The sequence below is a fragment of the Carassius carassius genome, chromosome 6, assembly GCF_963082965.1.
Source record: "Carassius carassius chromosome 6, fCarCar2.1, whole genome shotgun sequence".
NCBI classification, from domain to species: domain Eukaryota; kingdom Metazoa; phylum Chordata; class Actinopteri; order Cypriniformes; family Cyprinidae; genus Carassius; species Carassius carassius.
In genome coordinates this window covers 29618719-29734591 of record NC_081760.1, presented here as the reverse complement: position 1 = coordinate 29734591, position 115873 = coordinate 29618719, and the positions used below count along the sequence as shown (strand labels likewise).

Here is a 115873-nt window from a genome sequence, read left to right as displayed (position 1 = left end):
GGTTAAGGTGTCAATCCCCATCTTTATGGCAGCCAAAAATAAATTTGAATGAAATTCAGTTTGCAATTTCATTTGCACATATTGTAACCTTGGGAAAAAATGTAAAATACGACTGGGGCGATAAGACTGGTTCATAGAGCAACTGAAGCTGAAGGTGATGCACATTTGATGGTTATCATTAGAATATTTGAGGAGTGCAAAATGGTAAACGGTTATAGAGTAAATGACAAACCCTTAATAAGATCACAAACAGCCCAAAATACGAGGAAAAGCAACAAGATTTTCTTAATGTAGACCTAACACTGGGAAGTTATCATCCCCATGACAGGTAAAATGTGTTTGACACTCTCTTAAATAAGACTGAGTGGCATAATAGCAACCGCAGGGGATTCTGAGCTGTTTTAATTTGCAGCTCGTCAAGCTAATGATACAAATCTGGAGGAGATATTCATTATAAGATTCCCAGTAACCATCACCTGCATTCATTTAATCAGTGCAGTAACTTATTATGCTGTTTTACAGTCAAATGAACAATTTTAGCATGAATACACACCTTAGATAAGATTTAAGCAGCAATTAATTCCATGCCACTGGAATTAAATAGCAAATAATTAAACCATAATCTATCTAAACAATAGTCTGTGACTTTTTGTGCTATATTTTCAGTCTGCATCTGCTACAGCTTTCAAACCAATAATGGAATTTTTTGTGTTCCACTGATTAAATAACAGCATGAGTAAATAATCAGTTTGCAAATCATAGGTTTTCATGATTGGTTGAAATTACTGGAAGGTGAACTGATTGGCATCAATAGAAACTAATAATCAATGTCTCTTAACCAAAGATTAATTTGGCTCTAAATGTCAAAGGCTGACATTAAACAGAATGACTGCTGTGTTTTCAAATATTTGGGCTAAGGGATCTTTTTTGCATTGCATAATGTATAATGTTTTGCCCACAATTATAATTAAGATATGGATTCATCGTTTGATGAATACTGTACATGATCTGATTCTGAAAATTCTTATATTGTGGTGTATTAAGGACTGCTTTTCCCTCCGCTTGCTCAGAAAGCATGAAAGATGACGAAAAGTACTAATTACATTGGCGTTCCACATATTTAATCTAAAAAACCAACCAACCAACAAAATTCAGTAAATAATCCTGATAAGAGTTTCCTTAAAGTCATGGCTCAGATGTTTTCATAAGTTTCACATCATAAGCACCACTGTCAGAGCAACATGCTTATCACATTCCACCAAATGTTGAGCTTGGTGGTTCATTAGATCTCATTCTGCTTGAGGTGATACAGAAAACAAGCTGCGCTGTTCTGGAAAACCATTGATAGATACATGGAGTACAGGGTCAGAGTTTACTCTCCAAGCCTTAATAAAAGATAAGGAGAGCCCACCAGACTGTAAATTCTAGCAGAAGCTTCTAAAATGACACCTAAAATGTCATTCTTTCAGTGTCAATGAATATGAGAAGATGAGAATGATCAAATAAATAAGCAAGCATTTCTGTTCTACACTGATAATAAAGCCCTGGGGTTTGTCATAGCATGAAGGAATCCTTCGTGACAGTACAAAAAAGATTTGTAGTTTTTCATTCACTAAAATATGGAAATGATTGATAGCAGATTGTCTATGAATAGACCCACTGTGCAATGTGCCGTCAAAATGACGTCTTTTTTATGTACTTTTTGGACGTCCAAATTCGGTCCAAATGACGTCAAATGTTGAATGTCAAGATGTTCAGAAATGGTCATGGACCGACGGACCTAATATAGACATGATCTGCACGTCTATCTGACGTCCAGTGTTTAGTGGGGATGGACAGCAAACTGCAGAGTTCATCAGGTGCAAAATGATACACAAACTATAGCAAGCAGTTTCTTTATGTGAAAGGTCTTGCACAGAAAACTCAAGCCTTAAACTGAGATGAAGAAAAAAGCCATGCGATCTGAGGAATCGGTTATGCCTACAGAATGGTAATTAAGCATACACGAAAATAATGGAAGAATTACACAAGGTTTATTTTCCTGGACATATCTACACAATGAAGTAAATAATTTAATCACATGAGAGGGCTGATAGAAAGGAAAGAGTCTGATCAAGAGGGCCGAGTCACAAAAGTTTGGAGAATATTTTTATTTTTTTATTAATTTTATGTTTTTTGTGGTGTGATGAAGTGCAAAGTTGCTCACATATATATATATATATATATATATATATATATATATATATATATATATATATATATATATATATATATATATATATATATATATATATATATATATATATATATATATATATATATATATTATGCTTCAAAAATAAAATCAATTCTAACTTTTAAAAAAAACTCATCATAGAATAGGTAAGCATTCTTATTACATGAATAGCATTTCTTGTGTATTATTTTAATAAATTACATCCAGAACTTTGCATCAGCTTGAATCCCTTGGCACCCAGTTGTTTCCATCCAACACAGTTGTTGAATGTTGAAATGCAGAACGTGCGCATGGAGCATGGGCATCAGTCAGTTGAATCTTAAAAATTGATGATGAAGGTTGTCGGTCATGAACTGCGGAGAGACCTCAACATCAATCCACATCACATAATGTCTTCACTGTTCTAATGATGGCAGAGATGTATAGGGAAAATGAGCTGCTATATTTTGAGTGACCGCAAAGTTTTCCTCCAAAAAGTCTCACCTCCTTTCAGTTATCACATCAACATGTCACATTCGTAAAAGCTAGGAGGAAATAAACAGCTAGCCTCATGGGCTTCACCTGCCACCATCTCTGACATAGCCTCAGGTCACTCAGAGCCATAACCAATATACACAAACAGTCCCATGAGCTTCTTTTGCCAGAGTGTGGAGAGACAACAACTCTACATTAATATCCAAATGAAAACAAAACACATCCCAAAATTGATTTGTCAAATGTGCACAATTTGTCAAACATACAGGACATCCAACCAAAAGGGAAAATAGTTTATGGGTTATGAATGTCGTTTTCAGCTGGAAAAATCTGTATTTCTTGTTTACTTGAAAATGGGGTAAGTGAATGTAATTGTTGCACATCTAAACACCGTTGGCGATGTAGAAAAATAGGTTTGACTAAACCTTTCAGAAATTCAATTCAATTCAATTCAATTCAAGTTTATTTGTATAGCGCTTTTAACAATACAAATCATTACAAAGCAACTTTACAGAAAATTATGTTTCTACAATATTTAGTAGTAGCTAGTAGTTTGTGCACGTTTGACAGGATTTTAGAAAAATAAAAATAATAATAATAATACAAGACGTAGTCAGCTAGATGATTAACTATCAATATTATTAATTAATAGTAATTATAGGATGCAGTCACACATGTAGCAATAATTGTTAGTTCTGTTTGTTGATTCAAGGTTAGGATCATCTGGGGTCCTCTGAGGGTCAGCATCATCTCTTCTCAGGTGTTCTGGATCCAGACTGGAGCTTGTGTAAATCCTAGTTACCACGGGATGTAAATCCCGTGGCAAAACATAGAAACAAAATAGAGACATCATTAGCATAGCTGCTGATCCAACAAAGTAAAATTAGTTTAACCCAAGCTAAAGAATAAAAATGCAGATGCAACTACACACAATTTAAGAGATACATTATTCGAATGCTTGGCGAAAGAGATGCGTTTTTAATCTAGATTTAAACAGAGAGAGTGTGTCTGAACCCCGAACATTATCAGGAAGGCTATTCCAGAGTTTGGGAGCCAAATGTGAAAAAGCTCTACCTCCTTTAGTGGACTTTGCTATCCTAGGAACTACCAAAAGTCCAGCGTTTTGTGACCTTAGGGTGCGTGATGGGTTGTAGCGTGGTAGAAGGCTAGTTAGGTACGCAGGAGCTAAACCATTTAGGGCCTTATAGGTAAGTAATGATAATTTGTAACAGATACGGAACTTAATAGGTAGCCAGTGCAGAGACTGTAAAATTGGGGTAATATGATCATATTTTCTTGACCTGGTAAGGACTCTAGCTGCTGCATTTTGGACTACCTGTAGCTTGTTTATTGACGAAGCAGGACAACCACCTAGAAGTCCATTACAATAGTCCAGTCTAGAGGTCATGAAAGCATGAACTAGCTTTTCTGCATCAGAAACAGATAACATGTTTCGTAGCTTGGCAATGTTTCTAAGATGGAAGAATGCGGTTTTTGTAACATTGGAAATATGATTTTCAAAAGACAAATTGCTGTCTAATATAACACCCAGATTTCTGACTGTAGAGGAAGTAACAGTACATCCGTCTAGTTGCAGATTGTAATCTACAAGATTCTGTGTGGTGTTTTTTGGTCCAATAATTAATATCTCTGTCTTATCCGAATTTAATTGGAGAAAATTATTTGTCATCCAATCTTTTACATTTTTAACACACTCTGTTAGCTTAGATAATTGGGAAGTTTCATCTGGTCTCGTTGAAATATATAGCTGGGTATCATCAGCATAACAGTGGAAGCTAATTCCGTATTTTCTAATAATATTACCAAGGGGCAACATGTATATTGAAAATAGAAGGGGACCTAGGACGGATCCTTGTGGCACTCCATATTTTACTGATGATAAATGAGATGACACCCCATTTAAGTAAACAAAATGGTAGCGATCGGACAGGTAGGATCTAAACCATCTTAGAGCCTGCCCTTGAATACCTGTATAGTTTTGTAATCGATCTATGAGTATGTCATGATCTATGGTGTCGAACGCAGCACTAAGATCAAGTAAGACTAGAAATGAGATGCAGCCTTGATCTGACGCAAGAAGCAGGTCATTTGTAATTTTAACAAGTGCAGTTTCTGTGCTATGGTGGGGCCTAAAACCTGACTGAAATTCTTCATACAGATCATTTTTATGCAGGAAGGTGCTCAATTGAGCAGACACAACTTTTTCTAAAATTTTAGACATAAATGGAAGATTTGAAATAGGCCTATAATTTGCCAGTACACTAGGATCTAGTTTTGGTTTCTTAATAAGAGGCTTGATAACCGCCAGCTTGAATGGTTTTGGGACGTGACCTAAAGATAACGACGAGTTAATGATATTGAGAAGCGGTTCTTCGGCTACAGGTAACAGCTCTTTTAGTAATTTAGTGGGTACAGGATCTAATAAACATGTTGTTGGTTTAGATACAGTGATAAGTTTATTTAGCTCTTCCTGTCCTATATTTGTAAAGCACTGCAGTTTATTTTTGGGTGCGATGGATGAAACTGAAGTGTTAGACGCTGTAGAATCTACATTCGCTATTGTATTTCTAATGTTATCTATTTTATCAGTGAAGAAATTCATAAAGTCATTACTATTTAACGTTGGTGGAATATTTGAATCAGGTGGCGTCTGGTAATTTGTTAATTTAGCCACTGTGCTAAATAAAAACCTTGGATTGTTTTGGTTATTTTCAATGAGTTTGTGGATATGCTCTGCCCTAGCAGTTTTTAGAGCCTGTCTATAGCTGGACATACTGTTTTTCCATGCAATTTTAAAAACTTCCAAGTTAGTTTTTCTCCATTTGCGTTCAAGACTACGAGTTACTTTCTTGAGAGAGTGAGTATTACTGTTATACCATGGCACAGTACGTTTTTCTCTAACTTTTTTCAATTTGATGGGGGCAACAGCTTCTAATGTATTAGAGAAAATAGTGCCCATGTTGTCAGTAATTTCGTCTAATTCATGTGTATTTTTGGGTACAAATAGCAGTTGAGATAGATCAGGCAGGTTATTTGCGAATCTGTCTTTGGTGGCTGGAACAATAGTTCTGCCCAGACAGTAACGCTGAGACATATAGTTAATATCAGTTATACGCAGCATGCACGATACAAGGAAATGGTCTGTAATATCATCACATTGGGGTACAATATCTATAGCAGTAAGATCGATTCCATGCGATATAATTAGATCTAGTGTATGATTAAAACGATGAGTGGGCCCGGTGACATTTTGCTTGACTCCAAAGGAGTTTATTAGGTCAGTAAACGCAAGTCCTAATGTATCATTTGCATTATCAACGTGAATATTAAAATCTCCCATGATTAGCGCCTTATCAACTGTAACTAGAAGGTCTGAGAGGAAATCTGCAAATTCTTTTAGGAATTCTGTATACGGCCCTGGTGGTCTATACACAGTAGCCAGAGCAAGAGATACATTAGATTTCTTTTGCATGTCTGACAGTGTAACATTTAGCAGAAGTATTTCAAAAGAGTTAAACCTGTATCCTGTTTTCTGGGTAACATTGAGAATATCACTATATATTGTTGCAACACCTCCTCCACGACCAGTCTGACGGGGCTCATGCTTATAACAGTAGTTTGGTGGAGTAGACTCATTTAGACCAAAATAATCATTTGGTTTTAGCCAGGTTTCAGTCAAGCAGAGTACATCAAAACTATTTTCTGTGATCATTTCATTTACAATAACTGCTTTGGGTGTGAGTGATCTAATATTTATGAGCCCAAACTTTAAAAATTGTTTTTGTTCATTTACTTTACATTTTTCTGGTTTAATTACGATAAGATTTTTTCTAGATCCTACATTATATTTTGACCTCACTATTCGGGGAACAGACACAGTCTTAATAGTTTTTACAGCACAAGTACTTTTATCATTTAAGCGGGTGGAACAAAACTCATCATAATAGTTATTAGAGAATTGTCTTACTAGTCACATGGAGCGAAGTGTCCTGGAGATGTTGTCAGAGAGCAGCTCCGCTCCGATTCTGCTGGGGTGTAATCCATCAGCGCGAAACAGCCTAGGACGCTCCCAGAAAAGATTCCAGTTATTAACAAATAGCAGTTTCTGTTCTTTACACCATGACAACAACCATTCATTTAAAGCAAAAAGTCTACTGAACCTTTCGTGTCCTCGTCGATACGTGGGCAGTGGTCCTGACACGACGATCGTCGCCGCGGGCGTCGTGCTGCGAACCGTCTCGATCAGGCTGCTGAAGTCCCTCTTCAGCGTCTCCGTCTGCCGCAGCGTGGTGTCGTTAACCCCGGCGTGAAGCACGACCGCTCTGGGGCTCTCGTCGACCTTCAGGATCGCGGGTATCTGCGCAGAAACATCGAGAACACGAGCACCAGGCAAACAATGAGTGTGCACTTTACCTTCGGCTAACGTAGCACTTACGTGTCGGACGATGGAGTCTCCGATGATCACAGCGTCGCGTCCTGTCTCGCGGAGGGGAGCGAAGCGGTTCCGGATGGAGATGTCGAAGGCAGGAGGGGGAGAAGTCGTCGCCCGGGACCCGGCTCGCGTCCTCCGCTGTGGATGCACCCAGGGTCCGTGGTGTCCCGGCGTCGCAGTGAAGGACATCTGGGAAGATCGCGTCCTGGGTGCACCGGGCCTGTGCAGAGAAACACACGGAGTAGACGTGGTGGGACTGTTAACAGATCGCTGTATACTTACCCCGGACTTGTGAGCGTCAGCCCGGGATGATTCCAGCGCGGTTCTCCGCTCTCTCAGCTGGGCCTGCCTCACCTCCAGGTCGCGAATCTGCTTTCCCACGGCCTCGAGCTCGAGCTGCACAGAGTGGAGACATTCATCCGCCATTAAAGCAAGTAACAGTGAGTACAGCAGTGGTAATGTGTGTGAATAGAGTATTAGCAATGTTAGCGCAGTTAGCTGCAACCACGCCGCTGATGCTAACGGGCTAAAAGCTAATAGCGGACCCGGGAGATCAAAATAAAACTAGTGATAGCGAGGCGCTCTGATTGTTTTTGTTGTAGAATACAATAGAGGATATATTCACACGTTATATAAACGGAAACGATGATGTATACAATTGATTTTTGAGTTAAAAATAGTCAATGAAAAGAATATAGTGACGGAGCTCAAACGCAGTACAGCCGCCAACAACAAACAGTGGAAAAGTGGACATCAATGGAAATCAATGGACAAGTGATTGCTAGACTGAGATGGTGCATTACGTATGAAGTGTTTCTAAGAAATTTAAATCCTGATTGTCAATAATCATCTGTGTTAAAAACCCAGTTGAAAAAGAAGTACTCTTACACGCATAAAAAAATGTACTTGAAATTCAGATAGTATATTTATAGTACATTTGTACTCCTGCTTCAACATGCTTACTTGAAGTGCATTAAATTGTATTGAATTGCATTTTAATATATTTTTATTTACATGTTATTCTTTGGTAATAAATATATTGTGCTTTTAAGAAATATGCTAAAACTCAAGCATACCTTTTGTGACATTTTAGTGTATTCACAGAATACATACTTATTTTACTTCAAGTATATTATATATATTTAAAATAGTTTTGGAGCTTCATTATTTTGTGACTCTAGGCAAATATTTAATTTCAGTTATTTGCCCTTTTATTTTATTTCTTTTTTAGCACAATATACAGTATATTCAATTTGACCAATCAGAACCAAGCTTAATTACAAATCAGACAATGTCCGAACTGTCCTGAGCGCTCGAGTTGGGTACCTTGTTAAGCTTTCCTGTCAATCATGTTTGATTGACAAAGACAGTTTTCAGACAGTAGTACTAACTCAAACTAAGCATTTATTGCTTTTCAATTTTATTTTTTCCACCTGAAATATACAAAAATAAAATAATGGTAATAGTAATAAAATAAACACATAATAATTTGAATTCTGCTTAATTATGGTTTGGCAAAGCAGTGTTTAGAATAAATTGTCTTATCACAGGCTTTGTCACATGACTTTATCTTTAATCCCCCTAAGGTTTTTTCAAGGTTGAAAATATATTAACATTCTTAGTTTTTCGTCAGATCCCAGTGAGGCACCTGCTACAACATGCTATTCAAATCTGTCAAACCCCAGTATGACACACCTGCCTGTATATGCCCCTGCTTTTCCCATGAAGAGGTTGACATCAATCACATGAGTTGTTTATCCATCATACTGACATGTAAATATGGTGCTAAGATAATCACATACTTAGTTTTTCTTTCAGCTTTTAGAATTTTGATACTATATTGTTCCAATTAAATATAGATACATATACAGTAATATATAAATATTTATAAAATAAAAAAAATCTAATTTAAAATATCAGAAAAAGGGGATATAAAAATCTGAGTTTAGGCACATCTCTGTAAACCTAAACAGGAGTGAGGTCTGGCACTTCCGGACTTTCATCTTTATTACTGGGCTTCTTACGTAAAACTAATTTCAGTGTGGTTTGATGATCGTAGTGCATCCGCCAATCTGGCTCCCAATTGTCTGTGATCAGTGTTATCCGTACAATCCGGGAACGGTGATTCTCTCCCTTGTAACTCTGAATCATTCTACCTTCAACAGTAGTATCATAATTTGAACTACACTTTGTATCTGAAAACAGATAAAAGAACACTTGAAGATTAAGTCCTTTTCATTTCTAACTCCTTTCACTAAGAATCCATCATTTACCAGATTGTATGGGAACTTTATGCAATGGGAAGAAATGGGTGTACATTGTTCATTTCTGCAATGGAATTTTTAATTTCCTCAGAATTATTTTTTTTTTTTTTTGATTTCTACAGATTAGGAATTATATACGTGCTCATACACCTTCATTGGATAACATCACCCACAATTATTGGTAAGTATCTTGATCAGTGTAAAAGAAGTAAAAAGGCATTATCGATAATTTAATTGATCTACTACAATCGTTTAATGTAACCTCTACAAGTTTTCTTAAAGGGGTCATTGGATGCTACATGCACTTTTACAAGATGTTTGAACTGAAGTGTGTGTTGGCAGTGTGTGTACATAACCACCTATATGATACAATTTGTATCTATAATGATACAAATCCACCCAGGGATTTTTTTTTGTCTACTAAAATCTTTAACCCTTTATCAAAATGATAGTCTGATTGACAAGGGCGTTTCAGCACTGGCGTCTTACCTTAGATCTTAGATTCTGAAATGTAATTCAGAAGATGCTTATTTGTCCCATAGTTTTATTTTTCGATCCAAGATACAGAGTTATTGGAATGGAATTTTTTATGTGAGATTTTAAGGGTGCAAATGCAGCCAAATCCAACACATTCTGGAACCTTCTGAAAGTATGCATCCATTATCAGGAGCACAACACAAACTTCTTGCATACAGTTTAATTACAGCCAAGAAGTTACCTCTGTTGTTCTGTAAAAAGGAGGCTCCTACAGTCAAATTATTACTTGGAGAGATGATATCTACTTTACATTTGCAACAAATTAAATACTGTTTGGAATTTGAGCAGTTTGACTAAATCTGGCACCCTTTTTCTCTTTTATCTTGACAGAAAACTATGCACTAATGCATCATTTGTTAATGTAATATTTTTTATAGTTCTTCATCATACTTTACAGTTTAATGTAAACAGGTCTGGTAAGGAATGGTTTGTGATGTTTTTTTTTTCCTCTCTTTTCTAATTTTGATTGTATTCTTTGTACAGGTAAAAGAGACGAAATATGTAAGACGGCAAAACCATCTTCAAAATCTTTGTCTTTCAATAAAACCTCTCTGAACAATTAGGTCACACTCAATTCCAATGGTAATAGTCCTGGAACTCAATTTTGAAGAATCTCCAGGTATCTATATAGTGCCTCAAGACTTTTACGTTATGATGGGGTTATTGGATGAACTGTTGACTGTCTTTAGAGCTCTTGAAGGAAATGATGTGATCCATTTTACTCCTCAGAAAACTGGCATTTTTAAAAGGCACCTAAAAGTTCTCCATTGGGTCCTTCAGAAGTGCTGCAATATGTGTCCTGTTTTGGGATGGTTCACCCAAAAATTAAAATAGTTGATACCAGCTATTAACTTCCATGTTTTTATGGAACACAATGGCTACTGTCAACTATTTGGTTACCAACATTCTTCAAAATATCTTAATTTAAATAATAAGATAGAAACATTTATCATTCGTACAGGTCTGGAACAAATGAAGACAGATAAATTATGACAGAATGATGACAGTGTTTCTCTCCTTCTGTTCAGGATGCATCGGGCATACAAGTGTAAGTGGCATTTGCGAAACCCTGAATGGTGTCTTTAAGGTATCTTTTCATTTTCACAGTGGTTAAGGAAGCAAAAATGGCACATTCACATAAGCATTCAAGCTGTTCCTCTGTCTAAGACTATAACTTGGGAAACTGGAGCAAAAGTCAGTAGATATGGGGGCACAGATGGAGCACAAAACAGGTTGTTTCATTTCCCTTCAAACAATTGGGTCTGAATGGGCTCCACGCTGTTGACTATGATTTATCCAAGATCACACAGGTTCATGTGGTTAAAAGGAAGCGCATTTCTTGTTTTGCCAGCTTAACTGGTAAAAGGAAGTCAAAGAATAATTTAAAAGGAAATGGGAAAGAATTGCTCATGTCTTCTCAAATCCTGTTCCTTGGTCGGGTCACAAGATTTAATACTGTTTAAAAGTAACATTTTAGAAGGTGAAGTCTCTTTATCTTTTGTATGCTGTCAGTGTTGTCCTGTAAAAAAGGAAATGATATGGATCAGACAGTGCTGAACGATTTTATTTGAAAGCAACTGTCACATTTTCCTCCACAGTTGATTGGTTGGTTATAAACCAAGTCTTGTCCATCACTAAGCTTTTAAAAAAGCTTTTTAAGCCAAGTCCCATTCCATTTAAAATGCTTTTATAACCATTTCACAAATTACAAAAGAAAGTGATGACTAAGATATATGTTCCCAGCCAAAGAGAAAGTACAAACCTTGAGGTACTTCACCTACTGTAAGTGCTATACTGTAACTGTGCTTCTCTCTCTCTGTCTTCCCCATCCTTCATCTCCATGTTGACCCAAGGCACAAAGGCCTCAGCAGAACACATTGCCAGAACTTCATACACATCCTCCCAGAAACACTCAACCAAATGCAAGTGACATTGGCATTCTTGAGATTTCATGGTTGTCGCTCAGTGCTTGAGAGGGAAGATTCCTCTATGGAGTCACACAAAGTATTGCAGAAACCACCAAAGTAGCAGCATCAGGATGCAGCCATTTAATTGCTGTGATTCAGACTTCAGACATGAAGTGACTTGTTTGAGTTTGCTTTCATGTAGTCTCTGTTTATTCATTTCAGAAACCTTGAGTTTCTCTGCTACTAACGCATTGATGAGCAATCACTGAACGTTCCACATCACCTGCATGTTCCAGAAACCCAGTTGGGGGTCAATGCTTCATTTGCATCTCATACTAAAATGTCTCATACTCCTTTCAATGCCAAATGTTCCTCAGTTTCCCTTTCTGTTCAGATCTGAATCTTTTGAAGAGGCTCATTGGTCTGGCAAGGTCTTGGTATTCTGACCGATGAAAGTTACGTCACAGACTCTGGGAAGGTACACAAGGAATGACTTTGATGCAAATGTCACTGAGTCCTGATAAGAAAGTAAGAGGGCTGATGCTTAATTTAGCATACCGGGATAATAACAATGCTGCAGTTTGACAGCAAGAGCGGCTCTGCTGTTGAATAGACTAATTAAAATTACATCATGGATTTTTTATCATGCTTATGGAACTGGCACATGCTTGAGCATCGAGGGAGATTCACAATTGCAGGCAATTATGAAAATTAAGATGAGATCACACAACACAGTGTGCCGTTTATTAAAAGAAATCAGCACCAGAGAGCTTAGGTGGCACATGAAAGCATCGGTCAAAATGTGAAAGAATTCAAACAAGATCTAAAACAAAGGAACAAAATTACTTCAAATCCTGTGTCTGCACATGATGGAAAGTGATTTTTCTCTCTCAAATTGCTAAAGATGATACTGTTGTGCTCTGTTGTGATTTAAATCACTGGCTTTAGTGTTTCATATATCCAGTTTCAAAATCTACATATATTCAGGGTAAGAACCTATTCGACTTACATGCATGTAATCACTTGTGATCAAGTAGGAAATGATTCTGAGAGGAAAGCGGCCAATTTATGGGCAATGACACAAAAGCCTTTTCCACCAGACGATACTTGTACTAGTCTTAAGTGGTGAATTCAGCTATCACAATCACCGTTTTGACAAAAGGTGTAGAAATTCAAGTACCGTACCATACAGTCTCCATATACAAACAATGTCAGTGCAATGACCTGTACTGCAGAATTTCAAGTGCTTCAAGAGCCTATAGGCTATGCAGGCAATTGCCTAGACTTCCCAGGGGAGCTACCAGTGCTCATTCAAACCATACAGATCACAGATTGGAAGTGAGGATATTTAACACTCAATCTACACTGGAGGCTAAAACTAAATCTGTTGTATTATAAATCAACAACCAGTCTAGACTTGCCACAATTTGATGTGCCACTCACCTCCAGTGTATGAAGAATAAACTTAAGTTTGGATCACACGTAGATTTTATCATCTAGAACACAAACCACAGTCTTACAAAAGATAAAGGCATCAAAGAGAACAACAAAGTAAAAGCTGTGAACTGCTAAACATAAATAGTAACACTGTAATCTGCGTAATTTGTTCATCCCTCTATCACCATGCAAAATATCATTATAAGATTCCACTCCTTACTAAAAAAAAAAAAAAAAACGCTCATACTCTACAAAAAATAAAACATGGAAATATTTAAGGATAAGATTAGCAATTTTTCAAGAACAATATGGGGAACAAACTCAAACTCTTTTAACAAGATGCAATAAAGTCAAGGGGAAATATGAGTAATTCATTTCAAACTGGCCTTTCTGGAAGCATCTGGTTTATAGTTATTACAAATATATATTTTTTTATTTTAAATTTTTCAAAACGCTTATAAACCATACAGAATTTTTTTGAGAAAGTAAAAATGCACAAAGTTCCCTGTGAGGGTTAGGGTTAGGTGTAGGGTTGGTATAGGGCCATAGAATATACGCCATTATGCCTATTGGATTTCCCCACTTTTCACAAAAAAAAACGTGTGTGTGTGTGTGTGTGTGTATTCAAATTTCTATGAGATATTATAGATATTCATAGATATTATATAATATCTATCATTTCATATTTCTTATTTTTGTGTTTGTGCATATTGGCCCAGTTTAATTTATGTGGTTTTACTTACTTTTTTTCTTTTTCCACATTAATGTAACATTTTTAATGACAGAACACTTCAAAATCTGTTTTAACATATGGAAATAATAATTTTATCATAGTTCTGCCCGCACTACTATTGTTCTAAATAAACAATATACACAATATAAAAATTATTTTTAAGATGTGAATTTAACAAAGATTAATGAAGTGCAGTGGCATACATTGGAGTAAAATTTAGTAGCATTTTTTTCAGTAAATCCTATTCCATATTTTTCAGAATATTCCATATTTTTTCTTTTAAACAGAAACAAGACTCTCATCAGGTTGCAGTGGTTCTATGTTTGTTTTTATGTTATGACATATTTTATACTGGCGGGCCTGTTTTAATGACCTCACCCAGTTCTCCAGAAGCCCACAGGCTGGCCCTGAGTGCTACTGTCACAGGATGTCATTTTTCCAATAGGTCACCTTTCTTGCCTGCTAGAACTGCTCCGGTCAACAGCAAATGCTATTATGGTGAAGTAAATTGTTTAGGAGAAACAATAGCACAGCAGCTAACTGGTCAGTTACACACACTAATGGAAAGGGACAGGTAAGTGCTGAAGCGTTCTGAGAAACGAATAGGAAACAACAAGAAGTACCAGGAAAAACCAGCTTGTAAGACCAAAATGCACGTGCCTACATGCTGTGGTGTATCTTTCTTTCACCAGACTCCAAAACATCCTGGTGTGAGCGGCCTGAGTAACTTCCATTTACTGCTCATATCAGTAAATGGACCATTTCTTTTGTATAAGAAATTTTGCACAGCAAGTTAAATAGTCTTCCAATCAGCTTTTAGAAAAAGCTGTCTGTGCTCTTATTGCTTCTGACTGTCCCTGTGATGAGGGGCCAAATGGGACATTAAAATTGCTTGACTGACCACTAGTTCATGTGGGATATGAGGTAAAAGAACCCTCAATAGTGTAGATGTGACTAAATGTACAAACCAAACGATCAGATCCCTCTGCCTCAATGATCCTGGCTGCACCGCGACTTCCAAAAAATATCTTGCTTTCTCTCTCTCTCCTTCCGTAAATCATACATTCATTCATGCATGTTCAAATTTAGCTTTCATTTAAATAACAAAAAGTTGTTCCAGCATGTTCATATTCCCAACACTTGTGTAAACAAGTTAATTCAGTAAGTAATTTCTCCTTGAAGGAAAGTCATATGGTCCTTTTTGATTTGCTTCTAAATGTGACAGACGCAGTCTAATTAATTAAACGTGTCGCTCCTGCTGCTCAAGAGACAAAACGGTGGAGAACCCTTTTCATGGCTGACATCACAGGCAATAGCTTCCTTTTTATCTGACTTTCCCATGGGAGACATACTTCCACTGTTCTTTCATTTCCTTTTTTCAGCTTACTTTCCTTTTCTCATCGCCTCTCTGAGCAAATACAATAAGTGTCCACATGTGACAGCAAATGGCGGTGGAGAGAACAGGTGGGAATGTTCAAAATGAAAGAAGAGATAATATTGAGACGTACACTCTGCGATCACTCCACATATGAGCTGCTATCCAATAGCCACTGGACCCCTCCTCATTTTTGAGTGCCTCAAATTGTACAAAATTAAAAAACTGACTAGCTTATTTGGGTCACCTAAAGAGGTCTCAACAGGCAGGTGACTCGCTTATTTAGTGATTTTTTCTAATTTGTCAGTAGTTCTCAGAGACATTTTCTTAGTAGATTATATTTGTTTGTAAACATTTTAGTGAATATTTGCCACATACTACATAATAAGCAAAAATAAGCAATCGCTGTATTTTTTTTTATTCATTTACCCAATTCAAGCACATTTTATTTCAGTTTATCTAATAATAAAAAATATATATATCTTCAAAACTAGTGATTGCATAAAGGCATAACATGATTTGCCTTCATACTGTGTCTATACTCTCATTTTCAGGTTTTGGAGAAGAAAGGATCGTTAATCTTTGGTCCTCTGCTGCACCCTTGTGCCCATCAAGTACACCACTTGATAAAACCTCATAAGTCTGTCTGCATAAACATCATGTGATCATAATATTGTTTCAGTCAGTCAGGATATTGATTGGTACATTATATAGTGTGAAAATTTGCATCCTTATTATTTTTTATTACAGAGAAACAATTGTATAAAACCAAAAAGGAACCAAATTTATTTTTAATTACTTTAGATCTGTGTAAAACAACAAAACAATACATTGTTCCAATCACCAAATAACTTAAGTTGCCTGAAAACCGAATGATTTGGCTGAAAGATCCCTGTATGCACTGCCACATGAATAAATTATGCAGACAGTATTATTGGCATTAGCACAACTAATTTAAGCTTCTGTTATTTTTGTTGTCTCTGTTACCTATTTGTGTGGTGATGTTAACTTAAGCATCCATCATTGTAAGTATTGTCTTTAATTAGCAAGAAGATAGATTTTTCCTTCTTTTTACTTTATGTAAGAATAATAGAAATGTATGTTAGAAAGAAATACAAATTAAACTGGTGTTCCTAATTGATAATTTGCTGGACAAGAAATCTGTAGTTGCCTTGACAAGAGTTTATTAGCTGTACAAAACATATAGTGAATGAACAAATTCAAATAGACTAATCAAAATAATGTTATAGGTTGTGAAAAACTTGAACATCAGGTGGAGCAACTTGTTTATGCAGATGCCTAACTGAAGTCTAAACGAAGTAAAATATGTTTTTGTACCGCTGAAGTCTTTGACAAGTAAGCCCTGTTCCAAGCCCTTTGTTGCTCCATTAAAGAGTTATCTGATCGCACTACTGTGAAGGCCATATCAGCCAAATAAAACAGGTCAGCTGTGTAGTCCAAGAGGAACCATATCAGGAGATATTCATGCTGCAGCTCCTCAAAGCCGGCTCTATGCAAAGAAACATATACAAATTCTCAAAAGTATTGCATCAATTTATCAAGCTACCAAAATTTACATATCATGTTGCATGGTACTGAATATATTAGCTTTATCATCTGTATTAGAGAATATGAATGCAAGAGACTAAGGGAGACATACTGTAAGGGAGCAAACTTTAGAGGTTAATAAAAACAGACATCTTCTATTTGTATCCTTCTCTCATCTCCTGGTAACCTCGTCTTATTAAAACATGAACATTTAATTATTACCTTGCAATTATAGCTGTCCATTTGTACATGACAGGAGTTGAGATTACAAGCAGCCATTGATAGTACAGGAGTCCCGCTGGGTTAATCACAGAGACCTCCTTAGGGCTTGAGAAAATGAAGTTGACATGAGAAATAATCAATGATGATTACTTTGAACTTTGTAAAATCACAGATTAGAAATGACTGATAAAAAAGTCTGATACCAACTGCTCCCTTTTTTTCTTTTTCCTGTTCCTTTTTATTTCTCCTTTTCCATTTCCTTTTCTTTTCTTTTTTTCTTTTCCTTTTCTTTCTCATTTTCTTTTTCAATCTTGTTTCTTCACTTTTTTTCTAATTTTGTTTAGAATTCTTAAATTAGCAGTAGTAGTAGTTGTGTAGTTGTTGTTTTTATTTGTGTGTGTGTGTGTGTGTGTGTGTGTGTGTGTGTGTGTGTGTGTGTGTGTGTGTGTGTGTGTGTGTGTGTGTGTGTGAGTGTGTGTGGTCCTGGTATTCGTTACATTATGGGGGCCACATGTCCACACAAGTACAGTAGCTAATACCAGTAAATTTTGACCTTGTGGGTATTTCATTTTTTTTTTTTATTTGGTCATTATAAATCATACAGAAATATCTTTTTTGACAATCTAAAAATTAAGGTTTTGTGTAAGGGGTAGGTTTAGGGGATAGTAAATACAGTTTGTGCAGTATAAAAACCATTACATCTATGGAATGTCTCCATAAAACACCTAATGTGGGTGTTTGTGTGTAAAGTATGTGCCTTTAGTGTTTCATAGTTTGATTTCAGTTGATTAAAGAGGCCTTTAACTGCAGTAAGACAAAAGACATTTTATTTTAAGAAACTGAAAGAGAAGACACATAACAAGTAATGTTGTCCGTGGCTGTATAGGCTCAATTCTTACAATGAGGTTGATAAAAATAAAAATAAATTGCCATCTGTCAGGAAACAATTTTACACACAACACAACAAGAATGTGCCACACTTTGTTGAAGCAGGCCAGTTAGACGCCCCTCAGTATATCCAAGTCCCTGCACTATAATGTTCCGACCACTGAGGTGTGGTCTTAATGTCAGAAATGTGACTGATTGGTTAGGATCTAAGGGGAGGGGCTTGTGATCATCTCTTTCACTGCACAGGCAGAGCATCAGCCACCAACACCTGGTCTGCACCAGCAGTGGCATCAGGCCCCACCAAAGTGGTGTCTATTTCCACAGCAACTGCCGGTACCTCAGGGATGAGGAATGGGACAGATGACACATGAAAAGTAGGATGAAACTCATAATGTTTGAAAATGTGTGAAACAATTCTGACAAGATGAAATAACCTACTGCTCCTTCCTCATCTGATCCATCTCCTGTGGGTGCGGAAAGAGCGGGGTTGAAAAAAATGCCCTGAAAGAAATTTTCAAAGGTCAGTGTCAATGCTACATAATGTACTTACAGTATTACCGATCTCAAGTACACTCTTAAAAAGAAAGATCAGAAAAGGAGGGTTTTGTAGTGATGCAAAGAAGAACAATTCTGGCTTCTCCAAAGAGCCTTTCAGTGAATAGTTCTTCAAAGAACTGATTTTTCTTGTCACTCAATATTTTAAAAGTCTGAAGAACTTTTTCCACTACAAACAACCTTTTGTAGAATGGCCACTCTGTAGTATTAGCAAAAAGCCACCAATCAAGCTACAGTGACATTTGTTACTACTCAATAAACCAAACTAAACTACATGTATAATGTATTATATGCTGTACCCTAAGCGCTACTTTACATGATAAACAGATGCTAAAGAGAAATCATTACTCAAAATATTGACAGCATGTTGCTAACCTGCTGTGGTGCTTGAGGTGAAACCTGAGGCTGGGCCTGTAATAAGTGAAATATTTTCAATTTTTTTTTAAAAAGATTATTGTTTATCCTCAAAAACACAAAAATGTTATATGATATCTGATTTTGATTTTGAATGAGAAGGGTTTACTTGAATAGGTGCAGGCGCTGCAGGTGGTGCCTGTGAAGAACACAAAATATCATCAGTTCCATGAAGCAGGTTACTGAGGCCTGTTCACAGAATAAAGTCTTGAAATGAAGTGGTTACATATTTAACATACAGGCAGTTGTGCCCCAGTAGGAACAGCACCAAAACCCTGCAAAACATTGATTACATGATGTTGTTATTATTAAATGACTCTGCTGTATGTTTTTAGCATTGAACTGACCTGTTGCCGCAGATGTCCTAACATTCTGTAGAGTTCCATCATCTGCAAGGCTGTGTTAGCGTGATTAATAATTGCCTGCTGCAAGAGAGAAAACACAGCAAGAATTATGCAAAACATTAGGCCATACGTCCATTAACATACATTGCCATCGACTCACAGAGGTCGTACCTCATTGCTGCCACTGTCAGGGGCCTAAAATGTGCAAAGCAACAAGAAGATGTCAGAATGTGTGAAACTTAGACTGTAATGCTGTCTTGAACTGAGAAATGAGAACTTACAGGGGCAGCTAGTGAGGAGCCCAGCAAACACATCAAGAATGCCACAGCTTTCATATTTGCTCTTATGATCCAAAAAGAAAAGCAAACAAAACTGTAGAAACATTAAATACTGTCAGTACATTCTTAAAAATAAGGCTCTTTATTTGCATTGATGAACCTTTAACGTCAGTGGAACCTTTCCATTCTACAGTAAAAAAAAAAAAAAAAAAAAAAAAAAAAAAAAACCTCTTTATCTTATTAAAAGTGTCCTTACATTTCCATTCTTTTTTTTTTTTTTTTTTTTTTTTGGAGAACCCAGAATAATTTTTTGATGCCATTGCTGCAATATTCAATGTTCATTTTGCAGCCTCTATTTTTGAGAGTTTAACATATACTGTACATGAGTTACATGTCTCTAGAAATAGTAAGAGCTTACCTCTTTTTGAAAATCACAAGGAGTTGGATTTTACAGCTGAATGCATAACTACTGAACAAAGCTGCTATATATATTTAGCAGATGCTGAAACAAGCCAATCATCTCTCAGCAAAGAGGGAAATCTATTTTTGCCCATATTCTTATAACAAGGTTCAAATTACAACTGTTAATGACCCATTATGTATAATTATACACTGTTAAAAAAAATCTGCTTGGTGCACAGTTCTTCAAAAAGAAAAATGAAATGATCTAACCCCCAGACAGGAAGGGTGTCTGTCTGTGATGTTTGATGGTGAAGTTTGGATATATATCACTTTCAATTGGTCCCTTTTCACATGAGAGACTTGTGGGGCGCCTGCCAAAATGATCGATCTGATTAAAACAGATCTTTACAATTAAGCTTATATTACACATTCTTCTGACCTCTTAATTACAGACTTAATCCACCATTTCTTGCTGATTCAGCTGGAGATACAGTAGGTGTAAATCTTTTGGCTCCTCACTGTTGTGACCACACTGACAGCTTCTTCAGTGTTGTTATTGTCGTCTGCGTTTTTTTTTTCTCTCACTCTATAGTTTGGAGCATTACAGGGGCTGATATGTCTTATCCTTTAGGGAATCCACATCCATGTCTTCCATCTGATAAAGAATGTGAATATAAAAGGTTTATAGATATCCACTCGCTGAGCTCAAAAGATTCAGGCAAGAGGGGACATATACTCTGGCTCCCATTCAGTCATTCTTCTAGACAAGATACATTTGAAGATGCTTCCTCAGGGTCAAGTTTCATCTTTTTGGTTGTTCCAAAGACTAGATTTATATGTTAATGTCATTCTTATATATATATATATATATATATATATATATATATATATATGATATATATATGATCTTGCCAATCACAGTGTTCGGTGGTAAAATGTTTTTTGTATAATAAATACTTTAGAATTATTTTTCCCCTAAGATTCAAAATTTCAATAAAACCCCTTACACCATAGGAAAAATAACTCCATGACTAAAAAATTAAGGCAAAATTATTAACATGACTGACAAAACTAAATGTATGGGTGTTATGTGTTTAATCTGATAGACAGATATTTAAAGTAACAAAATTATGTATCTAAAATCATATATTACACATGGCATATTTTAGACTACAAGAAATATTTGTAGAGTTGAGAATGAGCAAATATCATAGAATAAAAAAATATCGTTAAATGTGGTTGCCCAACGTGCCAACATACTATATCTCAGAGCAAATATAAAGGAATTGATTAATTGCTAACTTTCTGTAGGTCTATTACTTTGTGAGTGTTTCTTTATTTCTGCATGCATGTAAAGAGACCGTTAGTATTCCTGAGGACCTGGTGTCACGATCATTAGATGGAGTGCCCATGAGCTTCAGTAGAGGGCACTCCAGTCAGGACCATTCCACCCATTCACCACCAGTTGTCACTTGGACACTAGCACCTCTCAAACTGTTGCACCACACCCGAACTACATTACCCATGAGTCACTGCATCACAATCACCCTGCCACACCTGCACCTCATTCATCAGCCAATTTCCTTTCCTTGTCCCGATCTCTGCTTGTTTCTGGTTATGATTCTGGTTATCCCTGACACACCTGATGCCATTTCTGATCTCTGCCTGTATTACCATTCTGTTGAATTAATGCTGCATATGGATCCGAACGCCTCCGACTCCTTGTTACAGAGCATGAGCTTCAGTAGAGGGCACTCCATCTAATGATCGTGACACCTGGCATGTAGAAACTGCCAAACTTTCCATAGTGGGCTCTTAAGCTCTCTCGGTGTTGTTTTTATGAACATATTAAATAATTCTCAAGTTTGATATTCACACATCTTTAAGCTTCCTCAAGATTGAACGTGGCCTAACAAATCTTTGCTCTACTGAAGTTTTAACGAGCATTAATTTAATGATTCAGATCATGCTGTATCATGTTTATTGTACTGCAGAATGTTTAAGGTGTAGATGCTAAATATTTCACTTTATCCTTGGGGGGGGGCTTTGGGCTTTTTAATGTTGAAAAAATATATATTCTGTATTATTTTAATTAATTAGTATGCAGTACAAATGTCATCTCCTGTTCTGTAGCAGCTTGCAATAGGATAGAGAGTGCAGATAAAAATAACGTTTTGTTTAATCGACTTTATTACTGAAACACTACTCACAAAAGGCCTACATGATAAAATATTCAGAATTGACATTTGTTTTGATATTCAGTTAAGGTATCATTTTCTCACATCAGAACAAGGCCAAAACAGCAGATTTCAAACTGTATACAATGCACATACAGATCTTAAAAAATGTTGTTTTACATAAGGGTAAATCATCTTCTTCATGTTCAAAAATCAGCTCATTTTAAATTATTATTCCAGAAAAAGTACTAATTCTAAATAGCATTCGACAAAAAAACGTTGAACACACTGCTGTTTCACATCTTTTCCCCACTCAGCTTCAAAGATGTGCCTGCAGGCATAAGAAATTGTAAGTGAAAACAAGAATGAAAGAGTGATTTTATACAGTGCTATATTAAAACTATATTAATATTTAAAATTAGAATAAATGAATCCAATTCAGACAAACCTAAGCAGTATATTCCACCCCAGGTCTTCATGGCTTGGTAGACACCTAAAAGAAAGTATAGATATTAACAAGTGTGTGGCACGCATAATCGGCTGTTTCTGCAAAACTACTGCTGACATACAAGATTCGCAAGTTCTCATTTTGGTTAAACACATCCTAGCTAAATACAGCACTGAAGGAGCATTTATGTTGTGAAATCAGAGCTTTACTGAGAGTTGTGTTTTTAGCTTCTCACACATATTCATTCAAACTGCACTCACACACACACAAATGTTTGTTTTTGTGAAAAGTGGGGACATCCCATAGGCTTAATGGGTTTTATACTGTACAAACTGTATATCCTATGGACCTACACCAACCCTACACCTAACCCTAACCCTCAAAGGAAACTTTGTGCATTTTTACTTTCTCAAAAAAACTCATTCTGTATTGTTTATAAGCGTTTTGAAAAATGGGGACATGGGTTATGTCCTCATAAGTCACCCTCTCCTTGTAATACCTGTGTCATACCCATGTCATTATACAGAGTTGTGTCCTGATATGTCACAAAAACATGCCCACACCTGTCCTGTCTGAGCCTGCTGCTCCAGCTGGGTTTTCTGCTGAGGCTCTTGGGCTTGTGGAGGACCATCCTGGAATGGTGGGTTCTGTGTAAAAAAATGCAATAAAAGCTCATTGATTTTCAAGTCTTTCAGCAAATACCAATAAGAGCGCTAGTGATTATGAAAACAAACAAGTTTGAAGCATAATTGTCTCACCACGGGTGGCTGTTGAGGAACTGTCTGTGGCATAAAATCGAAGGGGAAGATCTATATATCCACAAATATATAAAATATCACATTCAAGCAAACATTCCCAAATAATTTTTTTTTTCTTTTTTTTTATAATAATGTCAAAATGTTTAAGCAATTTCAGGAATTTACATTTGGAATTTGAGGTATCAGGGGAACAGTGGGTTGGTCCTGAAAAATAAACAAAAAAACATCTGAACTGTAAAATAAAGAATGATTTTTTTTTCTAAATTGTAAATTAAACAAGAGTATGTTTTACAAGAAAATACTTGAAAATACAATACTTTTTACTTTACTTTTACTTTTTTTCTTTAACAATTTATTCAAAGGGTTACAATATGCACTTTTTTACGTTTACAGTTTCAAAGCAAGTCTACACCAAATAGTTTTCAGTGTAGTAGCTTACTCAAAGAAAAAGAAATCAATATTCGTAAGAATCAGCTAGCCTATGTAATGAGAAAACAAGCATTACCTGGCGCTGACTGAAGTCAAAGGGGTAAAACTTAAGGAGAAAGAAAAACAAAATCACCAATTATTTCACTGCACCAGAGAATTATGTCTGTAATTTAATGAGACATCAGCAGGGGCCAAGTGACTTTATACAGAGTGTAGTTAAACATCTCTAGTCTTTGCTAAATTAGCCTTTCTGTCTGTTCACTCACGATTTCCACACTTTTTCTGCCGGGAGCTTTAGGGAGAGAGTACTTGATGAACCCTTGTGTAGGGAATGACTGAGAACACACAGAGAGAGAGAGAGAGAGAGAGAGAGAGAGAGTCATGTCACAGCGTGAATAATAGTTGTAATCATGTTCTATTCTTTTGGTATACACACGTGGTACATAATGATTTATCTGATTGAGCTGAGTGTATCACAAAGACACTCAACAAAGAAGCTGCGTAGATGATAAGTGTTTGGTAAGACAAGCTTGCAGAGAGCTTGCACCATTACTGCCTCACCGATGCGCCCGCTGCTCCCCCTACAGGACTGGCAGGGAATTGCGGAGGGAAAATCTATTGGATTAAAAAAATATAAATAAATAAATAACAATAATAATACATTTAGGATTTCATACAGCACATGCACTATAATTTGTGGTTGTTGTTTATTCAGGTAATCTAAAATATGCTTCATGTAGTACCATCTTTAAATTAATAAATTAATTTAATTAAATGTAATAAATTATTATTTAACATGACTCAATAAACCTGAATACATTAGGTTACACTAACCTAGTGAAAGTATTTTTATGGGTTAGATCAGGTACACTAACCTAATAAAAGCAATATACATACACTATACTTTTCTCTTAAATCTTAAATATGTGGTACCATGAACTAAAACCATAAAACTAGTTTTTTATACACTATTAAATAGCCTTACTAAATGAACACTAGATAAAAAATTTATGAAACTATATTCACATATTTGGGAAGGGGCTGGGGTCTTTTATAGATTTTACTAATATTTTAAATGTTTTTATTTGTATATTTTCGTTTTTAGTTTAGTTTTACAAAGTGTTTTTCTAATCCCCATAAATAAATAAAAAATTACAAAAACACTTTAACTAATCTAAAAATGAAAATATAGAATATAAAATAAAAACATTTAAATATTGATAAAAACTATAATAGTATCTCAGTTATAATTAAAAAAAAAACAGTTTTAAAGGCTATCCTGGTACCACTTTGAACTGTTATTTTTAAGGCAATAACTAATAGAAATAAAAATCAATTTTACAATTTCCATGCTTATTGGAGCATTCAGACCAGGATGTGATTTTGATGGTATTCCCTGGAAGCCACCATTGTTCCCCTAAAATACAAAGAAAATGAGTTAAAGTTAATTTTAGTTGACATGTTTAGTTTTGTTATAATTAGAATGCTCAATGCATGTTCTGTAGCAACCTCAGTTAAACCCATAAATCATATGAATACATGTTATGAAGTAAAACAGAGCTATTTTCATCATGAACTGGGTGCAATGTGTTGATTATGGTCAAAGCAAAAGATTCTGAAGACTGTTATGCTGTTTATGGATACAGAAAAGTTAAGAATGTTCATGCGTGGTTAACCCCACCTGCTTCGGGTTGCCATAATGAGGGAGATAATTGAAAAATGGTGAAAGCTAGAGAGAGATATAAACACACATGAGGAAAAAAAGGATCAGTTTCAGTATCTGGGCGACCTAGACACATAAAACAAGCTTTGATAACAACAAAGACATTCCTAGGAAAAGGTTTAATGTGTACTTACTGGTGCTGCGGATACTGCACCAGCCAGAAGAAGACACAGGAGAGATGTCCACATGTTTATGGATTCACCAACCTTACACAAACAAAAAGTGAGCTAAGACCATCTAGACACATGAAGGAGTGCGAGCTCTGAATGAAAACAGAAACAGAACCACTTACAGTGCACAAAAAAGCAGTTTGCTCACCTTGGCTGCAAGTAGAGTCACTAGCTCTGGAATGTGTTTTCGTGCTTTTATTTGCTCTCTGGCTTAGCGCTTAGCCAATCCCTCTCAGGCTAGACTTTATCATGACTTCACAGATAGAGAAAGATGGTTATTGAGAAAATGACCTGTAGTCAGACATCGTCTGCCTGTCTGTCAGCTATTATTATAATGATGATAGCCGAGGGAACTGCTGATATCACCAACCTGTATTTTTGAAGCTATATTTTCAAGGTACAAAATATCATTGCTATTTAAAATAGGAACTGAGTTTATTTTGTTTTATATGAACTTAGTGGTGTTTAAATGCAACTATAACAACAACAACAAACGCAATGTCATGTTTTGAAAAGCATTTTTGGGATGATGTTTATTATCAGCCAAACTAGAAGTTGTTATGTATTTGTATGAATTAAAACATAATAACTGTTCAGCAATAATAATAACACACACAAGGAGGCAAGGAATTGATTGTATGGTTTATTATAAATCAAGATTTAAAAACATGGCTGCAAAAAGCTATGATTTTTATGGCTCTCATGCATCAAGCCACTGAAAAAGCACCGTTTGATTAATCATTATTTCTTATGCAGGAAAGCATTTACGCAGTCGATTTGCTAAACACTACAAGCAGCTTCTTTGAGGTTCAGGACTTGGTGGTCAGCTTATCTGTTCATCTATGAAAGAAGAAAAAAATGAAGGCTTTAGAAATGTGTTGCATTGTCCAGAAAGGTTTCTATTGTGTATTTTTTTTAATCACTTAATAATTATAAATAAAAAATGTTTCTAAAAATTCTATAAAATACTAAATACTAAAATAAAAAACATGGTGTAGAAACAATTTTCATTCATGAACTGCTAGTAAATTTCACAACTAATTATACAGAAATGGCAAGTAACACATTGAATTAAAAATACAATTTTGAAAGAATGAAACAGTATTTTCTTGTAAAACCTTCTCCAATCTTTTTTCTTTTATTTATGTGTGAGTGACCAGTGTATAATGATGCATCTTCCATTGCAAAATCTGTTCAACTTATGGCATTACAGCATTATGATTGATAAATCTGTTATAATTATATTCAACCAACCAATCTGGTTTAGTCATCATGATCATCATCATCATCGTCCTTTGGAGCAGGTGCCTAAAAAAATAAAAAAAAATTACAAACAGCCACATATATATGTGAAATTATACTATATATATATATATATATAACAAATTTTCAGTTTGACTGTACTGGGGCAGCAGGAACAGCGGGAACAGCGGGAACAGCAGGAACAGCGGGAACAGCAGGGGCAGCAGGAGCAGGTTGAGGAAAGCTGAATGGGTAGAGCTAGAACACAGAGGAAAATTAATGAACTTCTGCGTACCTTGAAATAAATGGGGGAGATTCATATTTCATATAGCAGTAGACAAATAAAAAAGGCGAAAACACATACAACTTCAACACTTTCTTTGCCTGGGGGCTGGGGAATCTCATGCTTAATGAAGCCGCGGACAGGTTGACCCTGTGGAGAATAAGACAAAATGAGCACTGACTGCATGCTAAAATAGCAAGAAATAATGAATATTAGGAAACAAGAAACAATTCACTCACAGGAACTCCAGCTGCAGCCTGCTGAGCTGCCAAAAGCTGAAAATATAATATAATATAATATAATATAATATAATATAATATAATATAATATAATATAATATAATATAATATAATATAATATAATATATGTATTTATATAAAACATACTTCTAAAATATTCTAATAAAATATTTATTACATGTTTGAGTAATATATTATTGAGTTATTATTGGTAAAATGAATCTATTTTACATATATAGTCCACACTTACAATCTCGACCTCTGAAGGTCTAGCTGCAGCAGCGGCCGCAGGAAGGGCCTGTAGATCATCATACACACTTCTTATACAATGCACACTCCAGTATATCATATATGACATATATATTAATATACATGAACTATATATTCCCATATGCTATGAATAATTTTATTTGGTCTTTTTAAATAATAATCATGTACTTTTTAATGTTTGGACCAAACTCACCTGTGAAGCCGGGACAGGTTTGTACTCTAGCTCATAATACATCAATTGCTGTGTGTTAAAGAACAGGAAAGTCAGTATCACATAATGTTAGCATCACGTATTCTTGTCATAGCTGAGGGTCAAATACTGTAGATGATGTACCGGAGCGCAGTAGGCCACCCCAATGACTAATGCCAGCAAAATGAGGGCTCTCATGTTGAATGATAACGTCTGAAACAAAATGTGAAATATACATTTTATGAAAGAAGTAGTTATATTTAACCAACTACAACAGGAAACTAGATCTAGAACTAAACTTTTAACCCCAAACAGTAAAGGTACTGATGCACTGATGAGCATTTGTTGAATTAATAGTACCTTACCTTTGTTTAAGACTGTTGAGCGTGATCAGGATTGTTGAGGAGGATTTTGTGATACTGCTGTCTAGATATACCCCTTATATTCAATTTGAAAACAAAAGGCCCGTAACATCAGCATCTGATTGGCTTTGGTGAGCAGCCAAGTTTCTGTATAGAGTGTTCAAAAGAGGAATAAGTTTGGCACGATACATTAGAGGTATGTGAAGGTATACAAATAAATCAAACGCAATAAAAAAATACATTTATGGCACAAGTGATTAAATCATAATATCTGACAGCACTGTTCACACATGTCTTAGCTGTATAAAACCTTCTGCCTGACTGAGCATTCATAAATCATATTATATAATAAACCCCAAAATAGACAAAAACCACAGTACCAAAGCAATATTTTAACTTATTTTTCATTCAATATAAAATATGAAAAATGAGTGACAGAATAAATTTTTTTCATGTAAGTTAACAGTAGATAGTTTCCCTATTTTCTCTACAAACAGGCGATTCTGCTGTTTTGATGACTTTAATATTCAGAAATGCTCTAAAAACTGTTATTCTATATTCTGTAATCTCTCTCTCTCTCTCTCTCTCTATATATATATATATATATTTATAGTCTTATATAATTGCCGATTATGCGGGCCACACACTTGTTATATATATGTTAAGTGTGCACATTTTTCCAGTACAAATAACGCTGCTGACACTTGATGACAGTTACTGTGCAACACAGAAAGAGCCTCAGGCTGTAATGAACTTTGGATTTAATTACATGTCAGAGACATATGTTGAAGTCCACACACATAGTTCACAGTACAAAATACTTTTTCTAGACTAATCCACACAAAGTCAAAACTTTAGGTCATACCTCTTGTGGATAGAATAAAAGATAAAGAAACAAATAAATAGTAACAAATAAACAAACCAAAAACAAAATACATGAAAAAGTATAAGAACTGCCATGACCCAATATATAAAGCATTAGCATGCATATTTGTGCAGTAAAGATTTGTCTCAGGGCAGTGTGGGGACGCTGGAACAAGAGCTTCTTTGTATTCTGGTGTTGGGAATGTGGTACATGATCTGAATCCGAAAGTCCAGTGTTGGTTAAGGGGTTTTCAAATGAAGACTGGAAAATTAATTGATTGAAGAATGAGGACTAGAAATATATAATACTAGAAAATAATAATATAATATAATATAATATAATATAATATAATATAATATAATATAATATAATATAATATAATATAATATAATATAATATAATATAATATAATATAATATAATAATATGTTTGTGTTGATACCTGTTGTTGCTGAGGCTGGTTTAGGCATTGTGTGTCATTCATGTATGTGAAGCTGGACCTGCATTAGCAGTATATTATATATTGTTGAGATGTTGCTGTTAGAAAACAGGCACTCCATAGGAGAACTGATGATGGAAAGGATCATATGAGAAATTATGTACAAGTTAGGAGACTGACAAGTGTGCAAAAAGACTTTAAAAGAATGATGCAAAAGGAAGTGCATTTCAGGCCAGATGATATTCAATGAAAAGACTGAATGAACTGAATGACTTCTCTTGGGATGAATATGCTGAGCTGACAAACTGAGCTGACAGAGATATCATTAGCATGAACATATTTAACCGATATGTGAGGTGATATATTATGCCGTTGCTCTTTGTTTGGACATATCGAGTGCAGCGGGTTTCCTCAATAAATCAAAACACTTCAGATCTGACACACAGAAAACAGAAAAGAAGATTTCCTCCAGCGAAATATTTTGGATAATTTACCAAACAGTTTAAAACATAAAGGCTTGCTTGAGGGTTACATATTAAAAGTTAAGTTTGGGTTTGGACCTCGAATCAGAATAAACCTGCTGAACCCAGACAGCCTGCTGGGTACAAACTAAATCATACATACTTCTGAAATTGTACACTGAACGATGGAAACATTCCTAGATTGTGATCCAAGAATTCGATAATAGAAAAACTGAAAAAAATACAGTGCATATATATGTTTTTTATTGTCAAATTCCACAGAAAAAATAAAAATTAAAATCAAGATTTGACTGAGTAAATAAGCAAAAGTTTCTTACCTGCGGTTGCTGGGAATGAGGATGGGGTAAGTACTGAAAGTGTGCAGGAAGTTATATTGGAGTTGGTTTGAGAGGCCCATGGATTGGTTGGAATAGGCAGATGTGGCTGGGGACCAGAGAGCATTCTGGGAGATTCAGGCTGAAACTGTCACGTTTTAATTAAGGACAGGAAGCAATTGCAAGTAAATTATGTTTATTAGAGAAGTATTGCCAGGCTGGGTTGATGGTGGGTGACGCAGGGACCTCGATGGCAGCACAGACTGGTGAGGAGGTGATTGAGTGCGCAGGTGGGTGATGGTGAGGGATCCGTATGATGACTGGTAATTCCAATAGCGACCGAACAGGAACAAGACACAAACGTAGCTGAGCAGATGGAACACAGACAAGAATCACGGAGGACCTCAAACAACGATCTGACAAACAAGAGACAAAAGACAGGGCATTAAGTAGGCTGGTGGAATGAGCTGCAGCTGAGATGATCATCTGATCAGCGGTAACACCCACATGAAACAATCAACATGATGTAACATGAGACGAGCAGGAAACGGTGCATTCATGAACCATGACAGTACCCCTCCTCCTAAAGACGCCTCCTGGCGTCCCCAGACTCCCTTACCTGTCGATTGTAATCATCGATAAGAGAGTGATCCAGGATGTCTCTAGCAGGCACCCAACTTCTCTCCTCCGGACCGTAACCCTCCCAGTCCACAAAGTACTGAAATCCGCGTCCCCTCCGTCTTGAGTCCAGAATACGATTGACCGAGTAAGTAGGTTCCCCATCTACTTACAGTCGCTCCCAGTAATCTACAAAATTCACGCCAAAATTTGGACAAAAATTGGGGTCCTCTGTCAGAGACCACGTCTGTCGGGAGGCCATGTAAACGAAAGACGTGATCTACAACGGTCAACGCTGTCTCCTTGGCAGAGGATAATTTGGGCAAGGGAATAAAGTGGGCCGCCTTCGAGAACAGGTCCACCACGGTCAAAACTACCGTGTTGCCCTGGGAGGGCGGGAGGGCGGTAATAAAATCTAGTGCGATATGGGACCAGGGTCTCGAAGTGACCGGCAGCGGTTGAAGTAACCCATCAGGGGGTCGATTGGAAGTCTTACCAGTGGCGCAAACCGAGCAAGCCAAAACAAAACTGTGAATGTCACGAGCCATAAGTGGCCACCAGAATCGTTGCTTGACCAAAAATTTAGTACGGTTAACTCCTGGATGACAAGCCACATTAGAGCAATGCCCCCACTGAATGACGTTGGACCGTAATCCCTCCGGCACAAATAATCGATTCGGTGGGCACCCGGGCGGAGGCGTTACCCCTTCTAAGGCCGTCTTGACCTTCGATTCAACCTCCCATGTGAGTGTGGAGACCACTAATGTCTCAGGTAAAATACACTCGGGAGTAGACGGGTGATCGAAACGGTCAAAAATGCGCGACAAAGAATCGGGTGTGATGTTCTTGGAACCCGGGCGGTACGAGAGAGTAAAATCAAAACGTCCGAAAAAAAGTGCCCACCGAGCCTAACTGGAGTTCAGCCTTTTGGCAGTACTAATGTATTCTAAATTCTTGTGGTCGGTCCATACTATAAAAGGAACACCTGAGCCTTCTAACCAGTGGCGCCATTCCTCCAATGCCATCTTGACTGCCAACAATTCTCGGTTACCAATATCATAATTGTGTTCGGCAGGGGAGAATCGATATGAAAAAAACGCTCACAGGTGCATTTTGTCGTCTGAGGGAGAACATTGGGATAACACCGCACCTACCCCCACCTCCGACGCGTCGACCTCCACCACAAACTGACGTGATGGATCAGGGGTGATTATGATAGGGATCCATGCATATTCCCTCAGTCGACACGATATACCCAAGAAACGGAACAGATTGTGCATGAAAAGTGCATTTCTCCGCCTTGACAAAAAGCCCATTCTCTAGCAACTTCTGAAGCACTGGAGAGAAGAGGAAAAAAATCAATATGTCGTCCAGGTAGACATATATGAATTGATCGATCATATCTCGCAGCACGTCTTTGACGAATGCCTGGAAGACCACTGGGGAGTTGGACAGCCCAAGGGGCATGACCAAGTATTCAAGGTGCCCCCTGGGGGTGTTAAAAGCGGTCTTCCATTTATCCCCCTCCCTGATACGGACCAAATGATAAGCATTACTTAAGTCCAATTTCGTCAAGATCGACACTCCCTGCAACCTCACGAAGGCTGAAGACATCAACGGCAAAGGGTAAGTATTCTTTACAGTGATGTTTTCAGTCCCCGGTAATCAATACAAGGTCGCAGCGATCAGTCTTTCTTCCCCACAAAAAAGAACCCCGCCCCCACTGGAGAAGAGGAAGGGCGGATGAACTTCGAAGCTAGCGAATCAGAAATATATTTCTCCATAGCCTCCCTTTCTGTGACAGAAAGTGAATATAATTTGCCTTTAGGCGGAGACTTACCTGACAGTAAATCTATGGCACAGTCATAGGGACGATGCGGAGGGAGAGAAGCAGCACGAGACTTACTGAACACTTCCTTCAGGTGGAGGTACTCCACGGGCACGTTAGACAAATCCACTGCTTCCTCCTGAAACACAGACATAGAAACAGACGGCCAAGCAGACACTAGACAAGACTCATGGCACTTGTTACTCCAGGCCAGAATGGAATGCAATTGCCAGTCTATATTGGGGTTGTGACGGAAGAGCCAGGGATGAGCAAGTACTATGGGTGCAAGGGGAGAGTCAAGGATGTAGAATGAGATGATTTCTGAGAGGTTGCCTGATGTGATGAGGGTAATGTTTTCAGTGATGTGTGAGATGACCGGCAGTCTCTGTCCATTGAGGGCGTGAACTGTGATCTGGTGAGTGAGGGGTCTGAGGGGAATTTGAAGTCTGCATGCGAGTGCATAGTCCATGAAATTACCTTCAGCCCCAGAGTCCAGAAGTGCTTGACAGTCGTGAAGTTGTGCTCACCATCTTAGTCTCACCGGGAGGAGCGTAGATGATGATGAGGTCTTCTCGGCGGAGATCCCACCCAATAGTAGCCTCATACTTACTACCGGGCTTGGCCTTTTACGGACAGATGTAGGCATGATGACCGGTCCCCCCGCAGTAGAGGCAAAGACCCAGGGATCTCCGCCTCTCCTTCTCCTCCCGGGAAAGCCGAGCTCACCCTACCTGCATGGGCTCGTGATTGTAGGAGGGGCAGGCCGCGTCCCCGCCGCTGACTCGAAAATCTTAGATCTCCCTCTGGAAGCGGACAGCCAGCCCATGCAGGAACATGTCCCACTGCACCTCCTCTTTCCATTGACACTCCACCGCCAGGGTGCGGAACTCGATAGAAAAGTCTGACACTGATCTCTCTCCTTGACGTAATTCAACTAGCTTCCTAGCCGCCTCTCTCCCAGCGACGGCTCGATCAACGACCCGCTTCATCTCAGCGGAGAGTGTCTGGAACGAGGCGCAGCATGGATCTTGATTCTCCCACACCGCCGTTCCCCATAATGCCGTCCTCCCAGTGAGCAGTGTCAACACGAACACCACCTTGGCTTGTTCGTTGGAGAAGGTCCTGGGTTGAAGAGAGAAGTGCATATCGCACCATGTTAAGAAAGCTCTACAGAAATTCGGCTCACCCGAGCAGGTTTCCGGAATAGGAAGGCGTGGTTCCGGCTGGGAGGGGGTCTCCGATGGTGTGAGCGGCGCAGTGGGGGCTCGCAGAAGCTGTAATTGCTGGGTGAGCTCAGACACCTGCACCACCAAAACCTGAACAGTGCGACCAGTGTCGTTAAGATTCCGTTCCTGGGAGTCCATCCTTTGAGCACTGGCGCTGAGGAACTCTTCCAACGCCGCTGATGGGTTACTCGCTGCTTCCATGGGTGGTCAGATCGTCCTGTCACGTTCGAATTAAGGACAGGAAGCAGTTGCAAGTAAATGATGTTTATTAGAGAAGTATTGCCAGGCTTGGTTGATGGTGGGTGACACAGGGACCACGATGGCAGCACAGACTGGTGAGGAGGTGATTGAGTGCGCAGGTGGGTGATGGTGAGGGATCCGTATGATGACTGGTAATTTCAATAGCGACCGAACAGGAACAAGACACAAACGTACCTGAGCAGATGGAACACAGACAAGAATCACGGAGGACCTCAAACAACGATCTGACAAACAAGAGACGAAAGACAGGGCATTAAGTAGGCTGGTGGAATGAGCTGCAGCTGCCGCTGATTAGATGATCAGCGGTAACACCCACATGAAACAATCAACATGATGTAACATGAGACGAGCAGGAAACGGTGCATCCATGAACCGTGACAAAAACTGCAGTGGCACATGTTGGGCTTGTACCAATACCTCAGAACCAGATGGTAAGGGTTCCCTGTGCTGACATCGGTCCCACTGGGAGCGATTCCATCAAATCAGCATTTGGAGAGATCTATGAAAAGGTTGATTATTGAGAGTTGATTTAAAAAGTCACATAATCAGTGAAAGGTGACTTTTTAATTATGCATTTAGTGATGTAAATGATGAAATATCACTATTTGCTGTACCTCAGATTATTAACACAGTAGTGAGTTCACACAGAGAAGTAATAAACATTAATTAATTAGCATGAATGTAACCCTGAAATATCTCTAAAGAAATCGAGTTTTAACTGGGTGAACATCAATGACTCACCGGAACTCCAGATGTTCCAGCTAGAAAGCATGCGAGCAATACTAGAAGCCCCATTTGTGTCAAACACACATAGTAAATACATGTGTAACAGCATGAAAAATATTAAATGAAGAGCAAATATTGCATGACAATAAAAACAGAGCCAAACAATCACATTAAAATCCTTATTGTAAGCAGTGTAAGGGTACTTATATAGTTTTCCTTCCTCAAGCAACCAGAAAACATGGGAAATAGGCTCCGACCTCAGAAAATATAAAACCTCAGATGATAATTTAATTGTACAATCTAAAAAACATTTGACAAGATGGTGATTTGAGTGATTTGATATATTGGTTGAGGTACATACTAAAAGTCAATGAATAAAAGATTAATATGATCATAAAAACTAGGTATGTTTAGTCTGTAAGCGAATTACATAAGTTAATTTGTTCTTACGGTGTGTTCATTTTACAGTAGAAACAAGCATTATGAAATGAAGAAATCTGGTTTATTTCAACAAATCACAATATTGCATTCACCCACACAAGAATCGTTTGTCTCATTTGAAGTTGCTTCTCAGTGATTTTGTCTTTCTAGTTTTAATTAAAGCAAAACCAACGTTAGCTTCTGAAAAGGCACTTTAGTTTAGTTAATGACAGTATAATTCTGTCATTCCCACAATCCCCACTATACTAATTTCACATAGTGGTGAGATAACTGTTATTATTAAGTTGGGTTCAGACAAAAATAGGAATGCAGACACAGACAACAGTTTTAACAAAACATCCATTCCTCAAACATGAATGGATATGCAAACAACAAGACTCTATCATTAAAAAAAAAAGATATCATTAAAAAAAAAAAGAAAAATCACATTGTTCTAAATTTTGTGCTCCATTGTGAAGACTGTAGTCTGTACCAATTTTTGATGCTATCACTGATAAGACTGAAGATATTTCCTCCTAAGATAGACTGTTTAATAGGTGTATAGGGGCTCAGGAGTCATACTGTCCCACCCAAAGCAATCTCAAAATCTCAAAATTACATACCACCTCTTGGTCTGTTGACACTTGCACCACACCTAGTGCATAATTCCCTCAGAGTTGCATGTATTGACCATTGCAACACTGCCAAGGTATCATCTGAAATGACTAAACGTTACTTCAGAAATTATTTTCACTTCAACATTTTGGATGTCAATGCCTGCTTTATATTTTTCATTTGGTCACATAACTAGGGCAGCTAGTTGAATATTATTCCAAAAAAATAATAATAGTAATTGGTTGACTGCAATGATCAGAAATATGTAGGTCATAAATGTATTCAGTAGCAGTGTATAGAAAACGTATTTCTCTAATGCAGGTTTTACAAACTGATAATAAACGTATAAGTAAATAAATGTTTTTAAAAAAATTGTTGTTTTTAGTTCTAAATAACAACGAATAACATGTTCAATAAGTGAGATTCATTATGTTTATTGAAAGCATTACTTAAAATCTCAAGGGGACTTTAAGGTCATTGTTCGGCTCCAAAAGGATTCCTGCACTATGGTGGACCATCTCCACGGACGGTGGTGCTGATGACTGGGGGGCTGGGTGTGGCTGGAATCGGAGTGGGAGCAGAAGCAGGAGCTGGGGCCGTGGCTGGAATCGGAGCTGGAGCCGGAGCCGGAGCCGGAGCCGGAGCAGGAGCCGGGGCTGGGGCAGGGACTGGATGAAGCAGTAGGGACCACAGAAATGGGAACAGAGGTCCAGGCCTCACATTGTTATAGTCTCCTCCAGGAAAATATGACCCATAGATCCTCTAGAGCAAAGATATTATAATCAGTGAAACATTGTGATTATATTTTTGAGAAAATTACACAAAGGTTTTTTTCACCAGAGGAGCTCCAGGGTTTATGACGGTGGCACAGCTGTGAGGAAACAAACATGGCATGAGTTCACAATATTGTAATTGTCATTTAATAAAGTATCATACAATGTTGTTTGATTCCATTCTAAAGGCTTGAATGAGCATGTCTGCTCATTTACATCACAGCAGAATTATATGATATAAAAATGATGAAACTACTATGAGAGTAAAAGTATAATTAAAAAAACAACATTTACTTACAGCTCCAGGGCAAATAAGCCACAGCATGGTCAATAATATGAGACTGTTCATTTTAGGGTGGTACCGTTTTTTAACCTTATTTAGGGGGAAAAGAACAGGTCATCTAAAAGCACATTGAGCTCATTAATAATTGCAATTCAGTAATACTGATATTTAACAGACTAAGCATTTCAAATGCACATTCATAAGACAGATACACACTTGATTTAAAGACTTGTTCCACATGCAAGTACAATATTTATCCACATGGAGTCACTCATGAGCGGAAAAAAGGGGCTTGAGGACAAGTTAAAAAAATTTAGAAATTAATGCCATTTAGTAACTTTCCATAAAAACGAAATCTTTGATATTGATATTTTAGTCTCCGAAGTAAAACTCCAAAAGTATATTTTTCTTATATCTATAGTGTAAATTATACTTTAAACCACACTAGTTTAACAGGTTAAAGTTCATTCAATTAAGTATATAATAAAATGAACAACTATTTAATGAAAACAATGGTATTTTTCATGTTTCATGTCAGACTGGGGCAAAATGTCACATTATTATAAAAGTTGTAAGAAATGTGTTTGAAATGTTTAAATGTGAATAACTTATCATATTTGTATCTGCTGGGTTATTTTAATATCATTGATAAACTATTGTAGTTTTTCTTAATATTTAGACTTTTTATGTTCTGGTTTATGATATTTCATCTTAATTTTAGGTAAAGATTTAGTAATTCTTTTGTGTTTTTTTTTTTAAATAATAGCTAAAATAAAATAAGTTTATGTGTGTACCGTATATATTAGTTAAACATTAACTGGAGTAAAAAGTGTAACAGCTTGCCTCAGTCTTCACTAAACTTCAATGAAGTCAATGAGGAAAACAAAAAAAATAAACTTGAAGTAACAGAAACAGTGAAGTGTATATTTAAATTGACCTTTACTTACAGTCTTTCAATTCAGTCAAGTCTTCTTGATGTTCTGAAATAATTGTGAATACTCTAATATTTATCCCAGTCCAGCAAGTGCACTCCATTGGACTCATCAAAGAGTTTTGGCATGTTACTTTTTTACTCATTGTGCACACAAACCTTAAGGACATTACAATATTCAGTCAAGTTGTAATCCTTAAAATCCCCGAAATTCCCAAAGGTTCACTGCAGTGTGCAGTTGTGACATTTTAGGAACATCTTAAAAACTTCCTGAACACATTGCTACAAAGGATTAGCTAATCTCGATAATCGTAGTTTTACTGCAAGACAACTGATATCTATCTCTGTGTACCTAAAGCCAAGAAGAAGAGAACTAAAGGAGAGGGAGGTGAACTTAATTTTAGTAGGTGTCCTAATACAGGGATGCTAAATGCCAGGTTGCCAAACTGTAATAAATTAACTAAAATTACTAAATGTGAACTTTGAGAACTAAAGTCTCAAAATAGAATTATGAGATAACAAGCATCAAAGTTTGATTTCAACCACTATAATTTCAATATTTGACATTGTCTTAATGATCTTTATATCAATGTTACATTTTCACAGGATGTTCTTTACCTAATGAAGTATGATTTTATATTGAAAACAGTAAATCACCAAAAAATTACTTTAGCTGGGTTTTCAAAGACAGCATCACAAATAATTAAATAGAAAATTGTGTCATATTGTAGAGGTTTTTGGATAAATGCATTGACAAAATTCATACCTGCAGTATGGTGCATTATCCTGCTGAAAGAGGCTACTACTATCTATCACTATTTGGCCAAGATCTTTTCACTTATCAGTATGTTGTTTTAATTGCTTTTATGACAGTGTCTGTTGTTATTTCTCTTATTGATCAGATTGGAGCTGTATTGTTTTAAAACAGATTACATCAGCCTCCAAACACCAATGTCCTACTCAACCTCATGCAATTCATCTTCTGCTCCTGGTGGGAGATAAGACACCAGCTTAAGCGGAGCATGCACCTGATTGACTTGATACTCTTGTTCTTGGTCTCTTAAAAAAAATTACTTTCCATAATTTAATCTTACATTGTTTATACTTTCTAATTAGAAGATAAATGCACATAAAGTGTGCTTGTTATGACTGTTATAATATTCTTTCAAAAATGTTGATTCACTCATGAATGAAACAAGTGTCTTTATGAGTGTTTATTGTGTCCCTTGCACTGTGGAGGGATATTTGTGGTATTACAGTTCAGAACTATAAACATGAACATGTTTATTTATTAATGTAAGTTATGTTATCCTTCAAAAGATATAAAGTTATATTTATAAAGATAGAAACAGCACAACTAGTCAGATATGTTTGGCCATTAACTATTAATACTCCATGAAAGACAGGCAGATAGACATACATCTTCTCTCTCCAATATGGTTGGAGGAATTGCATAAATGAAATTACATGAGTTTGTACATGACAATGTTGACAAGTTTGGTTTAAGTGGAAAAGTAAAAAAAGCAGTCTGTGGACTTCAAAAAGCAATTTAGGCCTAATATGTACCAATTCTCAAAATGTCCCAAAACTTGCATGCACCTCTGTATAAATATGTACTTTTTAATTCAGAAAAAGTGCATAGATCTATATTTTAATTGTTAAAAATGTCTGCCTTGTCACATACATTAAGCTGATCCATGTTAGCTCAGTCCTGCTATGTGATAGACCTACACTTTAAAATTTTAAAATGTTTAGGCTACATCATTGCTTTTAAACAACAGTAAGTTCCAGAAATGTCAAAGCCTCCATTAGAATGTTTTAATGTTTCTGAACAAGCAACCAGTTACTGGAATGACAGTTCAAAAAACAGGTATTTAAGAAATTATATTTTAGACACTTCTGCCAGTCACATCACATGTCTGTTTTTGCTCCATCAATGAAAACAGCTCTAAACCCATATAAGACCTGTTGTTACACACAGTAGTGGCATTTTGACTTTGAATGATTCAGTGGTTTTAAACAAATCTGTTTTGTAAATGATTCAATGATTCACTAAAAACTAATTAACAAAAGTCAATAATTTGTCGCTATCAGCTGCAGAAACAGTCCCCAAAAATATACACCACATATAAAAGTCTATCAGAGACCCAGAGAGGTTCTGGTATAATAACACAACTAAAAAAAACAAAAAAAAAAACCTGCACATTTTCCTATACATTTAAAAGAGAACGAATGACACAAACACAAATGTATGATTCAATGATACTAAGTTTATTTGTTTTAAGATATAACAAGGGTATCAAGTCAATCAGACACATCGTCAGTTTTACTACTACTACTACTTATCGCCCACCAGGGGCAGGAGCAGGAGCTGGGGCTGGTGCAGGGGCCGGAGCCGGGGCCGGGGCTGGGGCAGGTGCAGGGGCTGGTGCAGGGGCTGGGGCAGGAGCAGGAGTGGATGCCAACTGTGCTAAGATGAATGGCAAGAGGCTGAGGAGAGCATTGTTGTTTGGAGGCAGAGGCTGAGGCAGAGGCTGAGGCTGGTAAGGGGGAAAGTACGGATAGGGATAGGGACGCTGAAATGGGTATGGATTGAAGAATCCTCCAGGTTGTCTCTGTAGAAATATCAGTAGAAGAACATATAAAATTTCTATTGAAAAGAGTTTATATAAAACAGATTTCAAAATGAAGACAAACATGTTTGACATGTTCAGAATGTAGCCTAAAGCATGATCAGTTCATTGATTCAAGGATTTTATGCAATTGCAAAAGTTTTTGATTTCAAACTGACCTCTGAGGAACTGCTTGATGAGCGCTTCTCTCGAAGTTCTCCATCCTCTGCCTACAAAGGAAAATAAATGTTGCATCTTCATCACCATCATTACTTCATTTCCATTGTTATAAATTACGTTACAGAATAGTGTGGTGGTAAAAATGAGTAAAACATAACATGCGCATGTAATAAAAAGGGAATGAAACTCACTAGCACGGCACAGCAGAGTCCAAAGACACAAGCAACGATCAGGAAAGATTGCATGGTTCTCAGGAAGAGCAGCTCTGATCTAATAGAGAAAGTGTGTAAGTCGCGTTGGAGAAAAATGTCTTCTAAATGACCAAATATAAATGTAAATGCTCTTAAGTTAGTCTACCTTTTCTTCTTACCTTTATGCCAAATATATGAGAGACTTGTCTGTGTGACATCAATACAGCAGTGATAAATGCTTTATATATACATTTTTAACATGCAACTGGCCAATCAGCAGAAGTATGACATACTGAAAAAAAATAATGTAATGCTTAGTATTTAGCAAGGTGGATTTTACTCAGCAATTGAGAAATAGGGAAATGAGTCACATTGTTGCCTCTCTTATGGTATATTAATTGTAAACATACTGAGTTTATGCAACACATAAACAAAACAAAAAAAATCAAGACACACCTTAGGGCTGGATGTTACTGGGATTCTTCTCAAATAAATTATAACTTTCCTTATATCTGTGTCATTCTAGATATCATCAAAAATATATAGAATGTCAAAAGGAATTGGAATACTTAAAAAAAAGTAAAATATCTGATACATATTTATAGTTTTTTTTTCTTCTTAGGTTTGTTATATATTTTAAATAGTATTGTGCATTGAGTTATGGTTTAAGCAGGTGGATTTAAGGGTAGTGAGTTTAGTAATCAAAGCACTAAAAAACTGAAATTATAGAATTCATTGTTTATTTGTGTTAAGTTGTATTAACTATTGATTTCTTCAATTGTTAATTTCAGCATGAGCTTTGCTAATACAGTGTGTGTCGTATAATGAGCCTCAATTCAAAATCTCTTCAGGATTTGTCATCAATAACAACAAATAATAATAATTGTCCAGTTGTTACCAGAATATTTCAGTCATTATCAATCAAGTAAATCATGATAAATGAAATAACATTTCACCAGAACATCTTCAGTTATCTAAGTTTGCAAACATTTGAGACCAAACTTAATATTTGCCATGCAGGGTTTGTATAGACACCAACACTCATATTGTTTCTCTCATTTAATTTGATTTTTAATTTGATTTTAATTTGATTAATTATTTTTTCTTATATATATCCTTAATTCTTATTTATTAGGTTACACATTTGTTGTTAATTTGTTACTTTCTTTTTATAAATATACATCTATTTACTTTTCCCTTTTTACGATTTGTATTGCATTATTTCTGTGGGTGCTATAAAGTCTGGCATGTGAAATGTATTGGTCATGTTTTTATTCATAAATTAAAACTTTGTGCATCCAAAATATGGAATCATACACAGTAAACGATAAAAGCAAAACTGTTTTAATGGTAACAAACTGCCGAAATACACTGAAAACAGCAACAAATGGATCTGTGGACAATTTATTTGACTCAGATATAATTATACTTGTGTAGTAACTATTCTAATGTTCCACACCTCTCTGTTATGTTGATGCTATGTTATGTATGATTAGTCCTTGGTCGAGAAAAAAGAGTCACAACAACAGTGACATTTGCTCAACAGCTACCTTTTATAAAGAGAGAAGCAAGGCCAGCGTGACAAATTTTTCGGAAAGCAAAATTAAATTTATTTGCTGAAAATTGTACAGATTTTAAAGAAGCAATGTGGTTTCTAGTGGCATTATCATGTGTTGCAGTGGCAGCTCAAGTGAGTAGCAGCATTCTGACAGATATTTTGGGTATACAGTACATCAGCATTTCACTGTTTATTTGTACCATGGTGGAATTTCACACTGCTTTACATGTATATTATTGTCAGTGCTGGTCTTATAAATTTTGAATGCATTAATTATTATTTTTTTTATTAGCCCAGACAGAGACCACTGGGATCAAGTTAGCCCAGTGAATGGACCGAAATATTTCTCAGGTTCAGAAGATGGAGGAGTAAATGTACCTCGACCAGGTGGCAGAGCTCCAATCAGACCCAGATAGGAGAAGAATTTTGGGCGTCCAGGTTTTGTATGTTTTTTTGTTTTGTTTTGTTTTGTTATGTTTTGTTTTTTGTTTTTACATTAACTTTATGTATAACTCTAAAATGTAGGTAGTTTTAAATCAAAATATTTCAATTGACACTCACTACAGACAGATTCAGTGGGCCCATTGTATAAAGATGGATCTGAGCTACATGCACAAGATCCATATATTGGCTCTCCATTTGGACAAGATCCAGTGTTCCCTGGTCATAATGGAGAAAACAGAGTGGGTAACTTTTTGCACTTTTTACAATGTTTGCAATCATTATGTAGTACAATAAACATTCATTTTATCTTCTACAGTAGGGTGATGAGTCTGAGTTGACTAGACAAGGGTTCACTTTAAACCAAGGTACACAGAGGAACAGACAATGGCATAGATGTGGAGGAGTCGGAAAACCACAGAAGAATGGCAGAGCTGGTGGACCATCTCACAAAGTAAGTTTAGACTGCAGATTTAATGCCTTAAGACTTAGGTTACAGAGTCTTTTAGACATAAAAACAATGTGCTATTGCCCTCATCCTGGAATAAACAAAATGACATATTATTATTAATGGGGAAAAAATTGAATATTTGCTGAGATATGAAAATGAAATTTTAATGTTGTTAAATCCTTTCAGCTGCAAGGATGCCAACACACCCAACCCAAGCTCTAGATGGAGGTAGAGAGAATCAAATGAATCCACTCTTTGGAAAACCCGAGTCCCAACAAGTTTTACATGCACTTTTCACAAATTCATTCATGGAATAAACAAGGTTTTATGTTAAGTTGTTATTGATTGTGTATAGATTTATGAGTTAATTCTGCTTAATGTTGAAAACAGGCAGTTCATACCAGTCTTCAAGGTAAGATGTTGACAATTCAGCTAAAACAATATGGCCTGGTTTCACAGACAGGGTTTAAACCAGTATTAGGCCATAGTTCAATAAAGACATTTAGGAACATCTCAAGACAAAATGTATTTATTAAAAAAACTTATATTTTAGGATATGTCAGTGCAAGTGTCTTTCAGTTAAAACAGCCCAGACATGCAGTTTAGTCTGAGACTAGGCTTAAGCCTTGTCTATGAAACCAGAGGTAAATGTCATGAACTAAATGCATCTGAAGTCTCTAATCTGTTGAAATATTTTTACTCACTTAGATCAACATAGGCTGACAATGTCACTTTGCAGGTGAGTGAAACTTATGGTGCTGTTGTTTTGTACCCTGAAGTAGAAGTCATCTTTAATATTTTGAGATGAGTAAATCAAAAAGCTAAACATTAATATGTTCTCCCTTTAACAGAATGTTAGTGCTTTCCATCTAAAGGAGGTAATATCACTAAATTAGGGAAATAGACATTTATGAACCTAACACACTGTATTTTAAGATATGAAAATGCAATAAAACAGAATATAAAATCTGAATAAATTTTGGCTTTTCTTTCTAGGGAGAGAATGTCTTCCTCTTGCCAAAAGGAAGTGAATTAAACAGTCCAAGTAAATATAATACTGTGACATTCATTTTGCATTTGCAAACGTATTTTCATTGGACAGATAATAGGATATATAATATAAACAAACAAAAAGTTTTAAGAAAGTAAATGTAAAAGTTGTATGATATACACAGAAAATATGTGCTTTCCATCCAGGGCAAAGGACAGATGCAGCCGCCAAAAATGGTAATAAAGTCTTAGATCTTTTAGATATGGTAATGTTTCATGTTGTATGTTCAATGTATTCCATTTGTGACTTATTTACAGAGTGGAGTGAGTAGACCTCAGGAACTGGGGGTAAAGTTATTGTTTATATATAGGATATATATAGAGAGAGAAATATAAATAGAAATATACAAAAGGATAACATATATTAAAGAAAGATAACATTAAATGAACATTTCAATTCCATTTACCAGATCCATCTCTGTAAATATAGTTTCTATATCTAACAGCCTTATGTGAAGCTCATCTACAATCCAATTGCATTGGTAAGTCATATCACCTTCATCTGTAGTCTATAAATGACCCATCTGGGCATGAATGCCCAGATTAAATATTAAATCAAATAATACCAGTCTGTTGTATATTTGTTCTTATCAGCAAACCTCATTTGAATATGGCATTACACAGCTTGTGAATAATCAGGACCATGTACTAATATCATATCGGTTACATTATACAGATATCTGCCAGTACCTAGAATCATTTTCACCACCAATAGCATTCTCTTTCTTGTTTCTTGATTTATCTTCATCTTTTGAATGTCCTGGTTTTCTTTGCAGCTCCAATCATTCATGAAGGTCAGTATTTTGGTTCTTAAGTTAAGAAAGACAACTGGTTTTGAATTATTTGAATATATATTTTAGATGATCTTATTTCTATTTCATTAATATCGTTCATTAATTCTTTCAACATTGCTTTTGACTCTGATTCACCAGACAGAGTCTGAAAGTAATCGCGGGACAAACTAGGAAAGAACCACATTCAAAAACCACATTGGGAAGACAGATTGCAGAACATGCAATAAATAAATTTAAAAAAAATTTTTTTGCTAATTAATGCCTCTTTATAGTTGTTCACTGTACTTTTTATTTATTATTATTATTTATTTTTTTTGCTTGAATCATTACTCTTGAGAATCTGCTCATTAAAACTATTTTGATCATTTTTGTCACTAAAGTGGGGTGATTTATTCTTAATTGTTAATACTAGAAAGCACAGGTCCTAATCAAGTTTCAGTAGAAGTAAAAAATAGAATTTTCAACATAAAAAAAAATAAAAAACAATAGGCAAAATGAATTGTTCATCTTTTATTTATTTGGTAACACATGGATATGTCCAAGTTGAACTAAAATGTCTCCTGTGAGGGGTCTCCATGATGGGATATCTGGAAAACCAATGACAAATTTATATGCCGATAATTTAACTGGTATGATATCTTATTATAATATACAAATTTGAATACCTTTTTAATAATGAAATCTTCTGAGCCTATGGCTCAAACAATGGGAACCCAGGATGCCCCTGTCAGAGACAGGACTGGTTAACAAACTGTCTATGAATTCTACAGTAATTATTCTGCCCAGCAATATTTTGTCAGGTTTGGATATTAACAACATCTTAACAAAAGATTGCTTCTGAAAACACCTCTCCAGTTCCCGGACCGGGCCGATCACCACGGTAATCAGGAGCAGACGTTACCTTCGGGTCTGACTTTCCCCTGTTCTGAAAAATGTGAAACATTCTCTTTCAAATGTCTAAGAAAACACAAATACAAGCCCCTTAAGACTACATCAGATTAATGTGATTCATGTAATTACATTTAATAATTTCATATTAAATATTTATTAACTATTTACTAAAATAATTATGTATTCATTATATTACATATATTTAATATTTTTGAGATGTTTCAAACAAAAAATGCATTTTCATTGTTTTCTTCATGGAGGTAATACACTTTTAATTTAATCATTTTTCTTTGCAAAAATAACATTTTTGCCTAGTCAATCAATTGAAAGGAGAAGAAAATGTGAGGAAGAAAAGGTTTTACAATACCTGGATTGGTTGTATTGGTTGCATTGGTTGCACTGGTTGCATTGGCTGCATTGGTTGCATTGGTTGCACTGGCTCCATTGGCTGCATTGGTTGCATTGGTTGCACTGGCTGCATTGGTTGCATCGTGTCCTGGCCTTGAATACTTGGGCCAGTGTTCTGGTTAGGTATCAACCTTACAGGAGTGTTCCTCTGAGGATATAGATTATTCAGGAAGAATGGAAATCCCTAAAAACAAACATTCATTTTTTTACTCTCCAGACAAAATTTGTGAGAATAATTCCAAAAAACTTGGGTTTTTTGACCATGAGTTCATGATGTTCCCTGTATGTTTGTACCGGGGGAAGGTTCTGTGTTGGTATCCCATAGTTGGGACCGATGCCAGGTATAGGCTGCTCCTGCAGCAATGGGGGCAACTGTGCTGGGTTCAGCTGGTTTATTTGAGGGGGCAGGAAGGGTCCCTGCATCGCAGGGTTGAAGTTTAGCACCTGTGGGGGCTGCTGTTGAATCAGGAAGGGAGGGAAAAATGCAGTACCCTAAAGAGAAAGAAAGCAATGATTTAAATGAGGCCATTATAATATGAGCAGTGCTCGAATTGAGGGGGGGCTGGGGGGATCCGGGACCCCCCATAAGGTATTAGGGACCCCCCATAAGAAGTAAAAAATAGAATTAGGGGGGTCCCTCGGATATTTTTATTTTAGTATGACATCGTCGACAGGACTGTTTGTTTGGCGCCGCTCCGGTGAAGCTAATTTTAGCTTTTAAAATATGGAGAAAAATAAACCTCCACTCGCAGTCGGGAAGAGAAAGCTTCTTACTGACTTTATTGAGGGGTAATTGTCTCTCGCTATATATCTTTCTACTTTATATCTAACAGTTATCCACTGCATGTCGGGGCTTTTATATTCCTAGCATATATTGGAAACATTTAGGCTTACGTTACTATTTTTTTCATAATTAACAGTCCTGGTTCTACAGGAGTGCTAGTGCTAGAGATCTCGATGAAGATGGATAACAGATTTTTTTTTGAGAATCTCCTGGACATCCCTATGTTAAACTTATAAACTATTCCAAAGACTGTATCCTGTTTGCCCAGTTGCCCTGCACTCTTTGAGTAAAACTCCCGCACCTGGGTTCATACTACATCATTACAGCCTGATAGTATTTTTCCATTCTTTTGCTACTGTTTAAGTAATAAAAAAGTTGTGAAGATAGATATCCTTTTGAAGTTACTGACTGCTCTCTTTTCACTGCTTTCGGAGACATTATGAAATAATTATCCCTGTGCCACTGTTGAATCTGACAGTGATACCATCCAGTGAGACTGGAAGCCATCTGATTATTTTCTACTGTTTTTGAGACATTTCAATGTATTTTGAAGTCACTTGCTTTTACGGGTGTTCAAGTGCCTTATATGTAGTGCCCTGGTATATTTGCCATAGCTGCCCTTTTGAGTCTGCTGCTTTGTCACCCTCTAAATCCATATTACTCAAGTAAGTAATTTAAAAGAAGATATATATATATATATATATATATATATATATATATATATATATATATATATATATATATATATATATGTATGTATGTTAATTCAAGCGTTTTTAATAAATAGTATATATTTATGCATATTATGATCAAATATATTGTATATTTTGTATAAAGTGTATATTGCGAGACTAACCAGCCCCCCTCCCAAAAAAACTTGGGGACCCCCCATAAGACTTGACTCAATTCGAGCACTGAATATGAGCACCATACCAACACAATACCATATTAAGATAACCTCGTCACCTTGGAATTATTAGGTTCTATCTGCATTCCGAGTAGTTTTGAGAAATTGAGCCACAAAGTTTTTGCATTCTATTCGACTGTGTAGATAGAACCTTATTGTTTTTTAAATAAAAATCCCATAATGTATACAACATAAAAAAAATCTATCACATAATGTAAATAAGTTCACAGAAGTCACAGAATAACAATATGGTAATAACTCAATTTTGACAAAAATAGCAGATAGAACCTTATAATTCCAAGGGGACGACCTTGTTTCAGGTTAAGAAATTATATATCTCTGTCATTACGTTATGGCAGATTTTACTTTCAAATGCTCACGCTATCTTCCTATTAGTTTTTTTGTACATGACTGGATGCTGAATTACCTGTCCTGGACCCACACCTGCCAGAGTGAGTCCATTGAGACGCAAAACCTCCAAAGAAGGAAAAAGAGACATGAGAATATCAGAAAACAAAAAATGAACACTACCTTTCAAAAGTTTGGGATTAATAATTTAATATATGTTTTTATACACCATATTTTTTGACAGTTAATACATTTACAAGTATGCAAAATATTTATTGTTAACTTTCTATTAATCAATGAATCCCAAAAAAAAGTCAGCTCATCAGCATAGAACGATTTCTGAAGTATCATGTGACACTGAAGACTGCAGTAATGATGCTGAAAATTAAGCTTTGCTACAGCCTTAAATTATATTTAGAAATATTAAAATAGAAAAGCATTATTTTAATTTGTAATAATATTTTGCACCATTACTGCTTTTAATCAAATAAATGCTGTCTTGGTGAGCAATAGAAACGTTTACAACATCTTATTGACCCTAAACTTTTAAATGGTAGAATTTATTATATAATATCCACTATAAAATTCATGACAGAATGCATAAGAAACATACCTCATTACTGTTACTTGCAATTATTCCGAATTGTGGCTGGTAGATCTGAGAAACACAAACAGATTTGTTATTATAGATTGAAGATGAAAACATGAATTTATCAATGGACACTTACAGGAGCACAAGTGCAAATGCTGAGAAGACCAGACATTGAAAAGATGACCTGAAACTTCATATTGGTAATCTGTGAATAAAAAAATAAATAAATAAATTGAAAGACTCCCTACTGGTGCTGAATATATATATATATATATATATATACATACTACTAATAGTCTATAAATGGTCAATAAATCAATAACAGTCTATAAATGCAGAATATTAGAGAAAATAAAAGTACATTCAAGGCAGAGCAGAAGTGCAAACCATTAGCGTCTTTTCCCCTTTGCTTTTTAAACTGGTGTATGCCTTCTTATAATATCAGGTTGCTGTAGCTGTGACACATACGGTATAATGGGTCTCAATTTGTCTATATCGCGTCATATATAGACATGTATCATTATGGTCAACTGAGCTGCTAATTGTTTTCATCAATTTATTGTCTGAGTTTAAGTACATCTGTATTCACAGTATGTGTGTTTTGATTAGTTATCATTATTATTAAGTCATTAAAAATATTGAATACTTAATAGATATAGAGCACATGCACCAGTGCTTTAGATCAGAACTGAGCTTCCTGACAGATTAATACAGAGGCTGAATGAAGAGCTGTTTGTTCTGTGAGGTAAGGAGACAAATTATTGTCTGACTGAGAATGAAAAAACAAGATTTAACCAACATTTCTTCAAAACAATAATTATGGCAATTAGTGTGGTCATCTCCACTTAGTGATTACATGGTTTAGGGGCTGAGTATTCCAGACAGAAGAACCAGACTGAAAAGGTTTGTGTTTCCTCGGCTGTATTGACCTTTCTCATTTCTAAACTGTACAAGAACCTTAGGAGTCCAGTAGATGGCATTAAAAATCAATCAGCAAAAATCTCACTATTTAATATCTATTTTACTTTAAGAAAAAGGCTGTTTAGGTTTGGTTATCATAAATAACCAACATGGTTAATTATGTAACCCTATTTCATAGTCTTTTTTGTTGTAGACAGCAAAACGTTATATATTTATTTTTATTTTATTTTATTTCATTTTCTACGTAAAACAAGGTCTGTCTGTACCTGGGGGTGTTTGTTTGTTGATTTGATTTGCATTACAAAATTGTTAACCTCAAAAACTGTTTATATCCTGGCCTTGATAAGCATAGTAGTAGTGACATATAACATTTACACTCTACTTAAATACCTGTGCTTAATCACACACTTTACCATTTGGGGTCTGTACAATTTTTTTGACTCTTATGTTCATCAAGGCTAACCAAGGCTTAACCAAGAAATACTGTGAGTTATTATCACAATATAAAATAACTGTTCTATTTAAAATATTTTCAGCACTCATTACTCCAGTGTTTTGTTGTTGTTGTTTTAATGTTCAGAAGAACAGAATTTTAAAAGCCACTTTTGATTGCTTTAATGCCTCCTGCATAATGCAGAATAATAGTATTTATTAAAAGTATTTATTATGATTAAATAAAGTATCTGTCTATCTATCTATCTATCTATCTATCTATCTATCTATCTATCTATCTATCTATCTTAACATTTTACTGAAACTTTTAAATGGCATATTATGTACAAGTGTATATTTTATGTCTATGTGTGCATAACTTTTGAAGATTTGTGACTTTTTCTGTCCTGATGCCATTATGTGGTAAGCTAATACAATCTTTTCTGTAGCAACCATAGTTTCGACATAGTGTGAATCATAATAATTGTTATGGGTTTCTTTAAATAGATGTCTATGTGGACCAGAGTCCATGACAGAAATGAACTTTGTCAGAGACTGAAAAAAGAGTACATAGCCTTAATGGAGAGCTCAGTGAGGTACTGAGACAAATTAGGGACTAGGAATAGAAAAACAGATCGATTAAATTATTTCTGAAATGGTGATAATGTGGATGATGATGATTATTATTATTATTATTATGATAGTAATACTTGTATTATTTTATTAATACATTTCATGAAATAAAATAAATAATTACAGTGCAGAAATGCTGTTTCTTTCTTTCTTTCTTTCATAAATGCTACGTAGTAACTTCAGGAACACTGTTGCCTGTAGATGGCAATATAACACAAACTTTCAAAAAGCGTGGCCATAATATTATTTTATGATTAAGAGGGTGAAAATATTAATTGTTGCAAAAAACTAGTGACTTTTATTCAGTATTCAATATAAGCATTTGTTACAAATGTTCACAATTTGTCGGTATTGTTATGAAGAGAGTCAGAGGTGTTCGGATCCAAATGCAGTATTTATTTAGTGAATGGTCAGACAGGCAGAAATCAGGAATGGCGTCAGGGATAGCCAGAATCGAAACCAGACACAAGCGGAGATCGGGGCAGGCAGCAGAGAAATCAGAGTCGAAGACACAGTCCAAAGGTCAAACACGGGAATAACAAACACAGGGGAAAAACGCTCTGAAATGTCAGACAGGCTAAACAAGACTTTGCAGTGAGTGAGAGTGATTGTGGTGCTTATATGTGTGTGTAAATAAGGTGCAGGTGTGGCAAGGAAATTGGCTGATGAATGAGGTGCAGGTGTGGCAAGGTGAATGTGATGCAGTGACTCATGGGAGATGTAGTTCGGGTGTGGTGCAACAGTATGAGAGGTGCTAGTGTCCAAGTGATTATATGGTGACATCTGGTGGTTGATGGGTGGATTGGTCCTGAGTGGAGTGCCCTCTACTGAAGTTCATGGGCACTCCAGTTAATGATCGTGAAAGCTATAAAGCAAAGCAATTAGACATTTTACTAAAGTACATCATAGTTATCAATGATTCTGTAATATTCTAAATAAAAAATGGCATGTATTGCAGAGAGGAGAAGATCTCTTGGAAGTATCTGTGAAAAGAAACAAACCCAATCAGCTTCTCAGCAAGAGTATTAATTAATGTACATTAAAATCAATGTGAACATATCAACACATGTATAAAACACACCTTAGCTGTATGCTTCACTCAGATTTATCCAACAGGATTTGCAGGCATAGCAGGGATGACCTGAGCTAGCATCTGCATATGGAGATGATAAATCATATTAGAATGCAGTCTACCACCAAAAGATTTTAGAAAAATGCTAAATAATTTTTTCCTACAAACCTGGGTGGTAGAGAAAGGTGGTCTTGCAGTGATCCTTCTGAGAAAGGAGCGCTGAGAACGATTTAACACAGTTAATGGATGGCAGGAATTCAGCCTTTTGAATGTTGCATAAACACTGAATATTGCTAAACAATGAAGTTGCATTACACTTTTTACTACAAACTTATACATATCAGAAATCATATGAACTGAATGAACAATAACCAGTTAGTTATTAAAAGGTTATACTACAAGTGAATAGGATAAAGTTACGAGTTTTTACAGAAGAGATTTTGGATCAGTGGCCAAAGATGGTTTTTCCTGTAATTGCTTTATCAAATGTACCTTAAATCTAGTTAGTGGGCTTGATGGTACAGCTTGATTATTTCCAGTAGGGCCTTGTCCAGCCTAAAAGTATTAGGAATAAGTTTCATAAATATATATTCATAGCCCATACATATATTTTATAGCATTAGATTAGCACTATAGCAACTCGTTTTGTACCATAACTTGCTGTGGAGGCATTATGGCTGGTTGATTCTGGGGCCCACCAATGTAATACGGCAAACCCTGTTGATCAAAAAAGGCCACAACAACATCACAACATAAATTACATTAATTTAGACAGAATTAAATGCATATTGTTACACAAACATTGCAAATGAAAATTAACAAATACCCCATTAGGTGAAGCGAAAGGGTAAGCCAGCTGAGGTCCAATGTTAAGGGGACCATAGGGAACAGGTGGCTGTTGAAGCATGTATGGAGGAAGAGGAGCAGCAGGCAGAATCTGTCAGACACAAAAGAGTTCTGTGTAGAACATTATCTTTTAGTGGGATATACAAAGTGCTTAAAGAAATAGTTCCCCCAAAAAATGAAAACTTGCTGAACATTTACTCACCCTCCGGCCATCAAAGATTAAGCGAAAAGTGTTGCTTCATCAGAACAGATTTGGAGACATTTAACAGTACATCACTTACCTACCAATGGATCCCCAGCAGTGAATGGGTGCCGTCAGAATGAGTTCAAAACGTTGATCAAAACATAATCCACAAGCAATCTGAATGAGTCCAGTCCATCAATAAATATCTTGTAAAGTGAAAAGCTAGTGTTAGTAATAAACAAATCCATCAAGATTTTTTTTTTTTTACTTCAACCCGTAGATAAAACCGAGTCCACTATCCAAAAAACTGCTTTCTCCAATGAAAAAGTAAACTCATCTTAATTTTGGAGAGAAATATGCACAGATCAGGCATCATTTACCAGTAAAAAAAATTTTTTAATTCAGAACAGATCAAAACAAATGTGCCTGTGGATTTTGATGTGAGATCACAACTACACACAACAGGGGAAGAACATTTTCACTGGATGAAGCAGATCAATTTGGACTTGTATTTTGGCCAGAAATGAAGATTTAAAGTTAAAACACCTTAACAACATAATTTGATGGGCTGCAGTCATGTGCAGGGATTACTTGTGGATTATTTTGATATTTTTATCAGCGGTTTGGACTCTGGCGGCATTCTGACGGCACCCATTCACTGCAGAAGATCCATTGGTGAGCAAGTAATGTAATTTAATCAGTTCAGATTAAAAAAGAAACAAACTCATTAACATCTCGGATTGTCTGAGTAGATTTTTAGTATATTTTCATATTTGGGGGAAATTCTCCTTTAAGTGGTAAATCTTCAGTTCCTACCTGTGCTAATGGAGGCTGTCCTATAACAGCAGGACCACCAGAAAGCACAGGTGGGTTCAGACCCCCCACCAGAAAAGGGTTAACTCCATTTACACCAGTAACCAGACCACCATTCAGACCGCTGATCAAACGCAGCTTCTAAAAATATTTGCAGCTTATAGCACCAGTTAAACACAACTCAGATAATTCTGATTATATGAATGATCTTACCTTAGCTGAGGTGATCTAAAAGAAAAGTATCAAAGTGATCAAAGCATGTGTAAATGAACTGATAAATCAAGGAGTGTCCAAAATACATAAAGTAACATGATTAGATGAAATCAATGTACTCACATCAGCAATTACAGTCAGAACCATAATGCTTATAGCAAAGTTCTTCATCTTGCAATCTGAAAATCAGCGTATTTTAAATTACAAACTCTGAATTTGATACTAACATAATCATGCTGCATAAATATAATATTTGCACAATATTTACATGGCATTTTTCATGGGAATTATTTTCTTATGTCTCTGTAGCAAAAATGTTTCTGGCACTCACCTGTGTATCGCTCCAGTAGTGATTTGTTCTGCCATGTACAGTTCAGTATAGATCTCTAAAGCCTTTTATTGAGCTGAACGATCTAGTTCAGCCAATTAGAGTTCAACACTAATCCAGCTGTGTTTATCAGCAGAGTATTAGGAAGCATTAGTTACATTTTGGTTATGTTCAGATATTTTCAAGTTTACCACAATGATATCTTTTGGCAGAATTTGTGGTCATTTGAGTTTTTGAGGATTTTGGAGTTCTTAGAGTGACTAAACATGCACAGATGTACACACAACTTAAATCACATTACATCATCGTGTTCACTGTAGCCTGCACAAACACATGAAAACAGAGTGGTCCCAAATATAGTTTTGCTCATGACCTATATGAAAACATGGTTTGTGTTATAATCTCCTGGTTTGAATGTCTTAGCTCTTAGATCATTTGTATTGTCATGTAGTCAACAAATGTCAGTTCTGCCATGATGACAAGAAAGCGTCCATAACTTGTTTCAAATAATTTCTACAAAAATCATTAGTAACACTGAAAAGTCACAGTAAATTATATATATATATATATATATATATATATATATATACAGTACAGACCAAATGTTTGGACACACCTTCTCATTCAAAGAGTTTTCTTTATTTTCATGACTATGGAAATTGTAGAGTCACAATGAAAGGAATCAAGGGCTATTTGACCAAGAAGGAGAGTGATGGGGTGCTGCGCCAGATGACCTGGCCTCCACAGTCACCGGACCTGAACCCAATCGAGATGGTTTGGGGTGAGCTGGACCGCAGACAGAAGGCAAAAGGGCCAACAAGTGCTAAGCATGTCTCGGGAACTCCTTCAAGACTGTTGGAAGACCATTTCAGGTGACTACCTCTTGAAGCTCATCAAGAGAATGCCAAGAGTGTGCAAAGCAGTAATCAAAGCAAAAGGTGGCTACTTTGAAGAACCTAGAATATGACATATTTTCAAACTTTTTTGTTATGTATATAATTCCACATATAATTCCACATGTGTTAATTCATAGTTTTGATGCCTTCAGTGTGAATCTACAATTTTCATAGTCATGAAAATAAAGAAAACTCTTTTCTGTTGAAATCCGTCGCATTACATGTAAAAATCGCAGAATCACCAATGTTTACTGCAACAGGGATCGACAATCCACCTATAAAGGGTCCTAGCAGGAAAGAGAGAGTATAGGATTTTAAGGATTGTAAAACAAATTAACATACAGATATAATATTATTAACTAATAAGAATGAAATGCTCTAGTTCAGATCGTTGTTTTTGACCAAGATAAGTACTGTTCAGATTGGAAACTTTTTGCCTTATAGGATAGTGATGTATGAAAAATATATTGGCACTTTAAATATCTTCAGTGTAGTTCGCTCATTTTTATAATTAACTTAGTGTCATATCTACCTATTTGAAAGTGCTTTTTCATGAAGAAATATGAAGAAAAATCATCATAATATATACATTTACACACACAAATAGAAATGTCGATGTTACCAAAGGTTAGGAGCAAATAAAGGAGGCTCTCTGATGGGTGAAGTAGCTTCATAGTTGTCCGGGGGCCTCTGAAACTAAAGGATTGAAGAATTAGATGAAATGAAATGTAGACAATTGAGTATAAGGTCATGTAATATCAATACTATTTTGACCCTTCCACACTTCCAGTATTTTTTGGGGAGATTTATTTTGGATAAAACAATGCAAATGGAAGGAATTAATTTACACTTATTTAATAAATAATAATGTATTGTTAGATATAACAACTAAAAAGTGCATTTGCACATTAATTGTGCACCATATTTTTATTATTATTATCATTATTATCAGTAAGTAAAATCAGAGTGGTTGTAAAGAAATGGAATGCATGTAATACATCTTCAAAAACATTTTCAGCTTTACTTCTATTATGTTTAATACTTTAAAGCTGCACACAGTTTCTAGGATGGTTGTATAAAGTTTCTGAGTCATCTGGCTAAGAGAACTACAAAAATAAAACGTTTTCAAAAACTTTGCAACCTAATGGAATGAATGGACAAAGACCTTATAGTCCTGACCTTATAGCCCACTTTCAACCAGTATAAACAACAAAAAATTAAAGTTTGTAGAAAAAATGCCCTACCCTACATTTTAGTTATCAAGATAAGACACTCATGAATTGAAGAACGGAGACAAAAGACAAAGATAAGAATGTTACATCACTTTAAATCTCAACATTAAATTTAACATGCTCACGTTCATGGATAGGAGTCGTGACCTTTAATGCATCATGATGAAGCTTGCAATAAAACAACAACGGTGTTAGAACTTCATTTGTTGGGCAGCGTAAATTTCACATAATAACCATAGACCTACGGTGGCCCAGTAATGCACAACACAACGACATTAAAAAAGCAAACATAAGCTCACAACACAACGACATTAAGCCACAACACAAATACATTAAGCCACAACACAAAGACATTAACCCACAACATAACGAAATTTTCACAACACAACGAAATTCTCACAACACAACGAAATTCTCACAACACAAATACATTAAGCCACAACACAACGGAAATGCTCCCGACCACTAGGGGGCAGTTGGTCTGCAGAAACGGGCAATAGACTACATATTTCCTGTGAAATCTCAGGGCGAATAAAAGAGTGCATTACCAGCTGCAAACTTTTATCCATAAACGATGAATATTACATAATATTTATACATTTTGCTATAATACGACAAATTAAGTATACCACAGCAATATAATTATTTAATGAAGAGTTCCATAAACATCTGTGAGGGTGGTTTACACAGCTATTGCTGTGACCCGTTTTGTGAGGCTCCTCAAAGGTTTTTCACACTTTTCCACTGGATGTAGAAACTCGAAATAAGTGGATTCAAATTAGTAATGTAAGATTTAAGGATTTCAACATCACTTCTGATACTTCAGTCTGCAGGCGCCTCTTCAAGAATGACAACAGCATGCGAATCTACAGTAGGTAAGATCTAAACCTTTATTACTATATTAACGAGCACAATGTAGGCCTATTGTGAATTTTTTAATTGTCATTATTTATTTTTTGTCGCTGTGGTTGCCTGTTTGTTTAAAAACCTCTTCCGTGGATCAAGGCAATACCTGTACCTGTTAATAGATGATTAACCCAAAAATAAAAAAATAAAGCTGTCATCATATACTCAACATTATGCCGTTGTAAACCCATATGGCTTGCTTTGTTCATTGGCATACAGAAATGTTGTAAATAATGTTACCGTCAGTCAGCTATCTAGATAGACCCCACAGAATAAATTCAGAACAGTTTAGAATGACACGAGGGAGAATAAGCTAAAACCCCAGCTAAAATCTTTTTACAGACCTACCTTTTTTCCACTTGTATGTCAATACATTATACATTTTTAAGTATCCTTCAGGTTCAGTGTAGGCAAACAAACTTTTTACATTGTTTGGTGTGTATTTTCTGAAAACATGTCTCATCCAATCTAGATTTGAGAAGTAGATCCATTTAATGGCCTTTTGGAGAGTTATTGAACCTGCATTCCACATGGTTCGTGAGACCAGAGCAAGGACAGCTACAGCAAGGAGAGAAGTTGGAATAACAAGCAATGCAATGGTAAATATTGATATTGTATTGTTTGTGACAGAGAAAAAAAATGTTATATTTATTTTCACTTTTTGATGCACACATTACATGCATATATCATAATTATTTAACATTTATTTTGACAGTGTCAGTCTCTGCAACCCTTCGATGAGTTCCCCCTCTTCATGGTCCACCTTTCAGTCGATCTTCCACAGAGAGATCTGGCCTTACACAAAAAACTTGGGATGCATTCATTTGGTTTTATTTGTACAGACTACAATATAAAATGTAAATTAAATATTATGTAAGTGCAAATATATGTAATTTTAATATGTTTTCTTGCTCACCAGTGTAGTGTAAACATGTAAATATCCACAATTAAATTTTTTAAACTTTGATACAGTTTTAATAGTTATGTAAAATACAAATACTAATAACTATGACAGTGTAATGGTGTGTTACTATATATTTATAACACTACTATATTTATAACACTTCTGCCACTTGGAGGACTGATAGGTCAGGCAGATCACTGGTGACATCACTGTAAACATTCTCCTGAGATGAAAAACAAAGGTATAGTGTAAATTGACCATTAAGAAAAATAAAAAATTTCACCATCATTACAAGTTGCATGCATAATGAATAGAGCCATAATCATTATGATTGTGTTTTTGTCTTTTTTCTGTTAGGGCTAATCAAATAGGCATGTTATACATTATGAATAAAAGCAAGATATGAAAAGATGATCAATAGCAATATTAGACACGTTACTCCTACCTTAACCACTCAGCGAGTTTCCTCTCTTGAAAACAGGACCACCATCCCACTGACAGGACCTGGCTTGACTCTCTAGGCATACCAATGGGGCGTGTTAATATTATTAATCAAAGTTTATTAATTATGTCATACATTAAAGAATTTGATAATTCTCTTACTTACCATTGTTCTAGGCTTGTGCCAGCTCTGCTCCCTTCAGTGCAGCTCTGTACAGGAGGAACTGCACTGATTCTCACTTCTGAATAGTGTGCTGTCTGCTACAGTGCTGCAACAGTATGGATGGGAGTCCGTTAAAATAATCTGTGAAGATAATAACATTGGTTTACATATTTAATTGATTTCAGATACATTTGGAATTACTTTCAGTTGCATTTTAAATTATTACATTATAAATTACTCTATATTTAAAATAAATTATGACAAATAATTAATATTTTATATAATGTTACAAACATGCCAATAGACTGTAAAGAGATCAGTAATATTTCAAAGGATGTCCCTATCTCTCTTAACCATTTCTGATCTTTTTTGCTTTTTACTGAATAGCTTTATCATGCTTGTGTTGGGGATCCCTGGAAAACTGTTATATAAATGTGAACAATAAATTCAAGATTCGGGTTACAGATAATATAATTTGAAAATATAACAATAACTGTCAGACTAAAGCCCCGTTCACACAATGAATGATAACTATTAAGATAACGATAGAGTCCACAGCAGCGAACGATATAATCTGTTTATTCTAAGCGCGCACACGCTTGTCAGCTGCTTTACATTCTCGAGCTCGTTATAGCAGGATTCTGATTGGCTGTCAATGTTTTTAATCGTTCATCAGCTGGAAAAAAAATAGTTCTTAATTCCAATGATATTGTTTCTCTTCTTTATCGTTATAGCTGTGGTGTGGACTCTTTTTTTAAATAGTGAGAACGCTTTTTAAAACTAAATATCTTTATCGTTTTCTTTATAGTTTGGTGTGAACGGTCCTTTAAGATTTATTACGATACATGGCAATCTAAAAATGGCAACAGTATTTAAAATACTTTATATCAAGTGAAGAAGTTTATATCACAGCAAACACCTATCAGAACCACCGATGCAAATCAACGTGGATTACCGGGAGTCCTGCTGTTATTTCTACTATCTCTTACGAGTTATAAAATAATTATTATTAATTTGCTAGAAGACGATAGAACAATACTCACCCTAAAGTTGTTGATGTAACGTTTAATGCCCTTCTCCGCGCGATGAAATTCATTTACAGTCATCAGGGGAAGTTCTTTAAGATTAAAAATCTTCTCCTCTTGTCAATTTGAAAGCTCTACGGAAAGAGCAATGGTTTCCCCGCACAGCACCGGATTTACATAAGCCCCCCTGAGGAAAAACATTGTGTACAAGAGCAGAGCAGAGCTAAACGGTCCAAATATTATCAATTTATTTTTTGCTCGATTAATGAATCGATACATTAAGATTATCAGGATATCAAAACATTAAAAAAAAACACGTTTTTCATTTAAAAATCGATTACACATATTAAGTTACACATACATCTCGATGAAATATCGGTGTTTAACTTTCAACACTGGCCCCTAGTGGTCGGGAGCACTTCCGTTGTGTTGTGGCTTAATTTCGTTGTGTTGTGGCTTAATGTATTTGTGTTGTGGCTTAATTTCGTTGTGTTGTGAGAATTTCGTTGTGTTGTGGCTTAATTTCGTTGTGTTGTGGCTTAATTTCGTTGTGTTGTGAGAATTTTGTTGTGTTGTGGCTTAATGTATTTGTGTTGTGGCTTAATGTCGTTGTGTTGTGAGAATTTCGTTGTGTTGTGGCTTCATGTATTTGTGTTGTGGCTTAATGTATTTGTGTTGTGGCTTAATGTCGTTGTGTTGTGAGAATTTCGTTGTGTTGTGGCTTAATGCATTTGTGTTGTGGCTTAATGTATTTGTGTTGTGAGAATTTCGTTGTTTTGTGGCTTAATGTATTTGTGTTGTGGCTTAATGTCATTGTGTTGTGAGAATTTCGTTGTGTTGTTGCTTAATGTATTTGTGTTGTGAGAATTTAGTTGTGTTGTGGCTTAATGTATTTGTGTTGTGGCTTAATGTCATTGTGTTGTGAGAATTTCGTTGTGTTGTTGCTTAATGTATTTGTGTTGTGAGAATTTCGTTGTGTTGTTGCTTAATGTATTTGTGTTGTGAGAATTTCGTTGTTTTGTGGCTTAATGTATTTGTGTTGTGGCTTAATGTCATTGTGTTGTGAGAATTTCGTTGTGTTGTTGCTTAATGTATTTGTGTTGTGAGAATTTAGTTGTGTTGTGGCTTAATTTCGTTGTGTTGTGAGAATTTAGTTGTGTTGTGGCTTAATGTATTTGTGTTGTGGCTTAATGTCGTTGTGTTGTGAGCTTATGTTTGCTTTTTTAATGTCGTTGTGTTGTGCACCACTAGGCCACCGTAATAGACTGTATAAAAACAGATAATAACACACTCCCTGACAAGAAATATAGCCTTTGATCTAAAAAAAAAAAGTTAGATAAAAAAAAAAAAGAAAAACGTCTAACGTTACTCACTTGACCCAATGCGTGCTCTTCCTCCGTTCTTCCACTTCTAAATCCAGCTAAAAAGTCAAAATCATAGGTCAAAATGCGTGCGAACCGAATTAATACATCTGAACAACTTTGACAGTTCACCAAATTTCATGTTATAGTCGACGATAAAAGGAATCTTGAAGACACGGAAGAAAGTTGACGAGTCTGAACCGGTCTGAACTACCGCAGTAAAGATCGGTGTCTGAACTAGTGATGTTCGGTTCTTGAACGAATCATTCTTTTGAGCCGTTCTGGTGAAGTATAGACTTAAAAATAATATTTATGTCTATGGAAGTACGTTAACCAGTCGAGTTGTGAGAAATCGAGTCCCCTACACAGTCTCCCATAGCAGTCTCCTCAAAAGACATGAATACCGGTCTCCTCGCTTAAGACCAAGACAGTAAGTTAGCAGTTTTAAATGCCTGATTTTGCCTTATTTTTTTTAATGAATTTTTTCATCTCGATTTATCATGACACCGGTTCAAAAATCGAACTGAAACGAACTTTAGTTCTGGGTTGATGACGAAGGACGCACTGATGACACAGGACGCAGCAAAGCACGTCCAACGGTCGAAGTTTGCCGAGGATTACCGAGGTCTCAACAGTAGTCTATGTAGTAGATGTTTTCTTCCTACTGGCAACTTAAAATATTTATGCTTTTTTTAAATACTGAATATGTGTTTTATATTTTATCCCCAACAGACTGCCCACATAAATGCTGTCCATCATAAGGACACACTAAGCACTGTAACATGAATGCTTCAGAGGCTGCTCTAAAGGGCTGTTGGTCACGAAGCAGAGACAGTGGAGCCTTCATATTTGGCCCCTCTGCAGGAGTCTTTGCAGATTAAAGCAAAATTACTACAGACTATATAAGAACAATAGTTAGGCTATATTTCCTAGCAGCTTTTCATGAAAGACAAACAAAATTATAAATAGCCCAGAAGATTTTTATTTCCAAAGCGAATCAAATTAATAAAATAAAACATACATAAACACTTAATCATTCAACAATTAAAATGTTAAACTTGCTAAAATAAAAGTTCAAAATTAATATAGCGTCTATTTCTTAAGAATAAATAAGCTATTCCCATTCTCATTCCCTTTTCACCTATCCAAAGGCCAAAACAAGCCTGTTATAAGTTAACTGACAAATTTGGAGTTTCAAAGGTTCTTTTTATTTGAACAACAACAACAAAAAGAATAGTAAAATCATGGTTTTAAAATATTTGTAGGCTAAATCCGTTATCCTCTCTTATTCTTCACTGCTGGAGGTGCTGTTTTTTTTCCTGGTCTTCATATGCACCACTAAAACAGTTACTAACATTCCCAGCAGGCCAAAACACAGCACTGGTACGAATACTTGGTAATGAAGAGAAAGACCATCGGGACCTGCTTTTTTTTAAGGAAAGTTCAGTCAGTATCTCTCTGTTTTTACCTATATCATATGAAAAACTGATATTTTACACATATAAAATATTGTCTATTGTGTTTCTAAATATATATATATATATATATATATATATATATATATATATATATATATACAGTACAGCCCAAATGTTTGGACACACCTTCTCATTCAAAGAGTTTTCTTTATTTTCAGGACTATGGAAATTGTAGAGTCACACTGAAGGCATCAAGGGCTATTTGACCAAGAAGGAGAGTGATGGGGTGCTGCGCCAGATGACCTGGCCTCCACAGTCACCGGACCTGAACCCAATCGAGATGGTTTAGGGTGAGCTGGACCGCAGACAGAAGGCAAAAGGGCCAAAACGTGCTAAGCATCTCTCGGGGAACTCCTTCAAGACAGTTGGAAGACCATTTCAGGTGACTACCTCTTGAAGCTCATCAAGAGAATGCCAAGAGTGTGCAAAGCAGTAATCAAAGCAAAAGGTGGCTACTTTGAAGAACCTAGAATATGACATATTTTCAGTTGTTTCACACTTTTTTGTTATGTATATAATTCCATATATAATTCCACATGTGTTAATTCATAGTTTTGATGCCTTCAGTGTGAATCTACAATTTTCATAGTCATGAAAATAAAGAAAACTCTTTGAATGAGAAGGTGTGTCCAAACTTTTGGTCTGTACTGTATATACAGTATATAGTGTTATAGCTTTTTTTCACTCTTACCTTGTACTTGATCAAAGGGCTTGTTTTTACTTTGGTTTGCTGAAAAGACCACAAAAAAAGATGAGCAAAAAAAATCACACTTCTAATAATAATGCCAATATAAACTAAAAAAAAAAAAAAATATATATATATATATATATATATACAAACATAATTTAAATTTGAGATACTTTTGTAATACAATCCAAATAAGCTTTATAGATCTTTACTGGAAAGGGTTTAAACAATATTGCTTTTTAATTATTTCAATGAACCATAATCAATTATTGCACATGAACTTGTGGGATAGTCCTTAAGGCTTACGGTTTACTATCAGCAGGAAATTAAGGTCACAGTTAGGCTATAATTAGATAAAAAAAGTTCATCAACACACAGAGCCTAAGTAGTCTTAAAAGCTTTAGGTTCAAAGCTTTTCAGTTTGAAGTAGTTTTAAACCTTGAGGTTGAAATGTTTTGAAGGCATGCAGTCTATCAGAAAAAAAATATTGATATTCTGTTTGATATGGTTGTTATGCACCTCTCTTTATCTCCTTGGCTACTGGTAGCTGCTCGGATCAAGTTCAAGACATTAATGCTGGGATATAGAACAGCCACAGGCTCAGCACTGCCTACTTCCACTCACTACTGCCAACCTACATCATTCTCAAGAGAGAATCGTAACTCCTTCAGAAAATCTCAGAATCGATGCAGAATCATTTCTTGATTTGTGATGCATCAATTTTTTGTCCCAACATATCTATGGATGACACATTCAACCACCCGAGACATGTCTGCCATCTTGAAAAGGTCAATGTGTCGTCACTCGTAATAAAAATATTGAGCATTGCCTTTTCCCTCAATCAAAACTACAAGTCTTGGGTATTCTATAGTCTTTTCTGGTTAATATACCGAGTATATTAGTATAGTCCACCGAGTATAGTCCATGAGGATAAGATGCAGTGTAGTGCATAAAACAGCTGGTGGACACCCAACAATCACAGCTGCTTTTCACACTGACGTCCTTTCTTCAGTAATTAATTATTTCATTTTTGATAGTAAAATGCCTGCGAAAGTTGAGTTGAGGCCTATGTCTCAGTTGTTGAGCTTTTCATGTTAAAACAAATATTTACACATTAAGAAATGTGCAGGAAATAAAAGCAGTTGAAAGTGAGAGGGCGTTTCTTTTAAAAGTTTATTTCTTGAGAGATTAAATGTTCACACTTACTGTATAGTTGCACTCCTTTGTCAAAGTTTAAGCGTTTTTGATATAATGTTGCACAAAAGTATGTGGTGATATCGCCGGTGGAAATGTGGAGAATTCTTAATCCATTCGTCTGCTTCTCCATAAAACCTTCAAAATGAGTTTCGTTATAATTCCAGACAACAGACAGTTCTCCAGTATGTTTCAGACTCGTGACCATCAGAGCCATCAGCTGCCCCTCACTCATCTTCAGCCAGTGGATGTCAGAGTAGAAAGACAGGTTGCACATCAGTGCCACGGTCTCTCCGAATTTAACTTCTTTCAACTCTACTGCTTCCAAATGTTTCAGGGGCGAAATGAGGAGAACTGGCAGAAAGCAAGCAAGGTGATTTTATCCGGTTTGTTACTTTTTAGCTACATTAAGCCTTTTAGTGTTTCATTAAATATGCATTAGAAGTTGCAGTTGTTTAGAATTGCACAAAATATAACTTTTGTAACGGATATATTTAAGTAGTTATTTGGTGCCATGATTGCACTTGTTTTAGCTTTTTGATTTGATTATTTAAAGTTACCTTACCTGTTAGAGCGATTAAACATGATAAAACCATTGTGGATGTGTGATCATAGTCCAGTGTTTGCTTGATTTTTAAAGAACGGCAAGATTTCCGCAAGTAAAACCACACTTTCTGCTCAGTCCCAGTATGCGTGGGTTTAAGTTTCCATCAGTGCTGTTATTGTACCCTGTGAAATAAAAACAGTTACAGTAATTCCCCACTAAAATATACTTATATGCTTATGGCCAACAAAGGCCATTTAGGAATTAAAAAAATGAAAAAAAATGAGTAATGTAGATTTTTGTAAGGTGGAAAGCAGCCATATACCCCTTTCGTCAGTGTTAGTTTCTCACTTATGATTCAGGTGAAATACTGTTTTTACTTTTTCTTCTCTGTTTCAAAAGGTTCCCTGCTAGCTGCTGGGATCAGATTTATTTTTTTGTCACTGAAGGTGACAATTAAGATACCAAAGATTGTTCTGAGATCAGTGTCATGACAATGCTGTCTTTTGCAGCAGGAAGTTGTTTGGCCAAAGGAAGTAGGTTTACTACACACAAAACATTTATAGGTGTGAAGACCACAAACTACATTGAATATTGAGACAGTGCCTTGATGAAGTCTAAATGGACATCAAAAATTTTTTTTTTAAAGAGTATTAAATAACATTTCCCTTTCACATTGCTTAGAAAGGAAGATTTTAAGATTGGCTTTTGATATTTCAGCATCGGTTTGTGGAAACTCGGAGGTAGCAAGTTACAACCACATTGGGGGGGGGGGGGGGTCATAAAAATTGCTGTGTTTTTAAAGTTCTCTTTTCCTGTTTATGATTCTTGGGGGTTTTGGTTTTTTTTAATTAATATTGTTACCATTTCACAGACAACAAAAAAAAATGGCATGTTAATAAAGGCTGAATAAGTGGACACTCGATAAAGTAAATAACATTTTCCAACAAACATTAATATTTGTCAGATGCATTTTAAAATTGCCCTCTCCTTATCTTACATATTAACCCATATTTGACAAGATTTTCCCAACTCTTCATCCAAACACTGCTGTATTATTTTTTTATTGTTGTATTCCACAAATAAGTGCAGTTACTAATATAGCAAAATTGAAAATGCACATTTTACATGCAGATGCAATTTTTACTAACCATACAATTGTAAAAATGTAAAACCTTATTGTTACAGGTCCAATTACAAAACAATTCTCACTATCTAGATCAACACATGTAGTTGTAACTTTACATAAAACTAAATAAGACTTCACAAAACTACTCTTAAAAATAAGTGTTTTAAATGGTTCTTCACAGCGATGCCATAGACAAACCATTTTTGGTTCCACAAAGAACCATTCAGTCAAAGGTTCTTTAAAAAACCATCTCTTACCATACCTTACCTTATTATAATCTAAAGAACCTTCTTTTGCCAAGAAACTTTTGTGAAATAGAAACATTCTTCAGATGTTAAAGGTTCTTTATTGAACCATTTATACAAAAAGGTTATTCTATGGTATTGTGAAGCACCTTTACTTTTAAGAGTGTACATAAGGCTTCAGATTATGAACAATTAAGAGAATCCTAAACATTTTTATATGCAATGATCGTAACCGCATTACTGGCAATATTTTCATGCTGTTGAAAAGGTGTCACGATACTTATCGTAATGAAAAGTCTGAAACTGTTTATTTATGTTTGTGGGAATTTCCAGTAAAATTACCACCTTTTTACCAGAAAACTTCAACTCTGGTATAATAACATACTAGTTAAAAACAGAAAGTGTTTCAGTGATAAATTGTTGCTTGTAGTGTAAGTCATTAACCAACAAACAATCTTGCCAATTAATAGCATAAATCAACTTGCTGAATAATAATAAAAATCACAAGTTTCACCAAAAAACATGTAAACTTGTAACTAAACCTTCAACCAAAGATTGCACTGAGGTATACACAAGGCAGCCATTCAAATACTAAATATCTAAAATTATACACAAAATGATTTGCTGATCACAAGAAGACAAGCTATAATAAGAAAAAGACTTCCATCTCAGGCATTTAAAAAGAGTAATGCCACCTTTTTAACTTGAATGCATCCATCTAGGGTAGCTGTAAGGAACCAACCAAAGTATATTACAGGAAAATGGCAGGCCAAGAAAATCTCATTACATTAACTGCATTGCAAAGCATACATTCTTATAGTGTAAACAGAGAACTTCATAAAAGCATAATCAACATATAATTTTTGATCCTTCTAGTCTTTCTTCAGCTCTTCGTTCTTGTCATCCAAATAGCCTGGAAAGTTTTCTGCTGGTTCCCATGTGTTCCGAAACTTTGCCCCACTGAGAAAAGTAAATGATATATGAATAGGAAATTAAACATCAGGGAGTTTTTTTGTTTGTTTTTGTTTTTTTATGAAAGGCATAAACCCAAACATATTTAAAAATAAGAAACCGAGTTTAGTTTTGGGGTTTTCCACTGTTGGAATACACCTAAATCAAAGGTGTTACAACAATGGAAACACAAATGTGCCATATTGTTCTAAAACGTATGTTCTCCAGTAAATAAATAAATCATTATTATCTAGTGAAAGGAATTACAGTCTGCCCTGACCAAGCTTCCACTCCAAGATGTGTAGCAGAATGTGTTCCTTCCCTAAAAAGAGCTTATCATAATTATCATAGAGATAATTCCTCCCGATCTCTGTAAACAGTGCCACCGGAGTGATACTATATCACTTATAGCTAAACGAAATTGACATTTATTTTACATATTTATATATTCATATCAGAATTTGAAAAAGAGTACATATGAATAAACAAGATATCGTTAATTTCACATATAGCATACAGCTAATATGACATGAATATGGCAAACTGATAAAACTCAGCCAGGTTGATAGGTTGACCACTACGTGACAAACCACTGGATGACACATTTATGAAAAGAAACAATGAACTAGGGAAATCTGAACGGTCCTGGTTTTTCTCTTTAATAGCAGGATTATCACACGAGGAAGACTTACCACAACGTGCAAGGCATCCACTTGACCCAAACTTCATTTCTTCCCTTTTAAAATTAAAAAGTAAAAATTTAGAGTAACGCATTTTTTTATGATTTAAAGGCTCATGGGATCATGCATAAAAGCACTTAATTCCGACCTTATTGTTTCTCCATCTCAGAATATTTTCAACAGGAAACACGCCATTGTATGCATCATGAGAGCAATCTAGAGGAAAAACATCACTCAGAATTTTCGAATATAAAAAATTGATCTACATAAATATAATGTTGAATCAAGGCAGTGTCCAGCTCACATTTTTCCTGTTTTTGTAATATTACCTGACTTCTTCCGCTTTCTTGAAGGAGAACGGTGTCCTGACTCATCACTTGCACTGGCATGGTTTCCTTTATCTGTTACTTTTTCAGATTCATGCACAGCTGGTGACTCTGATCCATTTGCATCCTCAATAATCTGAATTTGGCAGGAAGCAGTTGACATGACAGCATAGACTTTTCTGATGCTCGACTGTCCAACACCAGACTCTGACAGGGTTCCTGGCCTTGAGTCCAGGCTTTCTATTACACTTTGGGGTGATAGTTGTGTCTCGCTGGTCTCGGGTACATTCCCGGCCATTGATTCTGCACTGTGTTTGCATGCAGATCCAGGACTTGTATCTGCTGCAGCCGCATTCTGCGGTTCATTCAAAAGATCCTGTTTTGAAGAGTTATTCTGCAAGAGAGAACTTTTTGAGGACAAAGCAGCCTCCAGCTGGGAGTCAGAGATTCTTCGGAGACGAACCTCGAACCTCTTAGCCTTAATATCCTTGGGAACAATAAGGTTGATGTGGATCCGTTTGTGCACAGTTAATGCACACTGAGTGGAAAACGTTTGCTCACACTGACTGCAGCTGAACCGAGGCTCAGCTTCCTGACTGTGTGCATTGAGCCCCTGAAGGGTAGTAAACGTCTGCCCACACCTGATGCAATTCTGAGGCATTGGGCAATTGTGACTCTTGAACAGGAGGTCCGTTTTAAACCTTCTCTCACATTTACGACAGATATACACACTAGGGACCTGGTGCAGGGCTCTGGAGGGGCTTGACTGGAGGTCACACTCGTCCGATGAACAGCACAGACAGTGCCTCTGCATGCTGAGGTGCTGTCGGTCTCGAAGTGCACGAGCAACACTGACATCATTGGAGTGCTTTTGCGTTTTGATTAATTTCCTTTTTTTCATCAGCTTTGATTTTGGGTTATTTGCGATTATGTCCACACTTGTAGATGGTTTATTTGCAACGATTTTAGATGTGGGCTGTGATATGGTCTTGCTTGATGATGATTTCCGCCCTTTCACCCGCGACACCTTGGCGGGACAAACTATTTTCGGCTGTGTGCATTTTTGCTCTTGGCACTTGGTCTTCTGGCTGTTTTCAGCAACTGCAGCAGTTGCACAGGTTTTCTGAAACTTTTGGCCTAATTAATCAACAAACAAAAAAAAGCTCATTTGTATTGGACAGAATTCAGTAAAAGCATAATAATCATAACAAATGTATTTTACTCAAGCACAATAGCAGTGGCGACAAAAGACATTATATAGACATTATATACTATTATAGTATGTTTTTAATATTTTGAATTAGTTTTTATATTTTCACTTTTCATTTTAAGTTTTAACAATTTTATGTCCTTTGCCATTTTTTATTAGTCTTTTATACATTTACAATTGAACTTTATTTCCATTTTAGTCATTTTTAGTACTTGAACAAACATTTTATTTTCTTTAAGTTTAAGATTTTCATCTAATATTTATTTTTATTTAAGCTTCATTTCAATGAACAAAAATTATTTTAAATAGTTTTAATTAACAATAAAAAAATCTGTTGTGTACCCCAGATTATGTGAGAATGTCACTGCAAAACGTTTTTTAAAAATACCGTTAAAATAACAATAAAGTGTTGTCACTTTAGCTTTGTATCATCTTGATTGTCTTGTCATCAGTGAGAACAAACTCTAGTAACTTAGAGATCACCTTACAGTTCTTCATTTCCACTTTTTTTCCCCCATATGAGTTTTTTTTTTTAAGTTGTACTTCTCTGTGATTTTTTTCTATTGCTGTTTATTATCTTGAAACATTATCTAAAAACATTAGTACCTGGTTTGCTTGACTGTGTTGTCTCTGGTTCTGGCCCCTGTAACACACAAAACATGCTGATTATTATTAACGAAAGAGCACAAACGATTCTACAGAATACAACACATTTTCACTCACCACAGCCACTAGCATGATAGTGTTTGACTGAGAATTCACACGTGACACTTCAATCTCTTCATCTTCCCTTTTGAAGTCACTCCACTGAGCTCTATTGATGGCCTCCATTTTTTCCTGCTCACATTCCTCCAACTGCTGCTTCAACAAGTCGATCTCCCTCCAGCTCCGGGTGATCTCCATTCTGGTCTCCAGCAGGACTTTGCTGAATATTTTGACTATCTCTGAGGTTGTCGTCATCATGAGCCCTTGAATCAGGACCCTGAACTTAGCCGATAAGGCATCCTCCACTTCCATTGTGCGTGGCTGGTAGTGGATTTCTTACACAGAAAAGGCAGACTTACTGCCAGCGTCCCACAGCCCTCCTAGTGTGCAACTATACAAAGTCAATATTAAAAAGTAGGCATCCAATTTCAGGTTACTTTTCGACAGAGGAGACATATTAAGATGTAGAAGAGAACATGTAAATGGTCTGTTACAACTAAATTCTGCTGCTTAGTCAGAATCTCATGTTAGTTGGTGACATTTTGAGAATGAATGTTTCTGTGATTCTGCTGAGTGTAGGGTTATTTAATATTATCTGTCTGGCAACTTTCTGGCAAGATTCTTGGAAGGATCGGAACAAATAACTTATGTTTTGCACAATATGCAGGTGTATGCATTTTAATAAAATACCACTATAAATGCCAGCTTTTATTCAAAACAATCCATCATTAGTAGTAATTGTTTAGTTAAAAAAAAAGTTTATGTATTATGTTTGGGTATGAACATATATGCGCACACACACACACGTATACACACACACACACACACACACATATATATACATATATATATATATATATATATATATACACATACATACATATAAATAAAAACAACTGAAAAATCTACCGTTTATGTAAGTGTATAAATGACTTCATAATATTTGCTGACCATCCATCTTGACAAAATACACTGAATATTTTGCAGCAACCACTTTGTTTATCAGATTTGAACTGTTTTTTTTTTTTACTACATAATAACATGATGTCTAAAATAACTAGCTGCTTATGGATGTTTCAGGCGAGCGTGATTTCACCAAGTACAACATGTTCCTGGATCAAGTTAGGGTTAGGTTTAGGGGTTGCGACTGGGTTAAGTCTATATTTTTGGAAAATAATGTTGATCCAGGATCATCAAATGATGTTGATCCAGGAACATGTCTTACTTGGCAAAATCACGGCAAAACTGATGTTTCAACCCGACATGACCCCTAATGCCTGTGTGGGGGTTGAACGTGGATGGGGCATTTCTCTCGTTTAAAGGGACATGTCTGCTGAAGCAAGCAAGCTAAGGACAAGAACTGATTTATGCCAAAATATATTTGTTCCAATCTAATATGTATGAAAACGAACAAACATAAAGTGGTCGTGGTCGTGGTCGTCCCCCCCCCCCCTAATAACTTGCAACTTATCTAAAAAAAAAAAAAAAAAAAAAAAAAAAAAAAACCTACAACTCCTCTCCTCATCTGAAGCGGGAATCATTTAATAATGGCGCCTGAGCAAATTCTGGAAACGAGAACCACTAAGAAAACATGCATACCCTCAAAGGTAAACAAACATTTCATATGAGGGAAGCTTACCTTTGATAAAACACCGATTTTTCCCGGTTGAGACAGTTGAGACGAGGGCTCTGAATCCCTCGGTCGCTGTGTGGAATGTGAAGCGTCACCGCATAACGGGCCGACGGGAAACAAACCTCAGCGGGACCGAATTCCACAACATTGCAGACAAACTAACGTTATGCATTTTTGGCTGTAGTGTTGTTGGAAGGTGTCGTGACATTTCTGTTCATGTAAACAAGCATAGAAACAATAAACCAACCAATTTGTTTGCGTAGAAAAATAGGTGAACGTGTAAAAAAATTACACGTTCACCTCAGGCATTTATATAGTCGAGTGTTTGTCCATCCGTGTTTCATGCTCCTCATACTTATCAATGAACCTCGTAATTCATCTACAAAAAATGAAATGTATTGAATACAATTTTAATGCACCCCATCACTTATTTGAACCTTTCTCTTCAATCCTTGTTCCTCAACCCATATCATGCTTCCCACACAAGAGCTCCCGTCCATGAATGTTAAAAAAATCTGCCTTACTATATCCCTTAAAGTAAGAAAACATATCAATAATGCACACACACAAAAAAACAACAGAAGACATGTCACACATAACAATATTTTATTCACAACTTTACATTTTGAACATCACCTCTTTGAAGTTGTATAAGATATCGCTGGCCCATAGGTAAAAGATTTCTCTCCATAGCGGTTTCCTGCAGGAGAAAATAATATCTTAAAAATATGTTTCACGTCATTTTAATTTTAAAGTTCAACATTTGAAACTGGAAATCTTGAGGCTTTACAATAAACTGAGAAATGGCCTTAACACAAAAAGCTGAGTATGAATAAAACAAACAAATACATTTAAACTTCTGAGCATCACTCTTACATTGTCTGAAGTCTAGAATTCCCAGCCATGTGTAATAACAACAACAACATTTATCAGAATAATATCTGGACAAATTTGTAGCTCATTCTGCCCACTGAAGAGTGTTGACTGGCCAACAGGTGAAACCAGTTTCACACGAGCAGATTTTCATCTGCTTCATTTACATATGCAATAAAAAGTCACAAGTCAAGCAGCGTTTCACTGTGGGTGGGTGTTAAAAGACCCAGCAACTCATTACTTAGTTAATGGCCCTGCTGACATTCCAACAGTTTGGCATGGCGATAATGTAATGAAGCACTATTTGCCTATTTACATGAAATAAGAAAGTTTAGGCAGAGCAGTCTGTATTTACTGAAAGTATTTATAATGTAATTTATTTCTGTGATGATGGCAAAGCTGGTTTTTCAGCATCATTACTCTAATTTTCAGTGTCACATGATCCTTGAGAAATCATTCTATGTTTTGGTGCTCAAAATTTTTTTTTCTTATTATTATAAGCATTGAAAACAGTTGTGCTGCTTAATTTTTTTTTTTTTTGTTGTAGAAACTGATACATTTATATAAACGTCTTTACTGTCACTTTTATAAAAATGAATATGAATCTAAATAAAAACTTTGATTTCTTTCACACAAAAAAAAGAAAAGTTTTTACTGACCCCAAACTTTTCAACAGTTAACCTTTTTTTGGTATCACTCTTCTCGCTGTAGACTGTTGCGAACACATTATTATTATTATTTTTTAATGACCAAGTTCAAGCCCTATTTGCATATATATATATCAAGCTCATTTAAAATTCAACCAGATAATGCATGTTTTGAGTACTGTTTATTAGAACCTTTCACAAGGTTTTTAATATGTAGTGTCTTATATTTTAACTCCTAGAGACTGCTCACATTACATGTGTCAGTTTTACTTGTATTACTCGAATAGAGAGGAAAAACTGCAGGTCTGGGAAAGTCCATGGTTAAGAACATTTCAAAAGCTAACCAATAAATGTCATGTGGTGTCTCAGTAGTGGTGAAATGAAAAATTATTTTAGAGTATGTACACAGATATTTCAATCCTTACACAGCACTTCACATTTCCGAAAGAAGCAGCAGATACATTCTTAGTAAATGTTTATTTCCAACAACAGTTTCATAATCCACCAAATACTACAATTGTGAGTGTTACCTGTAGCTAACAGGGAACTAAATATATGAACAAGTGAATCAACAGTATCAGAAATAAATGAATAAACTACTCAAGTTCAGGACTTTCCTCAAATGAGCAAGTTTCTTCATATTCCTCTTCAGGATTGAACTTCTGCTTGCATTTTGTGAGATGAGATTTTAACTGGCCTCTTTTTAGAACAGTGGCAGAACAGTAGCAGCAGTGAAAATGGGCATATTCTCTGCATTTTAAGTTACACTTGACAATAGTGAAATCTGGAAAAAGTAAATCAAGAGTGAATTAATATGCCTTGACAAAATAACATTTTAATGAATCTGGAAGCACTATACACACCATCCTTCTGGACAGCTAACTTAAGATGATTCTGGACGTGGTTAACAACGCTCCCTAACCCTCTTGGCTTGTAGACCCAGGTCTCACAAAAAGGGCAGTGATACTTGTCACAACACTGAGTGCACTTAGAGATACAGGGGCTTTCTCCATCTTTAAGGACAGTAATATGCGTCTAGAAAAGAATATTTACAATTAAATAATGATTAACCTCATTTAACATTGACATTTTGAATGTTAAAATTCACTAACAATTTGTTATAATCAATGAGCTTGATATATTTTCAGTAAAGTATTTTGCCTTGACAACCTATTAAAATATATTATAATTATTCTTACATGTGCAATTTAGGGGTCACAAGGACCCACATGATGTTAAGAAAACAATAAGTCAACTCCAAACGGGCTAATCTCATTTATATTATTTATAAAAATGCAAGTTTAAAAATATGTGAACAATATAACAACAACGTAAATTGTGCTCATTCACTTACTGTCTCGCTTGTTGGTGTTGAGTCCATCCTTGTCATCCTTGTCATGAAGTATGATGACAAATAATCCTCATTATTACGCATGTGCATTAAAGATATCCAGAGGAACAAATTCCTCTATGATGCATTCGCATTAAAAGCATCCCTCATGTCAGCCAGCTTCACTATGTAACACTTAAGCTAAATTTTTTGTTTAAAATAATCTATTATTCTAATTATGTTAAACATATAATGTAAATCTGAAAAGTAAATGTTACCTTTTATTTCTGTAATTTCTTTTTTAATGACAAATGTTTAAAAAATTCAGTTTGCTTTATTCCATCACATCTACGCAATATAAAATGTATGTTTCAAATCATGTAGCCCAAGAGAAATGCCTTCATTCACACATTTGTGTGTCGTAAGATGAATTCATATGTATGATTCATCACTATTCAAGCAATAAAGAGATGAAATCTTTGAGTCTATGAAGCTAACCTTTGCTCTCCTTCGAAGGTAATCCCTGCGGTTGTGCAGCATCTTAGTACATCGTACGATCACCTCTGCCTCACGTCCATACAACTGCGGCAATGCAGAAATGATCTGTGGAACAGTAAAGCACAATACACTATCTGAAAATGTGCCTTTATATCTTCATTCATTTCAGGTCATCAAAATGGATCATCTCATCAGGCAGAACAAATGAAGAAGACCGAACCTTCGCTGTAATTGGGCCCCACTCAATGTTCCTGCTATAGCAGGCCTTCTGCCACACCTGAAACTGAGTCAGGATTTCTCTGGCCACCACCTGGTGGAGACACAAGAAACAGTAATACTGTTTACTTGATCGTTCAAAAGCCTAAAAAATGAAATTCATTTTGTAGAACTGCTTACACTGAATGTTCTCTGCTTGTTCACGGGGTGTAAATTTCCTTGTTCCGTGGAAACGTGTTCTGCAAACCTTTGGCCAATCTACAACATACGCAACAACAAATTAATAAACCACCGTTTTCATTGTTAATTTCATATCAATATGGGTGCATTTAGAGACACTTCTATGCTTCTGTAATATTCTGCTCAAAAACATGTTTTGTTTTTGAAAGACTGACTGCTATGTATTGAAATACAATTAATTCACAGGTTATGTGTGCCATAATGTTCATGTAGTGTGTTTGTTTATTATCATTACAGACATCGTTAAGTCTGCAATAACAGACGATGTTCATTTAAGATTATATTTCATACGTAGTTTGTAAGAAATATCTGTAGTCTTTCATTAGTCATAAGGAACTATAAAAAGACTCAAATAACAAATATCAAATTAAATATTCCCAATTGAAAGTCATGCTAGCATTTACTGCTTTTGTTGGAAAAATGTATACAAATCCATCAGATAATGACCTGTATTTTAGCGGAATATAGTTGTCCGACTACAGTCACTCCAGGAGAGGCAGGCATCAAGACACAATGCTGCTGGAGATCACCGAAATCTTGTGGAAATGGCTGAGCAGGAGGTCTTGTATTGTCCAACAACAGTGTTCATCAAACCAAAAAAAATATAAATAAAAAAAACACTGAAAAGGAGAACTGAAGTCTGAATGGAAGAATGAAGGGAGCTGGAGAATTTTGGACTTACTTTACTGACTTGCTGAGGTGGGACTGATTGTCAAGAACAAGAAATAGAGGTGCTACATCTGATGGTTCATTTACTTTTTCCAACAAAATGCCATGAAAGTTGAAACAACAGGGACACATCACAATTTAAGTGAAGGCCAGGGTACCTTTTTAGTGAAAATATAAACATTCTCAGGTAAGAGGGTGTGCTATACACTGTGCCTTTACTGTTGTTGGAGGGAATACATAAAACATTAAATATATAATATATACCAGATATTATACATTGATAATACAACAGCAAAATATTTCCTGTTGGTGTAAATCAGTCATTCCAATTTCTCTATGTATTAAACCTATAAGGAAACCAAAGATTCCTAATCTTTCTATAATGCAAACATTCCATGCATAACAATTTGTCCAGATCTTGTTTAGTTCTCTCTTAGGTGAAAACGATGGGACAGTGGGTCCTATGCTATCTTCTTGAGTTTTAACAACGAATCAATGAATTGATCCAACAGTTCAAACTGAATTTTCAAATTAGACATGTTTATTTCCCGCTTCTTCCATGGGCTTTTTGTAAATGAGCCTTCATTTGTCTGGGGTTCAGAAAGCTCTTTCCACAAAAAGGGCAATTGTAGGTCTTCCCCGCGTGGCTGTGTCGTCTGAGATGAACTCGCAGGTTGGTGGCTCGATTGAATCGCATCCCGCATTGAGTACAGCTGAAGAGTTTCTCCCGAGTGTGGATGTTCTGATGCTGCCTGAAGTTGCTCATTCGAGCGAAGGCCTTGCCGCAGTGCGGACAGATGTGAGGTCGCTCCCCTGAGTGATTTCGCTGGTGAGCCTTGAGCTCGAAGTTGTACGCGAATGTCTGATCGCACTGCCGACATCTCAGAGGTTTCCTGCCCTTGTGGATCAGCGAATGAGCCTTCAGGTCACATGCTCTTGCAAACGTTTTCCCACATTGGGTGCAATGGTGGGATCTTTCTGCATGGATTTGTTCAGGCGTCCCAAGTTTGTCCTGGGAGAAACGCTTTGGGTATTGCTCGTGGCTCGTTGCGTTCTCGCCTGGACAAACATCATTGTGAGAATAGAGGAGAGAACTTTTTGAACCAGGATATCTGTGTCCATTTTCTGGTTGGAAAAATGAATGTGATCTCTCTGGTATGCTAGAAAGCATCAGCTCTGTTGTGCATAAATGACTATGTTGTGCCCTAATACCTTGATGTACCAGTGTGCTGACTGAATAAGGTGTGAAATATGAGATGGCGTCTGGCATGTCGAGAGAGTTTAGACCTGGAAAGCTTTCTACCTGTATCTCCTCCTGATCACAAGGTCCTCTGAGCTCTCCCTGACTTGGATCAGCCATTTCTGTATGGCAACCGTCATCTCTGTTGACGCTGTCCCACACCGGAACCATCTCTTCCTCCTCCTTGACAGGTAGAAGATCCAGCTCTGTTTCTGTTTTTACTCTACCGTTTGGCGAAGACGCCGGCAAATCCTCGTGCGTATCCTGAAGACTTTGTAACAGTTCTGAGTGGTGTGAGTCCATTTCCTTATCAAGAGTTTTTTCGGATTTGTCTAAATCACTCACTCTGGGTTTGAAGTCACTGGTGGACTCACTGTGAACGGCTGAATTGCCCAGAAGCCTCTGCAGAAAATCCTGATGAATTTGTGCATTGGAGTTAGGTGTGACGATCTCTTTTGCATTCTGTGGGTGTACATCATTCTTCTCTTTAGAGTGTGAGTGTACTGTTGTTTGTTTGTTAGTCTCCAGGTGTTGTCTGGCACTCCACACATCTTCAATTAGTGTAGGTTGATTGGTAGACTGATCTCTCAGGCTTTGGCCTAAACAAAGGCTGTCTGCTCCTGCACCAGAAGAAAGGATAAATAATTCAGGAACAGCACAAAAAGTATTTGAACATATATTTATGCATTTTAGTAGACGCTTTTATCCTAAGCGACTTACAGTGCTTTCAGGCTAACATGTTTTACCTAACCATGCGCTACTAACACAATGACATAACTGATGTTCTTAACTGTAGGATCACAGATGCACTGCAATGCATAAATAGAGGACTACAATAATCTTAATAATACTGTACTGACAAAACTGCAGGTAAAGAAATTATTTTGTAGGAACATTAACCTCTCCTAAAACGTCACTTGATAGTGTCAGTGATATAACAGGAAAGCACTGCACACTGTTGTAACTTTCAAATATTTCTTAAATTGCAAATTAACATTTTGAATCTCTTCAGGCATTTTAAATGCATGCTTTTCTCGACAACAAGCCAACTTCCAAGCGCAGGAATATAATAATAATAATAATAATAACAGTATTAGAAATAATAACAACAAAGAATTATTATAAAAGGACATATTATAGTTATAATTTATTAATAAAGTTGTAATAAATAAGTATTTGATAACTGTACACATATATATGTATGTGTGTGTGAATTAATGGTTTATAAAAATGATTATTCTATATATAAAATAATAACTGTAATTTAATAGTAAATAACTTCCATTTGAAAATAAACTGTTTTAGCTTGCCCTCAATGTTTACACCTACAAAATGATAAACTGTAACGCAAAAGGACTGACGGTTGGACTGGATTTAAGTGAGCGATAACAACAGCAGTAGTATCTCACCCCGGACCGTTTCGACAGGTTGGCTCTCATCTCTGCTGCTGGAGTCTCCTGCTCGGCCACAGTCCGGGCACCGTGTCGTCTTCCCCCGTTCCCGTTCCCATTCCCTCTCCCTCTCCCTCAGTTTACTCTCAGACAACTGCAGCCTTCGTTTCAAGACCTCCAGCTCCTGTTTCCGATGACCCACTTCCTCGAGGAAGCTGTCTTCCACCAGCCTGGTGATCTCAAACATGGCTGATTTGAGGACGGTCTCCATGACCACGGAGAGCTGAGACTGGAATGTGAGGAAAAGCGTTCCGGACATCGTCCTGTCTCCTCGAGGACACCTCGATCCAATGAATGAAAATAATCACCCTAAAAGACATAAAGAAAAATGTCAGAAAACTACAGCATTACTGGCATCACGACGAACATCTCAAGCCCGTATCAACATGTCTCAAATCTGTATTTTTCATCAGGGCCGTCAGCAGGTGGGCGTTGTGTTGTTGTTTGTGCAGCCACGTGCATGATACAACATACACTCTGATTATTACCGCAACGCTGCACATTCTGTGTTATTAGAAATACGTCTAGACATATGAATAATTCACCTGGTTTTCAATAGAAAATAATGACCCTCTCTTTGGTCCTTTTATGTTAAAAGTAACGTAAAATTAAACGAACCGTGACAAATAACAAAAGCCACACAATTCAGAGTAAGCACCTTATGAAAACGACCCTCTCGCGTAGCGAATTTCTCTGCAGGCACCCACGGAATAACGTGACAACAGCAACAGTATTATTGCAGAAAAACGATATTGTATGTTGACAGTGTCATCTTAAGCGGAAGCAGAAAATTTTGATGGTTTCCTGCGTTACTGCCCTCCAGTGGACGCCACGCAATAGTGTGTGTGCTGCTTAAAGTAGTGCGATGAACGATATTTGGTTTATGGGTTTTTCTGATCTGTGCTGTATAAAATGGCAACAACTCGACTGTAATGGATGTAAATGGATCTTTGTTCCAAACAATTTAAATTCTACGTGTGTCACAGCGGGTTACTATGTGCGCTACATGTAGTGACTTTAGTATCTGACTGGCAAAAAATAAATTAATAAATAAATAAAATAAAATAATGAGCAGAATTGAAAATACTCACGAACTGAATTTGAAAGATTCATGGAATCCATCAAAGCGGCTACTGAATCAACAGACTCACTTACAGTTTACAAAGCACATCAGCCAGTGAAACCACATGAACCATGTGTTGTTGTCTTAACACTTCAGTGATGAATTGTTTGCACATCATGCAATGCACATACATCATACTCACTGAAGCTTCTTCAAAGTGTTATTGATGTTCAAAATCATACACACAACACATATGCCAGCACTTAACCAACTAATACTAGTACTTACCTTCTTGTCTATCATATTCTTAATAATAATAATAAATAAATAAATAAAAACCTGGCTACGTGTTCTGTACTAGACTAACTGAAACTTGTCATGGCCCTTGTAAACTGTTGTTGTTCTCTTGTTGGTCTGATTGCTTCTATTGTTTTCATTTGTATATTTTGATAAAAGAGTCTGCTAAATTATTAAATGTAAATGTAAACACAGAATGGTCAAACGTATGCCATAATATTACAATACAGTTTACTAATTTACAAGGCACACTAAATGACATTTACATATTTTGTTTTAATAATGTTTTTTTTAATATGGTACTAGACAAGACGGACCTCTAACATATGCACAATTTAATTATACATAGTGTATAAAATATTATTTTACATTGTAACAGTTAATTATCAATCATTGTATACAGTATTTAAGTTAAAAATATAACATTTTTTTTTTCTAAATCCAATTCATGGAAGGCAGAATGATGCCACCTGGTGGGAGAAATAGAAAAAGTCACATGTCCACAGTAGAGTCACTAGTTGCCTGTGTACTGTAGCCCTATAGGCGGTGTATTCCCTAGTTGCTTATAAAAAAAAAATTTTAAGACCTACTTTATCATGTTTAAAGTTTTACCATTTAGCCTTGAGTGTGTCCAGATAGCAAGCGTTAGAAAAAAACTGGATAACAGTAAAAAAAAGTGTCGCATCATGTTTCATCGTGTGTTGTAACCACTTTTATTTGCTTTAATTATTTTATTAAGTGCAGCAGGAAAGGAGAATGTGCCAGTTCTCAAAAAATACTAAATGAGAAGAACACATGACCATGTACATACCAAACAGATGGAGAAATATTAAATTTCCCTGACATGAACATTACAAAACAACATATACTGTATATGACAGAAATTGAGACATGAACTTCCTGCTATTTGGTCCATTTAAAATGCAGTTTCATCATTTAGATGTTTAACTTTCACAGAAAAAACAATAAAAAAACCAAAATTGTCATTACAGTCATGGAGCCTGTAATGTACCTGAATCACCAATAATCTGTTTGCATGCATAACTGGAACATTTTGCTCAGTTTATGTCATTAAATCAACAAGAGAAAGTAGCTTGAATGTAGTGTACCAGCTATACTGTCACTCATTCTTTATGTTCTAAAGAACACTGGAAACATGCCATTTAATGCCATTACGTTTCAAAATAGTTTTCTGTAGTTTAGCAGGTGCTTTTGTGGGCCCCCTGCATAGGTTTGAACCTACAACCATAGACATCTAAATATGAACATGTAACTATTGTAATAGTTACATAAATGTGTTCTTCAAGCAGTTTCACTGGGTATCTTAAGAGAAAAAGTAACGCACCATTATGTATGCACACCATTTCAAAGAGCTAATCCTACGCATCTGAATATGCAAACAAATCAAAGGGATCTAATTTAACAGTATAAACTTGAGTAATTGTGTTGTATTCATATAGGCTTGTAAAACTCCTATTTAAAGTGAGATAACTCAAACACTTTAAATAGAGGAACCACCAAACTGTTCGAAACTGCCCATGTCCTATTTCACCCCAAAATTAAAAGGGAAATTGTATATATATATATATATATATATATATAGAGAGAGAGAGAGAGAGAGAGAGAGAGAGAGATTTTGCATACAGATTATACATCTGTGTGTGTGTATGTGTACCTGGTATTCCCTACATTATGGGGACCAAATGTGCACACAAGGATAGTAATACCAGTAAATTTTGACCGTGTGGGGACAAGTTTTTTGAGAATTTAAAAGTGCTGAAAGTTTTGTGAGAGGGGTAGGTCTGATTTAAAAATAAATTAGCCAGTCAACAAAACATCAACTAATATGTGTAATGTGTAAAATAACAGATTCTACCACTATCACACCTCCACGTCTCGTCATACATTAGAGTGAGTGAATTCAGAGTGAATTCTCTGATGTCTCTTCAAGTTGCATTTCTGAGTGAACCTTTTCCCACAGTCTGTGCAGATGTAAGGTCTCTCACCGGTGTGAACCCTGCGATGTGCTTTCAAGTTACTCAGTTTGGTGAAACTCCGTCCACAGATGGTACAGCAGAACTGCCTCACACCTGTGTGAATCTGTTGGTGAGCTCTGAGGTGACACAGATGAGAGAAGCCTTTTCCACACTGGCTGCAATTGTGCATCGTCTTCGCCGAATGGTGCCGCATGTCCCCTGGAACCCTCATACTGACCATCTGCGGCGGATTTCTTACTGGGTGTACAGTACTGAAATTTCTTTCACCTGTAACGGCTCCTTCAGGATACTGACGGACATGAAGAAGTTTAGTAGCAGGAAGGGCTTTGCAGATGGACTGTACCCGGTCTATCTGATCCGTCATAACTGAATTGGGATGTAGAAGGATTTTTGCGTTCTTCCTAACGGGTGATCTGAGATGCTGCATGGTTTGTGGTGCAAGGCTCTGAACCTTGATGGGAGGCGCAGGATATGAAACTCGCTCCTGTACTTGAGGTCTAGGGGGCAGAGGATCTCCAGGCTGAAGATCTGACTGTGCTTTCTTAGCACTGTTATGAGCAGAAACCACCGGAGGCCTGATCCTTTCCATATCTTCCCAGTCTGGTGGAAGCATCACTACAACTTCCTGTTTAACAGGCCCTGGGTCAATGCTGCCCACTTGCGGTCTCAAACCTGGAGACTCTGAAGATACTGAGGACCTGACTGGTTCTGGCTGTGAAACAGAAGACCGCGCTGAAGGGTCTGTTTTAGGGTCAAACCATTTTGGGAGGTTTCTGTGTCTGACCTCATTTTCATCCCCTGGTCTTTCAGTGAAAGATGTGCAACCTGGTTTGTGGTCAGAATCTGGATTGCGAAGTCCATTGGTCTCTTTAACACAGGCTGAAGGATCTTTTTGTTTGTGTATTTGAGGATGTATCACAAGATGAGCTTGCGGGTCTCTAGCCTCTGTTGCTTCCTCTTTCACTTCTCCTCCATGTTTAGGTTCACACACTTGAACAGTCTGTCATGCACAAAACACACATGAATTAAAAACCACTCAAAAATTATACTAACATATTTCTTTAACATAACATCTCAGCAAACTACAATGGATCAGTTTTTGGCTGAAGTATCTGGACATCTAAGCCAAACTTAAAATGCAGAAGTTCATTGCATTAGATGATATCAAATCAAAAGGCATGTGTAAAAAAAAACAAAAAAAACAATGATTTATCAGACCTAACTGACATTTTGTATGACTATGGTTCCCCTCAAGTTCACAGATGCTCTCTGACACTCAAAAAAAGTCAAAATATTTTTTCTTCTTCTGGGCCACTGGATATTACCAGTAAAACAATACCATACACACATTTTGTTTAGATTCTGGAGCTGCTGGAGGCTTCTCCTGATTTGCGCTTCCCTTGGGACTGCACCTACTGTCAGAGGCACTTTCCTGTTTTACAACAAGTGGGTGGTCCAGACCTATAAAACATAAAATTAAATAATAAAATGAAAACAACAATAATAAAATCAGAGAGGCATCTAGACTCTGATTAATTGTTGGATTTAACCAACCTTATGCAATTTAACTAATATGTGAAATGTGCTACATGGGTCAGTGATGACCCAGGGCCACTTTGGGGGCCTCAAAAAATTTCCAATGGGGCTTCAAGATTACTTAAAAATATTTACATTTTTAAATTATTATTAATTGAAGTAAAAGCTGAACCACTTAATGTCTAGAAACTTGTGTAGTAAATGATGACAAGGGTTACTTTTGTACCTTTTTTTTTTTAAACCGATTGTTCTTTTTTTATTCATCACTGACCCAAGTAAGCACTGCATAACTAGCGACGGTCCTCTCGGAAAGCCATGTTTCTACTCACTGCTCTGTGATTCGGGGCCTCTGTGTAGCATCCTCCTCCTGGACACCGCTGTCCGACCACAGTCCACGCACCTCACCCTCTTAAACCTCTCCCGTTCTCTCAGTTTGGCCTCCGACAATATCAGCCTCCGTCTGAACGCCTCCGTCTCTCGTTTGCCTCGATCCATCTGCTCCAAGAAGCTCTCCTCCACCAGCCGGGTGATCTCGTACATGGTGGTCTTGAGGACCGTCTCCATGACCGCAGACAGCCGAGTCTGGAAGGAGAGGATCAGCGTGTCCGTCATCCTGGATCCGATCTACTCGAGCTCCTTCTTACAAAGATACACGATTGCTGAATGCATAGAGATTATAACGGTGATCGTGAGATTAATGACCACACATGTCGATTTCTATTTCAAATATTTTCTATTGAGTACTCATTTTACACATGAGTATTTTGGGAACTTAATTTCACAGTAAATGTTGCACTTCACACTTTCGCGGCCAGTCAATCAAAGCTCGATGATAAAATCCTCAGTGTTAGCAACGAGCTCATTACATCTGCTTGACAGTAAACGTCCTATAGGCGCGAGTAGCTGTCGCATAATGTCTAGATAACGTACTATCTTGTTTATTTTGTGAATGTGTAAATCACTAGATGTGTGACTAATGTATCATTCAGCACGTCAAGACGAAGCGCACTTAGCGCAGCTGAGTAGACGGACAATGATGTTGTTGTGGGTGACGTCACGAATTGTACGGTGGCCTTGTTGGACAGTACGGTAATACGAGTCAGACAGAACACTTTTTATCTGTGTCGTTATAGAATAAACTATATATATATAGTACAACAATATACATATTATTTTTTTACTCTAAACCACATCACTTTCACTCTTAAGGTAAACTATTTTTGCAGTACTTAAAATACAGCAACACAGCAATTGATAATCGGCAAGTGTTAAACTAAAATCATAAAAAGAAAAACATTTTCGTTTCCTAAACGTTAACTGAAAAATAGAATAAAATGGTACTATTTAGTACAAAAACTAGACAATAAAAAAATAACAAAAACACAAAATTAACATGAAAACGAAATTTTAAATATAATTAAAAACTATAGTAGAATCTCTTTGTTACTAACATGACACTGTTCTAATCACAATGGTGATGTATTTATGAAAGGCACTAAAATTTTAGATTTAAGTTTCATTGGACAATAGGAGAGTTCATTTGTAAAATAAAGGATAACACACTTCACACACAGCTAAACAAAAAGTTTTACTTTTAGAATTTTATAAATACTTTAACATGCATCATTTAGTAGTTGGACCCCACGTACAAAACAAGAAGTTGCAATACATTATACACAGAATAACTCAAGTGTTTTTAGGTTTTATAAGACAGGCTGTTTAAAGCTCGATTCTGATTGATTGACAGACATTCTACGGTGTACAATTATTTTTCATCTATGAATTCACAAGTTCCAGGTCTGTCAACATCGTAATAATTCCTCTCAACATTGCGTCCACATTAGCACTTTGTATGTGCTTTACTTTATTTATCTATATCATTTTTCTAGAATTCAGTTGCCAGTTGTCAATTATTCTCTACATGAGTTCTGATAAACCAAGGATTGTTTCATTATAATTAAAATGTAAGCATTTGGAACAAACAGCTGGAGGATTTAATCAACCAACAACCAGATAAATCTTTAAAATTATGAAGCAGAGAGCTGAAAATTGACTGATATTGCATGTCACACATTGCATATTTGAAATATATATATATATATGGTAGGTTTATTAAAATAAACTGAAATAAATAAAATTTTCAAAATTAGAGTTGCAGATAATAAGTGGATAATAATCTCTGGCCACTTTACATCACAAGTAAACAATATTCACAATTTAAGTGATGCAGAGTTGGACACATTATCCATAGCATAACTTAAAGGCAAAGTTCCACCAAAAATGACTCTGTCATCATTTACTACTCCTCAAACCTGTTTTGCTTGATTTCTTCTGCTAAAATACAAAAGAAGACAATCTAAAAAATGTTGGAAACCAAACAAATTATATGAAGAAAAAAAAAAACTTCCAAATTGAAAAAAAAAACTTTTATATTCTACAAAAGAATGTCATTCAGGTTTTAACTGACTTAAGGGTGAGTAAATTATATTTATTTTTGGGTGAACTATCCCTTTAAGAAAAACTAAATCAAATCCTACAGAAGACATAACTATAATGGGAGGCTCTACAGCAACAATCTTATGACTTATGGGAAACATCTTACTGATCATAATAATGTCCAGTCTGGATTTAATACCCTTCAACAATTTATTAATCCAAACAGCTCTGTAAGGTTATATGGGGGATTTGTTTTTGTCATGGATTGTTCTGGTCAGCATGTTTGCGATGATGTGACCTGAGATGATCCAGTCGTTTGAAGCTCAGTCCACAGATCCCACAGCAATACGGTCTTTCTCCTGTATGGGTACGCTGATGGACTTTCAAGATGTCGGCCCGAGTGAAGCTCTTGCTGCACATAGTGCACTTGTGGGGTTTCTCCTGTGTGTGAATACGCTGATGTAGCTTGAGATTCCACAATCGGCTGAATTTGTTCCCACATAGTGTGCAGGTGTAGGGCTTGTCTCCGGTCTGACTGCATCTGTGTCTCCGCAAGTCACTGAAGGATGAATAACCTTTCCCACAGTGGCTGCACAAGTGGAGACCATCCTGCTGGTGGACACGCTGGTGCACTTTTAGGTTGCAGGCCTGAGTGAACTTCTTACCACACTGGTTACAAGTGTATGCAGCACTTGAACCGACTCGGTGGGAGAGCGGGAAGGCGTTCACAGAAGCCCTGCTGTCTCCTAATGCTTGTCCAACATTAGGTTTCAGAGAGTGATTCAATGCTTGTCCCTTATAAACTGCACCACTTGTTGTGTCCCCAACATACAGTGAGTGTCCTCTATGCCCAGCACCTCCTGCATCCCCACTGTGAACTTCAGTGAAGGAATTTATGTCTTGCAAGTGGCCATCTGCATTTATAAGTAAACAGTGCATGTCTCTATCCACGTCTACTGTCTGGGGGCTGACCTGCACAAGTAAAGATCCTCTGTTTCCTCTATTACGCTTAATGGAAGAGATGTGACGTCTCCCACCTTCCTGGTGCAGGTCATTTTTCTCAGGCCCAATCGCAACCGATACTGAATTACCCAACATGTCAACAGTTCTTTCTCCGAGACCATCCAGGTCTCCCACCTCCAGTTCATGCACACTGTAGCTCGCTAGCTCTTCTGTGTCATAGTGTGTTGGATACACCGGGCCCTGGACATCTGTGATATCTCCATAAGTCTCATTGTCAGCAGTCTGATCAAGTCCAGAGCTCCACTCTTCCTGAATCTGATGCAGCTCCTGCTCGCTGTAACTGTGAGCTGAGAAATCTGATGTCTCAGCTCCTGGAAAACCAAACATGGAAAAAAATGTCTAATGTTCAAACACAGTCTAATGTGAGAGGTTTAAGGGGCCGTTCACATATCGCGCCTAAAAACGCGTGGAAAACGCTAGGCGCGCAGCTTTCTCCTTCTTTCCAAAGCGCTCGGGCAGTTGTGCCCTGGGGCGTCTGCCGTTGCTAAGCAACAATGACACGCTCTCTCCATGAAGACACGGAAATTTCAGCAAAGGATAAATGGATTTGCAGCACTGAAAATTACTTGCAGTAGCTCTGCTACTAAATTTATTTCAAAATGGCAATACATATACAGCTATGATCAGCTGTTCCTTCATCTTGGCCGAGCTTTCAACGTTGTTACGGGAAAGGATGAAGCTGATTGGTTAGTTCTTGTCACATGACCCGCGGTGCGCTTGCGGCATTCTGAAAAGTTGAGATGTTTTTAACTCGATGCGGTGCGGACGCGCCTGGAAAAAATGAGTGCGTCGCGACCGCGCCGCTTCCATTATGAGCGCGCATACCGCGCGCCTACATTGGAAACAACTAACTTGCGCGTGCAAAAGACGCGATATGAGAACGGCCCCTAAAGCAGTAATCAGATGTTTAAATCACACCTTCAGTATCCAACATCCACCCATCCTGAAGCTCTTTATTACCGGCAGTGACAAAAAGGGCCTCCTCTTTCAATACGCAGTCCAGTTTCCTGTCCACTTTGCTTGCAGGCTACAGAGAACAAAAAGACAGAATGTGCAAAGAATGTTAAAGTCACGATGAAACAGGCATAGCGACAGATCTCTTCCTCTGCATTGTGATGAAACAGATTATCAACAAAGAAAAAATGTAGTATAGGGACTTGGTTCTATTTATTGGTTGTTGATTGGATGGAGCATAAAGGGGTGGATTTTAAGACAACTAAATGATTGGAGAAGTCATGCATGCATCATCAGAAAAAGGATTTTTTTTTCACTGAAAAAAAAAAAAAAAAGAAACACTGTATGCCCAGATGAACTGTTCACATTAATATCAATAACATGCATTTAGAAAATAATGCCTTACAATCTTCATAGCATTATATTTCAGGTTTTGAGAAACACTGCAGTAGGAGGTGACTCACCTCTGTTGTGTTACTGGAGCTGGTTTGGTCTTCCAACCTCTCTTTTCCCAAAAGGGTGTCAGACTCCAACTCACAGCTTCCCCAGTTCCCATTTGGAACTTTCTCCTGTTTGAGGCTGCATTCATTTTCTACATGTGGTCAAGGGTGAATGCAACTGTGAGGGCATTGATTACACAGTCCTTTAATGGTCTTTAAATGGACAGAAGAAAACAGTCATATGTCTGGAATGACGTAAGGGTCTTTAAACAATTCCTTTTTTTAGGTTATGTGGCGAGTTTGGATTTTTGAGTTGACAGAAATACTGGTTAACCTATGATGTTTTCTTTTAGGGTCATGAACATGCCTGCAAAGTATGTCCTTGCAAAATGTCTACTAAAATTATGTAACTGCACAGACCTGAAATGTATTTTGTTATGACAGTTTCTCAATGTACCTTAAAATATAGGTTATTGGTCTACTTGAACTGTAATAATTGGTATCAGCCCTTAAAAACACACATTGGTCAAACCCCTAGTTTACTATAAATCTCACGATCTTGGTGTTGTTAGCACCATGCTGTTCTGCATCTTGTTAAAATGTTTTTTAAATATCTACAACAATTATGATTTATGTGGGTCAATTAAAAGCAACTGCACAGACCTGAAATTATTATTATTATTTTTTAATGTATTTTGTTATGACAATTTCTCAATTTAGGGGTTTAGGGGTTGACCAATTATCGGCACCAATATTAAGCATTTTTACGGTTATCGTATCATCATTTTCAAAATCGATTTGCAGATAAAATTATTTAAAAGCATTTAAAGAAAGTTTTTTCAGAGCCCTTGTTATTCTTAATTTTGACATAAATTTTCATTTTATATATCGGTTCAAAATATCGGTTTTACTTGAACTGTAAAAACACACATTGGTCGAACCCCTAGTTCAGGTTCACTATAAATCTCACGATCTTGGTGTTGTTAGCACCATGCTGTTCTGCATCTTGTTAAAATGTTTTTAAGAATTAAACTATACCGTTTATAATAGTCACAGTTTGTGGAAAAATGTTTAGCTCAATCTTGATCACTAAATCAAGACAACATTGAGCCTTAGTTGAAATTTGATTTTGAACATACCTGACTGTGGTGGCATTTCTTCTTTTTCCTCGTTACCCACACGGGATTTGTCACACTCTGCACACCTCAGATTTCTCAAACCCGTCTCTTGATTTTTCCGTCTGGTCTCGCTCCACTGGAGCCTCTTCTTCAGAGTCTCTACCTGCTCTCGACTACGGGACACTTCCTTCACGAAACTCTCCTCCACGAGACGAGTGATCTCAAACATGGCAGCTTTAAAAACGGTCTCCATGACCCCAGACAGCTGTGACTGAAACGAGTGAATGACTTCAGACATTATGATGACAACACGGATTAAAAAGCCTTAACCCAACCTGGAGTAGTCTAAATACTTTCTTTGTTGTATAAACAAGCACGACGACAATCATTCATCCTCAAGCTCCACCTCGTTAGACGTTTTAAACCAAATTGTCACATCATATTGTTACAGTGCGTTATCGAACCATCTTTTAGTTTAGTCAAATCTGCACTAGTCTCCATAAACTTGCTAGCAAAGGCTAAAGATGACTGTTATTGTGTTACTCTAACTAACAGTTATTGTTCTCTAATTAGAGTCACATTTAAACATTCATGAGGAGAATCAGAGCTGATCCAAAACATGCTCTCGTCCTATTAGGACTGACTGGAAGTACTTCCTGAAGCAAACATACGGATGGAAGCTGGAGACAGATTTAAAGGGACAGTTCACCCGAATATGAAAATAGTGTTCACGCATTTACTAATTTCCTCACCTTCCTTTTGTTGCAAACCTATGTGAATTTCTTCTGTGCGACGGACAAGTAGACTTCACTACATCTTTTGTCTATTTGATGGAAGTGAATAGTGATTGAGTCAAAGTGCAAATTCGCAGGCAAAAAAGAATGTCAATTTTATATTATTATTATTATTAATGTAGGGCACCTCTGCAAACTTCAAGGGGTCTTCAAATATGTCATCTAAATAGTTATATTAGCACAGTGTATATTAACAAAATGCTTTATAATATACACTACAAACAGATTTACAACATTAACAGACATTATATTTTTGAGTTTACTTATTTTTATTACAACAGAAGTACCATAAGATAGGAGGGCCTTTCGAATGTTGTCTTTGGCTAATGGGAGCCTTTGAGTCCACTCTGCTCTAGATGCCTGCTATTGGAAAGGATGCAGTTTGCATTAATTTCCGTTTCTAATGTGCTATAAATAACTACAGTAACATAATACATTTAGTTATTTATGAAACTATACAACATACATGGAGCTATATGGTGTCAAATATTCCGAAATCCATTTTTAAAACATTTCAAGTATGACTTCACAGTTATTGACCGGAAAGATGAAAAGGAATGTGCTGGTTCTAAAAAAATAGTTCCTGTTTTGCTTGAGCATGTTACATTTTCACACAAAATAGCCTATACTTGTAAGGTATGTATTATCCCTTAACCATGCCACAAAGACATGATTCCTATCATCCTCTGAGCCAGGATATTTGAGCCATTGGTTTGTGGAATTCTTGTCCAATTTTCACATGTATGAATGATTTTGAAGACATTTTTTTGTTCATTGTCAGTCTTAAATTGTGAAAAAAATGCACGTAATGTTTTTTATTGATAAGCATAATAATAGTCCTATTATTAGGCCATTTTTTGTCAAGATGCAGGACTGTGCAATTCATTTATGGTAAATGGGCTATTTAAAATGTATTTTTATTCTTGATTCAAAAACATTTAAGATATAGGCTAGACGCTGGACTTTGGAGAAAAAACAAATAATCAATAAGTTATCATTAAGTTTTGTTTCACTCCCTTGTGAATACTTTTACATGTATGCATTGCTTAGAACTTCAGTGTGTTTCAGTGTCATTAAAAGCAGACCGCAAACTATATTTACAGCAGTCTATAAATAAAACTTTTTCACATTCAGTGCGGAAGTATACCGCCCTCCCCTGGACGCGTCACTGTTATTCTCGTTGACTGTGTCAAAAGGATCGCATCTTCTCCATAAAATTAACTTCATTCGAATCGGACCATGTCCGATGCGAGCGCGGACAATTATGACGGGTTTCAGGCCCAGTTCACGAACATAATGGAAACAATTTTACAGACTGCTGTCAGGGAAGCGACAAAACTTTATGATGGCACTTTGCAGCGTTTGAAAGCGGAATTGGTGCAGCTGAGACAAGAGAATGTCAACACGAAGACAGGTGATTCATCCGGCCAGAACACAAAGAGATTATCTGAAGCTGGGAGTCAGAGGACTGGAAATGGCTCTAAACATCGTGATATTGGCGTGCAGTGCGGTAGGTCTTTTTCTTATAACAAAGTGCTCCTGAGTTACGGCGTGCATTAAACACTTCCTGGAAAATATAACGACTTTTAACGGCTTAGATGAAGTCTGATGATAAATACATAAAGCCACTTTTATGGCCTTATTTCTGTCTGTGGAAATTTTTATGCACATATTTAATGTATGTATATTTACATCAGTTTTCATTCATAATCTGTAATTTGTAATGTATGCCCTCCTAAAACAATCTTAAACTAGATAAGCTGGGTTTTGGCCACTTTTTTTGCTTGTAGCTGGTTAGGCTTTTCCCCCCAAAGGGGTTATTTACTGTGTTTTTATTTATTTTATTTTTTTTTTTCATTTGACAGAAAAGCCTACATTGGTGGACCGGGGATGCAGCCCCCTTCAGTTTATAGGACAACGTGTTAATGTGGGAGACATTACGAGCGATAAACTCACAGATCTATGTGCCAGTGAGGATGGGAACAGACAGCTTGCGTTGCTCCTCGTCAAACAAGAGGTAAGAAATGACAGGTCATACTACAGAAGAGTAAGTGTTCATGCCCCACGCCTTTTGCATATAAATTATGCTGTGAGATACAGCAGAGTTCACAGTCTGAGGCCATATTCCCTCTCAGCAAGGACTTTCAATATTTAGAAGCTTGACTAAATGTGAATTGAGGTCAATTAGGATTGAATTGAAATTATGTTTATATTTGATCTTTCTGAAGTGGATAATTTTTTAATGCTAGCACCTTTATATCATGATTTTATGTTCTGTGTCTTCAGCCTCAAGAGACTGAATGCAACAGCTATGCACCAGGATACTTTTTACTAAAGCAAGAGGGTGCTGAACCAATACTGGTGCGCAGAGAGCCAAATAAGGACACCATGGAAAGGGGTACAAGAGTCATTCACAAATTCATATATGTCTTATATGTAGTTCATTCACAAGTGCACAACATAGACTCAACTGCTTGGTGTAATATACATTTACTCATTTAGTAGAAACAAATAGAAGTGAATAAAATATAACATAAAAAAATATAACATTACATATCTATTTTTAAAAGTTGAACTTTTTACACTTGAATGAATTCTAAAATCTTCTGTTTGAATATAATTATCATAGAGCCAAGAGCCAATCTTTTTCAAATAATAAAAAAATGCCAAATATTAAATTGACAAAAAATATATATGAGCTGTATTTCCTAATTAGGACAAATGTAGACCAAAAATAAAAACCTGTAATGTACACCATTCAGATATTCAACTACTCTATCTGTTGAGGACCCGATTTGCAACTTTTTTATTTACATTTTGTCCTCTTTATGTTCTTTTTCTGCATCTTCACCTCTCTATTTTACAGTTGTGATACCGCCAGCATTGCAAACAATAACTAGGCACCATAGCAACCAAGGAGGAAAGTCACCACGACCAGTGACTACTTCCTCTTGTAGTCGCAGAGTGGATTCCTGTGGTCAAAAACCCAATCAGACTATACAACCCATCCAAAGTACATCTAAAAGAACACTGGAAAACACTGAAGCCTTGTCTTCCCAATGCAAAAGACAGAATCCCAGTGCATCAGCACAGACATCCACTTCTTCAGTACTTCCCAATTCGACCCAAACTCCTGCTTCCACTGTTAACCTGTCTGTGCCAATGATTGAGCTGTCTGGCACTCCAACAATACCTCAAACCAAACCAACAGCTTCATTAGTTTACCGTCGACCAAACCCTCAAACATCAAACCAGACAGTAGTCCCTCAGAAAGAGGGGACAAATATCTGTCAAAACACCTACCTAAATCCTTTTCCCCCAAGCCAAGTCTTAGTAACAGCTCCTCATTCCCCAAAACAGCGAGTTCAGGCATTGGTTTCACATAATGAGAAAACTCTTTCAAACATTGCCTCGCTAAACCAGGCCACTGAACCACTAACCCAGTGTGCATCTCAACTTACACAACTACCATTCTTTCCACCTCAATCCATCAAAACACCAGCCCAAGAGATGACTCCACTAGTACAAACTGTCATGCCATCAGGACACGTTCCTGTCGCAGCAGTTCCAAATCCAGTTCCACCAGTCCAGGATCAGATTCTCTCAGCCGGTCTTATTCCTTCTCAATCTCAAGTTTTTACATTGCCACAGATAATGCCAGCACATTCTGTGACATCAAGTCCATCATTCCAGTTCCCTTTGGTTCTGCCACACAATCCAGTTCAGGGGACGCCACCTTCTTATCTGCCAACACATGTTCCATTTACTTCTCCGCACATTCCAGTTAACGGAGTTCAGGGATCCGTCTCCTTAAACCCACCTCAACCTCCACTTACGCAATCTCAATATCCACCACAATCTGATCAGTTTTCCTCTTCTCCAGACCATTTTTTTCCTCCACCTGATGATACGCCAAGTTTGCTGGAATCTCTTGACACTTTGCATTTGCACTCACCCATTGTGATAACGCCACAAGATGCCCTTGAGCAGGCACCCATGCACCATTTTCATCCATCTGGGCAGTTTGCTCCTCTGCTAACACTGAAGGAGCAACAAGCTGCCACTTCAGCTAACGTTGTTTTAGGGCGAGTACCCATTCCATCCTTGGATACCTCTGCATCTCTGGGTGACAACAACGAAACAGACCTACCATTTTCCCCATGTTGCACAGAGAGAAATGACAAAGACCTCTCGGAAGATGATGACACCCCTACACTCCAGTCTAGACTGAGAAAACAGAGGAAGTTTTGCTCCAAATCCAGACAAATAGATCCTGCAGATGAGGACGGCACACTTATGGTCAAGGATAAGAGGGTGGATCAGGTACAGAATGAATTGATTAGTGAAACACCACATTCTGGCTCAAATAATGGAAATCAACTATTACCAAAACCTTCAGGCAAAACACTGCAGAGAAATACGAAGTGTCCCCAGTGTGGAAGGGTCCTCAGCAATGCGTCTGCCTTGGAGAACCACATGAGACTTCATACAGGCGAAAGACCTTATACCTGTTCCCAGTGTGGAAAAGGGTTTCCTAGTGTACGAGGTCTTAACCGGCACATGAAGGTCCATGCAGAGGAGAAACGGTATCAGTGTGATGAGTGTGGAAAGAGTTTTGTATATCACTTTACCCTTACCAAACATCAGCTCATTCACTCTGGAGAAAGACCGTTTCCTTGTAAAGTTTGTGGAAAGAGGTTTTTGGCTAAGGCAGACCGGGCTACACATATGCGAATGCACACTGGAGAGAAGCCATTCTCATGCACTCTATGTGGGAAGAAGTTTAAACATAGAGTCGCTTTGAATATGCATATGCAGGGGCACAGAGGAGAGAAACGCTACATCTGCCCCCACTGTGAAAAGGGATTTGTGGATCTAGGCAACTTTAAAAGACACAAGCTCATCCACACAGGGGAAAGACCGTTTGAGTGCAAGGAATGTGGGAAACGCTTTACTCAATCAGCCCATCTCAAGAAACATGTCAACACACAACATACTACATGAAAAAAAGAATTTGGATTGTTCAGTATTAAGCATTCAGTTGATCTCCTTGATTGACTGACAAATATTCTGTTACAAAATATATAACAGTATTAGGCCTGATTGTAAATTAAAGGGATAGTTCACCCAAAAATGAAAGTTACCCCTTGATTTACTCACCCTCAAGCCATCCTAGGTGTATATGACTTTCTTCTTTCAGACAAATACAGTCAGTTATATAAAAAAATCATTGTTTTTCCGAGCTTTATAATGGCAGTGAATGGGGATTGAGAATTTGAATCTAAATAAAGTGCATCCATCCATCATAAAAGGCACTCCAGTCCTCATGGCTCCGCGGGGTTCACGAGAGTGGCATTCCAGCGGATTACGTCGGTGTAGCGTAAGCTCCGGTGAGAAGTGACTAAATTGAATTAATTTCTAGATCTACACGGTATACACAAAGTGTTTCAGTCTGGTTTTAGATTTTTATATAGGACAGAGACTGCACTGTTGAAGGTTTTTAATTACTTATTACTTGCTACTGACTCAGGGGACTGTGCGATTTTAATTCTACTAGACCTTACGGCTGCATCTGATACTGTAGACCATAAGACCTTGATTTTGTTGGGATGGTTTAGATACTATTTGTCCGAAGGAACTTTTTCAGTTAACTTTGTCTCCTCAACTGCTTCTTTCACGTGTGGGGTCCCCCGGGATCCATTTTGGGGCCTATTCTGTTCTCCCTGTATATGCTTCCCTTAAGAAATATTTTTAGAAAGTTTGATATTATTTTTGATAGTTATGCAGACGATAGGTAAATTTACCCACCTTTGAAACGTAAGGATACTTCTTCTTTAGAGCCCCTATTGCAGTGTCTTGAGGAAATTAAAGCCTGGATCGCACAAAATTTTCTTAATTTTAATGAAAACAAAACTGAAGTTATACGGTTTACACCGGGAGGTACTTGTGAGTCATGCGATTTGGACCTTGATGAATTGAAAACACTTGTGAAGCCATATGTAAAAAATGTAGGGGTTATCAGAGAATGTGATTTTAAATTGGACAAACAGATTAACTTTGTAGTTAAATCTTGTTTTTTCCAATTGAGACAACTCACCAAGGTGAAATCTTTCCTGTCTTTTAAAGACTTTCAAAGAATCATCCATGTTTATTTCGACTCGTCTGGATTATTGTAATGGCGTCTATGAAGGTATTAGTCAGGCCTCTCTCTCCAGACTGCAGATGGTCCAGAATGCAGCAGTTCGCCTGTTGACAGGTAAACATAAGTGAGAACACATAACCCCCATTCTCGCCTCTCTTCACTGGTTACCTGTCCATTTTAGGATTTAGTGTAAGATTTTGGTATTTGTTTTTAAATCTCTTAATGGTTTAGCAGTTAAATATCTGTCTGAATTGATCAAGCTCAATGCTCCACTAAGAGCGCTTCGTTCTGCTGCCCATTTGCTTCTAGTTGTCCCACGGTTAAAGTTGAAGAGCAGGGGTGACTGATCATTTGCAGTGGAGGCCCCGAAGCTTTGAAATAGTTTGCCCCTCTACATTAGACAGGCTCAAACACTTGAAGTTTTTAAATCTAGCCTAAAGACCCTTTTCTATAGTCTAGCATTTGACGCAATATGAGAGCTGCTTCTTTTTATTGTCTTTATGGTATCTTATTGTTTTCCTTTGCATTGTTGACTGTTGTATCGTTGATATTTTTATTATTTTTATGTGTAGCACTTTGATGAACACTTGCGGTTTTTAAAAAAGGGCTCTATAAATAAACTTTGATATGATTTGATTTTGATTTGACTGTTCTAACATCTGCTGGAACACTACTCTATTGTAAATGCACGGATGAAATTTTACGATTTGTAAAGTTTATTAACTGTGTAGATTAATTTTTATAATGGATGGATGCAATTTATTTTGTTTCCAAATCTCGACCCCCATTCACTGCCATTATAAATCTTGAAAGAACCAGGACATTTTTAATATAACTCTTATTGTATTTGTCTGAAAGAATAAAGTCATATACACCTAGGATGGTTTGAGGGTGAGTTAATCATAATAATTAATAAGAATTGTATTATTTGGGTGAAATATCCCTTTATATGTGTGTGTATATATATATATATATATATATTAACTGCTTCATTGCATAAATTTTGTGTGCGCTCTTTTTCACATACCAAGCTAAGCAAATACAATTGCTTCCTTTTTTTTACAGTGCTTTAAGTACTATTTAAATGTGAAGTAATAACATGTGATGACTTTTCTATTCTTTTGTCAATGTGAAACTTGTATACTGCTTGTTTATTTTTTATTATGTTGTATTTTTTTTCTATTGTCCATCTTGCTATAGATAACAGTAAAACACCTTAGGTGTCATTTTGTAAAATGATAATAAATAAACAAAACAGAGTTTGTTTTCTTCACAATTTATCTTCAAATGGTCTATTCTATCTATTCGTACTAGTGACAAGAAATAAAAAATATGAACCACTGGGTGGCAGTGTATGATACCAAATATTTTCTAATATGCCATTTATAGAGATTTAAATAACTGACATGAAATTCAGTTGAGATGGAAAACAAAACGAGCAGAAATATACTGTGAAGAATAGGCAGCTATACAAGCACATGTGAAACAGACTGTAGCCTGCTTAAAAAAAGACTGAGACATATTAAAGTACAAATTCCAGTTTATGTAAAGTGGTTAACATTTGGATAGCTGGTTGAGACAGTCCAGATTACGTTCATGTTTCAAAATGTACCACATCAATTAATGAAAGCACAAAACACTAGATAGTAAACACATAACTTCTGTTAATGGCAAATAACAATAATCCCTTATGTACTAAAACTGTCATAGTCCTCAAGTGTATATTATGGTTACTGAACTGTAAACTGACCTCCAAATAATTTCAAATGTTGTACAATTACTTCAAAATGATTTTATATTGATATTCAGAGTATTGTGAACTTAAATGGTTAGACAAAATATAAGAATATTTTATACATTTGTGCAGAAGAAAAAATAATGTTGTAGATTAGAAAGCATTTATTTTTTAATTTTTGAATTAAATTCATGTTAATAAAAAAACTAGTGAGTTATATTTCTGCCTGTCATACGAGTTCACACAAAACTCTAATCTATCTTTGAGGCTTGTATGGTCTGTATAAGCAGCATAGTTCTTCATGGGTAGTCCTGCATATCTGGAAATACCAATTATGGAATATTTGTTTATATGAGAAAGAGAAGGATAACTGTGAATTTGTTTAGATAAACTCAATTTCATTATTAAGGGAAAGTGTCACGTAGAAAACCATATAAAATCATAGATGCCCACAGAGGGAGGGACATGCTGATGAGGCGCGAGCCCGCGCTGGACTTCATGGTGTAGCTGCACCTGCCCACATTCCCTACCTTGTCAACTGCAGACAAAGTCACAGAAGGTGAGCAACATGAGGCCTCATACAGACCCATAAACACAATCACACCATCTTCCACCTTCCTCTGGGTGAAGTTTCCACTGCCTTGCTGGATGGAAATGCTCTCGATGCCTGTGCCATTACCATCTGTGATGTTGACAGACAGTTCCCAGTTTGATGAGCTGCAAGAGGAGGAGTAGCAAGTACCCTGTACATCGACAACTTCACATTTTGGAGGTGAAAAGTCGGTAACCTAGATGGAACAGTTAAGGGGGAGTTGAAACATCAGCTTGTCATTGCAATTTAATATAACGGTTTTCAAATTAAAAATATTTTAAATTGTAATTTATTCTTGTGATGCAAAGCAGGCATTATTCCCGTCTTCAGTATTACATGATCCTTCAGAAATCATTCAGATGCTGATTTGCTGCTCAAGGAACATTTATTATAATCAGTGTTGAAAACAGTTGAGCTGCTTAATATTTCTGTGATAATCATGATACATTTTGTTTTAGGATTCTTTGATAAATAGAAATTTAGCAAAGAAAAACACATAAATATTTTCTAATGAAGTAAAAGCATAAACTACCACTTTTGATCAGTTGAATGCATTCTTGCTAAATAAAAGAATTCTTGAAAAAATAAAAAAAAATTATACTTGACCCCAAACTTTTGAATGGTAGCATATATTAATCATAAGTCCACCACAATTTGTTTTGTGTGAATAAATAACTGGCTGCCATAGAAATCATTTAGAGGTCTAAACTGTAAATTTTCTTATGCTGGGACACCACTACTGCAAAATCAGTACTGAAATAACATTCCACAAACATATGCCTCATTCAATTTGCTAATCAAAGCACACATTCTTTTCCACTGAAATTTCACAAAAACAGAATGTTTTAACAGTCTGTCTGAAACCATCTGAGGTTACCTTGGAGAGAACAGAAAGGCGAAGGACGACATAGTTAGAATCACTTCCTCCAGGACCTTCTGCCTCGATGGTTAGCGTAACATCTGTGCCTGAGACCATATCACCAGGTGGAGTGACAGACAATGTCTCCTGAGCACTGCCGCCACTCACGAGATTGAGACTGGCATGACAAAGAAACAGAACATTTTAATTTTATTCTTGATAAGGAAAGCTGATAAAATCATTACTGAGTGATCTGGGAACTAAGTGATGAAATTACGTTGGTGGATGTGACATAGGGATGTTTTTGTCATTCCTTGCACGAATTGTGTAGGCACCACTGGTTCCATTGGTTGTAACAGTAAAATTTATTTTAAATACTTCTCCTGGCAGCATGGAACTGTCTGCAATTGCCTTTAGATGGAAAGAAAATGGGATTAGAATTAAATTTAGGTTTGTTCAAACACCTAGTGAGCTGCCTACTGCCTTTTAAAGTATAATGGTCATGGGACTTACAAGTGAATCATTTTCACGCAAGAGACTCAACCCACAATTGATTTCAATAGATTTTATGTTAGCATGTTGCTAAGCTCAAAGCACAACACTAGTTTAATAAAGTTTAATAAAATGGTCCACAAATATAAAGCATTGTTATTTTACTGTTTTGTTGAAACGTTTTAAAGACAATGGTTCTCACTGATTAACCATGTGTACACAAATTTGTGCTTTCAAAGAATGTTTTCACAAAAACAAAAAAAGATTAATTAATAACTTTCATACTACTGTAAAATTCATTAACATTTTATGATGAAAAAAAAGGAATAAATGGAACCACATGGGGGGGAAAGAAATCATACTTAATTTTTTCATGTTAAATATATTTTATCATAAAGATTTAGTCATATGTTTGCCAAGAGTGATCGAAGACTGTAAAGGCAAGGCTGTGCAGAAAGCCCTTATGTAAAGATGGTGTTTGGACATGTTCTATGAAAATACTAACCTTGGTTATGTAGTCATTCATTTAGAATACTTTAGAGTGACGTTAAAAACTAATTCACAAGCATAGTTAGAAATTCTTCATGAAAATGTGAAAAACACGCAATCATTAGTGAATGTTATATTCTCGTCTCCTCCACCATTAATTCATTTTTTCACTGAACTTGGCACAATGCATTGTTTGGAATGTCATGCCATTATGTGTGAAGGATACACACTATCTTTGAATATGCTGTCATTAATGTACCTACCTATTGGTCTCATTAAATGTAAAGAAGAAGAATACACTAAGAATACAGTTTGTACCTTTATTGTGACTTTAGACTGAGACATCTGTGTGGTGGTCTGCCTCTGGTACAGGCTGGAGGAGGTCTTGTCTTTTCCCTTCAGCAACACCACAAACTCTCCTTCTGGCACTTCTTTCACAGTAATAAGGTAATCTCCACCATCCATATTCTCAATGGTTCCATTAGACACTTTTACCCCAGACACCTCCATGAGAGCAACCTCCTGCAGCTCTAGAGCCTCTGGACCTTTCTCTCCAGTCAGTGTTAGAAGCAGCTTAGCCGGTGAGCCTAAATAAAGAGCAACAAATCTGTACACTTCCATTCAAATCATTTAATAAGGATTGTTTAATAGTTAAACAGAACAACGGTTTAAACCTGCTGACGGCCGCCCATCAATGGCAGCAAATGCAGGATGGGGTCCTTTGAATTCCTCCACAAATACAAAGATGAATGTAATCGCACTCTGACCTGTAAAAGATTATATTACATTAGAAAGGCATAAAAATACTATCCACATACATCTCAGAGTACCACAGCTTTTTTATTATCATCAAAATTCTGAATTAAAATGTTTTTTGATCAATGCATTGGCCATTTTCCTCTTGATACTTTAGGAGTAAAGTATAAATATACATTAAGCCATATTCTCCTCATGACAGGTTGGCAAAACTTAGTGTTTGGCTTTGCATTGGTTTATCAAAAAAGTACATGATGGCTCACCCATCACTTTAATGGTGTAGGGCTGAGTTGTTGTCATGTCAATGTGCCACAGGCCAATCTCAGTTCCATTTAATTGGATTCGTTGCAGGTTTCCCACTTTCCTAATTGTGCCCAGAGGTCCATTGTCAACAGTGTTAGACTGAGTCACACCTGGAAGCAAGTGCATTTCATTAGGCAATAATGAAAGAACTCACTTTGATATCATATATTGAAGCTAAGCATTATAATACAATATTTATTTTTCTTTTTAATGACTTCTAACATTTCACTCTAACATTGTTAGTTTAGTTTTAGTTTTCTAGTTTCTGTTTTTTTTTTGTTTGTTAGGCTTGCCAAAGTTGCACTAATGCGTATCATGATACCATGTACAGTCATGAAAATGGGTTTCAAAATAAAAAAACAACTTTTTTATGTTATTTACATTTTTATTTTAGTTAATTTAGTTAAATGTGCCTGTGAATTTACCTGTGGGGCTGCGTAGGTTGAATGTTAGGCTACTTCCCGTGATGTAGATGGTAGTGTTGGACAAAGACTTATCCAGTAGAAAGGGGAAACTCTCTACAAGTCCTGGATCCCTGGAGCGCTGAAGAATTGTCACCTGATGGATGAAGAAAGAGTGTGCAAACAATTGCAAAAATGAAAAAGAGAGATAGGATCTTTGAGAAAGAGAGGTATTTTTTTTGCGGTAGTAAATTGACAATAAGATCCTGATCATACCAAAGCTGAAGTAGAGGTGTCAACAATGATGTCTGTGGCTTGAGAGATGCTGGATTTGGAGACCTCGATGGCTTGACCCCCAGAGGCCAAGGCCATGTCATAATACACCTGAAACTGTGACAATGCCCTTGGGGTCCTTCGCCTCCTCATTGATGCTGTTATGAAGAAAGATACCTGAATAGAAAGGGTGAGAGATGGAAAAGTGATGATGAAGGTGATGATGAAAAAACTGATGATGGTCTGGAGAAAATGTTTATGGCAAGGTCTGCATGTGACACAAGGATTGAACATTTTACCGAAGACTTGGTGCTGCGAATGAGGGCTTTGATAGTTTTCTCCAGGTATGTATCCTTAGGTGGAGCATCCGTGAACACATATATATAGGAGGAGGAAGGAGCTCCTGTCAGGGCCAACTGTGGGAGAAACAGAAGGTTAGAAAACCTTGTCGAGTGGTCAATAAAAACTGATTCCTTGTATTCTTTATAAAATTCACTAATATAATAGTTCTTAGTTCTAACTAGGAATTATATTTGTAGTATTCACACATGAAGATTGAGATAATTAGCCGAAACACCACACAACCCAGTACCTGAAGCGCTGACAGGCACATTTCTGGGGTATCTCCTCCTCCATTAGCGCTGAGCTTGGAGATCTCTGACTTCATCACATCTGAGTTTGTGGTTTTTGTTAGTGGTCCAAATTCTACAAATTCATACAAAATATATCCAGATTGTGTTTGTGAGTAATTTATTACATTACTTTGAACTATATCTGATCATTTGTTTCATTGCTCTGTTCCAAATCTAGGTATGTTGCCTACAAAAGCAATATTTTATGTCACCATAGGCATGTCCCCAACATAAAGTCTTCATTATGTTTCATTTTGTCTTTTAATATACCTCATCTTGGCCAAATACAATTTGCATAATTTCTTTGCAAACAAAAACTTCTCAGAGGGAGAAAAAAAACAAGATAACGAACAAATATTGGTAAATAAACCTATTATAAATTACATCAAAATATGAAAAGTATCAATAAAAATATTTCACTGTAAACTATATATATATATATATATATATATATATATATATATATATATATATATATATATATATATATATATATATATATATAATTATAATTATTTTTTTTTATTATTTTTTTTTTTTACAAATATTTGTATATGTGTATATTTATTTATGATATGCAATTCACATTTTTTGCACTCACCTGGATCATTAAATGGCACCAGAATATATTCAGACGGTTCATCTTGAGTTCCTTTCTTATTGTCAATGATGTTGAAGGCGACTCTTTTAGCTTCTGCAATGTCATTTGCCATGCTGCCTGTGGTGTCAATCACAAAAGCCAGGAGTGCAGTTCGCGCAATACCCATCAGCCTGATGAAGAGAAAAAAAAGAGGGATAGTAGTTTTGGTTATTGGATTTAAACTTTTTTTTTTTAGTTACCAAGTCTTTTCTATCCACAAGTATTGAAAGCCCTGACTCCAAATCAGTCTCCATCAGCTCTAGGTGGATACATGAGCCCTGAGCTCTTGCTGATTGCATGGAGCTGATCATCTCCAAAATCGGTGAAACACATTTTTAAATAGGCGCTGTCTTTATAAATAAATAGCAGATTTGAGTTTTAAACAGCTACATTCTGGCCTGAAAAAAACTCTCTAGCACTGTTCAAACATGTTTTCAGAGCTTATGGCATACCCGAAGATATTGTTTCTGACAGAGAAACACAGTTCACCTCATATGTATGGAAGACCTTTTTTTAGACAACTGGACATCACATCAGCTTAACTTCTGGATATAATCCTCAGTCTAACAGTCAAGTGGAGAGATTTAACCAAGAAATTGGCAGGTATCTATGGTCATGCTGTGGTCATGAACAGTATCGTTGGTCAGAGTTTTTAACCTGGGCAGAGTATGCACAGAACTCTCAAAGACATTCTTCAACTGGTCTCACCCCATTTCAATGTCAGAATCAGAATCAGAATCAGAATCAGAAAGAGCTTTATTGCCAAGTATGCTTGCGCATACAAGGAATTTGTTTTAGTGACATAAGCTTCCAGTACACAGAGACAACAACACACAGACAAAAAAAAATTAGGCAAATAAATAAGTGTATAAACAATTGTGCTATAAATGATAATGGAATAGGATTGAGTAAGATGCAGGGATGTACTAGGATATTGCACATTTTATTGCATAAGCATAAGTGGGGAACATTTAACTGTTCATGAGGTAGATTGCCTGGGGGAAGAAACTGTTCTTGTGCCTGACTGTTCTGGTATTTGTGGCTCTGAGGCGCCGGCCAGATGGCAAAAGTTCAAAGATGGGGTAACTTGGATGTGAGGGATCCAGAGTGATTTTCTGAGCCCTTTTCCTCACTCTGGATGTATAGAGTTCTTGAAGGGTGGGCAGGGGAGCACCAATAATCCTTTCAGCAGTCCGAACAGTTCTCTGTAGTCTTCTGATGTCTGATTTTGTTGCTGAACCAAACCAGACAGTTATTGAAGTACACAGTACAGACTCAATGATGGCTGAGTAGAACTGTTTCAGCAGCTCCTGTGGCAGGTTTAACTTCCTCAGCTGGCGAAAGGAAGTACAACCTTTGTTGGGCCTTTTTCACAATGGAGTCAATGTGATTGTTCCACTTCAGGTCCTGAGAGATGGTGGTTCCCAGGAATCTGAATGACTCCACTGCAGTCACAGTGCTGTTCATGATGGTGAGTGGGGAAAGTGCAGGGGGGTTTCTCCTAAAGTCCACAATCATCTCCACTGTTTAGAGCGTGTTCAGGTCCAGGTTGTTAAGACTGCACCAGACAACCAGCTGCTCAACATCTTGTCAGTAATCAGACTCATCACCGTCCTGGATGAGGCCTATAACTACAGTGTCGTCTGCAAACTTCAGGAGCTTGACAGAGGGGTCTTTAGAGGTGCAGTCGTTGGTGTACAGGGAGAAGAGCAGATGGGAGAGAACACATCCCTGAGGGGCACCAGTGTTGGTGGAGCAGGTGTTTGACATGAATTTCCCCAGTCTCACTAACTGTTGCCTATCTGTTAGAAAGCTGGTGATCCACTGACAGATAGAGCTAGGAACAGAGAGCTGGGTCAGTTTGGTCTGAAAGGCTGTTGGGATGATGGTGTTGAAAACCGAACTAAAGTCCACAAACAGGATCCTCACATAAGTCCCTGTTTTGTCCAGATGTTGCAGGATGAAGTGCAATCCCATGTTGATTGCATCACCCACGGACCTGTTTGCTCAGTAAGCAAACTGCAGGGAGTCCAGTAAGGGTCCAGTGATGTCCTTCAGATAAGCCAGAACCAGTTTTTCAAACGACTTCATGATGACAGACGTTAGAGCCACAGGTCTGTAGTCGTTAAGTCCTGTTATCTTGGGTTCCTTTGGAATGGGGATTATGGTGGAGCGTTTGAAGCAGGAAGGCACTTCACACAACTCCAGGGATCTGTTGAAGATCTGTGAAAAGATGGGGGCCAGCTGGTCAGCACAGATTTTCAGACAGGCTGGTGTAACGCCATCTGGGCCTGGTGCTTTTCTTCTTTTGTTCTTCTTGAAGACCTGGCGCACATCATCTTCACAGATTTGAAGAGCAGGAGGTATGGAGAAGGGGATTGCAGGAGGTGTTAACGGATGAGTAGGGAGATGGTCAGAATGGGTGTTGGGGGTTTCAAATCTACAATAAAACTCATTCAGGTCGTTAGCAAGTCGTTGATTAGCCTCAGTGCAAGGGGATGGTGTCTTGTAGTTAGTGATGGCTCTCAGTCCTTTCCAAACTGAAGTTGAGTCGTTGGAAGTAAACTGGTCTTCCAACTTTTTAGCGTAGGTCTTTTTAGCCGCTCTAATCTCTTTGTTCAGTGTGTTCCTGGCCTGATTGTACAAGACCCTGTCCCCATTTCTGTAGGCATCCTCTTTGACCTGACGAAGATGTCTGGTTTTACTGTAAACCATGGCTTATCATTGTTGAATGTTAAATATGTCCTGGTAGGAATGCATATATCCTCACAAAAACTAATATAGAATGTTACAGTCTCTGTGAGTTCGTCCAGATCGGTGGTAGCAGCTTCAAAAACACTCCAATCAGTGAGGTCAAAACAAGATTGGATATCCTGCTCTGTTTCGCTGGTCCATCTCTTCACAGTCTTTACTACAGGTTTAGCAGATTTTAGTTTCTGCCTGTAGGTCGGTATAAGATGAACCAGACAGTGATCAGAACGTCCCAAAGCTGCTCGTGGAACAGAGTGATATGCATCGTTTATTGTGGTGTAACAGTGATCCAGTGGGTGGCAGTGGCTCATTGGTTTATGTAGGTTGTCTACAAACCGGAAGGTTGGTGGTTCAATCCCCGGCTCCACCTGACCAAGTGTCGAGGTGTCCTTGATACCTAACCCCAGCTGCTCCAGACGAGTTGGATGGCGCCTTGAATGGCTGACACCGCAGTCGGTGTATGAATGAGTGTGTGAATGGGTGAATGTGAGGCAACTTGTAAAGCGCTTTGGATGGCCATGTGGTCTGTTAAAAGCGCTATATAAATGCAGTCCATTTACCATCCAATATATTACAGTCTCTGGTGGGACATGTAACATGCTGTCTGTATTTTGGCCGTTCACGGGAGAGATTGGCTTTATTAAAGTCCCCAAGAATGATTAAAACAGAGTCCGGGTGTTGTTGTTCTGTGTCTGTGATCTGATCAGCAAGTTTCTGTAAAGCTGAGCTCACGTGCACTTGCGGAGGGATGTAAACACTCACCAGAATGAAAGAGTGAAACTCCAGCGGCAAATAGAACGGCTTGCAGTTGACAAACTGCATTTCTAGATCAGGACAGCACATCTTCTTTAACACAGTTACATCTGTACACCACCGTTCATTGATGTAAAAGCATGTCCCGTCGCCGCGCGATTTCCCCGTTGATTCTGCTTCGCGATCCGCTCTAAACAGCTGAAAGCCCGGCAGATGGAGCGCGCTGTCCGGTATGGTGTCATTCAGCCAGGTTTCCGTGAAACACAGAGCAGCAGAGTGTGAGAAATCCTTATTTGTCCAAGAGAGCAGAAGGAGTTTGTCCGTTTTGTTGGGTAGAGAGCGGAGATTTGCCAGATGGATGCTAGGCAACGGCGTTCGAAATCCGCGCTTCCTGAGTCTGACGAGCGCTCCCGCTCGCTTTCCACGTCTGCGCGTCCTGAAGCGTTTGATCAGCACCGCTGCTCCTCCGATAACAATGTTCAGTAAAACATCTGTATAATTGAAATCCGGAAAAATATCCTATGGTGTGTTCTGCCGAATGTTCAGCAGTTCATCCCTGGTTAAATCCCTGCTAATTATTGTGTCTCTCCATCCTTCCATGTTTCCCTCCTCAAACCTGTCCACTTGGGTGCTGACCCCAAAGTCAAGAATCAAGAGCCACCTCACCACTGGACATTGATGTATTTCCTGCATATTCAGTAAAGGAGTTGTTGGACTGCAGGCAGAGAGGGTGTCAGCTCCAATATTTGGTGGACTGGGAGGGGTACGGACCTGAGAAGAAATCTTGGGTAACCGCCCATGAGATCTTGGATCCTTCACTCATTTCAGGACCTTCTTTGAGCAAGACTCGATCTTCCAGTGCCATGGCCAAGGGGACGTCCTCGTCGAGCCCAGAAGTCGCTCTTGGGTGGGGGGGGTATTCTGTAATGCTTAGCCTGCAGGGGGAGACCTCGCCTGAGTATTGACTGTGTTCTGCTCTCTCTGCTTCTCAGGTTACTTCCAGTTTGTGTGATATTTAGCAGGGCCTGGCTAACAGGCCAGTGTGAAGTATTGCCAGTCTACCTGCCTTATTGAGCGTTATTACATTTACATTTACATTACATTTAATCATTTAGCAGACGCTTTTATCTAAAGTGACTTACAAATAAGAACAATAGAAGCAATCAGGCCAACGAGAGAACAACAACAGTATACAAGTGCCATGACAAGTCTCAGTCTAACACAGAGCCCGTAGCAATGTTTTTTTTTTCATGAATAGGATAGACAAGAAAAGGTAAGTGCTAGTATTAGTCAGCCAAGTGCTGGCGACAATGATGAGTCTTTAGATGTTTTTTGAAAATGATATCTAATGACTCATTTTTTTTGCCAGCACTTGAACAACTAATACTAGCACTTACCTTTCTGACATACTTACGTACCTGCCTTACTGAGCGTTCTTATTCCATTGTTTTTACTATCTTGTGTATGACCATTTCCTGCCTTTTTTCCCATTTACGTTTTTTGATTTTCCATTGCTTCTCAGCAGCCATTACAACCAGTATTCAGTGTCACATGATCATTTGTATAAAACAAATAAAATAAATCTAATATGCTGATATAGTTCTTGTCACACTGTCTGGTCTGAATTCCCTGGGTGTCCACTAGTGGTCTCATTTCCCCATAGAATCACCCCACTGCAGGCACTACATTTCCCACAAGCCTTTGTCCGTTTCATCACTGTTAATTGCACACCTGTAATTGCACTCAGCTGTCCCAACTTTCATCGTTTACACCTGTCCATATAAACCCGGTTTGTTTTATCAGTTTCATGGAGTCCTTGTTTTATGTCACCCTGCTTTCTCATGTTCCCTAGTGTTTTTTGTGTTTCTTGTTTTTGGACTGCTTTTGTTTATATTGACCTCTTGCCTGTCTGGACTAAGATTTTTGGATTCTTCCTAGTAAACACTGCAATTGGATCTCTCTGTTTGTGTGTACGTATGTGACAGAAGGACTCCATCTTGCACAGGTCCAGCGGTGTGGGATTTCGTATCCGTTCCCCAGCCACCATAGAGGAGCGGATGGGGAGACTTTCAAACCTAACCACCCTCCGTCAAAAGGGGAGTGAGGTGGGTGGTTTGGCTCAAATTTTTTGGACGATGGCACTAGGACTGGGGTATAATGATGAGGCACTTAAAGACCTGTTTAACGCCTGCCTGGATGACCCTGTACCTGAGTGAGAGATGAAGGGGCTGGAGATGCTGGACTTTTGGGGGTTCACCAGGTACCTACACTATCGTTCTCAATGGGATACCCCAGCCACACCTGTCTCTCCAGACACGATGGCCGACTCTAGGCCTGTGTCTCCACACAAGATGGCCACCAGCCCAGCGCCACGGCACAAGAGGGTCGCCAACCCAGAGTCACAGCACAAGGTGGCCGCCAGCCCAGCACCACTGCACAAGGTGGCCGGCAGGCCAGAGCCACTGCTGAAGATGGCCACCGGCACAGCGCCACTGCTAGGTGTACAGTTAGGTCCCTTGGTCCCTCCAGAGTCGAGTCAGGTCAACATTAACACCCATAAGTCAAGCAAAACCACAGTTAGACCTCATGAGTCAAGTCAAGTCACCAATGATCTTCATTAGTCAAGTCAATCCACAGTTGATATTCCTGAACACAGTCAAATCACCACGGACCTACCAGAGCCTCGTCATGTCTCAGCTGAACTTCCAGAGCCTCGTCACGTCTCAGCCGAACTTCCAGAGGGCTCGTCCTATCCTGTCATGGTCATGGAGGCCATCCATGAACTCACCGCCTGCCCTGTCGTGGCCATGGAGGCTATCTACCATCTCATCATGGCCGCGGAGGCCACTCTTAACCTGTTCATGTTCTCTATTTCAGCCTTACCTGACCAGACTTGCTATCCTGTGCCATCGATCCCAATGTGGTGGTCCTCTGCTCTGCCCTGGGGGGCTTCTGTCTCATCTGCTCGGCTGTGGTGGTCCTCTGCGCCACCCTGGTGGGCTTCTGTCTTGTCTGCACAGTTGTGGTGGTCCTCTGCTCTGCCCTGGGGGGCTTCTGTCTCCTCTGCTTGGCTGTGGTGGTCCTCTGCACTGCCCTGGTGGGCTTCTGTCTCGTCCGCATGGCTGTGGTGGTCCTCTGCTCTGCCCTGGGGGTCTTCGGTCCCGTCTGCTTGGCTGTGGGCTCCAGTTCCACCTGCTCCACCCTGGATTCCTGCCCTGTCGGCACTGCCCTGGGACCCTGAACTCTCCGATCCGCCCTGGTCTCTTTGTTTGTGTTTTTTTTTTTTCACTTCCTGTTTCTGTTCCCCTTTATGGACCTGGCCCTCCGTCCCTCCCCCTGATCCTCCACCAGTCCACCTCCCTCCTGGCCTCCTTGTGGTGTTGTTTCCACTTCCTGTTCCCCTCTATGGACCTGGCCCTCCGTCCCTCCCCCTGATCATCCACCAGTCCACCTCCCTCCTGGTCTCTTTGTTCTTTGGTTTGTTTTTGTGTTCTGAGGAGCATCTGGTAGCTGCTCCTTAGAGGGGGGGGGGGTGATGTCACACTGTTCGGTCTGTCTTCCCTGGGTGTCCACTAGTGGTCCACTTCCCCATAGAATCACCCCACCGCAGGCACTATATTTCCCACAAGCCTTTGTCCGTTTCATCACTGTTAATTGCACACCTGTAATTGCAATCAGCTGTCCCCACTTTCATAATTTACACCTGTCCATATATACCCAGTTTGTTCCATCAGTTTCATGGAGTCCTAGTTTTTGTCACCCTGCTTTCTCATGTTCCCCAGTGTTTTTCTTGTTTCTTGTTTTTGGACTGCTTTTGTTTATATTGACCTCTTGCCTGTCTGGACTAAGATTTTTGGATTCTCCCTAATAAACACTGCAATTGGATCTCTCTGTTTGTGTGTACGTTCGTGAAGGTTCTCAAGAAAAATGTCTTATCACACTCCTGTTCTTAAAAGTTATGGAAACCGTGAATGGAAAAGGAGCAGCATTTATTAGAAACAAATATATTTGTAACATTATAAATGTCTTTACTTTACACATTTGATAAATGTAATGCATCTTTTCTGAATACAAGTATTAATAGTTTTCAGAAAAAAATTTCACTGACTCCAAATTTTTGAATAGTAATGTAGAGAACCGGTTGTTGAGAGAACTACTCCCAGCTTTGCAAATATTTCTTTCAAAATCTCTTTCTTTAAAGATATACAAGGATTCTGTTCCAATACCGAAGGTACTCCTTGTTTCCTATAGCTCCACGGATGTCCTCTAGCAGCTCCAGGGTGGCTTCAGCTGCCAAGTTTGCAGCATTCGTGTGTAGATCAGTATTATAAAAACGGGGCTCATCTTTACTGATCCCACCTCGAGGATTCTGGGTACTGCTGAGGTCAGTCTCCCCACCATGGCTACATTTTCCTTTTACACACATAAAAGACATATAAAAGTTAATTAAATTTTATAACTTAGTTTATTTCCAAATTCACTCTCATATATACTTTCTTCTTATAAAACTGTGTTTTATCTCCTGTAAACACACTTTAAGGAAATAGAATAAATCCGATAAGTCAAACGTGAAAGGCTTGCACTTCTAAATGTTGAAATACTACGTTTTAGCTCTTCTTTCGATGAAGGTTTGTTATAAATAGTTTTACAGTTGTCACAAAGTCATTCTCTTTGGTAAACTTGGACATTGCTTAATTGTAACCACTCACCCCATACACACAATATAATGTATAGATTTGTCTATATTGTCTAATGTTGGAAAGAAACAAAAATGTGCGATATGTGTCAGGAAATGGGTTGAGCCATGACCATACCGACAACATTTTTTTAAAATAAGTCGTAACTCAGTTGGTTACCCATATAACAACTTAGAATTGAAAATCATTTGAGTTTGATTTGTGCTTTCAACAACTCATTTATTTACACAGTTATTAGACTTTAAATTTAAGTTACTAAGTATTTACTATATTTTGAGTTATGCTTGAATTTTGTACAGATGCATGACTCTTGGTATAAACCTATGTCTGTCTCTTTACCTTGAGGTTTGTCACTGGAGAACAAGCCCATATATCCTGAAGTGAGGTACTTCCCATTGAGAATAGCAGGAAGCAGCTGGTTTGGACAGGTACCACTGGCACAGTCACTGCATGTTGGCATCGCAATGTCTGCACATTAACACATACATATGCAATCTATTTAAAGCAGTATACATTTGTTAAAACACCCAGGTAAATGGCAAACATGAACTCAATTTATCTATTTCCTATTCAAGATCAGTCAATACAGATTAATCTCATACAATGTGATGTGTACTCCTGGGTGTAACCTGTTATCAGTTATCTACCAAGTCATCTGTTCACTTATCTAAAGTTTTCAATAGAAATATAGGTTTTTATAAGATATTATGGACATGACAACACAAGAAATGGTGCAGTCGTTGTTGTTGTTTTTTTGTTCTTTTTTTTTTCCCCCGCATATGAGTCTCTCTCATAAATCACACCCACTGGCATTATATACCTGCAATGTTCTCAATCTTGAGATCCGGTCTGATGAGGTTGGCATATGGCATTTGGTTCCCCAGTTCAACCCAATTACTGTGGCTGTAAAAGTCCTAAAAAAAGAAAAAACATCATTCAAATTAATGCTTAAAAATTTTGTTTGTTTTTCCAATTGAAGACACACGTGTTAGAGAAACATGTATGTTTATATTTATCATATATTTATATATGATTTAAGTGATAACTGCATTTTTAAATAGAAGTAAATGTATTGACAAATATGTTTAACTGAATAATTTTTTAAAAGACAAACCTATTAGAGAAACATGTATTTATATTTATTGTGTATTTAGATTTTGCATGTTTTTAATCTTAATGGTTTGTCAATAGGTAAGTGGCATCAAATAGTTAATGGGTAAAAACATGTTCTTGAGCAATTTTGAAGCAATATGCTTGTGCTAAGTCATTGACTATATCTCCCTCTCTCTGACCTGCAGTGTGTGACACACTCGCCCTAGTGTTTCTCGGGCAGACTGAAGGTTGTCTGTGCGGACGTTCGCTTTAATAGCCGCAGTCCCCTGAATGATAAGGTTGCGTCCTTCATTAAAGGCCTCATTATTGAAGTGGTGTGCTGCGCTGCTCATGAAGTCACGGTCCACAATGCCATTCTGCATGTAGATCTGATTTAGTGCCCTATGGAATTTAGCACCTGAAACATCTCCTGTGGCCGTGCCCAGACATGCACGCAGCATCTCTTCTGCTGATGAGCCCTGGATTAAATTGGGAAATTTAATTTTGTGTCATATGTTTGAAAAATGTAAGCTATTATATGTATTCCGAAGAAATGCACAGCTGTCATGATCATACTTTTTTGTATGCCTTTACTTGTACATAAACTCACCGTTGGCTTGAAATCTCTTCCTTCTGATTCAGCCACTGCTTCACACACCTCACGGATCTTCTCCATTACAGCATTGCCAGTAATGTATACATGGGTGTTTCTGGTACCCCCAACTGAAATAAATGCTTGCACTCCGGACACCACTAGTGCAATCAGGGCCACAACAGGCACTAATGACTTCATGATCATCTGAATCAAGATGACAAATATTTTCTTTTTAGTAACGTTGGACTGTGCAAAATCTTTATTTTAAATATTTTTTTTTTCTTTTGCGAGAATTGAGGGGAATTAGGTTAAAATATTATATAAAGAGGAAATGTATAAATAAATCTAATATGATAAATCAAGTAATTTTTTAAGTTAATACCATGTGTCCATCATATATACTGTGTATGTATATATATATATATATATATATATACATATACACACACACACACACACACACATATATATATATATATATATATATATATATATATATCTATATATATATATATATAATTATAATTTTTTTTTTTACTCAAAAATTAAGATTTTTTTTATTATTATATGATGTTTATATATGACATAACATAATATAATATAATATAATATAATATAATATAATATAATATAATATAATATAAAGACCTTCTTACCTGTTTTTAATCTGCTTCTGTTCCTCCTGTATCTCCCCTTAATTTTTGATCATTGTTAGTCTCTGATGACCTATATTTATACATATACCTTACCTTGAGTCTAAGACGTCATGCAATCCGACCTCAGCAAATGATTTTATCCAATGGAGGAGTTGCATTATAAAAACATGGCTGCCTTTAAAATATTGTCACGTCTCACACATCCACAAAATTATGAATAATTCCTAACCTACATTAACTGTGAAAATGTGAAACATCCTAAATGGATTTGATACAGCTACAGCAGTAAAAAAAAAAACCCTAAGATAGGTTTCTCATCCATAGTGCCATACCATGCATATGAAAATTCTACATTGCTTCACGTCTGTTTGCCCAGCCCAGTTTGTTATAATCTTAGGAAATAAAAGTCACATTCCGCAACAAGACCACTCCTGTTGTTGAACGCTGAGGGCTCTGAAAGTTCAGCAAATTATTCCATCAATAATATTATTGACCCTCCTGCGTTATAGGTTAAGTGAGACGCATAAATTATCTTGAGACTTGCAGGATGCAATGAGGAAAGTGGCAATGAATTTCTTCAGTAGCCTATATATCAATATAACCATTTCATCAGTATTTATTATTTTATTAGAATATTACTTTATTTAAAGGTTTACTAAGTTAATTTACCCTAATAATTTTTTTTTTACAGATAA

At 37.0% G+C, this 115873-nt stretch overlaps 9 protein-coding genes and 1 long non-coding RNA gene across 11 annotated transcripts; 1 reads left to right on the top strand and 9 right to left on the bottom strand.

Moving 5' to 3' along the window:
- Positions 1–26402: 26402 nt before the first annotated feature.
- On the bottom strand, positions 26403–28428 carry LOC132141975 (uncharacterized). Its single transcript, XM_059551622.1, has 9 exons — positions 28362–28428; positions 28141–28209; positions 28000–28047; positions 27787–27834; positions 27537–27572; positions 27379–27447; positions 27177–27272; positions 27027–27080; positions 26403–26612 (listed from the first exon to the last, which is right to left on the bottom strand). Exons 2-8 carry the CDS (start codon positions 28192–28194, stop codon positions 27036–27038), a joined length of 396 nt encoding a protein of 131 aa, XP_059407605.1. The 5' UTR covers positions 28195–28209; positions 28362–28428; the 3' UTR covers positions 26403–26612; positions 27027–27035.
- An 8227-nt stretch (positions 28429–36655) lies between these two features.
- Positions 36656–41175, bottom strand: si:dkey-22i16.7 (cyclin-dependent kinase inhibitor 1C). The gene is made up of 4 exons (XM_059551355.1): positions 41122–41175; positions 40930–40980; positions 40492–40753; positions 36656–36819 (listed from the first exon to the last, which is right to left on the bottom strand). The coding sequence occupies exons 1-4, from the start codon at positions 41173–41175 to the stop codon at positions 36656–36658; spliced, it is 531 nt and encodes a 176-aa protein (XP_059407338.1).
- Positions 41176–45968: 4793 nt separating this feature from the next.
- Positions 45969–49544, bottom strand: LOC132141974 (amelogenin-like). The gene is made up of 8 exons (XM_059551621.1): positions 49482–49544; positions 49367–49411; positions 48833–48880; positions 47009–47206; positions 46674–46898; positions 46263–46340; positions 46081–46139; positions 45969–46002 (listed from the first exon to the last, which is right to left on the bottom strand). The coding sequence occupies exons 1-7, from the start codon at positions 49539–49541 to the stop codon at positions 46107–46109; spliced, it is 687 nt and encodes a 228-aa protein (XP_059407604.1). The 5' UTR covers positions 49542–49544; the 3' UTR covers positions 45969–46002; positions 46081–46106.
- A 6350-nt stretch (positions 49545–55894) lies between these two features.
- Positions 55895–61912, bottom strand: LOC132141973 (uncharacterized). The gene is made up of 3 exons (XR_009433980.1): positions 61728–61912; positions 56306–56379; positions 55895–55970 (listed from the first exon to the last, which is right to left on the bottom strand). It is a non-coding gene; the product is annotated as an uncharacterized LOC132141973 (long non-coding RNA).
- Positions 61913–67281: 5369 nt separating this feature from the next.
- Positions 67282–72700, bottom strand: LOC132142612 (zinc finger protein 577-like). The gene is made up of 7 exons (XM_059552608.1): positions 72505–72700; positions 70870–71200; positions 70759–70822; positions 68954–70034; positions 68773–68840; positions 68637–68680; positions 67282–67953 (listed from the first exon to the last, which is right to left on the bottom strand). The coding sequence occupies exons 2-7, from the start codon at positions 71175–71177 to the stop codon at positions 67866–67868; spliced, it is 1653 nt and encodes a 550-aa protein (XP_059408591.1). The 5' UTR covers positions 71178–71200; positions 72505–72700; the 3' UTR covers positions 67282–67865.
- Positions 72701–74476: 1776 nt separating this feature from the next.
- LOC132142611 (uncharacterized) lies at positions 74477–77455 on the bottom strand. 2 transcript variants are annotated; one of them, XM_059552606.1, is made up of 7 exons: positions 76985–77455; positions 76750–76864; positions 76243–76320; positions 76067–76156; positions 75847–75951; positions 74882–75053; positions 74477–74802 (listed from the first exon to the last, which is right to left on the bottom strand). In XM_059552606.1, the coding sequence occupies exons 1-7, from the start codon at positions 77101–77103 to the stop codon at positions 74615–74617; spliced, it is 867 nt and encodes a 288-aa protein (XP_059408589.1). In that variant the 5' UTR covers positions 77104–77455; the 3' UTR covers positions 74477–74614. The 2 variants fall into 2 exon arrangements, with proteins under 2 accessions (XP_059408589.1, XP_059408590.1); XM_059552607.1 differs by having other exon boundaries at positions 76750–77455.
- A 39-nt stretch (positions 77456–77494) lies between these two features.
- LOC132141690 (zinc finger protein 473-like) lies at positions 77495–85579 on the bottom strand. Its single transcript, XM_059551354.1, has 5 exons — positions 84885–85579; positions 84368–84480; positions 82928–84019; positions 79621–79963; positions 77495–78831 (listed from the first exon to the last, which is right to left on the bottom strand). Exons 1-5 carry the CDS (start codon positions 85165–85167, stop codon positions 77513–77515), a joined length of 3150 nt encoding a protein of 1049 aa, XP_059407337.1. The 5' UTR covers positions 85168–85579; the 3' UTR covers positions 77495–77512.
- A 1603-nt stretch (positions 85580–87182) lies between these two features.
- Positions 87183–91174, bottom strand: LOC132142607 (zinc finger protein 1 homolog). Its single transcript, XM_059552602.1, has 4 exons — positions 90548–91174; positions 89433–89560; positions 88933–89041; positions 87183–88325 (listed from the first exon to the last, which is right to left on the bottom strand). Exons 1-4 carry the CDS (start codon positions 90822–90824, stop codon positions 87250–87252), a joined length of 1590 nt encoding a protein of 529 aa, XP_059408585.1. The 5' UTR covers positions 90825–91174; the 3' UTR covers positions 87183–87249.
- Positions 91175–92303: 1129 nt separating this feature from the next.
- LOC132142606 (zinc finger protein 263-like) lies at positions 92304–97158 on the top strand. Its single transcript, XM_059552600.1, has 4 exons — positions 92304–92830; positions 93186–93337; positions 93607–93718; positions 94187–97158. The coding sequence occupies exons 1-4, from the start codon at positions 92560–92562 to the stop codon at positions 96322–96324; spliced, it is 2673 nt and encodes an 890-aa protein (XP_059408583.1). The 5' UTR covers positions 92304–92559; the 3' UTR covers positions 96325–97158.
- A 2401-nt stretch (positions 97159–99559) lies between these two features.
- On the bottom strand, positions 99560–115315 carry LOC132142609 (von Willebrand factor A domain-containing protein 7-like). Its single transcript, XM_059552604.1, has 17 exons — positions 115179–115315; positions 114538–114726; positions 114128–114406; positions 113656–113749; positions 113175–113303; positions 112365–112551; positions 104596–104765; positions 103955–104067; positions 103662–103778; positions 103366–103539; positions 103114–103246; positions 102649–102798; positions 102304–102396; positions 101948–102216; positions 100926–101059; positions 100667–100826; positions 99560–99985 (listed from the first exon to the last, which is right to left on the bottom strand). Exons 2-17 carry the CDS (start codon positions 114724–114726, stop codon positions 99602–99604), a joined length of 2775 nt encoding a protein of 924 aa, XP_059408587.1. The 5' UTR covers positions 115179–115315; the 3' UTR covers positions 99560–99601.
- Positions 115316–115873: the final 558 nt, after the last annotated feature.

Coding starts and splice junctions, on each gene's coding strand:
- si:dkey-22i16.7 (XM_059551355.1), bottom strand. CDS start 41,175: ATGCAATCTTTCCTGATCGTTGCTTGTGTCTTTGGACTCTGCTGTGCC. Junction 40,754..40,929: donor CATCAAGCAGTTCCTCAGAG/GTCAGTTTGAAA, acceptor ATATTTCTACAG/AGACAACCTGGAGGATTCTT. Junction 36,820..40,491: donor AGCTCCTGCTCCTGCCCCTG/GTGGGCGATAAG, acceptor TGCTTCATCCAG/TCCCTGCCCCAGCCCCGGCT.
- LOC132142607 (XM_059552602.1), bottom strand. CDS start 90,824: ATGTCTGAAGTCATTCACTCGTTTCAGTCACAGCTGTCTGGGGTCATG. Junction 89,561..90,547: donor AGAAATGCCACCACAGTCAG/GTATGTTCAAAA, acceptor GACCACATGTAG/AAAATGAATGCAGCCTCAAA. Junction 89,042..89,432: donor GCTCCAGTAACACAACAGAG/GTGAGTCACCTC, acceptor TGTTCTCTGTAG/CCTGCAAGCAAAGTGGACAG.
- LOC132141974 (XM_059551621.1), bottom strand. CDS start 49,541: ATGAAGTTTCAGGTCATCTTTTCAATGTCTGGTCTTCTCAGCATTTGC. Junction 47,207..48,832: donor CAGGTGTGGGTCCAGGACAG/GTAATTCAGCAT, acceptor CTTTCTCTTTAG/GGTACTGCATTTTTCCCTCC. Junction 46,899..47,008: donor CAACACAGAACCTTCCCCCG/GTACAAACATAC, acceptor GTTTGTTTTTAG/GGATTTCCATTCTTCCTGAA.
- LOC132142609 (XM_059552604.1), bottom strand. CDS start 114,726: ATGATCATGAAGTCATTAGTGCCTGTTGTGGCCCTGATTGCACTAGTG. Junction 114,407..114,537: donor GAAGAGATTTCAAGCCAACG/GTGAGTTTATGT, acceptor AATTTAATCCAG/GGCTCATCAGCAGAAGAGAT. Junction 103,247..103,365: donor ACACCTCTACTTCAGCTTTG/GTATGATCAGGA, acceptor TTCATCCATCAG/GTGACAATTCTTCAGCGCTC.
- LOC132141975 (XM_059551622.1), bottom strand. CDS start 28,194: ATGAGAGCCCTCATTTTGCTGGCATTAGTCATTGGGGTGGCCTACTGC. Junction 27,835..27,999: donor AACCTGTCCCGGCTTCACAG/GTGAGTTTGGTC, acceptor GATGATCTACAG/GCCCTTCCTGCGGCCGCTGC. Junction 27,573..27,786: donor GACCTTCAGAGGTCGAGATT/GTAAGTGTGGAC, acceptor TTATATTTTCAG/CTTTTGGCAGCTCAGCAGGC.
- LOC132142611 (XM_059552606.1), bottom strand. CDS start 77,103: ATGTGTCCCTGTTGTTTCAACTTTCATGGCATTTTGTTGGAAAAAGTA. Junction 76,865..76,984: donor CACCTCAGCAAGTCAGTAAA/GTAAGTCCAAAA, acceptor GGACAATACAAG/ACCTCCTGCTCAGCCATTTC. Junction 75,952..76,066: donor GGGGCCCAATTACAGCGAAG/GTTCGGTCTTCT, acceptor ACTGTTCCACAG/ATCATTTCTGCATTGCCGCA.
- LOC132141690 (XM_059551354.1), bottom strand. CDS start 85,167: ATGACGGACACGCTGATCCTCTCCTTCCAGACTCGGCTGTCTGCGGTC. Junction 84,020..84,367: donor CTCCAGAATCTAAACAAAAT/GTGTGTATGGTA, acceptor TGTGCATGACAG/ACTGTTCAAGTGTGTGAACC. Junction 78,832..79,620: donor ACCTGTCGAAACGGTCCGGG/GTGAGATACTAC, acceptor CTTCTGGTGCAG/GAGCAGACAGCCTTTGTTTA.
- LOC132142612 (XM_059552608.1), bottom strand. CDS start 71,177: ATGGAAGTGGAGGATGCCTTATCGGCTAAGTTCAGGGTCCTGATTCAA. Junction 68,841..68,953: donor AAGAAAGCGGAAGAAGTCAG/GTAATATTACAA, acceptor TTTTTCCTCTAG/ATTGCTCTCATGATGCATAC. Junction 68,681..68,772: donor TGAGATGGAGAAACAATAAG/GTCGGAATTAAG, acceptor TAATTTTAAAAG/GGAAGAAATGAAGTTTGGGT.
- LOC132142606 (XM_059552600.1), top strand. CDS start 92,560: ATGTCCGATGCGAGCGCGGACAATTATGACGGGTTTCAGGCCCAGTTC. Junction 92,831..93,185: donor TGATATTGGCGTGCAGTGCG/GTAGGTCTTTTT, acceptor TTCATTTGACAG/AAAAGCCTACATTGGTGGAC. Junction 93,338..93,606: donor TGCTCCTCGTCAAACAAGAG/GTAAGAAATGAC, acceptor CTGTGTCTTCAG/CCTCAAGAGACTGAATGCAA.